The sequence below is a fragment of the Candoia aspera genome, chromosome 4, assembly GCF_035149785.1.
Source record: "Candoia aspera isolate rCanAsp1 chromosome 4, rCanAsp1.hap2, whole genome shotgun sequence".
NCBI classification, from domain to species: domain Eukaryota; kingdom Metazoa; phylum Chordata; class Lepidosauria; order Squamata; family Boidae; genus Candoia; species Candoia aspera.
This window is the reverse complement of record NC_086156.1, coordinates 31,851,158-31,995,336: the sequence shown is the minus strand read 5'-3', so window position 1 is coordinate 31,995,336 and position 144,179 is coordinate 31,851,158. Positions and strand designations below refer to the sequence as shown.

General features: G+C 39.6%; 2 protein-coding genes and 2 pseudogenes across 3 annotated transcripts; 1 reads left to right on the top strand and 3 right to left on the bottom strand.

Annotated features, from left to right (window-relative positions):
• Nucleotides 1-8,444: 8,444 nt before the first annotated feature.
• Nucleotides 8,445-55,743, bottom strand: ABCB5 (ATP binding cassette subfamily B member 5). Its single transcript, XM_063302026.1, has 30 exons — nt 55,728-55,743; nt 54,872-54,956; nt 54,732-54,789; nt 53,843-53,990; nt 52,850-52,916; nt 52,253-52,444; nt 50,230-50,401; nt 48,700-48,824; nt 47,425-47,602; nt 45,135-45,248; nt 44,049-44,159; nt 43,478-43,603; nt 43,075-43,278; nt 39,456-39,626; nt 36,847-37,008; nt 34,899-35,208; nt 34,253-34,392; nt 31,755-32,030; nt 27,557-27,703; nt 25,482-25,586; nt 24,769-24,846; nt 23,210-23,293; nt 21,114-21,317; nt 19,947-20,047; nt 18,821-18,961; nt 13,347-13,503; nt 11,150-11,347; nt 9,697-9,903; nt 8,971-9,117; nt 8,445-8,837 (listed from the first exon to the last, which is right to left on the bottom strand). Exons 1-30 carry the CDS (start codon nt 55,741-55,743, stop codon nt 8,640-8,642), a joined length of 4,422 nt encoding a protein of 1,473 aa, XP_063158096.1. The 3' UTR covers nt 8,445-8,639.
• LOC134496077 (MICOS complex subunit MIC26-like) lies at nt 11,808-12,484 on the top strand (annotated as a pseudogene).
• Nucleotides 34,072-35,410, bottom strand: LOC134497809 (serine/threonine-protein kinase H1-like; annotated as a pseudogene).
• A 29,805-nt stretch (nt 55,744-85,548) lies between the features above and the next one.
• On the bottom strand, nt 85,549-129,358 carry ITGB8 (integrin subunit beta 8). 2 transcript variants are annotated; one of them, XM_063303746.1, is made up of 14 exons: nt 128,502-129,358; nt 116,438-116,520; nt 112,829-113,000; nt 105,329-105,575; nt 104,048-104,213; nt 103,323-103,481; nt 100,243-100,338; nt 100,071-100,160; nt 98,377-98,511; nt 97,365-97,767; nt 96,268-96,493; nt 93,869-93,966; nt 87,993-88,159; nt 85,549-87,910 (listed from the first exon to the last, which is right to left on the bottom strand). In XM_063303746.1, the coding sequence occupies exons 1-14, from the start codon at nt 128,629-128,631 to the stop codon at nt 87,794-87,796; spliced, it is 2,289 nt and encodes a 762-aa protein (XP_063159816.1). In that variant the 5' UTR covers nt 128,632-129,358; the 3' UTR covers nt 85,549-87,793. The 2 variants fall into 2 exon arrangements, with proteins under 2 accessions (XP_063159816.1, XP_063159815.1); XM_063303745.1 differs by having other exon boundaries at nt 116,438-116,523; nt 128,502-129,357.
• Nucleotides 129,359-144,179: the final 14,821 nt, after the last annotated feature.

Below are 144,179 nucleotides of genomic sequence, written 5' to 3'. Positions count from 1 at the left end.
TGTTGTTTATTCATTTAGTCGCTTCCGACTCTTCGTGACTTCATGGACCAGCCCACGCCAGAGCTTCCTGTCGGTCGTCAACACCCCCAGCTCCCCCAGGGACGAGTCCATCACCTCTAGAATATCATCCATCCATCTTGCCCTTGGTCGGCCCCTCTTCCTTTTGCCTTCCACTCTCCCTAGCATCAGCATCTTCTCCAGGGTGTCCTGTCTTCTCATTATGTGGCCAAACTATTTCAGTTTTGCCTTTAATATCATTCCCTCAAGTGAGCAGTCTGGCTTTATTTCCTGGAGGATGGACTGGTTTGATCTTCTTGCAGTCCAAGGCACTCTCAGAATTTTCCTCCAACACCACAGTTCAAAAGCATCGATCTTCCTTCGCTCAGCCTTCCTTATGGTCCAGCTCTCACAGCCATATGTTACTACAGGGAACACCATTGCTTTAACTATGCGGGCCTTTGTTGTCAGTGTGATGTCTCTGCTCTTAACTATTTTATCGAGATTTGTCATTGCTCTTCTCCCAAGGATTAAGCGTCTTCTGATTTCCTGACTGCAGTCAGCATCTGCAGTAATCTTTGCACCTAGGAATACAAAGTCTTTCACTGCTTCTACATTTTCTCCCTCTATTTGTCAGTTATCAATCAAGCTGGTTGCCATAATCTTGGTTTTTTTGAGGTTTAGCTGCAAGCCAGCTTTTGCACTTTCTTCTTTCACCTTCATCATAAGGCTCCTCAGTTCCTCTTCGCTTTCAGCCATCAAAGTGGTATCATCTGCATATCTGAGATTGTTAATGTTTCTTCCAGAGATTTTAACTCCAGCCTTGGATTCCTCAAGCCCAGCTTGTCGCATGATGTGTTCTGCATACAAGTTGAATAGGTAGGGTGAGAGTATACAGCCCTGCCGTACTCCTTTCCCAATCTTAAACCAGTCCGTTGTTCCGTGGTCTGTTCTTACTGTTGCTACTTGGTCGTTATACAGATTCTTCAGGAGGCAGACAAGATGACTTGGTATCCCCATACCGCTAAGAACTTGCCACAATTTGTTATGGTCCACACAGTCAAAGGCTTTAGAATAGTCAATAAAACAGAAATAGATGTTTTTCTGAAACTCCCTGGCTTTTTCCATTATCCAGCGGATATTGGCAATTTGGTCTCTAGTTCCTCTGCCTTTTCTAAACCCAGCTTGTACATCTGGCAATTGTCGCTCCATGAATTGCTGAAGTCTACCTTGCAGGATCTTGAGCATTACCTTACTGGCATGTGAAATGAGTGCCACTGTTCGATAGTTTGAACATTCTTTAGTGTTTCCCTTTTTTGGTATGGGGATATAAGTTGATTTTTTCCAATCTGATGGCCATTCTTGTGTTTTCCAAATTTGCTGGCATATAGCATGCATTACCTTGACAGCATCATCTTGCAAGATTTTGAACAGTTCAGCTGGGATGCCGTCGTCTCCTGCTGCCTTGTTATTAGCAATGCTTCCTAAGGCCCACTCAACCTCACTCTTCAGGATGTCTGGCTCTAGCTCACTGACCACACCGTCAAAGCTATCCCCGATATTGTTATCCTTCCTATACAGGTCTTCTGTATATTCTTGCCACCTTTTCTTGATCTCTTCTTCTTCTGTTAGGTCCTTGCCATCTTTGTTTTTGATCATACCCATTTTTGCCTGGAGTTTACCTCCAATGTTTCTAATTTTCTGGAAGAGGTCTCTTGTCCTTCCTATTCTATTGTCATCTTCCACTTCCGCGTATTGCTTGTTTAAAAATAATTCCTTATCTCTTCTGGCTAACCTCTGGAATTTTGCATTTAATTGGGCATATCTCCCCCTATCACTGTTGCCTTTTGCTTTCCTTCTTTCTTGGGCTACTTCTAGTGTCTCAGCAGACAGCCATTTTGCCTTCTTGGTTTTCTCTTTATTTGGGATGTATTTTGTTGCCGCCTCCTGAACAATGCTGCCAACTTCTGTCCATAATTCTTCCGGGACCCTATCTACTAAGTCCAGTCCCTTAAATCGATTCCTCACCTCCACTGCATATTCCTTAGGAATATTAGTGAGCTCATATCTAGCTGATCTGTGGGTCTTCCGTAATCTCTTGAGTCTGATCCTAAATTGTGCAAGAAGAAGTTCGTGATCTGAACTACAGTCAGCTCCAGGCCTTGTTTTTACCGACTGTACAGATGTCTGCCACCTTTGGCTGCAAAGGATGTAATCAATCTGATTTCGGTGTTGTCCATCTGGTGAAGTCCATGTATAAAGCCGTCTCTTAGGTTGTTGGAAGAGAGTGTTTGTTATGCAGAGCGAATTGTCTTGGCAAAATTCTATCAGCCTATGTCCTGCTTCATTTTGTTCTCCCAGGCCATACTTACCTGTAATTTGAGGTGTCATTTGACTGCCCACCTTAGCATTCCAGTCTCCCGTGATGAAAATAACATCTCTTTTAGGCGTGTTGTCCAGTAGGTGCTGCAGATCCTCATAGAACTGCTCTACTTCAGCTTCTTCAGCATTTGTGGTTGGGGCGTATATTTGGATCACTGTGATGTTAGATGGCTTGCCCTGAATTCGAATTGAGATCATTCTGTCGTTTTTTGGGTTGTATCCAAGCACTGCTTTAGCCACTTTACTATTAATTATGAAGGCTACTCCATTTCTTCTGTGGTCCTCTTGTCCACAGTAGTAGATCTGGTGGTCATTTGATGTGAAGTGGCCCATTCCAGTCCATTTCAGTTCACTGACGCCCAGGATGTCTATTTTTAATCTTGACATCTCACCAATAACCACATCCAATTTGCCCTGGCTCATAGATCTTACATTCCAGGTTCCAATGGTGTGTTGATCCTTAGAACATCGGATTCGCCGTTCACCACCAGCACCGTCGGCCGCTAGCCGTCCTTTCGGCTTTGAGCTAGCTGCGTCATCACGTCTGGGGCTAGTTGAGCTCATCCTCTGTTCCTCCCCAGTAGCATTTTGACCATCTTCCGACCTGGGGGTCTCATCTTCCGATGGTATACCGACATATCTCTGGTTGTACTGATCCATTTAGTTTTCACGGCAAGAATACTGGGGTGGGTTGCCATTACCTTCCCCAGGGATCGCATTTAGTCTGACCTCTCTGTCATGACCTTCCCGTCTTGGGTGGCCCTTCACGGTTTAGCTCATGGCATCATTGAGGTGCTCAAGCTCCAGCACCACGACAAGGTAACGATCCTTTGCTGAAGAAGGGATCACTAAGTATAGTTAAAGAACAGAAGAAACAAGGAACATCATTTTTCCATCGAAGATGGATGTAACTGAACCAAGAATAAAAGTCAGTAAGATATTCTTTTACTTTACTTTTGAACCTACTTTGTCTAAGCATGTGAGTCTTTGTGCTTGGGAGGGCTAAGTGTGTAAGATCAATAATCTGTGTTTCTCTGACATGTTCAATGAAGCTATTTAAGACAATATTCTTTTTCTGTGCACAGCTGCTCTGCTGTGTTAAGCTCTGCTCCATTAGGTGGTTCTAGCAGGCCCCTAATGGCTTCATAGTATTCAATTATTCCTGTCCAAGAAAGGACTGTCCTTTTAACTCACAACTACCAAGTTTTGCTCAAGTGTTTTTGCTGAGGGACTTCTTAAAAGTCCCAATATACATACCTGACTGGATCATTTCTATCTGTGTGACTGTTCACACTTTCAGACAGCACTTACTCTCCCCTGACTTTCTCTTCTTCTCTGGGCGTGGCAGGCAGGAAATGGTGATGGGAAGAAGACAATGTTAGTCCTATTACTACTGGACTTGCTAGCAATGGCAAGGGACACAGGGTGGCAAGGCAGCAGGTTTTCTAGTCCCTGCTCCTGCACAGCAGATCCCCCCAGTCCCAGCAAGCAAGAGTGAGAGGTGTGGCTTGAGACAGTGGTGGACAACTTACCCTTAGGTAGGTGCATATCCGCTTGTATTTCTAAATTTTCAAAGTTTTTTTTAGATTTTTAAAAATCCCGCCTTTATTATTTTTATAAATAACTCAAGGTGGTGAACATACCTCATACTCCTTCCTCCTCCTCTTTTCCCCACAACAACAACCCTGTGAGGTGAGATGGGCTGAGAGAGAGAGACTGGCCCAAGGTCACCCAGCCGGCTGTCATGCCTAAGGAGGGACTAGAACTCTCAGTCTCCTGGTTTCTAGCCTGTTGCTTTAACCACTAGACTACTATTAGCTATAAAGTTCCTAGCTGATTATCATAGGCACCAGCAATGTCCAGCCATCCACTCTGAATCTTTCTGTCACTGTTAAGAATTTTTTCTATTGTTTATCTGCTTTCTTGCATTTTCCATTTTTTGGTTCTAATCTGAAGTGTCTGGAGTAACTGAAAAATCTACCCAATGTCTGTATGATGCAGGCATTCATATACTTGAAGACAATATTCAAGACTGACTGAACTCTTAATCAGAGTTTCCCCCCTAAACTCAGTGTATACAATGGGCATTATTCACCCAAAGCAGAGCACATGGGATTTTGCTGGGAGAGCTGAAATTACATGCCTAATTTTGCAGGGCTTCCGCTAAAAACATTTTGTTTCTGTTTCATTTTTTAATCAAATTTTCTTTGAAACCTTCAGAATTTCTGCTCTCAGATATGGTGCCTGGGAGCTGTTTTGTTGAGATAAAAGGTTTTTAGTACCGTATGTATCCCTTTGAGCCATAAGAAGTCAGTGTTGTGTGAGAAAAGCTTCAGATCTAGAAAACTGTCTATGTGGCGGTGCTGCTCCATGATGGATCAAAAGCTCTGAGACTAATTTTCTGTGGTTACTAAGACCATAGACAGATACACATACATACATACATACATTCAGGTGGGTTTAATCAAACAACTCTATTTTAATCAAACAATTTTAAGTAACTCTAGACAATGTATAAAGATAATGGTCAATATTGCCATTAGGACAAAATTATCCCCAACAGCACAGATTTTCCTTAATGACTCAGTTTTACTGCTTCCAATTTATATGCACTTTAAATATAACAAGGATTTTACTGATGTATTATATCCAGAAACCTTTGCATACTTACATGTATTACTCTGATTTTGCTAGGGAGGGAGAGTGTGAGTTTCTGCACCTGAAAAAGAGGATCACACATATTAATGTCTGTACAATCTTGGCTTTTGAAGATGTCACCTCTGTTCTTGAAGGAGAAACATTGTCCTCTGTTGAGTCCGCCTCAGAAGTGTATAGCAGGCCATAAGGTGCATGACAGACAAAGGAATGACTCTCCACATGACTTTTCATCCCCGTTGCATTCCCATTCTCCCAGTATTGCTTTGAACAACTGAGGTACTGCAGAAGACAAGATGAAATGACATCCATGGATGGGGGTGCTCAAAGGGAGCAAAATGCCAAAAGAAGCGTTGTCTGCAGGGAAGCTTATACAGCATTGTTCCTCAACTTCAGCAACTTTAAGATATGTGAACTTCAACTCCCAGAATTCCCTGGCCAGCATGGCTGGCTGGGGGATTATGGGAGTTGGTCCACACATCTTAAAGTTGCTAAGGTTGAGAAACATTGTCCTATGCAACGAAAAATAAAGTAGAAAGGGGCTTGCAACTCATTCTGTACTGAATGGAGTACAGTATTTTGGGGAGGACACAGTGAAAATAGACAACGTTCTAAAGCCCTATAGTACATAAATGCAATGGATCATGGTCCATCTGATGGCTGCAGGACAGCAAAATAATAGTTGTTTTCAGGGGAAGTTTAGAGCCTAAAAATTATTAAAAGCTTGCGTGCCAAACTCTTATGACCAGGAGCAAATTGTTTCATAATATTGGTCTTAACCTATAATTACTTCTCCCCTGCTGTACTTAATTTTGCAACCATGGGTGAATCTTAAGATGCTCAGGTCCTGGGGGAGCAAGTGAGGGTTAAGGTTAGGGCAAGTAAGGAAGAGGCAACAAATAGGCCAGGCACCACTTCTTGGGTTGAAATGAGCATGCTTTGATTTAGGGTGACAGATGTAACTTCCATTACCATTTTTTCTCCTTATGAAATTTTTACAATTACAAAGGCTCCTTTTTTTAACTTTTACTTTAAAATACATATCATTATTTTCCAGAATGGGTATCCCCAACAGGGGCGTGTGTGTGTGTGTGTGTGTGTGTGTAAAAAAGTCAAGATGGCAGCTGCAACCATACCATCCAAGGCCCTCCCTTTTCTTACCACCTCACACATACCATCTTATCTTTTTTGGACTCTCCCATGGATGTGCCTGATCCCCAATTTGGGACCTCTACAACCAACATCTTTGTGCCCCTGCCTTTGGTGCAACAGCCTGCAGGTTCATCTTTATTTCACAGAAACCCCTTGAATTCCATCTAAGAGTTTTAAAAAATAAAGATGTTGAGTGGCTGCTATGCTGTGGCTTTGTAAATATATCCACCTTAAAAAAAGAAAAAGAATTTGGTATTGATAATGAGTATTATGGGAAGCTAGAGAGGGATGGCAAGGCACAATTTCATCATTATGTCTTCTGACAGTAATTCACAGAATGGCAGCCATTTTCTTTGAGTGCCCATGACTTGTTCTCAAAATGTCCATTGTGACCATGGAGGCAGAAAGGTTGGGGACTCCTGTTTGTCCTTAATCATGCTTATTTAGTAATACCTATGGCCATCTAAAAGATTTAGTTCTAATAACTCAATTAATGAATCATTGGGCTTTATGTGATAGTTTTCATTCTTTTATTCTTCTTTCACATATGGGAATCTGCAAGGGACAAAACACCTGTTGCAATGTCATGATGCAAACTCTGTCCCTTACATACTTTTATGTGACACTGTCATGCAAGTATGAAAGAATAGAACTCATGTTATGACATCACAATTCACATTTTGCATCTGTCATTATCATGACTGGGAATGGATACTTGTGCTGCCGCTGCTTTCTCCTTCCCCTTCTCCTCATAGTCTTTCACCAACACCCAAAGTTCAAGAATGTCAGTATATATCACGGACAAAGGGTTTTTTGTTTATTTATTTCTAACAGCCATTGCATGTAATTTATTTCCTCTTTTTTATGTCTCGATATCTTGAACTATCCAGTTCAACGGTTACTTTTCCAGCGTTAAAAAATCTTTGCAAACCTAGTAATTCTCAGGCACCACAAAACTGGGCAAGATCAAGGCAAAAGAATCACACAGACTTGAGTAAGGTATGTTTAATGCTAGTAATGGGGGAAGATACAGAATACAGAAAACTACAAGAGAAATTTCCAATGCTCATTTCTAGTGAGTTGATCAAGACAGAGTCTTTTTGAATGATTTGAAATGCTTCTTCATCAGTTCCTTGCCACATGGGCTGATTTATATGATAAACTACCACCTTCCATCTCTTGATCATATATGCCCATTTATTTTCCAGCCTCCCCACCATAATCAGCATTAGAGCATTTTTCCAAAGAGGAAGATTTCTTTGGTGGGAGAGTGAAAAAGTTGGTGGCAATGAACAAAACGTGTGTTTCAGCTGCAACAGCTGTGATGGCTATTGCATAAAGGAGAGGAAATTCACAATGGAGAGCTAACCTGAGATGGCATTCAGGATGGGCTGCAGATACACCAAGTAGTAAGTTAGTTTACATGCTCGTATTAAAATGAACTCTTTCACATTGTTATGTCCCTTTAAATTAAAGGATCTTTGAATCTCAAATCTCCCCCAATGTTGTACACAGTGATTCTAAAAATAGGCTGGTAATTGACTATTTGAAAATACTCCCCATGTAAATTACTTGTATAATTTATATAAAATAATGATCAATGCAGTAATTAAAAGTTTCAACATATTGGTTGATTGATTAAGTGCCATCACATCAGTGGCAACTCTTAGTGACCCCATGGATAGATGTTTTCCAGGGGTATTTCATCTGGCGGGGTCTGGGAAGCAGGCCTTCTCTGCAGTAGTGCCCACCCTCTGGACATCTTGCCCCCAGAGGTGCGGCTAGCCCCATCTCTCCTGGCCTTTTGGAGAAATTTGAAGACCTGGCTCTGCCACCTGGCCTGGGCAAGGAGGAGAACAGTCATGCCTGGGGTTGGCTCATCCTTGAACTACCCTTTCCACACAGAGACTGAATGAGATCACAGCTATCTGGACTTTACTCTTATTTATATTACTAGTGATACATAATTTTATAAGGCGTTTTATATATTTATCGTTTTAGTGAATATTTCTTGTAAACTGCCCAGAGTCCCTCCAGTAGGAGGAGATGGGTGGTGACAAATTTGATAAATAAATAAAAATAAATAAATATAAATAAGTATTTTTCTTTCTTCATGCAAGTAGCAAAATATCTGCACTTTGCATCTGTATGCACCTGAGAATTCCTTGATAATGGAACATGGAACAGACAATCTTCATACTGGTTGGGGTTCTATGAATTCTTTTTTGGTGTGCTCAAGAGGTTGTGCAAAAAAATTAAAATAGGAACGAAAAGTGTAATTTTTGACCAACAGACCCACTTCCACCATATTATTAGTGCTTCTGTTTCAATGTGGCACAGTGGATTGCTCTCTGAAAACCCAAAGCTGTCTTGGACTTGCTGAATAGTGGTTTGTCATATTGCACCTTGGTCTAAATTATCCAAAACGTCTGTTTCTGGCTCTATAAATACAACTAATGGGATACTTGGGCATTGACAAGTGCATAATAAAATTCCCCCAGTGCCAGCAGCTGGCTGTGAGTTCCTTGTTCTACTACTCTGCCATTCTGGATGACTGCTATGATGTCAGAATTCTGGATCGTTGACAATCGGTGAGCAATAACAATGCAGGTTCGGCCTTTTCGAGCATCATCTAATGCTTCCTGGACAATCTGCAGTCAAAGGCAAAAGACAAATATCTTTATAATGCCACCAGAGATGCACTTTTTTTCAGTTTAGATCATTTTTCAACCAGTGACCAACTGCTTATACATGAGGTAGGAAGTCAGCTATGGCTTTACTCACCTTTTCACTTTCTGTATCCAGAGCTGATGTGGCCTCATCTAGAAGCAGAACTGCAGGTTTTCGGACAAGGGCCCGAGCAATAGCGATTCTTTGCTTCTGCCCTCCTGAAAGCTGTGCTCCTTTATCACCCACTCGAGTACTGTATTTCTGTTTTTTAAAAATAGAACACTATCGGTATTGTAAGAGAGTCAACTCAGAGTCCTAAGATAGCTTGCATAACTCTAATATCAAGTGCAGACAGTTTGTAAATTAAGAAAAGCTAATGTAAGTAGCATTAATAGGATGCATTATAATAGGATAGTGCCCTAACCTTAAAATAGAGTTTTGTAATTTTGCACAGGAATAGAAACTTCTTCAAATTGGTGCTCCTTTAATTGTGTTGCAAATTCCTGACTGGCATTGAAAAAAAATCTGTTGCCTGCATTCTAGAGAGAAAGGACAAGTATTCTGCCGGATGGAGGACATGTCTTCCTTTTTGCCCGATGTCTGGTAACCCAACTTTTGGGATAAATCCCCTCAACTGTTTCTAAGGCCCAAGTTATAGATCTCAAATGAGATTATGGTACTTGAATTATAATAATTAAAGTTATCAGCTGAATTTCAAAATACAGACTTCCTTTTTGTTTGCTTTTTTGTTTTGTTTTGCTGGTCATTAGTTTTACTTCACAACTGAGATCACTGCAAACTGGGATAATTAATCTCATGCAGAAAAAAGATGCTAGATACCTCTGGAAGATTTTCTATAAAATTGTGAATATTGGCTGCTTTGGCTGCTTCTTCAATTTCTTCCTGGCTAACAACTCTGCTGTTATCTCCATACTGGATATTCTCTGCAATACTGCAGTCAAACAGAATAGGTTCCTGTTGCACGAGGCCCAGTCTGGATCTTAGCCACTGTATATGTAGAGATTTGGTGTCTACTCCATCTGCAATCTGAAAATAGAAAGGGAAACCTGGCACTCTTTACTGCAAGGTTGAATATATACTCCATGCAAGCATATAAACTCTATGCACTGTTCCCTTCTGGAATAAGCAACATTATGCAAAGCACAGGGGGAAAAAAGTAACAGTAAGCAAAAGAAACTGGAGTAAGAAGAAAAAGAAACATAACTGAATTTAGTTTTCACCAACACAATTCACTGTATCTCGTTATACTTCATATTTTCCTATCCTTGAAAATCATCCTGGCTTCCACTACACACTTTTTTTTGGCAGGTGGGGAGAGTGCCTTCAAAAAAGGGTTGACTCCTGGCAACTGCCTGGACTAGTCTTTAAAGTTTCCTTGGCAAGATTTAAGACATGGTTTGCCATTGCCTGCTTCCTAGGGCTGAGAGAAAGTGATTGGCCCAAGGTCACCCAGCTGGCTTTGTGTCTAAGGCAGGCCTCACAGTTCCCAGTTTCTAGCCTGTTGCCTAGACTGACTCTACTACTTACACACCTTGCCTAATACATTGCTTTTTGTTCTTTAAACTTCACATCTCCCTCTTTTTGGGATCTCATCAAGCCCTTCCAACAACTTTCTTGGTTCCCACCCTCCTCTCCACCCATTCGCTCTTTCCTTCATAGAGTTTTTGGGGGATTCATTCTCTCTATGTGGCCAAATTACCTCAGTGTGCTTCTTTGTGCTGCTTTTGTATTCAGTCCACATTAATTCAGAACCTATAGGTTCTTAAGCCATCTCTTCTTGTTCCGTTACTCAATTGCCTAAATACTATATTGCCAGTGCATTCAAATTTTATGTTTCTCCTCTATTATCCAATTCTCACTTTCATAATAACCCTCCTTGTTTACCCCTTTCCAGCCACTTCCACAGCAATTTCTTTTATTTCTATCCAAATCACTTGGCATTTACTCTGCCTCTTTTAGTCTTAACTGTTCCTTGGCTTTTTTTACAACATTCTTTACAGCTTTCCCCCCCTCTATATACATATTATACAATATCTTTCATCTTCATTTTTTGTAGCAAAATCTCTTATGTGCACTGTCATCCATGATGAGTAATTCTCATCCTGGCTATGATAAAACTACCACTACTGCTGCATTTTAAATCACCAGTTATTTAGTGAAGGTAAAGGTTCATAACCAATGATCCCAACAGAGAAGTAGCCCTAGATATTACAGCTAGGATATGTCATCTTGTGCCAAGGAAATGTTTTCAGTAGAACCAAGGCCCACTTACCACTTGTCCCGAAATGGGATCATAGAATCGCTCTAGAAGCTGAATGGATGTGCTCTTGCCACAGCCACTGCTGCCCACCAGAGCCAGAGTCTGGCCTTTGCTAATCGTTATATTGAGCCCTTGCAAAACCTGAACTTCTGGTCTGGTTGGATATGCAAAATGGATGTCTTTGAATTCAATGTTGCCTTCAAATTTCTCCTACAGTGGGGAGAGGTGAGGAGATGATGAGAACAAACACAAAAACACTGTGATTTTGCACAAGTTTCTTTTTCTTTTCCCATCCTCCTCATGTACTACTACTACTAGTAGTAATAGTAGTGGAATGGTTGTAGTAACAACAATAAAGTACTTCCATCCATATAGAGAAAGACCATTTTGATTCTCTGTGGGATAGTTTTTGAAATTCTTACTCTCCAGATCTGACGAACTACAATAATATGTCAAAAAAATTCTACTACTTGATTTTTTACATAAGCAGTCTGACATTATTTTAAATTAGCTGAAATAAAGAAAAAAAGTGAAATTATGGATTTTCCCCATTTTTTTAATGGCTATTCTTCTTAGGCAATATATATTTTCTTGGTCATTTCTGTATATGAGCAATGACTAGTTCCCCTGTTACTCCTTTTATTGTTTACAAGATATAATCATCATCAGCTCTGGCCACCCTTCAGGAGAACAAATTTTTACTGCTATGTTCAAGATTAGGCAGTTGATCGCTGCGGCTGGTACCTTAAGCTTGCTTGCAGTACAGGCATATGCTGATTCTCTTGAGAATGAATCTTCCGAAAAGAACCTACTAAAAGTTGATGAGCTTTCACTCTATACCAGTCCAACACCAAAATTAAAATATGTGGAAGATCCACAGTCACAACTGGAAGAAAGTATTTGTCATCTGCGGCATTCTTTGGAGCCATATGCAGCCTGGTTTCAGGATGGTACTGGTAAAGCTATGCCCAAGGTAGAAAAAACATTTGAATATGTTAAAGATGGTTATGAAATTATTAAAATTCCACCTCCAGGATTTTGGAGCTTGGTGTTATAGGTTTTGCTGGTGTTGTTGGATTGTTCTTAGCAAGAGGTTCCAGAATTAAAAGATTGGTGTATCCAATAAGCTTCATGGGGATTGGTACCGCGCTCTACTATCCACAGCAAACAGTTGCTGTTGCCAAGGCAACTGGCTTTCGCCTATATGATTGGAGTCTACAAGAATATGTACGCCTAGAATCCCTTTGGAAAGATAGTTCAAAAAAGAAAAAGGCTGCAAAAGCAAGCAGCAAGATTCTTCAGAACCAAGTCAAGGATGAATCTAGTCCAGTTTCCTATTTCCAATAATTGCCAATAAGATACATCCCAGATGATGAACAAAGCAAGGAGATGATACTCGATTTGTCTCCTAAAGCCATAGATAGATAATACATTGTTTTTCCTCTTTTAAGAATATATGTTTGGTTAACATGACTACAATATTTCATAATACCTATAAGTTACAATATTAACTGTTAAGATAGCTGAAAGTGATCCGTGTGGAGTGGAAGATTTCAAGGAGCTTCACTCTGTTGCAGCAGCATTTTCTCATCACCAGCTTTGCTTCTGTCTTCAAGTACTGGCAATAAAGAGCCACTCTTGGGGCTGGTTGGTTCCCTAGTCCTGCCGGGACCGGTTCTGGTCCCCTTTGGGTGGGATTAGATCTGCCATCACTTGGATTGTATTATATTTTATATGTATATTTAATGATATTATTCTGATTTTATTGTATTTTATACTGTTTTTTTGTGAACCGCCCAGGTCCCCCGAGTGGGGGAGATGGGTGGTAATAAAAATATGACAAATAAATAAATAATGCAGCAAACATTTAAAACACATTAAAATATAAGGGGATAATCCAATGAAAGTGAAGTTCAATTTAAGTTTAATGAGTTTAAATTTCCCATTGAAACAATGGGACTGGAGGAAAACTCTTATAGAAGTAACTTTACTTGGATGTAAGTCCCAGGATTTTAAAATGATATTTATTGCACAGTATTGAGTGCAATATTGGTTTATCCATTTATTAGGTAAATAATTATATACATTACCTAACAAATTTTCAGATCAAATTGGCAGAAACCAAAGCAATACTATTGCCGATTTTCAGTGCAATATTAAAACATGCAAATTTAATATATTAAAAAGAGCATAAGCAGTAAGATCTTACTAATTTTTCCCCTTCTTCATTATAGTTATCAATTAGAGGCTTTCGATCCAAAAGCTGAAATATTCTTTGGGCAGAAACCTTCGATTTGCTAAAATCAGGTCCAAGAGAATTAGCTTGGCCAGCACTCATTGCAGCAAAAAGCACCGATGAGAAGACTCTGGAAATATAAAACAAAAATACTAAAGCGCTGTATCAGAAAAGAATATAAATGTATATTTTTAAGTAACAAACTTTGTTGAAGACAGCTGTAAATGGCACTGATTTTGCAACTAGAGTTCTACACTGTAAGCCTCTTTAAACAGAACCTGTTACTTTCAGTTTTGTATCTCTTTAGGGCATTAGACATTAAATAAGATCAAGTAAAACATTTTGCCAAATGCCTGTATAGTTGGCCATATATGTGCAATGAAACTTTGGACAAAAACTACTGCCTGTAGTGCAACCTGACATGAAAAATGGAAGCAAAAGGATTTCATACTATCCAAGAAGACTATTTAAGTCATTGTAGCTGTAATCCTATATGTACTTTCTTGGAAAAGTCTCAGCGAACTCAGGCCATCTTAGACAGATATACATAGAATTGCCTTGTGACAGTTTACTTCAGTAACTAAACCAAAGATTATCCTTCAGTCAAACTAATTATCTGTTAATCAGTATCAGAAAATATGAACACTAAGATATATTGCAAAGGTTAGAAGCTGGAATTCGACATTATCTCTTGTAAGGATCAAAGGTTATAATGGACAACCTGAGAAAAAGGGACAGTTGACCTTACACTTAAATACTGTATGCCAAAAGTTCAGGTTTCCACAACTCTTAATAGGTATGAGTAAAAGCTGTGGAGTTAGTGGCAGATACTGACATTATGCCCCAATTCTTGCTATAACTTAAACAGGACATGAAAGGAACAATCCTTCCCCATTGTTGCTCTATATAGCAAGGGGTATCCAAAGGCATACTACGTTTGAACCTGGAGATTCCCAATGACTACCATTATTAGTAGTAACTGTCAGTTTTATCTTATATGGGGCCAGTTTATTTGAAGGACCACTTCTCCCCAGTGACATCTATCCATCCCATCAGGTCTGGCAGAAGTGGCTTGTTGTGGGCTCCATCTACTAGAGAGTGTCATCTGATGGTACTCAGGAGGAGGGCCTTTTCTGCTGCTGCATGTGCCCTGTGGAACATCATTGTCCCCAAGATCAGGCTGACCCCCACCTTGATGGCCTTTTGGAAGGGCCTGAAGACTTGTCTTTGCCATCTGGCCTCGGGATCAGAGTTGTGTGGAGCCCATAAAATGGCTCTACTGTTTGTGAATGACTGGGTTCTCCTAATGACTGCATTAAATGATTTTTATGATTTTTATTTGTTTTAGGTTTGTATGGTTGTTTTATTCTGTGTTTTTTTGTATTGTTTATGTTTAATTGTAAGCTGCCCAGAGTCATGAATGTGAGATGGGTGGCCAATAATTTGAATGTGTGTGTGCGTGCACACATGTGTGTGTTTGTGTGTGCTGATTAATTCCTTGTATACCAAGAACTTTTCAACTGGTACCATCATTCTGTGATTATAGAAGCAGCTGGATAGCATAGTGGTTAGAGTGCCGCCTTTGGAGCAGCAGACTGGGGTTCAAATCCCAGCCGGTACCTACCTTACTAGTAGGGGTCCTTGGGCAAATACCCTCTAACACTTCACCTGCCTATCTTGAATATGACAGTGACACAAACTAAGAGAGTCATGCCAGCTCAGACGTCACCAGGATTAACAAGGTCCACGTCAGATGCTGGGGAACCAGGACAATCTGATGATAAGCGGGCTACTGGAACAAACCATACATGGATGAGACAAGAGAACTTGGAATTGATGGAATGTTACAACAGTAGACCTAATGAGGGGGGATATATGAAATGTATGAGGGAACTATGGATGGACAGAAGACCTGCATCCACACTAACTGAGAAACAGCTAGTTACCCAATGCTTCAATATAGTGAAGAGGAAGCTGCTCTCACAACTTGAGATAGACCAACTACACATACATCCCAGACTCAAGAAGACCTGGAAGAACAAGTGGAGGGGCAGCCAACACCTGAAGCTGGAACGTCAGTACCATCCTCTCCATTACAGAACACAGCAGCTGATATGAGGCATAAGATCATGGATAAACTAGCTACAGTCAACCCGCAAGACCAATTACCAAAGCTCAGTGGAGATGTACCATCAGATAGTATGCTAGAAGATGCCAGTAGAGCCCTCATATGACAATCCCTACTGCCACCATAACTAAAACCAATGAACTGGTATATGCTACAGCCACTGTAATCCTGAAGATGCTTGGCTACACAATCAAGAAGAACAGGATGCATACCCCACCCCCAGAAAGTGAGGTTGGAGGCTAAGATCAAGGCAACTCGGAGAGAAGTTAGTCAGCTGGTGAAACTACAGAAGGGTGTGGAGATTAAGCATAAGACTCAGCTACTGAAAAAAATGCAAGGTCCTGACTCCATCTGAAGCCCTAGAGACTGCTAAACAAAGGCTCACAGCACTGGCTACCAGGCTAAGGAGATACATTAGAGAAAAAGAGGCCAAGAAGATACAAATGTTCTCCAAAGAACCATCCAAGGTGTACTCCCAACTGTAGGGCAATAACACAATAACAGCAGAGCCATTAATAGCAGAAACTGAACAATACTGGAAGAATATATGGGAGAAGACATATTACACCAGTGCAAAGTGGCTGCAGGACCTAAGAACAGACCACAGCAATCTCCCAGAACAGGAACCAGTCACCATCATAGTACACAGTACCCAGGCATCCAACAGCAGGTCAAGAACATGAAAAGTTGGACAGCATCTGGCCCGGATGTGATCCACACCTACTGGCTAAAGAAATTAACAGCAGTGCATGAATGCCTAGCAGCACAGATGAACTAGCTGCTAGCAGCAGGCTCCCACCCAGACTGGCTAACACAAGGAAAGACAGTGCTGATCATGAAAGACCCCCACAAGGGAACAGTGTCCAACTACCGGCCCATAACATGCCTCCCCACAACACGGAAAGCCCTATCGGGCATCATAGCTGCCAAGCTACAGGACCATATAGGCCAGTACACAAGCACAGCTCAGAAGGGCATTGGGAACAACACCAGAGGCTCAAACACCAGTTGCTCATAGATAGAGCAGTCGCCTGAGACTCAAGGTCTAGACAGATCAATCTGAGCACAGCCTGGATTGACTACAGGAAAGCCAATGACTCAATGCCATACACATGGATCTGTGAATGCCTGGCACTATACAAAGTCAACAGGACACTAAGGACCTTCCTGAAGAACTCAATGGGATTGTGGAAGACAACACTGGAAGTCAACTCAAGACAGCTCTCAGAAGTGGCCATTGTAGTGGCAACATGGAAGACCATTGTTATTTTGAGAAGTTTAAGTGACATATTTTGATTTTTCTCCTTCACACAAGAAGTTTAGAGTTTATTTTGAGTTATACTAATGTTTAGCTTGAGAAGACAGGACACCCTGGAGAAGATGCTGATGAGAAGACAGGACACCCTGGAGAAGATGCTGATGCTAGGGAGAGTGAAAGGCAAAAGGAAGAGGGGCTGACCAAGGGCAAGGTGGATGGATGATATTCTAGAGGTGATGGACTCATCCCTGGGGGAGCTGGAGGTGGCGAAGACCAACAGGAAGCCCTGGCGTGGGCTGGTCCATGAAGTCACGAAGAGTTGGAGGCTACTGAACGAATAAACAACACCAATGTTTAGCTGGCTTGTTTTTTATTTTTATTTCTGTTTGGAATGGGGCGGGGGGAGAGAAAACCACAATATTGTTTTTTGTTAGGTGCTAGCTTATCTGTATAGTTTCCCAGGCTCTTGGATTAAACAGGTGCTCCATACCCTGGGAACTGTCCAGTCAAGGTCAGATCCTGGAGCCTCTGTACCATGGAAACAGGGTCACGAGGTTTTAGGGCCAGACTTTGATAAAAACCTGAGGATTGCCTTTTAAGTTGGGGAGCTTCTGCACAGACCTAAGTGCTAGGTGTTGTGGAAATTGAGCCATCCTGGGGTATCTCCACTGTCCTTATTAAGGGGCTCCTGACAGCCTAAGGGAGATGGGGTTTCAACGTGCTTGGTATGTAATGATTTTCCTTTCTTTATGCTATAAATTTGTTTGTTTAAGTTTATAATAAAGCTTAAAATCTCTTTATCCACTGGTGTGCTTATTGTCTCTGGATCTAAAAGAGCCAAATGTCTGAGCACCTGATCACTGCTTGGACACTTGGCAGAACAGCCATCAAGCATGACATATACCAAGGTGATGCACTGTCCCCGCTGCTGTTCTGCATGTTGGTATTTGTTTTTTCTGTGAGAAATTTGGCTGTAAGGGAATTAAGTTACTATGGTAACAAATCACTCTGGCAGAGTCAGAAGGTCAAACTTAAGTATCCTCAGGTTGGGGTGTGAAAAGATTACCATATAAGATAAAGCTGCTGATTGCCTAGAGGAAGGAATTTACCTGGGCTTGTTACAGTTTCGGTTTCCTTTTTCACAGCCTTCCTTCCAGTCCCAGCTCTGCGCATGTGAATGCATGAGCTGGTAAATATGTTTTTATGCTTTCTGTAAATACATTTAATTTTATAGAAATGCCTGGGGTGTGCTTTTTCTGATCTCTTGGGCCAAATGCTTTCCAGCAATCTGCCACACTGCATAGGCTTGAACCCGCTCAGCCAGATTATCATAAGAACTGGATACAGATACAAGTTCAAGAGTGGAACTACCATCAGCCACCTCTACATGGATGATGTCAAGCTATATACTAAGAGTGAATGAAACACTGACTTGTTGATCCACCTGACATGGATCTACAGTGAGAACATTGGGATGTCATTCGGACTGGAGAAGTGTGACCAGATGGTAGTAAAGAGAGGAAAGATAGTTAAGACTGATGGAGTGGAACTACCAGTGGGCCACAAAGCACACATACAGACTATTTCATAGTACTGAAAATCCCCCAAATCTTGGGGGAATGTGTTAAAATCTCATGAGATTTGGCAATCTCACCTCAGAGATCTTGATGTTCCTGCCTCTTATTTTGCAGAACTTCCATATTTTTGCATGGAATCTTGAGAAATTTTATGTGAGAATACCAAAAACTATTGAGATTTCAAACTTTTTATTTTACATTTTAAGGTTATTTGTGTGGGGTTTTTTAGGTTGTGAGGAAAACATCTAAAGGAAGCCTGGATAATGGCACCAGTATGTGCTGAATGTGCAAGCCTTTCTACAGTATAAACAGTCTATTGACCTGGTTAAGATGTTATTAATGGGGACTTTTCCTTCACTGTCAACATGACTGCTTTTGCTTTAAAAGGACACAAATATAACATATCTACATATGAAAATTGGTAACATCCGTTCATATTTTCAATTCATTGCCATACATAAAAGCCAAAAGCAAATGCACTCACATAAACAGTTGTTCATAGTTCATAAAACAGTGGGCAATAAGCCATGCTCCAACTCTGAAGACAGCAGCATTTATAAAATAGTTGAAACACTGGCCTATGGCATAGGAAAATCCATTAATAGGAGCTTTCTTTAGTGAGTCCCTAATAAAAGAGAATAATTGAGTTAATTCACAACCAATCATAAAATAAAAGGAAAAGTAGGCAAAGCTTCTACATTTCAAACCTTCTGCTCAGTTACTATTAATTCTTAAAAAACTCTCTGGTAATGAACAATCAAAAAGGAAATAAAAATCCAATAATAAGTAAAGTAGTACTGCAATGAAAAGAAGCAGAAATTAAAGCAAACACTATTAAAAATCCCTCAAGTACCCCATGGAGGTAAAACTAATTATCCACAGAAAAGAATTTAAATGCTTGCAAGAATAACTAAGGATTTCCCTAAAGCAAAACAACAACAAAGCCAAAAAAAAAAAGTAGATACTACATGGACTTTCCAGAAGGAAGGGTATTCATTCCATCGACAGGGAATTCCTCCTGAAAAGTTCAGTCTCCAAGTAGCTGCTCTCTGTATCTTCACATGCAAGGACCCTCAGTGCTGATTACTATTTCAGGGCTAGATGGAATATGGGAAGAGCTGGTACTGTTGCCACAGCACATAAGAAAAATAATATGCATGTTTAATTGGATCTACTATATTGAAAAAAATGGGAAATGGCTTTGATGAAAACAATGGAGGAACAAAGATTTTTCAAAGCTGTACTCTAAAAGATACATTCATTCAAATCTGACCACCATTTATTAGCTATGTTAATCATGTTTTTCCCAACAGATTACTTCATCTGTTCAAATGTTGTTCTTGATAGAAATATTGAATGTAAAGGTCAAAAAATTTTGCATCACAACTGCATTTGGGTCTCTGTGTGAGAGAGATTATTGGTATACTGTATAGGTTTTTATTCTTTTTTGTTCTGTTTCCTTAATTTTTTTTGATGGTTTCTTTTTCTTTTTAACACTGTTTGTTCAATTAAAAAAAGAATTAAACATGGTGATTACAAGGAATATGCATGCAAACACATGTGTACGAACACAAACACACGTACAAAGCTATAAAGCATCCAGTCCTTACTTGTATGGTCCATATAAGCTTGCTTTGTAATTCTCAAAAAATCTATCTTCTCTTGTTAATGCCACAACAGTTCTTATATTTTCTACAACTTCTGTTGAAATCTAGATTTTGGAAAAAAAAGAAAATATGAGGCATTCACCCATACATATGAGAATTTTTGTGATGTGTAGCATTACATGCCTACAGACACTAAACTAAATAGAAAACTTGTGGGATGGCATACTATAAAAATGTGGGCCACTGTAGTTTATAATGCATGGTTCATGATCTATCATGTGTGAATCCAGACAATTGTGATTTATTAAACTATTGTTAAATAAGCTATAGACAATGTGCGAACAAGTCAAAGATTTTTCCAATCGTTTTGTTCATCAATTACATTTGTTGTTTGGCTTTTCTCAAAGGGCAATGCAGAACCAGCAAGTTAAATCTCTGCCAATCCTTTTCAAAGTAATCTTCCACTACAACCAGTTAACTTCCTGGAATCTCTTCTCCCTTGCCCTGTGTTCTTCCTGGAGAGGGGAGACAGGAGAAGAAATCGGGATGTTTTTTCTTCCTCTCCAGAAAATAAAATAGGAGACATGAGATAAAGTGCTTCCTTCTTCTCCCACTCTGCTGATCAAAAAAAGCTAAGCTGGACCGGGTGACTGACTGTGTGGGGAGGGCATTTTTCAGTTGTGTGCAATGTTTATGAACCTTGTGTTGGAGGAGTGGGGAACTTGTGGCCATCCAAACCATTCTGAAGGACAACTCCCAGTAGCTATAGTCAGCATGACTAAAAGGATGATGGGAGTTGGAATTCAGCAACTTCCAGGGGGCCAGGTTCTTGCAGGCTGGCTTATGAAATTTGAGTGTTCAATTTGTTGTGCTTTTCCCCGATTGTTCATTTCAGTATACAGATATTTTAAGTTTGTATTAGTGATTTCACATTGCACTGCCTGCAGTATATTCTGAGGAAGGGTGGCATGTCAATAAACAGACCAAATTTTCCTGGAGAAGCACTACTGAGAAAAATGAAGACTAAGGACCATGCTAAAATAGACTCAGATCTTGCTAAAATAGTGAAATGGATGTACAGTATTGAAAGTTCAAATTATACGCATTTCCTGCCTACTGTCACCACCATAGTCTTAATGTTATCCATGTGTTTATATATGTAGAAGATACCCTTCCAGCTTCTTCAAGGGATTTTTGATCCTTAGCAGCATGGCCTGCCGTTGATTTCACTTGAATAGCCTTTGCAATAATGATCAAGGGAATACAAGCCAGGATGAGCAGCGTTAATTGCCAACCATGTACAAAAGCAATGATAAGAGCTGTCAGAAGTGTAAAGACGGTCATGGTTAGTAAGGCCAATCGACGTCCAGTAGCCTTGAAAATAAACAAGAAAAACAAATTATACCTTTTCTGGCATAAAACATTATTTTTATAATATTCAGTGCACAATGAGGGGGAGAGACTGTCCAGGTGTGGCTGAATTACAACTCCCAGCATCACCAACTAACATGATCAATGTTAGTTTAGCACATCTGAAGGCTCACAGGCTCTTTTCCTCTGTAAAAGCACAATATATCTATGCCTTGCTAAGGTATACTGAAACAGGCATCACTTTATGGGAAGTTCACGTCAGGTTACATAATTAACATTTATTCCCTGCTTTTCCAAGTCATGTTGCTAACTTCCTTGAAAACACATTTTACATAGTTTCTCTTTATCAGTTGAAACTGCCCATTGGGATTTTTATAAATGTACCGTGCAGAGGATGCAGAATCATCTCTTTATGCTGATATGCTATCATCTGGCAATGCTGCAAAGCCAGTAAGTTAGCTGGCAAAGTTATACAGGTAGTCCTCCCTTAAGAATGGTAACGGGGACTGGAATTTCCATTGCTAAGTGATGCAGTCATAAAGCGAGATGTCACGTGACTGCATCGGTTAGCGATGGCAATCCTGGTAATTCCCCTTGCCATTGTTAAGAGAATTTTACCGGTAGTTAGCTGGGCACCCACCCACCCCACCCCAAGCCATTCCAGGCTTGGTCCCTCCCAGCACCGAGCCTCAGTAAGGTAAGGGACTGCCTGCAACTCCCCCCACCCACCTATATCCCCCATCTCTGCCCTTTTGGCTGCCCTGCACCCTGCCTCGTGGGGCAGCAAGCAACCCCAGAACCGTGCGGCTCTGAGGCTGCTTTCTGTGACTCGGGAAACCGCAGCTGCCCCAGCCCAGTCCCAGCTGCAGCTGCCCTTGCTGCCCTGCACTCTGAGAACCCTGCCCCTGTGACCCACCACCCCAGCTGACCTTCATCAGCTTCTTGCTTCCACTGCTGGGACAGGCTTCGGCTGTGGGGAAAAAAGCCCAAAGCAGCCCCTTTGCAAAGAGCTGCTGGGAGGGGCTGAGCTAGCTTTGCATTCTGAAAAGGGAGAAAAAAAAGGCTGAAAGCAAAATCCCCTTTGCAAAGAGCTGCTGGGCTTAGCCCCACCGGTGAGCCTTTTTTTCCCTTTTCTGGAACTGAAAGCTAGCTCAGCCCCGCCCAGCAGCTCTTTGAAAAAGGGCTGCCTTTACCACTTTTTTTCTTTTTCCACAGCCAAAGCCAGCTCCAGCCTCACCCAGGAGCATGGCAAAAAGGGGCATTTTGGCATGCTGTTGAGGGGTTGCCTTTAGCATTTTGTTTTCCTTTTCTGCAGCTGGCACAGCCCAGCCTGGCAGCCAGGCTGGGCATGCCTCGTCAGCAGCGGGAGCAAGAAGATGGCAAGGTCAGCTGGGGCGGCAGAGTGGAGGGCAGCAGGGGGCCAAAAGGGCATAGGTGGGGGGGAGATAGGTGGGTGGGGTAGTTGCAGTGTCCCTGTGGTCATAAGTGTGGGCAGGCTGCCAAGTACCCTAATTTTTGTCATGTGACTAGGGGGTGCTGCAATGGCCATATCTGTGGACATTGGTCATAAGTCCATTTTTTCAGCACCATCGTAATTTTGAACAGTTGCTGAATGAATGGTTGTTAAGTGAGAACTACTTGTAGTTTCAGTGCCAAACTGATTGGCAGGATCTTGGAGTCTTGTGGAATGTATCATCCCCAACAAGCTTGTTTTAGAAAATACAAGTAGAATAATTGTCTGAAGTCACAAAACAAAACACAGGCACTGATATATTCAGAATGCTAAAGGGATTCCAATAATAGATTTATTCAGCTGATTCCTGCAGCAGTCTCTTGTTGAAACCAAGGCAATTATAATTCCAGTAAAAGACAAAAAAAATAAGGAAAAAACATACTCCTTTAACTTGAGAAGCATCTGTTGAAAGTCTGGTCAACAGAACTCCAATACCATTATTGTGATCATCAAACCAGCCAATTTCCTAAAAACCAAAACAAGTTGAAATAATATTTGAAATTATCAACTACTCTAGCTTTTCCCCTTTGTACCTGACCTTGGTGCAGACATGCCTTGGCAACATCATTTCTTCTGCCAGGACCCTCTGAAATTGCCTTCATCTCATTCCCAGTTCATCAGTGATTCAGACTCAAGTCACCCTTAATTGCAAAAGTAGTGCTTTTCCATTGAAAGCCACAACATTCAATGGTAGTCACACAGCATGTAACATCTGTTACACTTTGTCATCCACTTCACTGGAATCAAAGTCAGGCAATCAGTCCTGGGTGGGGTCAAGGCAGCAACTGTAGACTATTCAGCCAGCTGTTCTCAGTGCTGATTTTAATTTACCAACTTAGTACAAAGCTGAAATAACAAAACAAGGGGTGTAAAAAAAAAACTCACAATGGCAGCTGCAACTGCCATTAAGTAAACTGCATTTACTTAAAAAGGGGCAGGGCTTCAATCGTATGGTCACAGTTGCCATCTTATTTTATCTACCCCACTCCTCCCTGTGGATTTAGTCAAATAAAACAGTAGAATGGTGGAACAGTGAAAAAATGTAAAGGGCTGAAAGAACATAACAGGCTGAAATAGTTTAATACTGAAATGACAGGACTGATCTGTTCTTTCACATTACTTCCCAAACAAAATATGATGGACTCTGGAAGCCAGCATTTGTTGCCTCTATTTAAAAAAAAAGAAAGAAAGGAGGAAAAGTCGAGACCTCTGAACTAAAAATGCTGCTTTTGACTCAGCTCTGTTTTTTCCCTACCTAGCAATTCATGAAGATAAAATTAGTACTTCAGCCTTCAAATGTTATTTTCCACTGTTAAACCTAAAGAAGATACATTAATTTTAATGCCTCCAGAGATATGTGAATGTTCTGTAGGTTAATGAATAAATCTTTTGGCAGCATAACTCCATTCAGAAATTATCAGAATCTACAAGGAAAAAGTGAAGGACTTCTTTTAGCATAAATGCATTACGCTCCTATATCTACACAATTCTAGGCTAGATGGAGGTCTGATAGCTTCTTAAGTACTAGCTTTTTGTTCAGCAAGTCACTATTTTGGACTGCAGGGGGCATTTCCTAACCAGCCTTAGCTGAATTGGAAAATCAAAGCAGAATTGGGCCAGTTTACCACTTAGATGAGAAAGCCCCAGGCAATCCTGGGGCTTAGACTAGCTGGGAATTCATAAAAACATCCCAAAAAGTCAATGGCAAAACAGCTCAGCATTCTTGCTAAGATAAGAAACAACACTAATATGCCCCTGAAGTCAGTGGAAGTTGAGACAGAGGTTCCACTTTTATAATGGAGATTTGCTGTTTTCATTCACTAGTTGTTTTTTGCTGATGTATATTTCTAAAGTGTGATCCATTGTAATTGGAGACAAGCATTGAAGCCAACCCTGTCCCCAGACTGTTCTTGTTTCTCTTTTCCTGCCCTGTTTTGTTACCTGCTGCAGCAATGCTTTGAAGGAAAGAGAGCGCAGCCGCATTGTGAGAGCTTCTCCAGACTTCCCAAAGGCGAATCCCTGCAAGGTGTAAAAATAAAACTTTTAGCTTTCTGTTTCTAGAAAAGGGTCATTAACTTCTGAAGGGGGAATATCCAATAGATGGGGGTGACGGTTCCAGGTATTTAATAATTTATTTATTTATTTAATTTATTTAATTTATTAAATTTATATCACCGCCCATCTCCCCCAGTGGGGGACTCTGGGCCGTTTACAATAAAATAACACTAAAAACATAACCACCTAAAAATTACCATTAAAATATACATGCAGAACTTAACTAAAGATTCAGGAAATAAAGACAGAACCATATCAAAGATTAAAGGGGAAAAAAAACTAATTACGATAGTGATATCATGAGGAACTGCACAATGCACTTCGAATAAAAAGGTTAATGGAGAAGCACGCTGAATGTCGAGAAGGTCTGGATGTATAGGTTATGTAGCCAAATCAGGCAGAAAGACACACATGTGATTTATGGGATTTCAGTGAAGTGTTTCTGCCTGACAGATAAACAAAGCATGGTGTCACAAGCTACAAACTGTAAGCCTTTTCATGTTGCATTGGCTGAGTAACTTTGTGTCCAATCCTCTGCTACTCAGAGGATGCTCCTTTGTGACAATTTCTTATTGAGTGGGCCTTATGCCAGCACTTACCTGGATTGTATAAGTTACTAAGCTGATCACTCCCAACACAAGAAACATGAGGGAATACAGCACTGTACTCTGGCTTTTCTTTACGTCATCTTGTTCTTGGAAAGCCTGGGTGGCAAAGCATAGCATTAATCACCAGCACAAGAAACCACTGCTGACAAACTTTCTATTTAGTTCAAATTATGACCAGTTCCTGCAAGTCAATTTCCCTGGCTTCCATGTTGCTATACCACATGTTCCTCTCAGCTGTCCTGAGCATCACATTGCATTTTACCTGAAGAATTCCAAACCAATTCTAATTCAGTGATCCCTAATCTCTAATTCAGACTATAGGAAATGACCACAAGATGGCAGCAAAGAGATATAGAAAAGTCAACTTCTTTACCAGCATCTAGAGGAGTTTACAAGCCCATGTTTGGTAACTCCCTGTCAGAACAGAATTTGTAGGTGAATCTCATAGCTTTCTAGAAACAGAAGGCTGGATCATGACCGTCCTTGAGACTATGCTCAAAAATCACTGAATTCAAAGGTAGAACTTAATCAGGGCTAAGTAGAAGCTTGGAAAAGATTAGCATAAGAAGAAAAAGTTAAAAGTAACTTTATTTATTTGAAATATCTATATGTCACAATTTTCCCTACATGGGCTTATAATTATAATATGGATAGAACAAACATACCAAAATAACTGTAGGAGAGCCATGTTAGTCTATGGTGGAAAAAAGTCAGGAGTCCAGGAGCCCCTTTTCCAACTAACAAATGTTACTAAAAAGCATAAGCTTTTGTGAGCTCCAGTTCACATCATCAGTTGGTGAAACAAATGGTTCAATGAATTATATTTTAAAATTTTGTATCTCCTTTTCCATGAAAAATCATGCTCAGTGTGGCTAATAAATAAAACAAATAACTGGGTGGCTGAACCAAAGTAATGGAGAAGGTTCTCTCTCATGTGGGGAAAGCTCTCCACCATTAGGGAGATCCTACTGAGAAAGTCAGAGGTATCTGCAAGATACGGTGAAAAATAGTCAAGATGGTGGCTGCAATGGGTAATCAAAACTCTGCCTATTTTTATATGTGGAGCTTCAACTGCATGGTCATGGCTGCTATCTTGACTTTTTCCCACTGTATCCTGCAGACACCCCTGGTCTTTTCCGTGGTCACGAGTCACCTAAGGTTTCAAGGCAGGGGCACTTGACAAAAGGACTGTTCTAGACCTCAGGTTCATATTGGATTTGGGTTTGAAATTTAATATCAATACTCTGAACTGGGTCTGGAATCTGGAAGCCAGGGAGTATTATTAAAGCTGATCCAATATCATCATTTTAGTGCCCGGGCAATCTTTTTTTCTTTTTCTTTTCAAGGCTGGATTTCCACAGGAATAATCTATGGACAGCTGGGGCAGAACAAGGATTATACAGAGCTAAAATCAAAAGCAGGTGGGGCTTCCATTCTCTCTCTCTCTCTCTCTCTCTTTCTTGATATTCCCCTTTCTTCTCCCTCTTCCTCTTAGTACAGCAAGGTGATGAATAAAGGAATAGCTTCCTTGCCAATGGCTTTTGAAATGAGCCATTGTATGTATAATATGTATGGCATTTTATTATTCTATTAATTTATTTAATTTATATGTCTGTCCATATAAAGCAGGGTTCCTCAACCTTGGCAACTCTAAGCTGTGCGGACTTCAACTCCCAGAATTCCCCAGCCAGCTTTGAAGTCTGCACAGCTTAGAGTTGCCAAGGTTGAGGAACCCTGATATAAAGAACATGTCAGAACAAAATGGAAAATGCACATCAGAAAAATAATAATATATGCTCTCCGGGCTACTCTCTCCTGCTTTATACTATCTTGGAGGATGCTTGGGTCACATGGATTAAGATTATTCATTTATTTTGGGAGGAATGATTTAGAATGTGTTTTTGGAAAGCTAGAGGTGGAACTGCAATGGCAGCAAAATTGAAATCCCATTGAGCTAGCATTGGTAAAGACATAAAGAAAGACCGAGATAAGAAATCAGCACACCTGTTGGGTTTGATAGATTCTGCAAAAAAGGAAACAGAGGTACTGAGCAGTCCTAAACGTACCCCAATGATTTTACCAAACAGAACTGCAAAGGCAGGAACAACACCTCCTCCGATGGCAGCAGCAATGATTCCAACCACGATATAGCAGTATTCAGGCTTATTCAGAGCCAGAATCCTGGTATAAGGAACCTCTTGGAGGGCCTCTTCCTGTAAGAGAGAAAATTCCCCTTATCACCAACAAGTGAAGAGATTACATGAGGCAATGCCACTGAAGGGCAAAATGTCACCGAGAACTACCCAAACCATACAGAACTGAGAAGAAACTGGCTTATGTGTGTTCACACCCACTCATTCCTGCAATCTCAGACAATGAGTACAAATGTGAAAACAAAAGAAGAACAAAAAGCTAATTCATCTCAAAAGCTGTCCACAAAGGTCATTGGAGAATAAGTCCTCATGCATGGCAACATCTCTGCATGAATCATTCCACTGAATTACCAAGCTATACGCTTTAGGGCCTTACTGTCTGTCCTTCAACTTTGATTTCTCATTGTTTTAGTGTCATGTGTTTCAGATGAAATTGTGACATAGCATGTTTAAAATACAAGATATTTTAAAAGCCCAGAAGTGGGCTAACTGGATTTTCATAAGTTGTTCAAATTGATCGATCTGTAGATTATCATTATCATCAAACACAGGTCAAGGATGAATGAAACTGTCTATTTTTCCTAACAATATGGATATCTTTACCCGTGAAGTTATCTGAAAGTGAAATCAAATGCATGAATAAATATAAAGCATTTAAGGAAAGAACAAAGCCTCTCCTATAACTCTGATTTGTTACTAGAACCACAAGGTGGGGATACCAGTTTACACAAAACACTAAACCTGTCAGCACCTGAAGTTGACGCTGGGTGCGAGGGGGTTCCCACCCCATGATGTCTTGTACTTTGGCAGGATCCATTTCGCCCCCCTTGGAAGAAATACGATAGCCCAGATAGTCCAGCTGGAACTTGTGGAACTTGCATTTAGAGAGCTTGGCATACAGCTTAGCATCTCTCAGTTTGCGCAAGACTTTCTTGACAAGCTGAATGTGGTCTTTGAAGTTGTCAGAATAGATTAAAATGTCATTTAAGTAAACCAGGACCCCTTTGTACAAATGCTCATGGAGGACCTCATTGATATACTGCATAAACACTCCAGGGGCCCCTGCTAACCCAAATGGGAGGACTTTGTATTGATAGGAACCTAGAGGGCAGTTAAATGCTGTTTTCCATTCATCCCCCTCCCAAATTCGAATTCTAAAGTAGGCTTCTCTGAGGTCAAGTTTGGTGAATACTTTCCCCTTCGATAGGTGTGATAGCATGTCTTTCATTAAGGGGAGAGGGTATTGATTGTTTATTGAGATGGCATTTATTCCACAGTAATCCATGCAGAGTCTCAGAGAACCATCTTTTTTCACCCAGAAGAGCACCGGGGCTGCCAAAGGTGAATCGGCAGGCCCAATGAACGCCCACTCTAAGTTTTTGTCAATAAATTCCCTGAGAACCTGTTTCTTAGCATACATTTTTGGCTTAGGTAGTTTAGCCTTTGGGTCAATTTCAATGGCACAGTCAGTTTTTCTGTGAGGTGGCAATTGGTCACACTCTTTCTCATTGAACACATCAAGGAAGTCTGTATACTCGGGTGGAATGTTGGGCTGTGCCACAGGTTCTGCCGCAGGGGTGTGGTTGAGGGTGCTGGCTACATTCCGCCCGGGTCGTGGTACAGTAAAGAGGTTGCCAGCCCCATTTTTAAACAATAAAGCACCTGAGTCCCAGTTGATTTGTGGCTTTCTACTCTTTAGCCACGGGAGTCCCAGGATGATAGAATAGTTGGCAATAGGGGCTACAATAAATTGCAAGGTTTCTTTATGCCCCCCCAACCTCATGGGCAAAGTCTCAGTCTGGAATTCCACGGATCCCCCATGGGCAACTGAACCATCCATCTGAGCGAAAATAATTGGATTTTTAAGTCTTTTGGTTTTAAGGCTCAGTGTGTCAATTAGGGTGGGGTGTATCAAGCATTTTGTGCACCCCAAGTCTAACATAGCTGTCAGATTGGCTTTGTGCCAGGTTTGTAAGTTTTTTAGTCCTACTTTCACCAGCAAGGTGGGGCAATCATCACTCACCAAAGGGTCTTCTTTGTCGTCTATCTCTAAAGTAATCATGTTATGCCCTGGAGTTTCCACCTGCTCGTAGGCATGATTTAGAACAGGTGAAATTCATTTCCCGCTGGCTCCAGTTCCTCCTGTTTGGAGTCTTCGCCGGAGTCAATCAGGGACTTCACCTCTGGATCCTTTCCAGCCAGCACCATTGCAGCAGCTGCCTTGCATCTAGTCGGTGGGGTTTTAGCCAGTTTGGTTGCTCCTTTTGGTGCATCAGAGTCCCCGTGTATGCATTCTGCTGCTCTGTGGGTGTCATTCCCGCATTTGAAACAGCTGCCTCTTTTCCCTGGCTGGTCTTTCTGGTCCTCCTTGTCACGGAAGAGTTTTCGCTGGGTGAAGGGAAATTGACCTGGGGCTATGGTATTTTTTCCCATCGTTTCGCTCGGAGTTGCCAATGGAATTGGTATTGGGTATTCTCCACCTCCCCTGCTAGGCAGATCCATTCTTTCAAAGTGTGGGGGGGTCTCCGTGGCAGAGTGCCCATCTCAGGATTTCTGGCTGCAAGCCCCCTTTGAAGTAATCAATCTTAGTGGTTTCCGACCAGTCCATAACTTTTCCAGCAAGAGCTTTGAACTCCATGGCATACTCTGCCATGGTCTTTCCCCCTTGCCTAAGTTGCTGGATACCTGTCTTCACCCTCATCTTGTTGAGTGGGTCCTCGAACCGGTCTCTCAGTGCCCTCATGAAGTCACACAGGCTGTTCAGCTCCAGGGCCATGGCATCGTTCAGTTGCACAAACAACTCTGCCACAGGTCCCCAGAGTCTGGCGCCTACCTGGCTCACTTTCTTGTACTCAGTGTGAAAGCAAGACCCATATTCCTTCATGTATATGGACACATTGGTCAAGAAGAACGCCAACTGTCATGGGTCTCCATCAAACTTGTGTGTTCTTTGGGGTCGCAGCTGGTGTTGCCCTGCTGGGCAGAGCTCTCCCCCAGTCGCCTTGGCTCTCTGGGTGGCCTCCACTCCACCGGTGCCTCACTGGGGATTTGAAATCCCGGGTTGGGGTTAGGGTACACCGTCTTCCTCATGAGTCCAGCGCTGCCACTCTGGATAGCTGAGTTGAGATTTCTGCCAAGGGGTACGCCATAGTCTCCAGTGTTCTCGATACCTGCTGCAACACCACTTCCATAGCAGACATCCTCGCCTCCAGGCTCCGCATTTCTTCCGGAGTTCCATTGGGGTCTGGTATGGTCCCATGCGACCCCGGACTCTGCACCCTTACTTGTGCCTCCACAGTTGGGGGGGCTCTTCCCTCTTCCTCTCTGGCACTGGGCTGGGAAGGACCCATCTGTGGTTCTTCTATGATAATGCTTGGCGTCTGAGGCTCTCTCACGAAATTGAGGGAGCGGAGGGCACTTTCCAACTCCATAGTGTTGAGCCAGGGTTCCATCTCGCACTCGCTGTCCCCGCTCTCCGAGCTCTCCTGTCTCAACTTTTTCTTCTTCCACTTTGGCATACACCACTGTCCTCTCCGATGACGGTAAAGGTGATGGCTGCTTAGCCCAGGATTTTCCGTGTTTAGGCATGGTTTGCCAACTCTCAGCTGATTACTTGCTCAGGAAGAGTTTTCGAAAAGATGGATTCACAGCTTAATGTCAGCACCTGATCATTCAAGCATTCACACAATCACAGTCAGGTGGCTGGGATTCCTTTAACTGTTTTAATGAAGCGTAATGAACGGTACAGAAGGCAAGCTGTAAATAAAGATTTCCCACTCAAACCTAACTTAAAAACTACATTCCCTTAGTTAGTCCCCTTTCCCATGAAACCACGTCACTCCCTCTCCCATCCAGATGGTATTCCTGGCATATCTCAATCCTGCATCCTTGATGTCCTCCATAGCCATAATAAACCACTTCACACTCCAACTTCACACCCCCTCCCATCTGGCGACATTGATTCCATTCCTTGGAGAAGGAAATGATGGTAGATGCTCCGATAAGGGTTTCTGTGAAACCTTTGATCAGGGGGATCTGACAAAACCACTTACAGAGGAGTCATACAGTTTTTAGCCACACAAGGTGTTTTAGAAATAATCTTAATACCAACCACATGGTCCTTCTTTGCTTTCTTCGTCTGTTTCTTCCCCTTTTTCCTTTCAGAGGATCTTTTAGTAGAAGCCCTATGGAGGCTACATCTGTTGGATATTCTTTGAAAACTTCCCCTTTTAGCCACTTCTATGCCACCATCAGGATTTCCCAAATCACTTAGATCTACTCTTTCATTTAAGTCTTCTTTCTCAGAATTTTCACCATCTTCATCCTTAGTCTGAAATTCTGCCTCTTCTTTTGATGTATCACTCTCTTGTTCCTCTCCCTGAGAAGTCTAAACATTTATAAAAAGAAAATAACTGATTTAAGAAAAAAAACATTACCAATGGGGTTAATACTTTTAATTACAACTGATGACAATTAAATCTATATGCTCAGGAAACCTATGTGTTTTGATAGTGCATTTGAAATATTCAGTTCCAAAATCATTGGTTATTTGATATAATTGCAAAATTATTAGCTAGATTTAGGGCTTCTTTTTAAAGAAAGCTTTCATTTTCATTCTCCAACCCACAGCAATGTTGTCCATAAATGCCATGTGCAGGGTTTTATCATGTTGTTTTACTAAACAGGACATGTTTTGACAGGAGAAGAAATTAAATATGGCAGTTCCTATACCTGGGACCTCAAACGTATCCATCTTGTGTCGTTACATTTCCTGGACAGATAGACAAACTCTAATTCCAAAAGATGTGCATATATTTATATAATTGAAATAGAATAAATAATGCTAAGTATTTTTGATTCTCGAAAGAAACTAAAGAAACTAAAGAAAACCCTTACTAAAACCCTTAATACTGCTGAGATCTGATCATATAGCATATTTCCAACCCTTTTAGACTAGTGGACACCTTTAATATTTTGAGAACATGTAACAAGCAGACAAAGAAAAAGAGCCAGTTTGGTCCAGCGGTTAAAGCTCCAGGCTAGAAACCAGAAGACTGTGAGTTCTAGTCCCTACTTAGGCTTGAAAGCTGGCTGGGTAACTTTAGGCCAGTCACTCTCTCTCAGCCCAACCCCCCTCACAGGGTTGTTGTTGTGGGGAAAATAGGAGAAGGAAGGAATATTGATATGTTCCCCACCTTGAGTTATTTATAAAAATAATAAAGGCAGCATAAAAATCTAAAAAAAAAGCTGCAATTAGGGAGTGAAGGTCAAACTTCTTCACAAAATGGCTACCAGAGTGGATATGGCCAGTCAGGATTGCATTCTAAATCTCTCAGCCATCAGACTCTGTGCCAACAACGGAGACTCCAACTTCTCCTCTAAAGCCTTCATTCGCGCAGGGGTGACCGATTCTTCGGCCGCACCGGTTACCACTACCACTGTGGGTGACAAAGGAGGTCCTGGTTTCCGGATCTCTTGGGCGTCCCCTACAGCGGAGTCCTCATCCTCGTCCCCCAGGATTCGGCCCCTGACGTGCCCGTCGTTTCCGACGTTACCAACTGCTCGCCGGGTTGTAGCCCCAGCTGTTCTCGGCGTGCCGCCCTCTCCGCGTGGGCACTCCGGGCCACCCTCACCACCGTGGTGTCCGGCTCCTCTTCAATCCACTTGGCTTCTCGTAGTACAGACATCGCTAGCACTCCCTGTCACAGGTAACCTGGCTAGGGGCTAGCGGGGTAAGGTTTTTTTTGATGATTCTCAGCTTTATGTAATGATTGCCTTATCCCAACGAAGTCAGTCTCACCAGAGATTAGTGAATAAAACTGATTTATTGAAAGGATAGTATGCAAATACGAAGAAAGCTGAGAATAAGCAAAAGCGCGCCAAATACAAACTAAAAACCCTCGCCTCCAAGCCGATCTCGCCCCCCACCCCAACATCGCAACCACCCCCTCCCAGCATTGGTAAGCGTCACACATCTGCCTGGGAAAGTAACCTTGAATACATGTCATAACCCAAACACATTCCTTCAGGGCAGCACAAAGATAACACCCTGGCAGGGCTGGAATTCCCCACCCCGCAGATGATAGACACGGATCAGAAACATGACATGTGAAACGTTACGATGTATGCAAACCATTGGAATGATGAACATGACACATCAGCTCAGGACTTGGCCCAGGGTGGGTCAAAAACAGACCTTCCTACTTTCCCATTATGGCAGAGATACTGTACTGACTCTGCCCAGGCATGGCATTCTCCTAAGGGTACCAGTGTCCCAAAATATCCATTTCTTTCAAGACAGAAAGTCAGACACAAAGGCTGAACTTTCAGAGGAGAAATAAGGCAGCTGGAACACTTAGCGGGCACCCTGCAGAACATGCCCCAGTGTCAAAAAGAAAAAAATGAAGTAGGCAGCCTCTTGTTGGTTGTCAGCCATTGTACTGTTGCTGATACCACAAGTTCAGTTCTCATAGTTCCCTCTCCCACACTCATCAGGACTTGTTGGATTTGGTGGCTGGAACAGGTAGACTGAGCTGATGCTCTCTTTAAAAGATTCTGAGAGATGGAACGGTGCAGGTTCTTCATGGAAGAAGAGGCAGCCAGGCTCACCACCCAGGGACGCTTTAAGGCTTGAAGTGCTGTCATCCGGTCACTAGGATCCACAGTGAGCAGACGGTCAATGAAATCTTTAGTAAGATTGGACTGGGCCAGGGCTCCCCCGAGTAACCATATTTTCCTTTCAGAATTTGCTGATACAAGCAGGTGCCATTATCATCCTCAAAAGGCATGGTCCCACTTAGTAGAATATATGAGATCACCCCAAGCGCCCACATGTCTACAGAGTTAGTGTAAGGCTTTCTGACCAAGATCTCTGGGGCAATATACTCTGGTGTCCCAGAGGTAGTCTTCCTTAAGCAGTTGTCTCCTTTCTTCCGAGCACTCACCAGCCCAAAATCTGTGATCATTATTTTAGAATCCATACCTGGGTGATAATAGAGCAAGTTCTCTGGCTTTAAGTCTCTATGAGTTATGCCCAATGTATGCAAGTATTTAACCCCATCCAATACCATCTGTAGAACTCGGGTAGCATCTCTTCCTGTGAAAGACCCTTTAGCAATAATATGATCAAACAATTTGCTTCCTGTGGCCAGCTCTATCACCATGTAGATGCACTCCTAAGTCTCAAAAACTTAGTGAGTTGGATGAAGTTGGTGTGGCGTACTCAGCGTAGCACACACAGCTCAGATTTGCATACTTCTCTCCCCCTCATGGTATTTGGTCTCTATCAACTTGATTGCATAAGGTTGCTTGGTAGCTTTGTGCTCCACTTGTACCACACAACTAAAGCTCCCTTGGCCAGTCAGAGCTTTGATATCATACTTGGCTGTCACTCTGGGATCAAAGTTGGCCGGGTACTTTGCCACTCTTTTCTTGTGGGGCTCTGGCTGTTCCACATTCAGATTGGTGTGACATGGAGGAGAAGGAATAGCAGATTTAATGGCATCTCCATCACCTTTGATGAAATGCTTATATATGTCAGTTTTATAACCAGTGCACGGCTCAACCTTTTTGACGAGATCCAAATGAACATCCTTGGGACACTCAGGAAGTACTTTGCTAGTCCCACAGCCCATCACTGAATGGTCCTAGTCATCCATCAAAATGGTCTCCCAGGATAGCACCACAGCAACCATGTCTGGAACAATTCCAATCATTACAACATCCCAAGAAGCTCAGCCTGCAGCAGGGAGGGTGCTGGGTCCAGCCCAAGCCCACAGGGGGTTAATATGGCCAGTCACAAGGCACCAATTTACATAAGGCCAGTGTCAGATCTTCAAGATAGACAACACCAGGAAACTGATTCTACAAGTCTGGCTGGAACTATACTTCATTGAGATAGGCTATGGTAACAGACTCTTGAAAGCCTGACTGTGTTTTCTCTTTCTCTTATACCCCAGGGATTTAGGGTGGAGCCAGTTGGACTTCCTTCCTCATATTTTCTTTGTTTCCTGAGCTTAAAGTGTGTTTCTCTATGTTTTATTGTAACTGTCTGTGCATAGTTTCTCCAAGGTCATCTCTGTGGCTCTCCACACCCAGTTAGTGATGCTGCTTCCTGCTACCCTGTCTAACCTCCCAGAATACTATCAACCCCAAGTTTATCTGTGCCTGAAGCATTACCATTTTAATTTTCTAACATATGTGGGATCCATACAGAATCCAATGGCATTCTTGGAAAAAAGAGAGATTATTCTGGAGGCCAATGCTTTGCTTTGCAATGTATCATCTTCCTTTTAACATTCATTTAAAAATATAAAAACTATGTTTCTTTTTAAGTAAGGTGTGCAGGAAACTTGGGAATGGAAATAGCTGCAGGCCTGTAAAGACCATTGCTCTGTCCAGTAAATAATGCTTTTTTTTTTAATCCGTTCAATCTTGTCCGATTCTCAGAGACTGCCTGAACAAGTTCCTGCAGTTTTCTTGGCAAGGTTTTTTGGAAGTGGTTTTCCATTGCCTGCTTCCTAGGGCTGAGAGAAAGTGACTGGCCCAAGGTTACCCAGCTCGCTTTGTGCCTAAGGCAGGACTAGAACTCCCAGTCTCCTGGTTTCTAGCCTGATGCCTTAACCACCACACCAAACTAGCTCTAAATAATGCTTAATACCAGTGAAAAGCATTTTGTTCCTAACTGAGTACATTTGAGGTTTTAGCTCTTCTGTGGCAGGTCCAAGCAACAGGAAGCTGTTAAACATTCAGAATTTAAATAAATAAAAAATGTGCAAAGATTCCACAAGGTGCTCAAATAGCTTAAGGCTCATATTGCTTTGACCTTTGGAGACAGCCAATAACATCTCAGCATTAGTTCAGCATTATGAACAATGGGCTGTAATGTTTCTCTACCCTATTCTGGGCTGCTACAGCATTTGTGTCCATGTTTAGCCAAAGCACGGCTTGCAACATCTAAACCTGGACAAATTGGAGCTTCTTTTGGCTGTGATGAATGAAAACAAGACCGTTTCAAACCATCATTTATAAAGGCGGCATGTCTTTTTCACTTATAGATAATGCTATATTGTAATTTATCTGAAATGGAAGATTCCAGACCCCGTATGGCTAGGATGTGGGAAAGGGAGAGAAGGGCACACTTGAGAATTATCCTCATAAAGCGTATAGCATTACATTTAAACCAGACCACTGAATCTAATTACCTGCTGCATTACAAGGGCGTAGTAAACTCCTTTATGAGCCATGAGTTCCTTGTGTGTCCCCTGTTCGACCAGAACACCCTTCTCAAAGCCAGCAATAACATCAGCTGTCCTGACTGTAGAGAGTCTGTGAGCAATTACAATGGTGGTGCGCCCAGTCCTGGCCTTCAAAGGAGGGTAAAAGAAAAGAAAAGGAAAAAGGCCATCATCTAAAATATGGATTTCTATGCAACTTCACCCTATTTCTGCATGTATGGTTTAGAGAGATCAGATCCATTAAGGTTTAAGCTCATGACATAAATGATATATATTTCTCAGATATATTGCTGTCACATATTTGGTTTAACCAGATATTCCAGTGCTTGTTTATACCTCACATTTTCTATCAATATATTTACAATATATTTGCAATCCACAGTTATTTAGAGATGCTTGGACATATCATCAGGAATGCTGCTTGTATGGCAGAATTAACATTTCACTTATAGCTAAATTAATCTGGTCAACATCATGCTACATCAAGTTTCATTACGGATAAGAGTGCTTTAAGTCATGGCAAATTCTTCAGACCAATTTAGGTATAATGTGGGGACAACTGTAACAGACCCCTATAGTTTTTGGTTTAATATTTAGCAACTGTAGAGGACTGCTTTGAAGAACTCTAGCTTATAATTTTTTTAGGAAAAACAAACCCCCCTTTCTCTCCAAGACCTTTCTCTAGTGTAAATTACATTGTTCCCTGACCCCTAGAGCAATCAGCACTGGGACAGGACAAAATGGAACAGACGTGTATTTTCTATTTTGTGGAACTGGTAACTTTTTAGTGGGGAGAGTATTATGGTTTCACTCTGTTTTCATAATAAGTATTTATTATATACTTAGTAATATAATTTATATAAATATAACCACTATTTCTGGGTATTGGAAGCCACTTAGGAGCACTAAAAACCCTAAGCAGCTAACAAATAAATAAAGGAGCAACTTTCCAGATTTTCAGAGTGGCTTTGCAAGGCTTCCTTGAATCTAAGAGTATAATCTTAGATCTTTGGCCTGAGGTCCAGATTGGCCTTTGGTCTGTGCACATTCCTAGAATTATGAAAATACTCATTATCATCCCCTTTTATATTTTACATGCTTGTATAGTTTTGGCTGATTAAAATAATAGAAACATTGTCTATATATAGTGCTAGATTTCACTTCCTTTTGGTGGATGGGGAATAATGGAAGACAAAATCCACCACCCTCTGGAGCTGATTAAACAAAGCTCCTAGTTTGGCAGATTAATCATGGGATAATCTTGGGTAATTTAGCTTCAGTTAAACCTACTAATTCTCTCTGTGCAATGAGTCCTTTTATAAAATGGAAACAATCCCCCAATTCATAGAAGAAAGCAAGAACTGGAATGTGAAAGGGAAAGGGAAATTTTTGACCCTCTTCTCTGGAAAGTTCATTGGCATCAATAGAACCACCACAGGATAAATGGTTACTGAATCACTTCTTCAGAAAACACGCACTGCAGAAAAACACAGACACATAGACACAAGCACTAATAAAAGCATACCCATGTGTACACTATCCATTAATGACACTTGTCATTCAGTTTTGAGTCAGATGCTTGCGAAATCGTTGGAAGCTCATAAACACAATGATCAACTGTGGGTAAATTTTATTGCTTTTGATTTTATGAGGTTGAAAATTTCATTAGTAAGTTTGAAGTATTTAGGTAAGATGCATTAATGCATATTTTTTTAAAAAAAATAATAACTCATCTAATACATGCAGGATGAACCTATAGGTTTTATTTGGACATAAACTTTATTTACTGCCCAAACAACGTTGAGCCTGGTAAAAAGTTGTAGTAAGTGCTGTGCCTATCCTTCACCATTCTGAAACACTGGAAGATGGGTGTCCTTTAGCATTTTTGCTGCTAGCTAATTTTTATTTTGTTACAACAGTCATGGCATTTCAGAGTATGTGTCTCTGTGTATCATAGAAGCAAACTGATCAAACAATTTGTTTAAACAACACTAACACTACCCCACTTTGGACTTCAATTAAACAAATCCACTCCTTTCTTCTCCCATCCTGCAAACTTTGTTGGACCCTCCTGCTGGACTTTCTCTTAGAAAGTATAAGATCTTCATGCTGTTGTACAAGCCACGTGGCCCTTCAATATGTCCTGCAACATCACTTTGCCTTTAATTTATTGCCTGTTCAACAAAATTCCATTTCATAAAAGGACTCATTGCCCAGAGAGAGTTAGTAGGTTTAACTGAAGCTAAATGACTACAGTACATATTCATCTGGGCCCTAGAGGCAACAGCTTGTCTGTGTTTTGTTTTTCTTTAGGGATTTGTGTTTCATTGATTAGTTTAATTATTATTTCAACTCAATTATCACACACTCTCATCATGAAATACATATTTTACTAAACAATACCTATTTGAATCACATTTATTTTTTGACAATAAGCTGATCCCCTGTAGAGGCATTTACTTTCACTTATTCACCAACTAGCTTCTAATCCCTTAAGATCATACTTTATGTTTAGTTGAAGCTCTACGTGTCATGAGTAAGGACACTACGTAATCAATTTAACTAGGCATGTTTACCTTATCAAGTGCTGCTTGAACTATGGATTCACTCTGATTATCTAGAGCAGAGGTGGCCTCATCCAGCAGCAAGATCTTGGGGTTTCTGGCCAGGGCACGAGCAATAGCAATACGCTGTTTCTGACCCCCACTGAGCTGGGCTCCTCTTTCTCCAACCATGGTATTAAATTTCTGCGATATTCAAAATACAGAGATGAAAACTATATATAGTATGTTCATATGTGTTTATAAAAAAAAGATTACTAGCATTCAAACAAGTATATTGAATATATTAGCGGAACACGCAACATGTGCCTGCAGGTGCACACACATGCGTGCACACACAAACACAATTTTAAAGCAAGCAGATTACTTTCTATCTGCAGGCACTCTTTCTCACTGAATATAGAGATGGCTTTGTTGTTCTCAGCGTTTAGATCAGATAGACTGTGCCAATAGTTATCTCTTGAATTCTCAGGGATAGCTTAATTAACAATGGCATGAAAGATTCTTAGAAGAGAAAAAGGAAGTCCCATGTTGGCATGCTCTGAGCCACAATCATTCATTTATATGAATGCAGTCTAAACACATTTCATTGCTCTATTTCTGAGCTACTGCATTGACTCTTAATGTTTCCTGTGTGATTAAAGATTTCAATTGCTCAAAAGAGGTTTTCTCTACCCAAAGGAAGTAAGTGAGTATACACTGATGCACAAAACCACCTTATAATTAACCATAATTAAACAAAGCCAGTGATTAACTATAATTAAACAATGACTGTAAGAACTGCACAATTGAGACAGCCAGCTCAATCTCCATTACAGCAAAGATTATAGATGATTGGATATTCGGAAGACATATCAGCTAATAATCTCATCCAAGAAAAATTCTGGAGCACCTATCTAACCAGAATGAGTATGCCTTTGATTCCCCATTTATGTAAGAGTCTGCCAGTGAAAGGTGTATGATCCAAAGGTTATTCTAGCAAAAACAAACAAACAAAGAAAATGTATAATAACCCGAAAGAATTGACCTAATTCAAAAATATCAAGGCTTAGGAGAGAAGGTGAGCTTCAGGAAAAATGGTGCGGTGGGACTCCTGTGCCCGGGACCTCTCTATAGTTATTAGTCTGATTGCCACTACAGAAACATTCTGCATTTCTCCATGTGGCTTGCTATTACACTTTGCACCTTCTGAAGTTTCCAGATCATTTTCAAAGTTAAAACACTTAATATAATAGATGATCTCTGGGTGATTTACAGAAAAGTCAGTAAAGATTTCTGACTTTCCATTGGCTAAGAATTACAGAAAGAAATCGATTCCCCATACTACCCACTCTAATTTTTACAGCTGAATGAAGAAGCTTTCACCAGGATTTGTATATCTGTATGCAAGGCCCATGAGCACCATTCTGCTGTAGAACTCAACACAAAGCTCAGAACTATTTAATCTGATGTCTTTTGCACCTGACTCTATTTGGGGGATCATAGGGTCCTACTACGGAACAAAGTAGACCCTAGACACCTAAACTTTCTTATACCTGACAAGCATGATGTTAAAAACATGACCATTGTTCATAATCATAATGACCTGATATATTGAAACACTCAAAGGGGTACATAATATATAGCAAATAATACGTGTAACTTCAAATGATCTATATCAGATGTAGTACCATATTGTAAAGATTAATAACAGCTCAAATTCTGATTTACAACATCAGTTATTTCCTCAGGGTTCCAGCTATCTAGCAGGGATGGACAACTGATGATTCACAGAATGCATGGTGCCTCCAAGCCCTCCCCACTTTTTTGCAACAGGGTTCTCTGAAATAATGCTGTCAAAAATCAGCAGCAACTCCTGATAGGTTTAATGAACCTATTTGAAAGAAAACCTCAACCCCAAATACCCAGAAAAAAGAAGGGTAAATTGCAGCTCCCCCAGTGTGTTACCACCAGCTCCTCCATGATCCTTAAGAGTTTGAATGAATGAATGTGTCCTATCCTTAAAAAAATTCTCACCATCATAGGATGATAAGTTCATTTTGGTAAGAGGATTTTAACAAGGTTGAAGAGCTGTAATCATGTTTTAATTTGCAGACTACTTCAAGGAATTAACTTGCTTTTTCCATGACTGCCAAGATACACATCACACATCCATAAAAATAAGTGTGACGACCTTTGAAATTTCAACAGCTGTGGCAAGTTACTGTGGGTTTATTAGTTATGATGCTCAATATCAACTTCAATATTATTTATAAAATTTAACTTCAATTTCTGAATATATTTATTTGGTTAGTAATTTCTTCATTCATCTTTGGCTCTTGCCATGTACTTGTTAAGTACAATTTACTTTAGGGGCTTAAAAAGTTATCAGGTTAATACAATCCCCTAAAAAAAGATTATTTATTAAATAATGCAGAATCCTGAATATTTTATCAAGGAAAAAAAAAAGAGAAACAAACAATAATGCCACACTGGTTGAGGGTTATGGTTTATGGTTTTAAGTTAAACCAAGATTATACAGTACCTTTTCAACAACTCAGGAATTCCTAATACTCAGTTAAAATACTATTGATAATCTATAGCTCAGAATATTTTTAGCGCAGTATCTCTTTTATGTTTTATTGATTTTATTGTAATTTCTTCATTTGATTGTTGTGAGCTGCCCAGGGTCACTGGGAGTTGGGTGTTAGACAAGTTTGATAAATTATTATTATTAAAACAGACATAGTGTTTTAAACTATAAGAGCTTTATAGTTTTTTCCCCCTCATGCACTGTAAAACATATTTGTTTTCAGATGCAAAGACTAGGAATATATTGTAATGAAAGTTCATTTAAATTGGTTTGGTAATATTACAGAACATGCAGGGGGGATGTAAGTGAAAAGTATGCTTTATTATTGACCAATAGACATATACCTGTATGTCTAGCTAGCAATGGAAAAAGATCAGAGGAGCAGCAGTATCTGTGGGGAGGGCGGTGGTGGTCAAAGCAGGCCAGATGGCAGCTGAGACATTGCAGTTGAAACCCCCTCCCTTTTGTATGTCTCCTCATGTGCCTACAAAGGGGTGGGGCTTTTATCCCAACATTGTGACCATCATTCTGCCTCTATAACAGTGTTTCTCAACCTCAGCAACTTTAAGATGTGTGGACTTCTCCCAGAATCCCCTAAACAGCCATGCTGGCTGGGGGATTCTGGGAGTTGAAGTTCACACATCTTAAAGTTGCTGAGGTTGATAAACACTGCTCTTCAAGCTTCCCGGAAGACATTGTTGTTCCCCTGTTTTTTTTAATCACTGCAGACATCCCTACAGTGAGTGATGCTGAGAGTTATTAATTTGACAATGTCTGGTTGGCTGCAGATATTCTCTACCTCTGAAAAAGATAAAACAGAAAGATCATACAAATTGAACAGCTGCATAACAAGGCCTCAAGTATTAAGTTTAGTTGTATGAAACTGGCTTCAAAAAACACCTGCTCTGTGGTAAAGTACATTGTGCTTATGGAAAAATGGGTGGTAGATCTGAAAACCACATAAATTGGCGGTAGGAGGGTGGAGGGAGCAAACAGGTTAATTTTGTTCCTATCCTTACTAGAGTTACATCCTTAAAAGAATGTGAAAGTTGAGCTACTTACATCAGGAAGACTAGATATGAAGTCATAAGCATTTGCTTCTTTGGCTGCTTGTTCGATTTCAGCATCAGTAATATCGTCTCTGCCATAACGAATGTTGCCTGCAATTGTAGTAGCAAACAAAACTGGCTCTTGGCTTACGATACCTAGGTTTTCCCTCATCCACTTGACGTTAAGTGTCTGAATATCATGCCCATCTATGGTAATCTGAAGGAAAGAGGACAGAAGTTTGTAAGAGCCACCAGTGCAGATGTTTGGTTGCTGGATTCAGACGGCTTTCTTAGATACTGTATATTAGAAGGGTTGTTACTGGCATTGTCAGCAGTGTTTTAGTTTTTTATTTGAAAAGTCAAATCTAGGCGCCCCAATAATAAGATGTCACAGTTACCCTTGTGTTAAAACGAACCTGTCCTTGTGTTGGATCATAAAATCTTTGCAAGAGTTGAATGGTAGTGCTTTTCCCACAACCACTGGAACCCACAAGAGCAATGGTCTTCCCAGGTTGTATTTTTAAATTCAAACCTTTAAGAATCTGGAATTATTAAAAAAAAAAAAATAATAATAATAATAATAATAATAATAATAATAATAATATATATATATATATATATATATATATATATATATATATATTTAAAACACAAGAAACGTTAGCCACCTCTCTGGCTTAATATAGTATATATCACACCTGCAATACAGGAAAAACAAAGATTTCTTCTTGAAGATGATCTAAGCCATTTTTAAGTTAGTGAAGACATTCTAAAAATGTGGGCCTCATTTATGACATCTAATAAAGATCCTTTGTCTTCTATAAACACACATTTTTATTACTTCTAAAACATGTTTATTTTGTAAAGAAGCTTGTAATTACACATTTTTCAGGACCTTTCCTTGATCACACAGAAAAGAGCCTTAAACATTTCTTTTACATAGACATCTGCATCCACAAAAAAGAGGAAGAAAAAAATCCATCTTACTTGAATATCAGGCCTAGAAGGATAACTGAAATGGATATTTTTGAATTCAATTTCTCCTCGGAGTTTATCTAGCTTGAATCCCTCAGTGGAACTGCTATCTATGGGACGGGGCTGGAAAGATAATTGGGAAGAAATCTATAATTTCTATAGACACAATTTAACACAGGCAAGTTTTTGTCCAATGTTAAATAGCATTGAGATTTACAGTCTGCAAAATGATGCCTTACTTTCTTCTCTTCTTACAATGTTGCAGTTTTGCGAACTACATCTGCCATTTCATATAAGGAGCTGGGGAATAGATTTCCTACAGATCAAACCCTGGAGTTGGCTATATGAGAATCAACAGCAATTAAGGCTAGTTAGGAGTAACCACATTAAAGATGCCCTTTGTGGCTGACGTTATATTCTCATAATGAATCAATAGAAAAAGTGTTTGAGACTTAACCAAGAGCTGAAACAAAGGTAGGAAGCGATTCGGTTCTTGCCTTCAGTAAACGGCACTTTTGTTCATAACTACCAAATGGATAATTTGCTGTTTTAAAGTTAGAATAGTAAATAAAGGAAATCAAATGGAATATTGCTGAATTAAAAAATACTTTCCAGTTCACCCTCTATTTGCAATGCTGAAATGCTGAAACAGTTCACAAGCTATATTCTCATATTATTCATGTGAATGTGCGAAAAAGGACAGTGAGACCCGAGATATATCCTTTGAAGTCACATCATTCTCATGCCACTACTGCCATAGACTCCTGTTTTCAAAGCGGGAAACTCCCACATGATTTAGATCACTGTTTTTCAACCTTGGCAACTTTAAGATGTGTGGACTTCAGCTCCCAGAATTCCCCAGTCTTAAAATTGCCAAGTCTGAACAACACTGATTAAGATTCATGCACAACTAGATTGTCAGTCCACTGACAAGGAGTTCACATTGTACCCGATTGCTTCTCTGGCCATGGATACTCTGCTCATGCAAGTAATATGCCACAGGGTTGTTATTTCACTTATTTCAGAAGATGCAAAGAAATACACAAATGAAGTGTTCAAATATCCATAGTATATTTATATGTCATAGCCCATATATACCTTTTTGATAATTTTAAAGACTTCATAGGCTGCTCCACGAGCATTGGCCAAACTCTCCAAATTGGGGGAAGCCTGTCCAAGGGAAAATGCACCAATAAGCACAGAAAAGAAAACCTGTGAAGGAAAAGGTGAAATGATTAATGCAGGTGCTCAATTCTGTGGCACCAATTAATAACCCAGCAGAGTATTAAGAGCCAGAAAGGAGGATGCCCAGAATCACAGTGCAGCAACTCTGGAGGAGCATGGACTCCCTATCCAGAATAGTGTTATAGTCCCTTATATCTCATGGCTTGATTTAAACTGAACCACAGTTCAAAAATGGTAACAATTCATAATATGATTATTTCATATTATCAAGCAGCACTTTTATTTAGATCTGTTTTAATGAATCTTACCTTGATTCTAAAGGAGTTTCCTTTCTTTTTTTTTACAATAACTTTATTAAATTTTTAAGCAAGAAAGATAAAAACTAAAAGAAATTAATATTTAAGATGAGGGAAAAAGGAAGGAAGGAAGGAAGGAAGGAAGGAAGGAAGGAAGGAAGGAGAAAGACAGAGAGACAAAAGTGCAGAAAAAAAAGAAAAAAAAGAAAGGACTTCTGATTTTCCTTTATAACTGTATAAATTTAAATTGAACTCTTCCTCTATGCTTACAACATAACTTATTTTTTCTAACATCTGCCATTTTTTCTAATCATCAAACCCATATATCATAATGTCATTTTTTTCTGTTTCATGCAAAAAGTCCTAAAAGGGTTTCTAATTGGCATTGAGCTTAATCAGTGTCCTTTCTCTAATCCATGGGTGTCCAACCTCGTGGCTTCCTTGGGCCACATTGAGTGAAGAGGAATTGCCTTGGGCCACACATAAAATATATAATATAGTTAATGTATATAAGTAATAAAACTTCATTTATTTTTTTATATTTTTATTATAAAATTTAAAAAAAGAGGGCAACATAAAACTAGTGGGATAGTTGACCTTGTTTTTGTGAAACTAATGCATCAATGTCTGGTTCGATGAAAGTGGATGCAATTCTCAGTGAGTTCTCAGGGTGCTCATCAGAAATTTTAATTCCAATGTTACTCTTTGTGTGCTTCATCCTTGGGGCCGCATTACTAGCTGTTCAGGGCTGTGGGCTGCAGGTTGGACATGCCTGCTCTCATCAAGGCTGTCAATTTAGCCAAATTCCAAAGGAGTTTCCTATAGCCACTCCAGCAAGGATAATTTATGGTCAGCAATATGATTTTCAGCACAGATCATCTGCTGGGTATGTGCTGCAAGAAAACCATCATGGTTATATGCTCTATAATAAATCCCCTTAACTATTGGTATCTTCCCCATCTGGAGATTGTTGTTGCCAGTATCTAACTTGAAGAGGGAAAGAAGCCCAATATGTGGGTAACAATTTGTGGGATAAGCTAATCGGTGCAGAGCCAGATGGTAATCAGAGCATATATATATAGTGTGTGTGTGTGTGTGTGTGTATGTAAAAAACAGCCCATTCATTTTTATGTGCATCATGTGCATGACACAAGTGCAAAACAGGTAGGGCTTTTTGGCCACCATCTTCACTTTTTTGATCCCTTGCAGATGCCCCCGACAGCATTGTTTTGTGGTATCAAGAGGTGGGATCCTGAGTCTCCCAAATCCTTAATGAAACCTCTATGTAAATTTTCATTAACTGGTTTACCGTGATCAACAGGTCAGAAATACAATTAAAGAAAGCATTGCCTCTTTAATTAGAAAGCAAAATAAATGGTGTAAATACTAACATCTACAAGGCTGTGAATGGTTTAAATCCCTCCTCCTTCAGGGATCATTCATTTGGCAACATATTATTAATTGGTGCTTGAGTACTTGATTATCTATATATAATTTTGATTACTTTTAATGCCAATGAAATGAATTCAGATGTACTTTTTGGTCTGACTGCATCTACGATGTTTTGAGTAAGGCCCTTGATTCATCTCTCAAGGTGCTCTTTGTTTTAGAAAATATTTTGCATCCCTGCCTTATACATTTTAACTACATCCAGGTTCCTAAGATGGGTGATGCTATCTGACAATGATTTTCTTAGAAAATGTTTAAAGAAGATGCTGTTCTTGAGCAGAAAAGTCCTGAAAGATCCTTTTGATTTATTAGATATTTACTTATTTATTTATTTATCCAATTTGTCCCCACCTATCTCCTCCCTTCGGGGTACTCTGGGTGGTTTACAGTATCCCACAAAGTTATCCCACAAAGTTATATACATTGAAATTAAAAGATTTTTATTTATCTAAACTTACAATTAATACTGTTCCAATATCATAATTATCCTTTTCATCTACTGTGAGCTTGGTTCCGTACCAAAAGGCAAGGGCATAACATCCATACACGAAAAACTCAGATACACCCATGGAAATATTAGTGGTGATAGCCCTTTTTGTTGCAATAGACCTAGCCTCTTCTAGGTTTGCATCATACCTGAAATCAGATCCAGCATGTTAGATTTAGGATAATTTCATGTTGTATCTTCCCCATAAACAAACATTTGAACCATTTTTATAATTCCTTTAAAAATATTTACTTCCTGGAGCTGCTGAAATCTCACTGACTTTTCCTTGGACCTCTCTTTTTACAAGACATTTGCCTGAAAAAAGCAGGCACATTTTATCCAGTGATGCTCCATTGAAGAAATTAATGTTCAAGTACACAATACACATTGACTGAAACTTGGTTAACCACAGGAACAGGCAAGAGTGCATTATGAACTCTAATGTCAAGGGGAATACATGTGATCTCCAAAATTTTCATGATTATTCAACAAAGGGAAAACTCATAAAGCTTTATCTTGCACGGCAATTCAAACACTAGGAGATTGTTTCATGTACAATTGTATGAACAAGAAGGTCACATACTTTTCATAAGCCAAGTTGCCACCCTCACTTTACCATCTAAGTTGGTAAAGTATATTTGTATACTAGATTGGATCATGCTTTTATTGCTTATTTTTTCTGTTTCCCTTCAGCTTTTGGAAAGAGGAAGGGAAAAATCTAATCTATATAATTTCTCATGATCTATCTATCTATCTATCTATATCTATCTATCTATATCTATCTATCTATATCTATCTATCTATATCTATCTATCTATATCTATCTATCTATCTATATCTATCTATCTATCTATCTCTATCTATCTATCTCTATCTATCTATCTATCTCTATCTATCTATCTCTATCTATCTCTATCTATCTATCTCTATCTCTATCTATCTATCTATCTATCTATCTATCTATCTATCTATCTATCGGCATAATCTCATGTCAAAAGGGTAGTTATTTCCAGAGGGACCAACAGCTTGGTGACTGGAAATCTAAAGACTGGAAAAGGGCCTAGGCTTGAAATGAGAGTGCCTGCTTTTGATGCACGTTCCAGTTCTAGCTCATAAATTGCTGGGAAAGATTGCACAAACATTACTAGTTAATATAAGCAATGTTAACACAAAAATGAACCTGAGATGGACTGATTGCTATCTTGGCATAAGGCAGTGTCCCATGAGCATGTAAATGTCATCTTACCTTAGTATAGCTTTCTTCTGTCCATTGAAAGCAACAACTGTCCTAATGGCTGTCAAAATTTCTTCTGCCACAGACCCTGCCTTGGCGTAAGCCAATAGCTCCTTTGCAGTCAATACTGATAGTATCTGATGAAGAAGAATAATTTAACTCAATTTCTAGAATTAAGTAGTATGTCATATTTAAAGTAATATAATCCTTTTAGGTAGCCTTTCCAGTCTAGCGCCCTCCAGATATGTTGGAAGATACCGCCATCATTCCTTAGGCAAGATGAGCATTGGTCAGCACTGTTGGAAAGGCATCTGTAGAGCATCAAACTGAAGAAGCTGGTTTTATCTAATCTAACAGGGAAACTGAAGAGTGTTTTCTGTTTATCTATTTTCATTGTGAATTTGAATACATCCTTGAATAAAAGCTTGATATACTGTTCTTTGCACAGACTTATCTACTAATTAAGTTGCTTTGCTGAAGCTGTTTTTTGCTACTTTTTGTTTTAAGCTGTAGATGGGGCTGCCCTTGAAGACCACAAAGAAACTGTAACTGATCCAGAATGCAGTGGCTTGAGCTGCTACAGGTGGAAGATGATTTGCCCATGTAACATGCCGAGAGCTGTGCCGGCTTCCACTTTGTTTCTGTGTGCAATTCAAGATCCTGTTGTCATATTTAAAGCCCTTCCTCGTTCAGAATCTGGAGATCTGTGGGAGCACTCAGGGCCTGTCCTATAAGATCTGGAAGAAAATGCTCCCTTCAGAGCCTTACTCTTAGGAAATGTCATTTACTAAGATTCCAGCCTTCTCAGTCATGGCTTCCTTCTCTGGAACAGCATTCCTCTTGATATCAAAAAGGCCCCAACCCCATTAACTCTTTGTGAAACCATTAAGACCAGGCTGTTTCAGTGAAAGTTGTTCTTTTCTCTCCTAGCGGATAACTGTGCATCTTGGCTATGGGCGCTTATTAATACTGGGAAATTGTTACATTGTTGTGTTTAGTTGTGTTAAACTAATCTAAACCCAGGTCTCCCTAGACTATGATGTCACAATGCCATTGTCTCCTCTGGAACTACTTAATAATTGCTTTTTTAATGTACTAGGAAAATGGTTGTTTCTCTGTGTTAAAGCAAAATGGTAGACAATCTTTAGAGAAGACTATTTCAGAACCATGCTGAAATACAAATAAACTTTCATGCGTGCCATCCTCTTCCTTGCCATATATATATTTTTTTCATTTGCAAGCTTTCTTTTTCCCCATGGTCTAAAGTGAGAGCCAACAGGTCCAAATCATAGGGAAAATTATTTAGACTAAAATTTGGGTGTGTGGGGGATTGTGTTGGCAGAAACTATTCATCATCAGTGAAATGAATTGTTTTGAAGGATTGTAGGTTTTGCTTTACTAGAGATTTTTAAGCATAGGATGGTGCTATCCATTGGAAAAGTTGCAGTAACGAATTTCCTGCATCAGGAAAAAGTTGGACTAGATGATCTTTGATGTGACCCCAGCCCTATTATGCTAATATGTATATCCCAAGCAACTTACGTATGACCATGTGGCCCCAGAGGCAGCAATAAGAGGGGAAATGGACAATATCACCAAGGTCAGTTTCCATCCATACACAAATCCTATTATAATCCCTGTCAGAAGTGTTGAAAAATGTTGGATTATTATACTGAACTGGTCTCCAATGCCTTTGTGAATTGTATTAATATCCCTGCAGTTTAAACAGAACAGGGGAGAAACAGTTACTTTCAATTACCTTTATTTACATATTCAAAAGAGATCAGCATACATGAAAATCAAATGTAGTGGCTTACATTTTTATGAGATATTTCAGAGAATAGATGAATATCCACTATATACAATTAGTAGTTCCAGAAACCTAGTTTCAGAAGTTTATTTTTCAGAACACAAGTCAAACAAAATATGCCTTACTAAATATGCCCAGGTAGTAATTTCAGCAGATTCCAAGTTGGAAAAATTGTCAAGGTTAAATTTGCACCCAGTAGAGTTATTATTTTTAATTGTAGCATCCAGAAATAGATGGAAACATCCCTCATTCCACAAAAGCTACTCCTTTCTTTTTATATAGAAAACAAATCCCCCTACATATTTCTCTGTATACAAGGATCTGCTCTCTGTTGAAATTAATAGAACAATTCATTCCATGCATGAAATACTTTGAAGGGAAGCTGTACATTGGAGAACAATGCTTAATACTGAAATTCTAATGATTGACAGACTATATTTTTGCTCACCCCATTTTGTGAGTCTGATTTCAACAGAGGGCAATATTCAGAAGCATTCAATAATTACTGTTCTACAATAACAAATGTAGAACAAAGTAAATACCTTAACTCGTGTTAATAACTTTGGGATAATATGCTGAGCAGAGATCATGGCTATGCAGATGAAGTACAAACTAACAATTATGAAACTCTGCTGAGCAGTTGTGAACTCACACAGTTTCTATTGCTTCCAAACAGCCATCAGCTAGGATGTTGACTTTTGGAAAATGGTGCCACAAGAAAGAGAAAAACATGGCTTCATATACTGAGGTGATTCTTATGAGTGGTAGCCCAGGAGGGGTCTTTCTCGGTGGTGGCCTCCAGCTCAGAAAATCCTTCCCTTATGAGGTTGGGCTGGCTTCTACCTTAGTGTCCCTCCATTGCCAGGGAAAAACGTTTTTGTTCTATTGAGGCTTGTTATTCTGCTAATATTTTAATTTTTAAGTTGCTGTAGAGTTTTAATGAATCTAGGTCTCATTAGGGGTTACCAGATGTCCAGCAAAAGGAGGACATGTCTTCCTTTTTGTCCTCTTGTCCTCTCTCCAGCAGGCATACCCTTAAAATCAAATTGTTGTCCAGGTTTTTGAGTATCTACAAGCTCTTCCTGAACAGCTTTTCTCCTCAGCACAGCACTTCCCTAATAAGTGCTAACCTCAAGTTAACAATCTCCCTTCTGCAGCCTTAATTAGTTGATTAGTACCCTCCAGCCAGCTTGTGCTGCTGCCTGAAATCGAAAAGACCTTAATCAATTGCCCACTGAAGGCTTTTGTCTCCAGAATGCTAGGCTAGGCAAACAGAGGGGGCTAGCACATTCCTCTCAATGTATATTCCCCGTTGTCTGCCTGTTTACTCATTAGTAATCCCTTCCTCTCCAAATGTAAATACAAATACTGAACAGTGTGTCCTCCTTTTCTCCCCATTCTCCCAACTTCCTTTCTAATTTCCCATGTCCTCCTTTGCCTGTTCAGATATCTGGCAATCCTAGGACTAATATGTATTCTGATGACATGTATTATGTCATCTATGTTTAATCAGTATAAATATTTTTAAATTATAATTTCAGAATGTTGTAAGCTGCCCTCTGAAAACTCTGTTTTAAGGGTGGCAAACTTTTTAAAACAAACAAGTAAATATAATTAGTAAATGTGGTTAACCAATGATATGGAAATACACATTTGGCCCCTAACTGGATCAACCATGGAAATTAGTCCTCATTTGGGTCCATGGCAGTGACTGTCTTCCCCAAATTTCATATTAAAAACAAACGAAGTCCTTACTCTGTCAGTCTTGTATTCAATGTCCCAATTGGTATAGTATCAAACCAGGCCATTTCTTGGTGAAGAACAGCAAAAAAGAATTTGTCACGTATCCTTGCTGTTTGTCTTGCAGAAATAGTCACAAAGGTCCAGATTTGAATAAAACTACAGATCAATACGGCAAAGCCAACTCCAACATAGTAGTATGCGTGCCTGTTGAAGACATGAAGGGTCAATAAACTTGTTAATAATTTATTTCTATAATTTCAGCCCCAAAGCCCCAAATATAGTTCCCCAATGTTAAAAAAAAATAAAGTACATTCTTGTGGACATATAGCTACAGTATATGGGAGAAAGCAAACCAATTTGAACACTCCAAAAGACTTGCTAATAGTCATACAAACAATTTTATGTAGGCACTTGGTGAAAGTGGATATAAAATCAAGCATTTTATTATATAACAAAAGAACAATATTAAACTGGTATATATAATAAAATAGCAGATTCAATGTAATTCAATATTAAATAAGGCAACCATAAAGACAGTCAGTTATAAACCAGTTACAGATAGGAAGAGGCGCAAATGTGGCTCTATTAGTAAACAGTACAGGTACATACGTGGCCATTTGATTTTCTATATCTGAAGCAGCTTGAGGACATGCTGAGTTATTCATTTCTGCACTTCCTATAAGGAAGATGACAACAACAGTATCAGAAGATAACTTATAGATCTCAGTCAGCAATGCTGGGAGTTGAAGTCCACACATCTGAAAGATCCCAAGGTTGAGAAACACTGCGCTAGAGTCCTAGAATGTCCTAGAAAGATAATCCTTATTTATTAAAGATAAATGGCTATTCTTTCTAATTTTTAGATCTGATCTCAAAATCTGGTTTTTCAGGTATTTTAATACCGGATTGCAAACTGACTGACATGCACAATAACAAAACTTCCAGATTCTTGATGATTACATGGATATGTCCACATCAGTTTTTTTTTCTTTGTTTGGCAAAATCACAAAAGTGATTGGTACTGCCTTCCTTTAGGATGCTTTTTCAGTTTTCCAGTTTAGCTCACACCCTTAGAATTGCATGATAATTTCTTATCCTAACTAGGTCCAACACTATCCAGCTTTTCTGTGATCAACCAAGGTTAGCTAGGTATGGCCACCTATTACCGAGTTCCCTAAAATACACTTTATAAAGGCTTATTTATCTTCAAGTAAAGATTAATTAGCAGCAAGGTGGATGGATTCAGTTATAGGGGCAATGATGTGCCATTGGGAAACTTGGAGGAACAGGTCAGGGATAGATTGTGATGGAGAAAATCTATCCATGTGGTTTCTAGGATTTGAAAATGACTTGATGATGCAGAATCAATCAATCAAAGATTAATTTATCTTATTAAATACTGAACATCTGGAGAAATGTTTTTACTTATTACATTTCAACGAGATTAATATTGTTCATTAGTATTCAAAGTCTTAGTTCCTCCAGTGTTCTCAGCCAATGGATTCACATACTGCATTAGGCATTTAATAAGCCACAACTGACTGGTTTGGCGCTATACCCTAATCCAATATATTATTGCTTAGCGTGATGGGCATCTCTTACCTGTAGACACATTAGAACTAGTTCCTACAAAGCTGTTTGTCATCTGACCAAAGATAATGATGATAATTTGTTGTCCAGTTCCTGTTGCAGCAGCTGCGATGGATCCCACGATCATTAAAATGATATCTAGAACACTTGCAAAACTAAACTAAATTGATAAAGAAAAATATAAATGAATTGGTGACTGAAGGCTCCAGATAGCTTTACAGATAAGACTGTCTCATTGATGACAATTATCTGGGTATGTCCTATATTGTACCCAGTTTTCATTTTTGGAAGCCAAATTACAAGGAATTTTCTTGCTCACTTTTTACCTCTAAGCCCAGCTGGATTCTGGACCCTGGCAAGTCTTGTTTCCAGATTTGTCACCCAGTGACTGAATAATTTTTAACAGGTTTGTAGGACAGTTAGAAGAATTTACACATTCTTATTTGACCAACTTAATGTATACTCTCAAATATTTGCCAACTGTCATTGCATTGTAGGCAATTTGGTTCTGAAGATGCCTAATTTGATATCCAACATATTCCCTTCCCCATCCCATTTCATTTTTAAAGACTCTTTAGATTAAAAAAGGGGGAAATGGACAAGTGTTCGATATCATTTTTATTTACCAGAATGCTTCTTGGCCCCCTGGATGTATTTTCAAGGGGGGAAATTGTAACTTACTGCTTTGTTTTGAGATGTGTGCCTCAGCCTGAAATTTTAAGCACGCTAGAAAAAGATATTTCAGCCAAAGATTTGCAAAGCATTCTGCAATTAAGTACCCATTTGCCTCATCTGGGCTAAAAAAAACTTATATTCTAAACTGACCCCCTCCCCTATTTCAAAAATAAACAAATAAAAGAGAACCGACATCAATATAACATCAATATGATTACACACTAACCAGTTCAAAAAATCCAACCATCTGCTTCTCTTTCTTCTTAGCAGTCTCATTTTTCTCTCTAAAAAGATTTGAGCAGGAAAGTAAGTCAACAGAAGCAATTTGTAGCAAATTAAACATGGAAGTGCTTAAGTTAAACTTACATTTTCTTGCTCTTTAAATGGCCCTTTTGTGTAGTAGTTTCATCTAGCTGGAAAGCAGGGTTGTCACAGTGATTGCTTGGAATCTCTGATGGGAAAGCAGATTAGAATTAGCATCGTACTAATACATCTATCTATCTATACAAAAATAAACATGCAAAAATAACTGCTTATGGTATATAATTAGGCTGACCATACGTCCCATTTTGAATGGGACAGTCCCGTTTTTTAACATTTCCAGACCGTCCCATCATTTTAATATAAATGTCCATTTTGTCCTGTTCTCTTAAAAACCTTACTTAAAAATTGGACAGTTCCTGCAAACCTGTCAGAATGCAGTCTGACTTTGAGTGGAAGGAGAGGGAGCTCAGCAGAAACAGCAGGAAAAAAGCCACAGAGCTCAACCCGGTGGGAAACCTAACAAGAAAAAGATAGGATCAGCTGATAGGTGGTGATCAAAGGGCGAGCCAATTGGCTCCTGCCTTGAAACAGCAGGAAGAAAAGAACGTAAAAGCACAGACAGAGGAGGAATGGCTTGTTGGGGACAACCGTTCACTAGACTCTCCAGCCCAGACTTGCCTCTCACAAACAAAGGAATCCGAAGATTCCCAGTCCAAGAAAACCAGAGAAGTTCCTGCCTGCCAATCCAGCCTGTTGCCCAGCCCTGCCCTGTTTTGCCATCCCAATGTCCCGTTTTTGTCTCAAGGAAATATGGTTAGCCTATATATAATTCCAAAAAGTCTAGAATTGGCATGCTTATGAAGCAACCCTGCAAATGCCATTAAGAAAATAAACATTTAAAAAATGCATGACTATACAACAAATATTAGCAAGGCAAAAATAATTGGCTTTCTTCTACCAAGTTCATCCTTCATCATTATAACATTTTCACATGTAACTTTAAAAAGATGCTTTTATAGGAAATAGTTCACACATAATGCAAAAATGACACCATTCCTGATGATGTTTCCATTTAACAACTATTTGAATGTACACTAGAGTTGAATAAGATGCTTTAATTTCAAATTACTGTTTTTCACACCTTCAACAATGCTCTAACGTTTCTCTTCCGAAGTGTGAACTATAGGCCGAAGGCTTCACAGTATAAAATGCAGCTGTTTATCACCCAATAGTTTAAAACAGGACTTTAATCTGTTAATGGAATAATATAAGATCTGAAATTAGCTCTTCTTCAAGAGTTTCTTAGGGTGAATTTCAGAGGACTACCTCCTATCCCACATGTCCAGGCTATGGACATTACCTTATCATTGTGGTACTCTGTTCTAAAAGGAAAAAAAAACCCCTTTTAATCAGGGATAAGAAAGATCGTTGCAATTTCTGAAGCATTCTACATTCCGAAGAGATAACAGTTTGCTTGAATAGTGATCAGTTATAACACAATGATATTTTTAATATGGGGTGGCCTAGAAAGGGTGTCTAAATATAAATAAATTATTAGAAATATCAGAGTTTACCAAGTCTAGAAACATTATTCACTGTGTAATTTCCAAAATGATCCTTCATTGATTTGTTCTCTGGCCCAATTTCAGTCGAAGAATCAAATCAGGTTCAAAAAAATCTACATCAAAAGAAACCACATTTCAGAAATAATATAGCCATTTTAAAATTCACATCGCACACTTTTATTGAGATGATCTTCTTAATTTTGGCGTTTAGTCAAAATGCCATCTCCCAACCCAAATCCTCAAAAGTTTTGAGATCAACTTCATTTAATTACTTTCCATCAGGCTTCCCTGTCATAAAACAGAGGTTAAAAAGTATACAGTCTGCAGTAGTGTCCAGAAATTCATCTCAACTTCATCTTGAGGCAAGGAAATTCAATAGACAGTTCATACCCCATTGATATGAATGTAGTCTTGTGTACTCCCTATTTTTGTCTCAGCAAAGCATCATCTGACTAGCTTGGTTAACCTTTGAAAAATATATTTCCCCATCTGTATAGCAGGAGGTGGCAACCTGAGATCCCCAAGCCTACATGTGATCCTGTCCCCTTTGGTGCCCCCTCTGACTGTACATAATTTCTGGAAACCAATTTCCTGCCAGTTTGACAGTGAAAAGAGTTTAAAAGTAGTGTAAGCTTCCAGATATATAAACCTGCTTGCCATGACTTTTCTCCTCCTTTCCACCCCGCCCCCACAACCCTTTTTGATTTGGGAACTTTCCATTATGTGAAGTTACTGAATATAATTTCTCAATCAACATAATGAAGGATAACGTATTAAAACAGAAGTATTAATGCCACATAGACATAACTGTTAATAAACATATAAGAAAAAAAACAGAGGTAGCATCTTAAGAATATATGAAGATCTGCTGGTTCATTCCAAAGGCCTTCTTATTCCAGCATCCTCTTTCACACAATAACAAATCAGGTGCCACAGGGAACCTTATGAGCAGGATATGAACACAGCATCATTTCCCCCATTTCCCTTATTGGCTGGACCTGCTCAGAGTTGTAGTCCAGTAACTTTTAAGGGTTACTAGTTCTTCTCCCACTTCCTTCCATCTTTCTCTCTCTCTCTATCTCATCACAAACATCACCAAACCCCACTGTAGCTATTGGCATAAGCCATCCCAGTGGCATCATGCTCATGGCTTCAACCCACCAGCTGCCATCAATATGCGTTGGACGACACTTCTGATCGCATCCAGACCACTCTGGAGGGGATGAGGGTTATAGCTCAACACCTCTGAAGGTCACATGTCAAGAAGGATTAGCTAAAGCATCTCAGGTAAAATGTAATTTCCTGGGGGACAGACCGTTTAATTGCTTGTAGCAAAAAACTAACTGAGAATTGAGGCATATTAAAGACCAATACAATTATTGAAACATGTGTTCACAGATGCATGAAGTATAAACTACATATTTGTGTAGCCATAAAGAGTCATTTGTTTCATGTATTAGATTAAGATATAATTTTTTTCCTAAACCATGGTGTGTTAAACGATCAGCTGGGTTTTCATAACATGGTGAAAAAACATGGATGACATACTAAGGCTTACAGGGAAAACACATATTAGTATCTTACTTCCCAGCCTACATAGCTTTCTAGTCTTGCTACATGGCTTTCTTAGTGCTAAGCATGTTGTCCAAATCCAGATTGATTACCACTTCCAGTTATCATGGATTGAAATCTGAAATGGCTTGTGCTAACTGGAAATAGTGGTTTCTCTGGGTTTAGATAAACGATGTGTTCTCCAGACATGCTTCTTAGACCATAAGATTTATGATTTATAGCCCATAATGGCTTGAATGCTCCAATAAGCTCCACCAAAACCAAGCAAACCAGTTCATGACATAGAGCAAAGTATGCATCAGGTCGCAATGTGTGTATAGGGATGACATTGGAAAGAGAGAGATACAAAAGGACATAAACTTCAACACCCTTTATTTTCCTTCTTTGTTGTCCAAAATCCAGGGGCTGTTTCACCAGTTGTTTCAGTTAAACATATAAATCACAGTTATTTATGGCTTATATATTTAAACAAGTATAAAATGTATAGGAATTCTCTTAAATAGGATCGTTCACATAGCACTTTACATAGAGACCATAACCTCATTTCCCATCTGTAACCAGATTCCTCTCTTGTTCAAGGGATTATCATTGTGGTCCACAGCAACTATCAACTCTGCAAACAAAGTAGTGCAGAGAAATTTATAATCTGATGTGCTTAGATGAGTGGGAGAGTCCGTGTGGTGTAGTGGTTAAGGCATCAGTCTAGAAGCCAGGAAAGCCTAAGTTCCAATCCTGCCTTAGGCACAAAGCCAGCTAGGTGACCTTGGGCCAGTCACGCGCTCTCAGCCCTGGGAAGGAGGCAATAGCAAATCCCTTCCGAAATCTTGCCAAGAGAACTGCAGGGACTTGTCCAGGCAATCACCAGGAGTCAGTGCTGACTCAAAGACATAGATAGACAGGCAAACAGACAACAGACAGTAGAACTTCCATTTTCAAGAGCAGAAAAGGAGAAAGGGTCTAGTAACCTTTATTTTAAACACATTCACACCTCTACATTGGTATGAATGGACACACAACAAGCTTATACTCATCTTCAAGATATTTAGATACATATTCCTTTTACTCCTTACAATACAATGTTAAAATATGAGGCTTCCAGATGCTGAGCATTGAACACCATAAACCTAACCAGCATGGCATTGGCTGAGTTGGCTGGGGCTTATCCATCTTGCAGTACAATACAGGTTGGGGGTGGGTATTATCCTCCTTAATTGGGCATACACCTCACTGAATTCTTCTAAGTAGACACAAATAGGCCTACCACATTTGTGGACTACAAGGCTGTTGCTTTCTCCAACCATGATTTCCTGATATACTGGATTACAGCTCCCATTACCTCCCAGCAAGTATAGACTGAAGACTGTGCGAGAATTACTAAAACACCAGATTGGGGAAAGCAGCAAGAGGTCCACCCAACGCACACACCCGCATGTTTAGGGGAGTGCCTGATCCACAGAGCGGGTCCAAGGCTTCTAGACAGCGAAAGGCTTTCGCTCTTCGGCGGCTCAAAAAGTTATCAAAGCGGGCCAGCATGAGGGAGAAATGGATGGCTTAAAGTCGTCCTTCAGTGACCAGCGAGGAGAAAGAGCCGAGGAGTGCCATATCCTAGCCGAATTTCTCTCTTTTCCACAACCATTCACAGGGGCAGGATCCCTTATCAAGCCGGCTTCCCATCCTCACCCACCACCACCCCGTCCTCTGCATCTGCTCACCTACGATCTTCTGGGGAAACGCACGCGGCGCGGCTTCAGCTAAAAGCTCCAGGTACTGTAAGCCGAGGACCCTCCTTCGGCCTCGAGGGAAAGCTCGCGAATGCCTTCGCCTGGGTGACGGGAGGGCTTTAAGTACCTACCTTTCGCCTAGCAAGGTTGGTGCGAGGTTCGCTCGGAGCTATTCGGGAGACACGCCCAGAGAGGTCAACCTCTTTCCCCGAGGTCGGGTTTCAGTAAGGGGCAAAAAGCTGCTTGACTTCAAAAGTAGCCCTCCCCCTTAACAGCCTTTCCTAAGGGCAGAGGGAGAAACCATCTTCCTGCTCCACCTTGGTGCCCTCTGCCTGCATGGTCATCCATCCGACAGCATTTATACTACTCTCTTTTAAAACAAAACCCGATGTATAGGAGCAGCTGCCCATAAAGAAACAGACTATTTGGGAAATGTAGTTTAGCTTATAACTTCAACAATAATTAACTATCTGCTGCAGGGTTTTAATTCCCTAACTCTACTAAGAAGGTAAAGGCTTGATCCTTTCTGGATCATAACCAACAACCTCCCCATGCTATAATAGCCATTCAATGAAGGGATATATAATTTTTATATGGATAAATCCAACTATTTTCATTCTGGCTTATTTTCTGTTAAGTGTGTTTCGGACTAAAGGACTGGCTTCTGGATTTGATCAGTGTCAGGGAATCTCATAAATAATGGTCTATACATGCTGCCCATTTAAAGACCATTTGCTTGTCCCTTACCAAATGCTGCTGAGTCTCTTTTGTCACTTCAAAAGCTGAAATAAGTACAACCAGTGTCAAATGCTACCTTTAAATGTTCATGGATTATTAAGACCATATTTGATTATTAAGACTATATTTGACCATATCTGGTCAATAGGAGAGACTCTCTTTTCAACTACACTGTTAATGAAAGAAACGACATACCCAAAGAATTACTCTGAGCAGCATCAGTTGTGACACTTTAACCCTTCCTACCTGGATCATCATCTGTGGCCTCATAGGGAATCAATTTTTGTGGTTGCTGTTGAAACAGCATCTGTTTCCTTGTTACGAGTCACTTAAAGATTTGCATTGTTTTGGAATCATCATCTGTGGCCTAATAGGGAATCAATTTTTGGCTGTAGAAACAGCATCTGCTTCCTTGTTATGAGTCACTCAAAGATTTGTATTGTTTTGGAATTTGCTAAACAGAAATGACAAGGAGCATTCCCTCGCTTCTGCTATCAGCTGGAAGATTAAGAGCCTTTAGGATGCTGTATCTCCTCTTCTTCAGAAGACCATAATTAAAACACTGTGAAAGCTTGAACACTTTTCCAGCATTCAGAGACAGCAGCTAATATCACCCTTTTGTTTTCAGCTTTTGGAACACAGGTAACCCCACCCCTGCTATAGTATAGTATAGAACACATTCAGAGTACCATTTAAAATCATCCCCAACTGCCCAAATAGACACCCATCACACTATTCTCTTTTAGATAGGCTGACCATACGTCCCATTTTGAATGGGACAGTCCCGTTTTTTTAACATTTCCAGACCGTCCCATCATTTTAATATAAATGTCCATTTTGTCCTGTTCTCTTAAAAACCTTACTTAAAAATTTGAAAGTTCCCGTGAACCTGTCAGAATGCAGTCTGACTTTGAGTGGAAGGAGAGGGAGCTCAGCAGAAACAGCAGGAAAAAAGCCACAGAGCTCAACCCGGTGGGAAACCTAACAAGAAAAAGATAGGATCAGCTGATAAGTGGTGATCAAAGGGCGAGCCAATTGGCTCCTGCCTTGAAACAGCAGGAAGAAAAGAACGTAAAAGCACAGACAGAGGAGGAATGGCTTGTTGGGGACAACCGTTCACTAGACTCTCCAGCCCAGCCTTACCTCTCACAAACAAAGGAATCCGAAGATTCCCAGTCCAAGAAAACCAGAGAAATTCCTGCCTGCCGATCCAGCCTGTTGCCCAGCCCTGCCCCGTTTTGCCATCCCAATGTCCCGTTTTTAACTCCGTCCCGTTTTGCCATCCCAATGTCCCGTTTTTAACTCTGTCCCGTTTTGCCATCCCAATGTCCTGTTTTTGTCTCAAGGAAATACAGTCAGCCTACTTTTAGAGGAAGGAAAATTATGCAAAGAAAAAAGAAAGTAAGCCAGTGAAATTAAGACGTGTGGTTAAAAAAAAGATAAAGAAATATTGTTCTTTTTTTATCATTTATGTATAGTTTGCAGTCATTCACTCCATTTTCCATCAAACACAGTTACCTGGTCTTTGATACATTAATTTTCAGACCCATACTTCTCTTTGGACCACACAATTTATCTAAGATTCACTTGAAATCATTTGGGTTTTCAGCCAACAATATAGCATTGCCTGGATAAAAAGTATATGTGCATTCATGTCCCCCATCAACACATCTTTAATAGTATTCCTTATATATTTATCCATAAATACATTAAGCAAGCAAGGGGCATCACACATCTTTGTTTTACTCCCTCCTCAGTGTTGAATCATTTGCAAAGCATTCCATTATTCTAGACTTATTGCATTCAGCAACCAATCTTTCCCTCCATACTTGTGCCAAAATATCCATAATTCAAGCCTATTTATTTTATCATACACTTTCTCTAAATCAAGAAATGTACCACAAACTATCTTTCTCATATTAATACATATTTCAGTGACTTGCTTAAGAGCAAAAGTCTGGTCCCTGCCTGGCATAAAACTGCTCTGCATTTCCCAAATGTTGTTTATTGTCAACTTGTGTCTCCTTTCCATCAGAATTCTGTCAAACACCTCCTCAACCACACTTCACAATCTACTCCCCCCAAGCTCCCCCCAAGCAAATTTAACATGTCATCTGTGCCTACAGATGTAGCATTTTAGCACATTCTCATAGCTTTTATTTATTTATTTGTCTGTCTGTCAAATTTACCACCGCCCATCTCCCCCCTTAAGGACTTACTTTTTCCCTCACTGTTGCTTGGCCCTGAAATCTCATGCAGGTGCAGAGCCAAGTAGCATTAAGTAATCTTCAACCAAGCAGCATTGACTACTATTCCTGCGGAACCCTAAGGCAATTCCTCTCCCTTGGAAGGCAGAGCTGTACATGCCAGAGGCTGTCCTGCGCTTTGTAGTTAGCCTATTACTGCCCAGAATGGATAAAGATCTTTTTCCATTGATTGCTAACGTTAAGTAAGATTGGTGTCGCTTTGTTTTGGCTCAAGCAGCAAATGTCTATGGGTAGGTATAGACTGCTTTTATTACTGAACAATTGATATTGCCAGTCTTCAAGAGACCTTTAGTCACATTAAGAATAATTTAGAACAGAGAGTTCCACCAGGTACGCCTTGTCATTTCTCTAGAACACTGATTCTTGAATAGAAGTACTGGCTGAAAGTTGTCTTTCATCAGATATATAAAAAAGTAGATAAAGAAGAAATATGAAGAAATCACTGGAATTATGTATAAATTATTAAGGCTGCAATCATGTCCAAACTGCCTTGTTCCTTTACTTCAGAGTAAAAACATACAGGATTAGGTGGCCCCAGCTACAAGGAAAATGTGAACACCTTTCTCTCTCCACCTAAATTTTCTTGTTCTTCTACTAAAACTACCACTGGTTATTTGCATACACTGGGATATTCAAGAGTCCTAGAAAAAAAGTCACACATGCAAAACCTTAAGGAAAGTTTTTATTGAACATTATACTTTATCCTTGTTAGGCTTTATTGTAATGTAGGATTAGAAACAGAGAGTCGAAGGAAGCTGATTTCTGGTAAACCCTGAGGAAATTTCCTAAAAGTAAGAACTGTGTTGGGAGGAAGTGAACTCTTATTCATTGAAATAAGTGGACAGTTATTTGTACAATAGTTGAAGATTACTTGATGCTACTTGGCTCTGCACCAGCATGAGATTTCAGTGCCAAGCAACAGTGAGGGAAAAAGATTCCATTCCTTAGCAGAAGGTTGGAAAGAAAGAACTAAAAAGATATTCCAATAATGAAGTTATATTCTTTGGAATTGACCAAGTCCAGGCAGGATTAGTTTTAGCATGGTTAGTGCATGCTAAATAAATTAACCAGTTGCAGGTTATTATTTAACTTGGTTCTGAAAAACTAGCAAGTACACATAAATTGACCTTGAGACGTATACATTGTATACATCCAGCCAAGTAGCATTAAGTAATCTTCAACCAAGTAGCATTGACTACTATTCCTGCTGAACCCTAAGCAGGGCCGCAACTGGGGGGGGAGGCAACCGAGGCATGTGCTCTGGGTGCTGCGCTGGTGGGGAGCCAAAATGAGTGTGGGGGGGCACCAAAATGAGTGCTGGGGGGGTGCCAAAATGGGCGCGGAATCCATGTTTGCCCCGGGTGACACAGACCCTTGTTGCGGCCCTGACCCTAAGGCAAACTCATTGGAATTTATAACTAGACACAATCTATTGATGGCACAGACAGTTCTCTCAATCTTTGATTTACTGACTACGATCAAGAACAATTGCATATGGGTATTGATTCAAAATTCCAAGATTATTATCCCTGTAGTATACCTGTCAATCCAACCACAAACTACTTAATTAATTAATATATTAATTCTCAGCTGATAAATCCTGCCTTGTCACAAAGGAAACAGGATGGTATTTGTGTCTTAAGTGGAGTTAGTAGGGATTGGCTTTACTGTTCTCCCATTCTATGGAGGATGCATCCTCAGGTTAGTAAAGATTAATACATAAGAGGGTAAGCAAATGAAAACAGATATTCTTATAAACCCACAAGATAAACCACCTTCACTCAGATCTACTTTTCTTTTTTTTTCTTTTCGATTTCATTAATTCATGTTCTTGACTATATACTCATCTTAACTGCCAAGCTGCAATCTTCCATATGCCATGGTAGTCAACAGGTGGCCCCATAAATATTGCCCTTCACTGCCCATCATGGTGTTGGTTAACTGAGGTGTTTACATAATGCTTTTTAATAAAATAATGAGCAGGCTCATTTACCAGTCTCAGTCCTTTCCATGTCACAGGCAGTGTTCTCTGCTTATGGTAAGGATATGATATCTGTCAGTTTTGGCAGATCTGGGCCATCATACCACAAGTAAAACTAAAGCCCAATTTTACCCCATGCTTGCTGATGCTATTCTATACAAGCTAGGATCTCTAACCAAAGACAGTATGCATCCCATGAACTAGGAGGTACGAGCAGTCTGAGGATACATCCTTGCCAGTTTAGTAATATTTAAGTGCAGATGCACTTTTGTGGACTGCTCTTGTTTATTCGTTTAGTCGCTTCTGACTCTTCGTGACTTCATGGACCAGCCCATGCCAGAGCTTCCTGTCGGTCATCAACACCCCCAGCACCCCCAGGGACGAGTCCGTCACCTCTAGAATATCATCCATCCACCTTGCCCTTGGTCGGCCCCTCTTCCTTTTGCCCTCCACTCTCCCTAGCATCAGCATCTTCTCCAGGCTGTCCTGTCTTCTCATTATGTGGCCAAAGTATTTCAGTTTTGCCTTTAATATCATTCCCTCAAATGAGCAGTCTGGCTTTATTTCCTGGAGGATGGACTGGTTTGATCTTCTTGCAGTCCAAGGCACTCTCAGAATTTTCCTCCAACACCACAGTTCAAAAGCATCGATCTTCCTTCTTTCAGCCTTCCTTATGGTCCAGCTCTCGCAGCCATATGTTACTACGGGGAACACCATTGCTTTAACTATGCGGACCTTTGTTGTCAGTGTGATGTCTCTGCTCTTAACTATTTTATCGAGATTGGTCATTGCTCTTCTCCCAAGGATTAAGCATCTTCTGATTTCCTGACTGCAGTCAGCATCTGCAGTAATCTTCGCACCTAGAAATACAAAGTCTTTCACTGCTTCTACATTTTCTCCCTCTATTTGCCAGTTATCAATCAAGCTGGTTGCCATAATCTTGGTTTTTTTGAGGTTTAGCTGCAAGCCAGCTTTTGCACTTTCTTCTTTCACCTTCATTATAAGGCTCCTCAGTTCCTCTTCGCTTTCAGCCATCGAAGTGGTATCATCTGCATATCTGAGATAGTTAATGTTTCTTCCAGCGATTTTAACTCCAGCCTTGGATTCCTCAAGCCCAGCATGTCGCATGATGTGTTCTGAGTACAAGTTGAATAGGTAGGGTGAGAATATACAGCCCTGCTGTACTCCTTTCCCAATCTTAAACCAGTCCGTTGTTCCGTGGTCTGTTCTTACTGTTGCTACTTGGTCGTTATACAGCTTCTTCAGGAGGCAGACAAGATGACTTGGTATCCCCATACCACTAAGAACTTGCCACAATTTGTTATGGTCCACACAGTCAAAGGCTTTAGAATAGTCAATAAAACAGAAATAGATGTTTTTCTGAAACTCCCTGGCTTTTTCCATTATCCAGCGGATATTGGCAATTTGGTCCCTAGTTCCTCTGCCTTTTCTAAACCCAGCTTGTACATCTGGCAATTCTCGCTCCATGAATTGCTGAAGTCTACCTTGCAGGATCTTGAGCATTACCTTACTGGCATGTGAAATGAGTGCTACTGTTGGATAGTTTGAACATTCTTTGTGGTTTCCCTTTTTTGGTATGGGGATATAAGTTGATTTTTTCCAGTCTGATGGCCATTCTTGTGTTTTCCAAATTTGCTGGCATGTAGCATGCATTACCTTGACAGCATCATCTTGCAAGATTTTGGACAGTTCAGCTGGGATGCTGTCATCTCCTGCTGCCTTGTTATTAGCAATGCTTCTTAAGGCCCATTCAACCTCACTCTTCAGGATGTCTGGCTCTAGCTCCCTGACCACACCGTCAAAGCTATCCCCGATATTGTTATCCTTCCTATACAGGTCTTCTGTATATTCTTGCCACCTTTTCTTGATCTCTTCTTCTTCTGTTAGGTCCTTGCCATCTTTGTTTTTGATCATACCCATTTTGGCCTGGAATTTACCTCCGATGGTTCTAATTTTCTGGAAGAGGTCTCTTGTCCTTCCTATTCTATTGTCTTCTTCCACTTTTGTGCATTGCTTGTTTAAAAGTAATTGCTTATCTCTTCTGGCTAACCTCTGGAATTTTGCATTTAATTGGGCATATCTCCTCCTATCACTGTTGCCTTTTGCTTTCCTTCTTTCTTGGGCTACTTCTAGTGTCTCAGCAGACAGCCATTTTGCCTTCTTGGTTTTCTCTTTCTTTGGGATGTATTTTGTTGCCGCCTCCTGAACAATGTTGCGGACTTCTGTCCAGAGTTCTTCCGGGACCCTATCTACTAAGTCCAGTCCCTTAAATCGATTCTTCACCTCCACTGCGTATTCCTTAGGAATATTAGTGAGCTCATATCTAGCTGATCTGTGGGTCTTCCCTAATCTCTTTAGTCTGATCCTAAATTGTGCAAGAAGAAGTTTGTGATTGGAACTACAGTCAGCTCCAGGTCTTGTTTTTACCGGCTGTATAGATGTCCACCACCTTTGGCTGCAAAGGATGTAGTCAGTCTGATTTCGGTGTTGTCCATCTGGGGAAGTCCATGTATAAAGCCGTCTCTTAGGTTTTTGGAAGAGAGTGTTTGTTATGCAGAGTGAGTTCTCTTGGCAAAATTCTATCAGCCTATGTCCTGCTTCTTTTTTCATCTCCCAGGCCATGCTTACCTGTAATTCCAGGTGTCATTTGACTGCCCACCTGAGCGTTCCAGTCTCCTGTGATAAAAATAACATCTCTTTTAGGCGTGTTGTCCAGTAGGTGCTGCAGATCCTCATAGAACTGCTCTACTTCAGCTTCTTCAGCATCTGTGGTTGGGGCGTATATTTGGATCACTGTGATGTTAGATGGCTTGCCCTGAATTCGAATTGAGATAATTCTATTGTTTTTTGGATTGTATCGAAGCACTGCTTTAGCCACTTGACTATTAATTATGAAGGCTACTCCATTTCTTCTGTGGTCCTCTTGTCCACAGTAGTAGATCTGGTGGTCATTTGATGTGAAGTGGCCCATTCCAGTCCATTTCAGTTCACTGACGCCCAAAATGTCTATCTTTAATCTTGACATCTCCCCAATAACCACATCCAATTTGCCCTGGCTCATAGATCTTACATTCCAGGTTCCAATGGTGTGTTGATCCTTAGAACATCAGATTCGTCGTTCACCACCAGCACTGTCAGCTGCTAGCCTTCCTTTTGGCTTTGAGCTAGCTGCGTCATCACATCTGGGGCTAGTTGAACTCATCCTCTGTTCCTCCCCAGTAGCATTTTGACCATCTTTCGACCTGTGGGTCTCATCTTCCGATGGTATACCGACATATCTCTGGTTGTACTGATCCATTTAGTTTTCACGGCAAGAATACTGGGGTGGGTTGCCATTACCTTCCCCAGGGATCGCATTTAGTCTGACCTCTCTGTCATGACCTTCCCATCTTGGGTGGCCCTTCACGGTTTAGCTCATGGCATCATTGAGGTGCTCAAGCTCCAGCACCATGACAAGGTAATGATCCTTTGCTGAAGACTTTTGTGGACTATGTTATTATAATAAACCAATTTTCCAAAGAGTTTTTTTTTCTTATTTCATTTTGGAAATAAATGGAAGTGGGAGATACTAGTAAGAAGGGAAGAATGTTACCTTTCTGGAGTTTTACTAGGACCTAGAGATCTCCTTCTGTGATCACTGAAAGTAAAAGACCAGGCAAAGTGCTACTGGTGTTTTAAGATGAGGATGATGATGATTTATATTGTGCTTAAACACTAAGTGCAGGACAGAAAACAGCTGTATAGCTCCCACTTGATGAATTTCTGAAAGGCACTGAAAATGCGGCTATTCTCCCAGGCCTTGGGGGAAGGTAATGGGGAGCCCTTGTAAGATTTTGTCTGTGGTTTTGTCTGGTGTTTCTGGAGGCACCACATTTATCTAAAATCAGAATGTTCCTTCTGTTTGAAATGACTAACACAAAATGAGTGACAAAGCAGAAAAACTGTTTTTACATGTAATGATCACATTGCATTCAACAAAGTCCTTTTTCAATGACTTTCTATGTTCTTGCCTGTAAAGCTGCAGAGAAACTTGACATACCTGTATTACAGCACCACCATTTTTTTTCTCCCTCTTTACATGGCTCAGCTCTTCCCAACTATTCTGCCTAGAGGAGTCAAGGGTTTCTTTGATTTGGACTGGGAACTGGGGATTTTAAGGGGGTATGATTACTCAACTGATATTCAAAAGATTCAAAAGATATTGAAGTAGCAAATAGCTTTTACCTTCTAGGATTGACTGTCAACTATAAAGGAAACAGCAGTGAATACATGTGCTGCAGATTTAGTACTTTGTAGAATAGTAATGAAGGCCTGGGAAAAGACATTCAGACATGCTAGGATGTATCTTTACCTACAAAGGTCAGAATCATGCAGGCAATGTTTTTCACTGTGACACTATAGAGTCAACAATTGGACTTTGAAGAAGCAGGATAGAAAGAGTATTCATACTTTGTGAACTTTGGTGTTGGAGAAACCTTTTGAGCATACCATGGATATCCAAGAAAACAAATAAGTGGATGATAGAACAAATCAATCCCTCACTCAAGGCATAAATGACTAGGTTCAAATTATCACCCTTTGAACATATTATATGAAGACCTAGCGCTCTGGAGAAGTCCATAATGCTGGGAGCAGTGGTAGGAAAGACAAGAAGAAGGTGACAAGAAGCAGCAAGATGGATAGGCTGAATTAATTACAAAGGTGAAGGGTTCACCATTGAGAGATTCAGAGGACCAGATTGGGAACAGATCATCCTGCAGATAATCTGTCTATGTTGTTGCTATGTGGTCACCAACTTGGTGGCACATAATCAGACAACCAATAATTCAATTCAAAGGCAGATTAATTGCATTTTCTCTGAGATTTCAAATCTGATTTGAAAAAAAGATTCACTCATAGGCTATAAAGAGGGAAGCTTCATAAGTTGTGCCAAACAGTTATGCAGTTGAGTGAAGTGGCTTCTGAACAGGCAAAATGAAGGCAATATAAGGCATAAGGCTTATTTTTATACAGACAGAGCATGACAAAGAAAGCAGTGAATTTGGGGACTGGTTTTGGGAAGCTCATTAAATAGAGATATAATCTGAAAATGATAGCCTGAGTAAACCAGCTTTCAGAGGAATAAATTCATTGACTTACTGAATTTTCTGAAGCTTGAACACCTTGCAGACCAGTGGTAATAATTAACTGTGAAATTTCTAGAAGTGATGTATTTGTGACTGATGGAAATGTACAGCATGATGTGAGGTTTCTACTGCAATCTGATCTTGTTATTGCACAACTGCATTCTTTTTCTTCCTCCATACCCAGAAGGCTTTTTGTGCAGCACCAGCCACTTGCTCGGTTGCAGCCTATGTGTTTAAGACTGGTTGAAAGAGAGAGGGTAGAGGGAGGAAAGAAACCAATTTAATAAATGGATCCGTTTTTAGAAAATATAGTTGGTATTCTGGATACAGTTTTTTTCTCTGACTACAAACTTTCTCACTTGCCCAGCTGACATGCAGTGGCTGACACATTCCATAAAATCCACTTGGCCTCTTTAACCCATCATCAGTTGGATGCCCAGCTATAGTTCTTCAAAAGGAACAGCTTGGAAACAAGTCCAGTTGAATTTGGTGTGCCTTTCTTCTGAATAGAGATGCAAAGGATTGCAGAATTAATGGACTTCATGGCATTAAATTTTTTACTGACAGTTGCTTTGTGGTGAATGACATTCAATGTACTGTATATGTGGCTTTTTAAAGGCTGTGCCACAAATCTTTAGGGATTATGGTAAAGTAAAAGTCTTATATATCGCTTGCTGAACAGGTACTCCTTGACCTATGACCACAAGTGGGACTGGAATTTCCATCGTAAGTCATTGCAGTCATAAGTCAAGTCACCACATGAGCAGACCCAATTTAATGACCATTTTTATGGCAGTTGTTAAGCCAATCACAGGTCGTTAAGTGAATCACTGTGGTTGTTAAGTGAATCCAGCTTCCCCAATGGGCATTTTTTGCTGGAAAATGGAAAAAAAATCGCAAAACGTGATCATATGACTATGGGATGCTGCAACTGGTTGTAAATGTCAGCTGGTTGCCAAGCACCTGAAATGTGATCGCATGACGGTGGAGGGTAGTGGTACAATGTTTTGTGTTGCTCAAAAGTGTTTTATAGGCCATAAAGCACCCATTTCGAGTCCATTGTAACTTTGGACTATTGTTAAATGAACGGTCATAAGTTGAGGACTACCTGTAGTTAAAAGGTAGTTCTGTAAATTTGTATTTCTCTTTTATGATACCGCCCTTCCAAAAATACAGCAAAGGAAAACTAGACCCTGATAGTGTGGTGGATTTCAGTAATGCTGCTGGTTCTCAGAAAGGAGGGAGCACATTCTGAGAAGGAGGAGAAGATAAGAGGAGGCACAGTCCAGGAAGAAATGGTGGGAAAACTAAGAGGTTCAGGATAGCCCTGCCCTAGAGATTTCCCAGGTTAGTTCCCCTTTGGTTAGGTAGAGTAGTTTTAGTCTGGCAAGATTCTGTCTATATGGTGCTAGCAAATAAAGAACTGAAGTTTGGTTGGCTTGATTCTCGTCATTCTTGGGCTGGGCCTGACATCACCTCCCCCTTCAGAGACTCATTCCATAACAGATAGTGACAAGATAAAAATTGTTGCTTTTTCTTTATCATTAATGTTATGTTCCAGGCAATAAACATTACAGGTCAGTTTGGATCTGTAACAGTAGGTAAAGCCTGCTCTAGAAATAAAAAGAGCTAATAATTATTAATTAATAAAAAAATTGAATAAGTTCATAATTATTTCTTTTTTTCATGAAAATTAAGTCAGCTAAACCTCAACAGGAATGGAGTCTGTTTATGGGATTTTCCTTAAGCTACAGACCTAGCAAACCACAGATGCTGGAACTAGTGCAGCAGATGGGATCAGCCCTAACCAAAAAGAAAACTGCCTGGCTAATCAGTGTCTACTCATCTCTCTGCCACCAAGATAATGGTGCCTTGAATCCTCTCTTCTACCCATCTCAATTCTGATCATTCAAGTTTTCTCCTGGCTCAAGGTGGTTTTTTTCCCAAACCGTTTGTGTCAGCAATCTTAAAAGAATTTTTTTTAAAAAAACCCTTCTTTTGCTATCAGAAAAAACATGGATATGACAGGGAGCTTAAATGAATAACTTTAAAGAAGTATCCATTTATCAGTTTGAAGCAGATAAAAGATTCTCAACTTATGCAGCTTCTACAGCTTGGATATCACAACCAGCTGTGCTGTTGGTCAAGAGTGAGACAACATTGGGGGAGTGGGATCGTCATTATTCTGCTCAGGATACAGCGGATCTTTACAAAACACTGACATCAAAATACATATATCTGCCTAGGTTTTACAGGGTTGAGAGGTTTCTTTTGGGCTGAGAAAATCATTGATTTTTCTCTTTCCATGAAGTCCTATTTTAAAATGTTGCAGGCCTCCTTATTGAGGAAAATGTATTTTTACTCATTCAGAGGAAGGGAAATATATTTGTTACATGACTAACAAAATTGAAGTAAGGGAAGACAGTGTCCCTGCAGGACCTTTTCTTGGCAAACAGTTTCTCAACATTTGGGTAGAGTTAATGTCCTTGGAGTCAATAGAGACAGTGACGACAGGACTGCTGAGAATATTTCCTCCCACGGCATTCTGCTTATCATCTCATTTTTCAGCCCATGGTAGCTCTCGGCATTGTAGCTGTGGTAGCTGTCAAAACACAATTGCTGCTCAGTAGCATAAGCTATGAACATAGTACAGTATCCACTGTGTTTAAAACATGAACACAAGGTGCACGGCATTGCAATACCATGAAAAACAAGAAGTGTTTGAAAGGTTACATATGTCTGTATGATGTAATCTGTAGTAGTGGGCTCACACTGCTGCCTTGCTTTTTTCTTTGCATATTCACTGACTTTCTTGAAGAAAGCAGAAGGTGTAGATTCAATTTAGACAACTCAATCTGAATCATACAATAAAAAACTAAATAATGCAAGCTAACAGCTAACATGGTTCCACATATTTAATAAATGAGGAGGAGGAGGAGGGGAGAAAAGGAGAAAAAAAAAAGGATTAAAAAGATTTTCCAAATCTAATGATGCCAATATGGATGTTTCATTACTGTATTGTCCATATACTACATTTATATATCCACTAATAATTTGATATTGGTGGATATTACATCTAATATGGTTAGACAATTGAAGTCATTTCATAAATCATGAATATGTGAATGAATTATTGAAATAATGCCTTCTGTAGCATTCCTGTTAGGACATCAAGTATGGTTCTCAACAATTTTATTTGCACTGTCTCCAGTTTGTCTTTCTTGGCTTAAATTCCCACCTGTGTGCCATGTAGGATTTAGGCCAAAGATTTCGCCTCAAAAAGTTTTGATGCAGCTGGTATTATTAGGCTGTCACCTTTATTAAAGAAGAAGTGCTTAATAGCAGTGACCATCTTGAGGCTAGATGTACTAAGCAATCATGATGTATGCTCCAGATCCCTTTGGAGTGAAAACCCACCCCAAGATATTTGAAGGTATTTACCTGGTCAATGCTATTCTTATTCAGCTTTGCTATTGACTCTCCTGCCAAAAACCAGGATTTTTTATTTTTTCAAATTAAGTACCAGATGGTGTTTTTACGTTTTTCACAAAGAACAGTTCTAAATATTGAATCAAAGGTAGATTGAAAATCTAAAAAAAATATACAGGGAGTATTTCATTTTCTGAATGTACTTTTGTATAACGGTAAAGAACAAAAATATGATCTATCATTGACCTCCCATCTCTAAATCTTGCCAGTTGTTTATTCGTTTAGTCGCTTCTGACTCTTCGTGACTTCATGGACCAGCCCACGCCAGAGCTTCCTGTCGGTTGTCAACACCCCCAGCAACCCCAGGGACGAGTCCGTCACCTCTAGAATATCATCCATCCACCTTGCCCTTGGTCGGCCCCTCTTCCTTTTGCCCTCCACTCTCCCTAGCATCAGCATCTTCTCCAGGCTGTCCTGTCTTCTCATTATGTGGCCAAAGTATTTCAGTTTTGCCTTTAATGTCATTCCCTCAAGTGAGCAGTCTGGCTTTATTTCCTGGAGGATGGACTGGTTTGATCTTCTTGCAGTCCAAGGCACTGTCAGAATTCTCCTCCAGCACCACAGTTCAAAAGCATCGATCTTCCTTCTCTCAGCCTTCCTTATGGTCCAGCTCTCGCAGCCATATGTTACTACGGGGAACACCATTGCTTTAACTATGTGGACCTTTGTTGTCAGTGTGATGTTTCTGCTCTTAACTATTTTATCGAGATTGGTCATTGCTCTTCTCCCAAGGATTAAGCATCTTCTGATTTCCTGACTGCAGTCAGCATCTGCAGTAACCTTCTCACCTAGAAGTACAAAGCCTTTCACTGCCTCTACGTTTTCTCCCTCTATTTGCCAGTTATCAATCAAGCTGGTTGCCATAATCTTGGTTTTTTTGAGGTTTAGCTGCAAGCCAGCTTTTGCACTTTCTTCTTTCACCTTCATCATAAGGCTCCTCAGTTCCTCTTCGCTTTCAGCCATCAAAGTGGTATCATCTGTATATCTGAGATTGTTAATGTTTCTTCTAGTGATTTTAACTCCAGCCTTGGATTCCTCAAGCCCAGCTTGTCGCATGATGTGTTCTGCATACAAGTTGAATAGGTAGGGTGAGAGTATACAGCCCTGCCGTACTCCTTTCCAAATCTTAAAACAGTCTGTTGTTCCGTGGCCTGTTCTTACTGTTGCTACTTGGTCATTATACAGATTCTTCAGGAGGCAGACAAGATGACTTGGTATCCCCATACCGCTAAGAACTTGCCACAATTTGTTATGGTCCACACAGTCAAAGGCTTTAGAATAGTCAATAAAACAGAAATAGATGTTTTTCTGAAACTCCCTGGCTTTTTCCATTATCCAGCGGATATTGGCAATTTGATCCCTAGTTCCTCTGCCTTTTCTAAACCCAGCTTGTACATCTGGCAATTCTCGCTCCATGAATTGCTGAAGTCTACCTTGCAGGATCTTGAGCATTATCTTACTGGCATGTGAAATGAGTGCCACTGTTCGATAGTTTGAACATTCTTTGTGGTTTCCCTTTTTTCGTATGGGGATATAAGTTGATTTTTTCCAGTCTGATGGCCATTCTTGTGTTTTCCAAATTTGCTGGCATGTAGCATGCATTACCTTGACAGCATCATCTTGCAAGATTTTTTACAGTTCAGCTGAGATGCCGTCATCTCCTGCTGCCTTGTTATTAGCAATGCTTCTTAAGGCCCATTCAACCTCACTCTTCAGGATGTCTGGCTCTAGCTCCCTGACCACACCGTCGAAGCTATCCCCGATATTGTTATCCTTCCTATACAGGTCTTCTGTATATTCTTGCCACCTTTTCCTGATCTCTTCTTCTTCTGTTAGGTCCTTGCCATCTTTGTTTTTGATCATACCCATTTTGGCCTGGAATTTACCTCTGATGGTTCTAATTTTCTGGAAGAGGTCTCTTGTCCTTCCTATTCTATAGTCTTCTTCCACTTCTGTGCATTGCTTGTTTAAAAATAATTCCTTATCTCTTCTGGCTAACCTCTGGAATTTTGCATTTAATTGGGCATATCTCCCTCTATCACTGTTGCCTTTTGCTTTCCTTCTTTCTTGGGCTACTTCTAGTGTCTCAGCAGACAGCCATTTTGCCTTCTTGGTTTTCTCTTTATTTGGGATGTATTTTGTTGCCGCCTCCTGAACAATGTTGCGAACCTCTGTCCATAATTCTTCTGGGACCCTATCTACTAAGTCCAGTCCCTTAAATCGATTCTTCACCTCCACTGCATATTCCTTAGGAATATTAGTGAGCTTATATCTAGCTGATCTGTGGGTCTTCCCTAATCTCTTTAGTCTGATCCTAAATTGTGCAAGAAGAAGTTTGTGATTGGAACTACAGTCAGCTCCAGGTCTTGTTTTTACCGACTGTATAGATGTCTGCCACCTTTGGCTGCAAAGGATGTAGTCAATCTGATTTCGGTGTTGTCCATCTGGGGAAGTCCATGTATAAAGCCTGCTCATCCCCAATTATACCTTCTGTTTCTATCCAATTTTCTACCTTATGATTTAGATGTTTAGTGGATAATTTGCTAACTATACTCAGAAGGCTAATGAGTCTATAATTAACCGGGTTATTCTCATTGCCCTTTTTATAAATTAGTATGATTATTGCAAACCCCCAGTGATTTGGAATATGCCCAGTTTGATTGATATATGAAAACACGGACATGAGCAGAGATGCTCATCAGTTTGAATTCATTTTGATTGTTTCAGGTAGGACATAGTCAGAACCTTAACTGCCTTCAAGAAGTCAATTAATTGAGCTATCTCTGACACCAAAACTAGAGGCCAACTGTCCACTTGATCATTATCAAATCACTATCATTTATAGTAGTATCAGGATCAGTATACCAGACTCCGAAATGCTTATTCCCTGCCTGGATGTCATGTTTCCCCTTTCAATGTTCTGTTAACATTGTAACGTTTCACATGTCAAGCTGTTTTACGTGTATACCCGCCTGGCTCATGTTGGGGTTTTTCCATTCCTGCACTCTCCTTTGTTTTGGATCTGTGGAATGTATGTTTGGATTTGCAATCCTGTTCAAGGTTACTTTCCCAGGCGCGTGTAATGGTTGCTAGCACCTGGGAGGGGGTGCGTGCTGACGGGTGCTGAGGGCGGGACTGGATTGAAGGCAAGGCTTTTAAGTTTGTATTTGGCGCGCTTTTGCTCATTCTCAGCTTTCTCTGTATTTGCATACTATTCCTTTAATAAATCAGTTATCTTAAGCTCGAGCTTGTGAGACTGAGTATTTGGGTTTAGGCAACCATTACACTGGACTGGTACCTGATTGGAGATTTACCCACTTCCTGGCTTTAGTGCCCAGTTTCTCTCTTTAACGGAATCAATTCGTTTCTGCCATTTCTCTTTGATGGCCAAATATTTCTTATCCTTTAAGAGGGATTTATATCGTACCTTCAAATTCCATAGGGAGTGCTGTAACTGTTGTTCTTGTTACAATTGTTCTTTTTATTATTCCAGTAAAGGAGAAAAGAAAATACTACTTTGATTCTGATAAAGGAGAGAAGAAAAGGCTACAAATAAAAACAAATGATAAACCAAAGCAATAATAATCCAAAGGAATAATAAAAAATGTAAAATGGGTATATAACAATAACTCAGTTTTTAAGCAACAAATCAGATATTAACCACATGTTATAATGGTAAATAAACTGTTCACAGCCAATAGGGAACACTTTTCTTCAATCCAGGGTTTAAATCCAGATTAGCCATAATTTTCCATCAAAGCAGAATAATATTTTTCACTACATTTCATGTTTTATAAATCTTTCATAAATTCTTCATAAATTCTTTAATAAATTGATAAATTCTGAATTCTCTGCATATAATTCAACATCACATTAACATATCTAAACCTCATTTCTCTTCCCAAAATCATATTAATAATAACAATAATATGAATATTAAATCAGAACGGGACATTTTGACTGTCATTGTTGACAGGGAAATTTGGGAAAGGATGGGCCTTGAGAGGTACAGACGTCACTGAGCAATGAAAAAAAAAACATTCCAAATATCATTATATTGGTTTATAGGATGCAACATTATATTGCACTAATATCTTTCCAATGGATCTTTAATCAATGGCTGATAAGACATTAAAAAAAGATGCATTTTTAAGGTTATAATTCAAAGCTCTCTATGTGAGACCTAGTAGCTACAGAGAAGAGAGCGTCCTATTTAGATTTTAAATTTGGATCAAGTTTCAATGCTCCGCACTAGAGAAAAACTAGCAATATGCTTGTGACAAATTATGGGAAAGCTGAAAAATCAATGGAGGCAGGGCCAGCTCCAGGCTAAGGCTGAGTAGGTACCAGCCTGGGGGCACCAAATTTTAGGGGGTGCCAAAAACCCAAAGGAAAAAAAAGAGGGTGCCTTTTTGAAATTCCTAACAAAATTGGAAGATGAGCCAAACCATGGGAGCACCATATGACCTTGCCTAGGGTGCCAAAATGTCTAGAGCTGGCCCTGCACGGAGGACTGTAAGACACAAACCCAAGAGATAGGAAAGGAGTTTGTTAGTAACTTCCCTCATAAACAGTAGCTTGGTCCAGGCTGCAAAAAGTCCAGGAGGAAGAAATTCAAACCTTAAAGCCTTAGTGAACTCACTAATAAATGAAGGCTGCAAGATTCTATCACAGTTTCTAAGGTTCTAGACCTTACTTCTAAACCATGGCATTAAAAAAAAGCAAAAAACAAATCCTTATCAATGTGATTCTTGCTTCCTTCTTTGGTTGACAATGGCCATCTTTCTTAGTTTACCACGACCTTGTGTTTGTTTAAAAAATGAAAGCTTGACTCATGGCAAGTCCGCATTACCCTGGTATGAGGATGAGCTGTCCCATTTATGTCGGGCAAAGATGCATGATGCTGCCTTTAACCGAACCCCAGCCAGCAGCTAATGTAACTACCCTCTATGTTTCCTGGCACCATGACAAACATAGTATTTTCCATTTGTACCAGCTTAAGTTATGCTATTCAGTTTGCGGGCTGCACTTTACTTTCTTATAATCAAAAGCTCTCCTGTCCAATTGCCTCCTCTTCCTGTGATGGAAACGCTACCCCATTCTGGTCATTGATCGCTGCCCTCCACTGCCTTTTTTTTAAAAAGTTCACAAATGTTTTGTTTTGTTTTATGGAGAGGATAAACCAAAGGGTCAAGGAAGGTTAAACAAGTAGGGAACTCCACGAACCAGGGGTCATGGTAAATATAGTTCAGATTGAACATCAAGCCATCTCCGTGGCCAAAGGAAAGGAAGCGGTTGAAATCCAGAAAAGGATCTGATAAGATGGCTTAATTTCTAGCCAGTTTACACATGGGAGACAAGCGATTGAAGGGTGCAAGGCTGAAAAACTATGGAGCTTCTTTAATTCCTTTAAACTCACAGTATTCGTGGCTCCTATGTTTGTTTCCATAATTAGACATGGTAGTACAGCATGTATGTGTTTCTAGTGTATACAAGTACTGTACATTACAAAGATCCTTGAGTCTTGTTTTCTTCATTCTTGTAACTTCACATAGGATTTCATTTGACACAGACTTGTTTGTGATGAATGACCAAAATTCATTTCTGAACTAGTTTTGGAGAAACTTCTAATATTTCTGAAAGAATGCAGTTCATTACAGGAAATAATCAGACTTGCTCATACCAGGAAGACTTCATATCAAGGAGAACATAATACCAAAGCCACAAATTATATATGAGTAATACAGAAATTTTCAGGGAATTATTTAGAAGAAACTTTTTAAAAGTCAAGAAAAAGGAAGAATATATTAAAGAAGAGAATGCAACAGAACTAGGAGATTGTATTGAAGAATTGTTTATAATGAATCAAAGACAAATGAGCAAATTCTTTTTTAAGTAGCATATATAAATGCTGTTACTGAGTGTAACAGCGAGTTAAGAATGTAAAGATAAAGAATGATAATCTTTGAAAACATGATAAGGAAATCAGTTAAAGAATGTGGTTGTGAGGAAGTTCAAGCCTTACAACTGATGAAGTGGAATTGCTAAGGGTCCAATAGAGTTAAGTCAGAGTCAGGGCCCTCATGCCAGAAATTTCAGGTAACTGTCCACATACAGTAACAGCCGGTGACGAGGACATCAAGAGACAGGACAATCTGTGGCTCACCACAGCTCACTTCTTTTTTTAAGAACTATTCATAATCACATACATGGCAGCCATGTATTTTCTCACTTACAGATACTTATTTCAATTTTATTTTCAAGGTATATTATCTTATTTGCCAGGAAATGGTTCTTTTTCCCAGGTTTATTTATTACAACCAATTCAATGATAGCCATCATGAAAATATGAAATAATTGGAAGAAAACACAGTGTTCTTTCATTGGTCCTGGTCTTGGACCAGTGCAAATTACTTTGCAAACCATCCCAAAATAACTTCAAATGGGTCACAACATTGCTTCAATAATCAGTTAATTAGACTCTAGACCTAGGTTATTTGATAGGATGAAGGATTCCAAACTGTAAACACTTAAGTAAAGAAAAAGCTAAAGATATTGTGGAATCTAGCTTGTATATCACATTAAACCAATATTTTATTTATTTCTATTTACAGTGAACAGAGTCAATGTATAAACATTTTAGGACAATATGTTCTGACTGTAGCATTGGCTCAGCATGATGTGTGAATTAGGATCTTGATTTGTATGTGGTTTCCTTGTATATTATTGGTTGTTTTTGTCCCATGCCTAAGGCCATAATCAATCCACAGAGGTGCAAAGCAAGAGGTATATTAAAAAGGAGATAAAACTTATCAAGAATTGACCAATCACACTAAATATGCTGTCCTTCAGGTAAGTTCTTCTGGCTAGCTTTTAAGTCAATAAACTATGGTTAAACCACAGCTTAGCTTAGTGTGAGAACACTTAGCAACCAATGCTCTTGGGCTCTCACCTAGTCCATTAAAAAAAAAAGGAAACTATAATAAAATGTCTGAAAAATTATATAGGAACACCTAATTTTATGGGATTGGATACTATTTTTATTTTCTGATTTTCAAAAGTTCCACTTTTATTGTGGTGTCTTAAATTCACATTCTGTTTTGATGTAAAGAAAAATCCTTAATAAAGTATATTCTTTTTTCTGTCCAGAAAAGAAGGCTAACTACTCTCATATTTGAGAATTTCAGTGATTACAAATGGTACTGACAGTTGTTCAACACCTCTATTAATCACTTCATCAGCAGGAGCTAAAATAAACCAACATTACTGTATTTACTAAAAAGGCAGATTAGATTTCACCTCAATAATTTAATTTTAAAATAGGATGGTTGACTTGCTGAGAATGTGATAACAGAGGCAGATGAGAGAGTTTTTTTCCCCCATGTAATCTTTTGGGGGTGGGCTGTTATAAATTCAGGGTCATTTACTTATAGATACAGACATTATTTACAGAAAATCTACATTCTGCAGTTTGAGAAACTGAGCCGACCTGTTCTTCAGTGTAAACCATGCCAGTGATGTAACTGACCCTTAACACATTTATGTTAACTGGAAGGCCAGTGTTACTTTCCTTCATAAACCTATCTTTTATCTGCCATGAAGGTGAAATAACCTGTACAGATTTTTGTAATACTTCCTTTTAAAACTTGATCTTTTCAAGATTCTTCAGGGCATAACAGGCTTTTATACAGATTTTGGGTAATAGACACAATATTCCTAGGTGGTCACATATTACATGTGTCATGGGGAAAAAAATGAAAGAGAGAAAGAATAAGAACACCAGAGGTAAGTTGGTGTAGACCTGATCTGTATTTGCATATACATTGACAGATAATACAAACACACCTAGAGGGCATTAGATTGGGAAAGGTTATCTTAGATGCTTAAAAGTATTTAGTCACATATAATTTTTTCCTCCTTTGTCTCTTCATCCTGCAACACGTATCCAGCATGAAAGCAAGTTCTTGTCAAAACATTCTTGGCAACCATACTCAGCCTAACTGATCTCCAAGGGCTGCTGTGAACACAAATTGCATATAATATTTACTGCACTGAGTTTTTAGGCAGTAATCTCTGCTGCCACTGGATGGCACAGTTGCTCTTTTAAACCAGTATGAGGTGAGTGCTACTTGGAATGAATGTGACCAAGGCTTCTAATAGTTCTTATTTTTTTCAAATAATGACATCCTCAATGCCATTCATAATTTAAACAAATATGAGATCGTGTATGTATTTAGAGCTGAACTGGTCAGCTTTTAATCTGTATTAGGCTCTTGCTCTCCAACAATCACACCAACTTCAAGGGTCAAGAAGTATCACATAGATAGTGATTCGACGTTACAATACACTTGCCCCTTTCTTGGACTCCTCACAAACTGCCCAGGGATAATCATAGTTGATCAGACTGCTTTCTTAATGGGGTAAGCAGAGAGATGGTTGTCCTAATTAGGGAAAGTTGCTAGGGGTGTGTTTCATTATCTTCCAGTTCCAAACAACTTAGAAGCTTAGGTCAGCATAAATTGTTCTATGCAAAGTAAATAACCATTTGTACCATGTTGCTTAGAGGCACAATTAAGCTGTTTATTAGTAGTTGGCATTGCTTCATAGGTAATATTAGGGATAGAGAAACAGGATGAAAAGGGAAACTTGAACATTGGTTCAGACTTCAGTAAATGCATAAAAGCTTATGGGCCTTCATTATACAACTTGTTTATGAGTAAGTGAGCAAGAACAGCTTGATAAATATACTAATTTAAGTAACAGAAGAATATAATGTGCTTATCAGAACCTCAGCAGAAGAGTCAGAAGTGATAGATGCACCATAGAGGCAAGAAAGATCCTGGAACCTCCTATCAGCAAGGATCAAGAGGGAGAAGGGGGACCTAACAGATTTATGAGAATGGACTAGTCTTGGATGACTTGAGTGACACCAGCCAATCAACATCCAGGATCACCATAATGAAAGTGTATTCTAGGGAACTTGAGTTGCATATTTGGGTTCTAAACTAATCAGGACCTAGAAGAAGGTATAAAAATATCAATCTAAGGGGCCTCAACCTTCAGAACTCCATTGCTCACCTGGGTCTTGTTATTCTCATTGTGCGTATCCAGTTCTGCAATATTATGTAGTTGGTCTGACCATCTAACTAGGCAAACCAACATTAATTTGGTAACAATACTGTTTTGTCTGCTTAATTCTTCTATACCACTTACACTTGTTAGCTAATTTGATTTATTGAATAAATTGCACTGACAGTAGCATTCGAACAACATTCATCTGCAGCTCCCAAAGCCAGATGAAGGAGCCAGATGAAGTATATGCATCGAAACTGGGAGTATCTCTCAAAGTTTTAAGCACCTGCTAAAAAGATGAAGTTTAGAAGAGTTGCTCCCCAAAATAAGGTTGTTTCTAGACACATTTTTGTGAGCCTCCTAAAGAAGTAAAAACCCAGCTCTGGTCCCAAGCATGTTCTGTGAATGCTCTTCAATCAGGAGCAAAGATCACCTGTGCTTCCGGGGAAAGGAGTAACTCCTAGAAATTCTGTGTTCCTTGATTATAAATCAGTTTTGGCCACAAGATGTCATGCATTAGCACCACCCATCCTAAGCTTACGGATTGATTACAGTATTCAAAGAAAATTAAACAGTGGGTAGCTGATCAGAGATGGCTCGAACTATGCACATGAGCAGTCTCTGACCCATTTCTTAAGCTTCCATAGAGCAGACTCTGCTCAGAGACAAGTAAAAAGAAAACTTCCCTTTAGCATAAAACAAGATTAGTACAGGAGGCAGTAAGTGCAAGCAGTTCACTGAAAGCAAGAAAATCATTCAATCAAGCATTAATCATTCAGATTCTCCCCTCTTATAATGTTCCTGCACCCATGTTGCACCCATAATTTGTCACTGCAAGGAACAGATTATGAGACTATCCCTACCTTAGGACAATGGGGCTGTGGTTCCCCTTTGTGTTCACTCATTCATGCATCAGATGCAGCATCCATAGCAGCAAGACACAATTCTATATAATAGTTATTGTTCATTTACTTTTATTTACAAGACCCACATTCATAGGAATAATCACCCTACAATCTTAATACCAGAGACAGCCCAGTGTGGATAGTGGTTCAGATGTTGCACTGACTCCAGGAGACCCAGATTCTAGTCCACCCTTCACCACAGAAACTCAGCTAAGAGTGCACTTGGGCCAGTCAACATCTCTTTCAGCCCAAGATATCCCATGGGGATAGAGGGAAGAATGCTATACATGTCACCTCAAGCTCCTAAATAAAAAGGCAGGGATATAAACCTAACAAACAAATAAATAAAACAATGCCTCTGCTCAATTGTCCTTATGTCAGAATGATCAAGACAGCAAGTATTACCTGAGATGCAGGTGCAAGAAGAGCTGAAGGCCAACTAGCCAACCGTCTCCACTGAAGGGAAAATTGATTAGAAGATTTTGGAAGCTAGAGTGCATTACTGGAAAAGGTTGAAGTCTGGAAGGTAAAGTACAGGTTTTAAATGGACTAAGGGTCCAGATAAGTTTGAAATAAGATTTTGAAATTAATTATAAAGATTTCTTCCCGTGGGAAAATACTTTTGTTTTGAAACATAAAGATTTTAAAAATTGGACATTAGAGGGAACTAGAGGGAACTAAAGTTTACAATTAAAGGAGAACACTTAAACTTGATTTGCAATTACAGAATGAAGCAAAATATTTTAACATTGGATATACTGAAGGAAGCTTTTGAACAATGGACCCAGAAGTTAATTTTAAGAGCATCTGCCTCTATAGATAGACTGTGTCTAAAAGATGTTAAGGAAGAGGAGCAAATTCTACCTGGCAAGAGTGAGACTGAGTTGAAGGTGGATTTCTACATGATATGGAAAAAGATGTTACACTGGACATACAAAAGAAACCAGCTGGTGTCTTAATAATTAAAAGGGATATACAAGCAACATAAAATTTATATTTTATGTATTATTTATGGTTTTATTGTATTTTAAATCTTTTACCTTTACTGTAAACTGCCCAGAGTGCCTCCTCTGGGGGGAGATGGGCGGTGGCAAAATTTGATGAATAAACAAACAGACAAACAAACCAAGAGAGTGACCTGGATAATTCTCCTATATTGGATTTACAAAAGAGGCTTGTTAAAGTTTTGAAGAACTTTATGAGAAAAAAATGAAAACAAATCAAGTCCTGTGACATTATTTGAATGGACTAAAGATTAAGACTGTTAGAAGTAAAAGGAAGGAATATCAAAAGATCAAACAACTCCTCTTACGTTAGAAGGCTTATCAAAATAGAGACGCACCTTTTGCCACAAAATGCCTTCCTTGGTACTTCCTGCTAAGAATTCAATGTTACCAATATCTTGCTTTTTGTTTCTATATATTATCAGATGTTTTAAATTGTAGCCCCTTTAAAATGTTTTCTGTTGAGATGAGATAGGATTTTAGGTACCCTTTTGATAATACTGAGAATGTTGATATAAACTACAAAGATTAATCCAGAATATGTACAATTATCTGAAGCTGGATGAATCCAAAAGATTCTTAACAGGCTTTAAAACTGTGATCCAATTTTTCTGTGTTGCTCTCAAACAAAAAGACTTGGAAATGACCCTCCAATTACATAACAGTTCACGAGAAAGCCTTGTGCTTGATTAAGAACCTTAATTCGGCTTAATGTCTTTAGCTTTCATTGCAGCAGAATTCAAGAGACTTGAAACAGACCAATGCCTAACAGTGAGTTTGGGGGTGGCTAGGATTTTTAAACAGTAGCTTCAAAAATAAAAACAAACAGGTTTTCACATGAAAATTTCTCTAACAAAACTTATATGAATATGCAAAATGTTTCATGCACAAATCTTCCACGTCAAGCAGGTGGTTTGGGTCAGTGACATGTTTTGGTTCATACAGAGAACAAAAAGGAGATGTTTTGTTCTGAATATGAACCAAAATACAATTATTTTGGGCAGAAGTGGCTTGGAGAAGGGAAAAAGTCCTGGATAAAAACACTGATTGCAACTGGCAGAAGATATTAATGGGAAGACTGGGAGATACAGTACCCCAGTCTTGCCCACTTTTGGTGATCCTTCTGGATTCTGTTTTTGTCCAAAACAATCAAAATGTTGCAGATTTTGTTTCTGCCAAACTGTGGCTGAAATTAGAACATGTAGGATTACAAACAACGATGCTGACATTTTCTTTAATTAAAATTTTATTATTTATTGTTAAATAAAAATGGCAAACTTCAAACATAGACTAGAGACAATAATTGTTTGAGACTGGGTAATTTAGTATTAATTTAATGTCAATTATTATAGCTCTCATAGAAAAATAGACTTTCTCACAATATACTAAAGTGACAAATCAATAAATAAACAGAAACAGAAGAGTTAGTCACGTACACTACAAAATACTTAATAAAACAGAACAGGGAATTCAACTTTTATAAAATTATTAACATAAGATATTATAATTATTCTCTGCATATTTCTTTCCTAGAAAGAATCTACATGGTAAAATCTAAATCCACAAAAACATGACTGATCCAACCTTTTTTGGTTAAAAAACGGAAAACAGAACAGTATACATTGTACAAAAGTATCAGGAAACACTACAAAATATACATTTTAAGTTAGGTCTATTTTCGCTATAACTGTGTATGAAACCAAACCTGACATGGCAAAGAATAGAAAAGCCTGATCAGAAACTCTAGATACTGTACTGTTCTACTGGCATATAACTTAAATATTTTAACACTTAGTACCTTTTTAGGAGTGTGCAAAATAGGGGCATGAGGACAATCCAAATAAAAGCACAAATACATATATTTCCAGTAATAGAAATTCTGCTACAGTTGTGCAGTTTAAGCCTTAGTAGAGCATATGTCTAATTTCTTAGTTCTATTAAAAATCAAAAGTAAAAAATCCATAGGATCACTGTGCACAGTTTCAGATACTCGAACTGTCCTGGGAATTTGTATCAATATAAGAGGGTTTGCACATAGAAATTCCAACAACATAGCTTTAGGGTGTGAAGTTCACATAAGACCAACTCTCAAATATTACTGAGTAAGCCCTCCTGCTGAAATCAGTTGGATTTGTTTTCAGATAAAATTTGGGGCTCAAATATATTAATTTTCATTTTAGTCAAGTAATTTTAATTTGGATTATAGAATTAGAGTGGTGATCTAGATCATTCTGATCTGGCAAGTTTGCCCTTCATATTTTTCTGAACTAAAGCAACAGAAAATTACTCCAACTGAATGCTTTACTGTATTTTTTGCATAACAAATGAAGAATTCATTATACATGACTAAAAAGTCCATTATGTTTACTCAGACTTTTTATAGAAAAAAATCTATCCAATTTTAGGAAGACTTTGTAGCAAACTAAATGCAAATATTTAATAACAAAGTAAATACTCAATATGTAGTGATCACTTTCCTGACTCATAGGATTTGCTCCTTCACTTAGAAACAGGGTGTCTGCAGACTATGATCAAAAAAGTAAAGATGGCGGCTGCAATGGTGCTTGATGTGCATAAAAACCAGGCAAAGCTTCTATTACACCATTAAGGCCACCATCTTGACTATTCTGACCACACTCTGTAAACACTCTTGCTTAGAGAAGTGGTTTTCCCTCCTAAGATGCCCTCAACTGCCAGGAAGAATAGGTTCCTCCAACAGCTTCTGAACATTTGCAGACCATATTTCCATGGAAACATGTTCCACAGGCGTTGCTGCCATATAAAAGATGTTTGGGACTGCTGCCTCCATATACTTTGAGCAAGCTGGATGAAAGTATACTTTCCTACTTTCTTCCAAACTAGTGCAATTACAAATTCTGGGCTTGTTATCTGCTGAGCTTGGGGGAGTAAGGACTAACTGTACCCTTCTAGCAGAGCTTTTAAAATTCCTTTGTTTTCTCTCTGCAGGCCCATCAGATCCTAGGTTTCTTACTTCCACTCTGTCCCCAGTGCTCAGAAGAGGAATTCCCATGGGTAACTGATTTATTGATTTCTGTCAGTTACAGTTTTCTAAATGAGATTTGGGAGTTTCTGGTTATAATCCACATCTGTGTTAGCTACCTCTAAAGTGAGAATAGTGCATTTTTGCCATACCAGTTTCAATTAACCTTCTATGACACAACTAAATAAATTACATTATGTTAAAGTGCTACCACACAGAATAGCCTTGCAAACCAATATAAAATCCACCAATTCCAAAGCATTTCCATTTAAACAATTTTATCCTATCACTACGAACTGGGATTCAATTGGCTTCTAATCCAAATACATCTTAGCTACAACCAGTAATTTAATCACATTAAACAGTAGTTAATGCACATTTGTTTTTGTTTCAAACAAGCAGCTCTTTCTGAAACCTAGGCATGGTGTGCAACTAGGACTCCAAGTCAGTTTTTTTTAATTACAGTGTTCAAAATCGTAAATCCCCACAGCATTAGACAATATATTTAAAAAAAAAATCTCAACCGAGAAAACAAAAGATCTGAAGAAAGAAGTTCTTGTCTTCAGGAACTGCATTTGAATGTTTCATTTACTTGTATCTTGCCAATGTTTATTTCTTCAGGCTTGTCACGCCGGTAAGTTACTGTTTTTGTACACACGGTAGGTAAGAATGTTTTATCCTTGAAGGAGAAAATACAGCTGGTCAGAAGGCCCCGTATAACTAGCATTATAATTATGTTCAAGAAAACATTCATCAGTTACCTTTTTGGCTGCAGGCACTCTGTAAGCTGTTGAAGACTTGATTCTACTATGGTTACAATATACAATTATCTGACGGATTATGCACACTTTAAGCAAACCAATCAAAAACGTTACTATAAAAATAATGAAAAATATTCTGAAATAACTTGAATCGTCGGAGAGGCAGTCTGCAAGGAAACAGAAAAAGATAAATGTTACTGTAAACTGCCCAGAGTCCCTCTGGTGGGAGGAGATGGGCAGTGACAAATTTGATAGATAGATAGATAGATAGATAGATAGATAGATAAATACTATCCATCACATTCACAATATTGTGAGAAAGCCCAGGCAACCTATCTAGACTGCAAAACAAATACCTTACTATGTTAAATAACCATTTTCACATTGACAAAGTTTGTTCAGGATAAAAACCAAAACAACTCTTCAATAATAAACAAGAACAAACTAATTAAAAAGTATTTATTGTTTGAAGTACATGCTTTCTACTAAAAAACAAGTTACTAGTTAAAATCACAGAAAAAGTATATATAAAATTAAAAGAGAAACAACAAAACCATTGATTTAGTAAAAGAGGGGCATTTTTACAGATTTTGTAATTGAGAAAGAGTGCAGCTAATGCACCTCTTGAAGGACTGCATGCCATAGCCTGTGATCTTTGCAGAAGGACATGCTCAAAAGTTGAAGCATGTTCAGAAGAGCTCCTCCTGTAGACATTAAGATAAGGAACTGTTTCAGGAGCCAATGCCTTCAACTGGAGGGCTGCATTCCATTCTATCCCTACCCTCAATCACTTTATCTTCTGTTTAAACCATTTAACTCTTCTCCTCCCCCCAATTATTTTCTAAGAGTTTTGTAGTGTGGCAAATCTTGATGGTTGCTCAAGTCTGCTGTTACTTTCTTTTTGCAAGTAAATGAGTTGTTTTTCATATGTAATATAAAGTTTTATTCAAGTCAAGGTTGACTTGATGGACTTGATGGACATCAAGGGCAATTTCTGGGCAATAATAAGGAAGTAGTTTGCCAGTGTGTCTTTCAACATGTCTCTCCAATGCTGGGATTTTCTGGAAGTTTCCCATCTATACACTGTTGTTGTTTATTCATTTAGTCGCTTCCGACTCTTCGTGACTTCATGGACCAGCCCACGCCAGAGCTTCCTGTCGGTCGTCAACACCCCCAGCACCCCCAGGGACGAGTCCGTCACCTCTAGAATATCATCCATCCATCTTGCCCTTGGTCGGCCCCTCTTCCTTTTGCCTTCCACTCTCCCTAGCATCAGCATCTTCTCCAGGGTGTCCTGTCTCATTATGTGGCCAAAGTATTTCAGTTTTGCCTTTAATATTCCCTCAAGTGAGCAGTCTGGCTTTATTTCCTGGAGGATGGATTGGTTTGATCTTCTTGCAGTCCAAGGCACTCTCAGAATTTTCCTCCAACACCACAGTTCAAAAGCATCTATCTTCCTTCTCTCAGCCTTCCTTATGGTCCAGCTCTCGCAGCCATATGTTACTACAGGGAACACCATTGCTTTAACTATGCGGACCTTTGTTGTCAGTGTGACGTCTCTGCTCTTATCTATTTTATCGAGATTTGTCATTGCTCTTCTCCCAAGGATTAAGTGTCTTTTGATTTCCTGACTGCAGTCAGCATCTGCAGTAATCTTTGCACCTAGAAATACAAAGTCTTTCACTGCCTCTACGTTTTCTCCCTCTATTTGCCAGTTATCAATCAAGCTGGTTGCCATAATCTTGGTTTTTTTGAGGTTTAGCTGCAAGCCAGCTTTTGCACTTTCTTCTTTCACCTTCATCATAAGGCTCCTCAGTTCCTCTTCGCTTTCAGCCATCAAAGTGGTATCATCTGCATATCTGAGATTGTTAAATGTTTCTTCCAGCGATTTTAACTCCAGCCTTGGATTCCTCAAGCCCAGCATGTCGCATGATGTGTTCTGCGTACAAGTTGAATAGGTAGGGTGAGAGTATACAGCCCTGCCGTACTCCTTTCCCAATCTTAAACCAGTCCGTTGTTCCGTGGTCTGTTCTTACTGTTGCTACTTGTTCGTTATACAGATTCTTCAGGAGGCAGACAAGATGACTTGGTATCCCCATACCACTAAGAACTTGCCACAATTTGTTCTGGTCCACACAGTCAAAGGCTTTAGAATAGTCAATAAAACAGAAATAGATGTTTTTCTGAAACTCCCTGGCTTTTTCCATTATCCAGCGGATATTGGCAATTTGGTCCCTAGTTCCTCTGCCTTTTCTAAACCCAGCTTGTACATCTGGCAATTCTCGCTCCATGAATTGCTGAAGTCTACCTTGCAGGATCTTGAGCATTACCTTACTGGCATGTGAAATGAGTGCCACTGTTAGATAGTTTGAACATTTTTTGTGGTTTCCCTTTTTTGGTATGGGGATATAAGTTGATTTTTCCCAGTCTGATGGCCATTCTTGTGTTTTCCAATTTTGCTGGTATATAGCATGCATTACCTTGACGGCATCATCTTGCAAGATTTTGAACAGTTCAGCTGGGATGCCGTCATCTCCTGCTGCCTTGTTATTAGCAATGCTTCTTAAGGCCCATTCAACCTCACTCTTCAGGATGTCTGGCTCTAGCTCATTGACCACACCGTCAAAGTTATCCCCGATATTGTTATCCTTCCTATACAGGTCTTCTGTATATTCTTGCCACCTTTTCTTGATCTCTTCTTCTTCTGTTAGGTCCTTGCCATCTTTGTTTTTGATCATACCCATTTTGGCCTGGAATTTACCTCCAATGTTTCTAATTTTCTGGAAGAGGTCTCTTGTCCTTCCTATTCTATTGTCTTCTTCCACTTCTGTGCATTGCTTGTTTAAAAATAATTCCTTATCTCTTCTGGCTAACCTCTGGAATTTTGCATTTAATTGGGCATATCTCCCTCTATCGATGTTGCCTTTTGCTTTCCATCTTTCTTGGGCTACTTCTAGTGTCTCAGCAGACAGCCATTTTGCCTTCTTGGTTTTCTCTTTCTTTGGGATGTATTTTGTTGCCGCCTCCTGAACAATGTTGCGGACTTCTGTCCAGAGTTCTTCCGGGACCCTATCTACTACGTCCAGTCCCATAAATCTATTCTTCACCTCCACTGCATATTCCTTAGGAATATTAGTGAGCTCATATCTAGCTGATCTGTGAGTTTTCCCTAATCTCTTTAGTCTGATCCTAAATTGTGCAAGAAGAAGTTCGTGATCTGAACTACAGTCAGCTCCAGGTCTTGTTTTTACCGACTGTATAGATGTCCGCCACCTTTGGCTGCAAAGGATGTAGTCAATCTGATTTCGGTGTTGTCCATCTGGGGAAGTCCATGTATAAAGCCGTCTCTTAGGTTGTTGGAAGAGAGTGTTTGTTATGCAGAGTGAGTTGTCTTGGCAAAATTCTATCAGCCTATGTCCTGCTTCGTTTTGTTCTCCCAGGCCATGCTTACCTGTAATTCCAGGTGTCATTTGACTGCCCACCTGAGCGTTCCAGTCTCCTGTGATGAAAATAACATCTCTTTTAGGCGTGTTGTCCAGTAGGTGCTGCAGATCCTCATAGAACTGCTCTACTTCAGCTTCTTCAGCATTTGTGGTTGGGGCGTATATTTGGATCACTGTGATGTTAGATGGCTTGCCCTGAATTCGAATTGAGATCATTCTGTCGTTTTTTGGATTGTATCCAAGCACTGCTTTAGCCACTTGACTATTAATTATGAAGGCTACTCCATTTCTTCTGTGGTCCTCTTGTCCACAGTAGTAGATCTGGTGGTCATTTGATGTGAAGTGGCCCATTCCAGTCCATTTCAGTTCACTGACGCCCAGAATGTCTATCTTTAATCTTGACATCTCACCAATAACCACATCCAATTTGCCCTGGCTCATAGATCTTACATTCCAGGTTCCAATGGTGTGTTGATCCTTAGAACATCGGATTTGCCGTTCACCACCAGCACCGTCAGCCGCTAGCTGTCCTTTCGGCTTTGAGCTAGCTGCGTCATCACGTCTGGGGCTAGTTGAACTCATCCTCCGTTCCTCCCCAGTAGCATTTTGACCATCTTCCGACCTGGGGGTCTCCTCTTCCAATGGTATACTGACATATCTCTGGTTGTACTGATCCATTTAGTTTTCACGGCAAGAATACTGGGGTGGGTTGCCATTACCTTTCCCAGGGATCACATTTAGTCTGACCTCTCTGTCATGACCTTCCCGTCTTGGTTGGCCCTTCACGGTTTAGCTCATGGCATCACTGAGGTGCTCAAGCTTCAGCACCACAACAAGGTAACGATCCTTTGCTAAAGATCTATACACTACTGAGATTTGAATCTGCTCATCTTTCTGAGATCAGCTAAGATCAGCTGAGTGCATCATTTAGCTGGGTGATTATATTTGTGCCTTCAAGTCAGTGGTGGCTCCTGGCGACTGCCTGGATTGGTACCTGTGGTATTACTGGAAAGATTTTTGAAAGTGTTTTTTCTATTGCCTTCTTCCTAGGACTGAAAGAGAGTGACCGGCCCTAAGTCACCTAGCTGGTCTCATGCCTAAGGTGGGACTACAACTCATGGTCTTCCAATTTCTAGCCTGGTGCCTTAATCACTACACCAAACTGGCTTTCTAGCTGATTAGTATATATAAAAGAAAAACCATAAAAGGCAACGACATTAAACCAGGATTTAAGGTAGTAAAAACCTTAATTATTATTCTAAAGGCCTAGGAGTCCCCAAGTGAATCCCACCATACTCAGACACCGACTAACAGAACTGGAGCCATGATCAAGAAGGCACTTTGCCTAAGGAAGTATCTGCTTCTCCAGTGGTGCTTGTACATTGGGAAATTCCTAGAAGGAGCAGGATGACTTTTTTTCAATTTTTTTTTTCAATTGCACATTTTATTTCAACTGGTCATACCTCATGGAATAAGGATAGCCTTATATGCAGAAATGACAACATGCAGTGAAAATCAATAAGCTTAGAGAATCATTTCTTCCTGAATTATTCTGGCCAGTTTTATCGGTAGCAAAATTAATTCTCAAAGGTCTAGGAATGCGTAATAACCAACATTTTCTCAATATTACATTTGTTGTTACTTAGGTATTGCTTTCCACAGAAAAAAGATATTGATTTAATTCAATATGTCTTGATTGTTTTAATTCCTGGATGAATATTAAAATTATGAATTCTTAGAACAAAGAATTCTTAGAACATATATACGAGCATTCCTCTGAGTTATCTTACCATCAGACTGAAAACTGAATGTGATTCATACGTGAGAAACACAATTCTAAGCATTTTAGCAACATTCTCCCTACAGAGATTAGGATGTCCCTGACCCTGTTGGCCTTTCATAAGGCCATGAAGACCTGGTTATGTGCCTGGGTCTGGGGCCCTGAATGTGTGAATGGTCCCATTTCTTGGTTATATAAACATCTATGCACTGCTTACTTGGTGGCCATGTATATTTATTCTGTAATTTAATTGTTTTAATTGAAATTGTTTTAATTGTTTTATAGTTTTTATTGTTGTAAGCCGCTCTGAGTCACTTCCTGAGAAGGGTGGCTAGAGAAATCGAATAAATAAATAAATAAAATAAAAAATGCAGGTGGAAGAAAGGGCAGAACTAGAAAAAGGCTACGTTGAAATACATAATTTGACTACACTTGGCAATTAATCTCCAGTTATGAGACAATATCTATTTTCAGCTATGCGTTATTTTAAAAGGAATCACATGTCAGGCAAATTTATATCTGGGGATGAACAAAGTAAACAAAACTCTTCCTTAAAGACCATGCTGAGTGATGGCTATGAAAGCTCTAATTTAATAATTAGGTTGAAGAAGGCGGATATAAAACAATGATTACACAGGTATTTTTATACCTACCTGCTATTTCAAGATAATGCATTCTGTAAGTGCAAGTGGTTTTACACTGATCAAGTGTGCTGTGAGATGAGTTGAAGTGTTGGCAGGGTGCACAATTGCTGTTAAGACAAAATTAAATAGAGTCTTTAACTTTTTCTCTCTGGAATTCAGAGCAATAAAAAAAAATCAACCATGGACTTGATATGTTCTGCATGTTGATTCATACTCTCATTAGCAATTAGAATGAGAAATATACCATATTCCCTTGTTTCAGGCTGTTTAATCAAGGAGATGGATGGGTATCAAATGTACCATAAAAGGTGAAGCATCATCATGATTTCAGCTAATGAATACAAAAAAGCTTCACAAGAAATATTATAATTTATCTTGCATTTCTTGGAAGTCCTGCTCTTTATGCCACGGCTTCCTGCTTGGCAATGACCCTCAGGTGGTCCTTCTCAGCGGTGCTATCTATGCTGAAGGATCAGGCCACAATGCTGATATATTTCAAAGATAACTTTTTAAAAGGATCATCTTTTTATCTCTGCCCTCCTTAACACCTAATTGTTTCATTTAAATGGGCTGTTTGAAGGAATGTTCAAAATATTGAAATAGCTGCTACAGGAATTTCAAGGTCAGAATGTTTACTGATTTTATTACATTTATACGGCTGCCCAATTCTATAAGGATTCTGGGCTACTTCCTGCAGAGATAGAATTTTGAGTATTCAAGTCTTTGAAAACAAGTTTGAAATAAGTTGGTCTGACCTCAGACCAATCCTTTTAAAGTGTTCTGACTGCAAAACAAAATATTTATTTTCTAAAGTTTTGTTCTGAGGGTATCAAAAAAACCACTCAAAAGCTATTTAAAGTTTTGTGATAATATGGCTTGATTTTTCCAACGGAACATCTCAAGTGAGACAGTTTTGTTCTGTGCTGAAAACATTCCTTATTTTACCCACCCTGTTTTTTCTTAAATCTATTTATTACCTTGTTTTAATTCTATTTTTGTTTTATTCTGGAATATGTTTATGGTTATTGTAAGTACCACTGAATTTTTTTTTTATAAAAAGCGGTATAGAAATAGTTTTAATAGCGCATAAATAGAAATGTAAATAAAGAGTAAAATGACCTCTAAAGCCTATTTGCCATTCCAAGAATTCTTCCAATTAGAATCCTTCTAATCTAATGTTAAGATTAAAATTGTTTTGTTACAAAAAAAATAATTTTTTTTTTAAAGTTGCTGCCCAATTTCGGTGGCATGATTGCTGAAAACTGGCAACAGGTTTCCTAACATTATGAAATGAATAAATGAAACAGACACTATAATATAAACACTTAAACTGGAAAATTAAAATTTAGTGACCAACCCATCAAAGTTTTACCCTCAGGAAAAAGAAAAACGAATTTCACTGATCTTTCTTACTGAATTTTTTTTACTGTTGTGGTACTGGAAAAGTTGTAGCCTGACAGCATACTTGAAACTGGCCAAGGCAGATACAGGAGAAGAGAGAACATGTACTGAATCACTGCCACTAGAGGTATTATTTGCTAATCACCACCAACCTAACTGGCATGTGATATCAGCTTGCAACTTCTTTGGAGTTGTGGCCTAGCACATTTTAAAAGGAGCATCTCATCAAACCAGGAAGTTTCAGAATTCTCAAATTATGATCAGAGAACACAAAATGGTACCTGAAGTTAAAACATGACAGCAGCTTAAACCAATGGAGAGATAAAGTGTGTCTATCTCTGTGTATATGTATCTGCCCTTCCCAACAGACCACATAGGGTGGGCGCACTTCAAGTCCTTCCTCTTAAAGGTTGTCACCTGGGACTTTGGAGGTGTAATTTCTTTGCAGCTGCCCCAGCCCTCTGAAATAGCCTTCCTCCTGAGATTTGAGGGACCCTTGCCCTTTTAGACTTCCAGAAGGCCATGAAGACCTGGCTGTTCCCCCAAGCACTGGGCTAGGGTGGGAGTTGAGTCAGGAGATTAATAGTTTGGTTGGTCTGGTGCCTTGTGGGAAGGGTGAGAGTTTTTATTCTTGTTTTTATTGGTTGTTGCGAGCCACCTAGGATCACTATGTGAGATAGGCAGCTGTATACGTTTTTTAAAATAAATAGATGTGGGAACGGTAACTCATTAAACAAGGAATAATAGGCAATTCTAATTTTCTAGCAATCACTTCAAGCCAAATCATCATCGTCATCACCACCACCACCACAATTTATCCACTCTCCCGAAATAGCTAAAAACTATTTCACAGAACAATTCTTGGCATGTTTTCTCTCCCCGAAACACCAGGAAAAAATAAAAAGCAGAATCAAACTACCTTGTGAAGCAAAAAGTTTATGGGGTATTTATGGGTTTAGGATATTTCCAATGGAAAATGATAAATATCTCCAACGCAGCAGACCTACCGCACGTCACTGCAAATTTTTTTACAGGTAGGGCAGAATTCACACAAACGACCTAAACTGCTGGGGTCAGCACACTTGCATTTCCCGCACAGACAAGTTCCTCTTCCGCTGCAGATTTGGCCATTTGAGTCCATGCAGTGTTTTTGCAAGGATAAAGAGCACTGACAGTGGTCACCTTCCCAGCCCACAAAGCACTTGCATCTGCCAGCTTCACATTCTCCATTGCCTACAAATACAGAGGGAAAAAAAGGTACAGATTTGACTGCATCACTTGCTAGAGGTCCCATTAGGTTCTTCCACATGAATCTAAAAAAACTACACTTTTGGGCAGAATCGTTAGAACAAATGTTATCCTATTTCATTATGAAACCGTAAGGAGTATTTTCAAGAAGAAAATGCTTAAAATATGAAAAATGCCCTTGATTCAGCTGAGATTTTATACTTGGGACATGCAGCTAGTGTGAATTGTAAGTAGCACTTTAACATTACTTAAGGTTCTTAGATCCATTTGTTGGCTTCCAACTTCTTTCTTCAGCACAACAATATAGCCATCATCTTTAAAACTGTACTGTCACCTTAGGCCTTATTGTTCATTATGTGCCACTCATCTGAATCTTGTTCACCTTAATCAATGTTTGCCAATTAAACATATCCAGGCTCTTTCAAATGACTCCATCTTTTCTTCTTTGCTGCAATGTACTGTACATCCTTTAAAATATTTAAAGTTCCTCTCTTTTCTTGCACATAAGCCCTGACAATGTTTTTAGATGTGGTCCAGAACCACCTCCAGAGCTGGGAGAATGACTTCCAAGAAAAGTCAAACCAATTCTGGAATGGCTGGATCGGTGTGTTTTGGAGAAAAAAAATAGAACATTGTTACCACACCACAACTATTTTTGCTTATACAATTCTGTATTTCAGTAGTGCTATAATTGTATTATCAAGCACACAGACACACGTGTGTGTGAGAGAGGGAGAAAGAGAGAGAGAGACTGTGTTTCTCAGCTTGGATCTTAACATTAAGACAGATTATAAATCATATTAGAAGGACTAAAATATGAATGAATGAATAAAATAAAACAGAATTTCAGCCTTACCAGCGCATAGATTTCCAAGGTAGTATGGGCACGAAAAGTCATCTTTTTCACAGTATTTACCATACACTGTGCCATATTTGTTTTTATGGCAAATGCATTTCCCATGTACACATTCTCCCTGACCACTGCAAAGAAGATGGTCCTGTTGCATTTTGCACTGCTCTGAAGATAATTTTTCCGTGGAACCACACACGCTGTCCTTGCAGGTGGATACTTCAACATCACGAGGTGTTTCACTGATGCAGACTTTTTTGTGTTTTGCACTATCCTGACATTGACATACACATCTTCTGTGGATGTTAATTCTGGAGGATTCATTGAAACCAAGGGGTTTTAGCATCACATAGTTTTTTCTGTCAGTTGTGCCACATTCTTTCATGGCAATAGAAATATTAAAAAACACCTGTGATTAAAAATATAAAGTATTCAAATTACTACATAATGCAAACTGTTTTAATGAAAATTTAAGGGAGATGCACATGAGGATTTTGTGCTAGTTTGGAACTTGCCATGGATTTCTGTACTAGACAGCTGAGCTATCATGGAGCCATGAATTTTGGATGAATGATATTGTACTTCTGTTTCTCTACTGGGGGGCTCTTGGTTTGATTCTGTTTTGATTCTGAATCTTCAGTGTTCTGTAAGGGAAATGCTAGCTTGATGTATTTGCAGTTCTCACTTATAAATAAATGACTTCAAGTTGGTAAGACTTTAGATAGAATATATGAGCGTTTACAACAACTTGACAAGAGCATAAAGGAATTCTAGAAAGCACATGTTAACTTGATTTGAGCTCATTCGAAAGTCTAAGAATAAACCTTTTGGTTTAAGATTAATTTAAAATAAAGCTCCAAAGAAATTAATCCATGGAAGAAACATGGAGAACCTAAGAACTTCAATCCTCTGAAATACAGTTTTAAATCCCCAGAAAGCCTTCTTCTATTGAAAAGTAATCATAATATCATGAGCAAAATATTTCATCTCCCTTATTAAAAAGAAGGAATGCTCATACTTCAGTTGTGGATTTCACATTCTTGCATCCCTCTGAACCCATTTTTCTACTTCCATCAGGACAGATTGCAGTAACTTTGACATGTACATCTTCAAGGGTGTTATCCACCTGAATTTTCACTTCAGACAGCAGCTTCTGAAACAAAACAAGAGCAAAATAAAAAGAATTCTATCACTTTGTGCAGGAACACATACTACCTATTAGCAGCTACTAATGAATCAGTGGATTCAAGTAGAGTGAAATAACCTGTCAGTCTAGGAGTAAAGGAGAAAATTGTTTTCTCTACAGAAACTTGTTTTCACATCGGTGTGATTCACTGCTAAGGATGAGCATTCATTCTGATGCCACAGGGCAGTTTCTCATATTACTTTAATTGGACAATATGTATAAAAAAGTGTTCAGGTACTAAAGAGCCACTTATATGAACTGTCTGCTATTCATTTAAGACTAATAGAGTTTCTCAGTCCACTGATGTCCAACTGTTTCCACCAATACCACCTAATACACGCAGAAACAAGAACACCTGCAGGAGTGTGAGTGCCACGTGAAAAGCAAGATGGCAGCTGCAATGTGAAACGGGAGTGGGGCATTGAAAAGGTAGTCCTCTTTTCCAATCACCCTCCATGGGAACATTAAGTAAAATATACAATCTTAAACAGTATGGATTGTTACAAATTACTATTCTAAATATGCTGGATTGGGTCATAAAGCATGAAGTACATTCTTAAATTTTTCTAAAATAATACATTAGGATAGCCTAAATTTTTCAGCTAGCTCACAATCCTATAATTGCATACGTCATGTATATATCGTGTATGTATTTTGGATTTAAGTAGCTCTTTCCTTTGAAGGAGAAGAAGAAATAAAAACAGAACTGCGATTCTGGTAGGCATAAATGTTAACAACAGAAATTCATGGCAGTGTGTAAGCAAAATGTATTTGTGTACCATATAATAATAAAAGTTAACATGGACAAATACATTTATTGTGCAATAGTTAGGTAGCTGTGAAGAACAAAATACTGAATTATATGACTCACAGCAACATCACAGATATGCTAAGAATTATCTATGATAAAAATGCCATATAAATTAAAAAAACACTACTAGCAATGTCAGTAACACAACCTAACTGAAAATTATCAAGGGGAAACAGAAAGACAACTGTGTAAAAAGAATTCTGTGAAAGCGTCAGCTTTTTAAGAAAGCTTTTTCTTCAATAGTGTTGAGGTAGGCAATCTGCCCTCCAGATATTTTGGAATGTAACTCCCACAACCCTGTCATAGGCCAAGATATCTGAGGTTACAGGGAGGTGAGCTGAATTCCAAAACATCTGTAAGGTTTTAGTTCATTTCTGAAAACAATCCAATGGCTGTCTCACAGTATAAAAAAGATCCTCCTTGATGTGAAAGCAGCAGAACCCTCGACATCTTTTATTCAGTTATTGTACATATATAAGTTCCAGTTATTATCACTAAAAGTAGTCAGTTAAAGCACAAGCTGCAAGCACATTAATTTATAAAGGGAATTGTGTTTTTATATTTTATAGAGATACACGTATGCCCGGAACATCTCCCCATATCATGGATGAATCTAGAATCCATACAATATTCACTTTAATAAAGGTTTTGAAAAATAAATAAAGAATATACTAACACCATATTATAATGATACATTAGTGTCACAGGCACATACCTTGTAAGCTTCTACTACCAGATCCCCAAGATTTCCTGCCTCTGACTCTATCTGTTTTGCAACAGTTCCCGGTAGCAGAGGCAAAAGGTCCTGTGAAAATATTAGGTTGTGGTTATAACGCCAGTGTATTTCTTGTCTCCAAATAACACAATAGTTTTATCTTTAAAAATACCTTATACCAGTGATATTGGCTTCCTCGGACTGCAAATATTACATTAATATTGTTGTCTATGAGCTTTTCAGAAAGTTGGCCAAGTGACGGGTGCTCCTGTAAATCACAAAGAGGATACCCAATGTGGCTTTTATAGATTATTATGGTAATTACCAATCCTAACATTTTACTTAAAGAAACTTATATATAGTTTTTATTCTTTAATACAAATCTTATTTTAAAAAATAACAAACTGCATATGTAAGTTTAATTTAAACCCAGGGCCAGTGCTTCATACAATTTACTGGCCATCTATGAACACTTACTGAAATTCAACCGTAGCTACAACGTGCCAAGATGGACAGCCTAAAGAGTTTCCTAGGAAGCTGGTTTTGTGTAAGTCATCCATTCAATATAAAACCTCAATCGCAATGCAACTTAATCTAATCTCTCACAAGGGAACTTTTTTGCTGCTGCTTATTAGCACAGTTGAGTTACAAAAATGTTATTTATCACCCCAAGTGTAAGGGCCAAAGAAGGCAAGGCAGAAACCAGAGAACTGCTAGGCAAACATTTACCAGCTGCTTCTCATGACTGTCAAGAGTCTGGCTAAGCAGCCATGAACTTGAAAAGGCAGGAGAAAAAAACCTTGTGTTTAAACTCTGGGGGATGGACTACATAAAACGTTTTGCTTCTTTGCACTGCAGTGGGCAAATCAGCTGTGCATACATGGCTTCGTTCTTCTCTGCAATAAAGAGCCCAATTTAGCTGAATCATACATAAGAGACTTCTGCTGGGTAAACCAAATTCTGAGTAGGAGGTTAAGCGTATGGAAAGGCAAGATTTACTGCCAAACCCTGGTGTGCCGCCTGTCACCAAGCTATCTGTGATTCCAAAATTGGTGACCATATAGTTGCATTAAAAAAAAAAAGTAGACCTGGTCAATTTGTATGTTTCAATAAATCCCTACATGAACAAATGCTGGCACATCCTTTAGACAACACAAAGTTAACATGACCTTTTTCTACAAATAAGGAAACAGTCAATGTAATTAGTGCAAAATTTTGAACATCCTTTCAGTCAGTTCTTTGGCACAAATAACAGATTCTACATGTTCCCTGCAGCCAGCAAAGTCAGGTCTTGCTTTTGGATTTTTTTTACCACAATTCCTTGCAGAATTCTTCTGTCTCAGAAATATTCTTAGGCCTCCTTGAAGACTCTGCATTTTCATATCTCCCTACAAATTTTCAGTAATATTCAAATCTGGGAAATGTAAAGGCCATTCTAGAACCTTTTTCTTTGTGACAGTGAATTATCTTCATTTTCAAATGGTGATTATTCATTAGAGAAACCCATGGTTGTGAAAAGTAGAGAGAGGAACATTCACATCCTGAAGGATTACAAGAGTCATAATTTTTGTTCACTTGTGGAATTGTCTTCGACTGGCAAATTCTAAGCCTAAGGAGTCAATAACTCCTTAATTTCATGTGCAACATGTGCATTCTTTGGAGGGTACTTCTTATCAAAATCCACAGGCAATCTGAGAAAAAGGCAGTCTTTTTCAAGTTGAGCTTGAGGTCTTGAGTCCTACATTTGCTTGATAGTAATATAGTAGTAGCTTGCCATTGCCTTCTACCAGCATCTTTTTCCAACTTCATATAGAATGGAGAAAATGAACACAGTCACAGACTACATTTATGCTGTCTATCCAGTAGATAGATCTATATAGTAGGTTTTCAATTTCCAATTTTTTTAGGACATTTAAGTTTTGAAGCAGTTGGAAGCAAGCACTGAAATACTTTTAAATTAAATTAAATTAAATTAAATTAAATTAAATTAAATTAAATTAAATTAAATTAAATTAAATTAAATTAAATTAAATTAAATTAAATTAAATTAAATTAAATTAAATTAAATTAAATTCTGACCACTATTTTTCTGAATGAACTGAGACTTTTAAGATAGCTACATACATATTATACTGGAGTAACATAAGTAGTAGGGATGGGGTCACAAGAAAATTCTTCACTGTGGGTGGAAAAATTCTCCCATTCTGGGTATGTCTATAGCTGATAAAGGTTCTTGAGTAGTTGAGAGGGACTTCGAAGGCAAAGCAAGGACTACAATGCAGAACCTAATGAGAGATCAGCTAATCAATCAATCAAACCAACCAACCAACAAAAAAAAAATCCAGCAGTGACATTTTGACTTCAAAGATAAAAAATCCTCAAAACAATGCAAGCCTGAAAGAGGAAATCAAGGGGGTTAACATTTTCCAGAACAATTGGGTATGACATATGCTTCAAGTCAGGAAAGGAACTACTTGGTAAGACTGCACAAGTCTTTAAGAGATGTACTTTGCATTATACAGGAAGACACATGAATCATCTCTGTTTGAATCATTAAAGCAACTGTGTCTTTTTCTAAGCTTATACAGCCACTTCAGAAGTTCCTCCTAGATCTCCCTATATGCGTGTCCAAACATAACCACTTCACTTCTTATTGTAAAAGGATGTATTTGGAAAAAAAAGAGAATGTTTTCTTCAGTTCCTCATATTTCAACAGCTATATAAAACTGGTTTTCAATTTTTAATGGCCCTAGTACCAAAGAGAAAGGCTCTGCTCTATATTTTTCCTGTAACATTTAATCTTTTTCATCAATTATTAGATCACCCTTTCTCAACCTTTTGATCCTGGAGGAACCCTGAAATATTTTTCAGGCCTCGGGGAACCCCTGGACATTCAGGCTCAAATATAGGCCAGAAGTTACAAAATTATTATATTGTTTCATGTATAGGCCTGTATAGATGCATTAACAGTTTTCTTAAAATAAAGAATGAAACTTACCTCTTTAATGTGAAGTTGCCTGAATTTGAATAATTTTTTTAAATAAATCATGATCTCCTAGGGAACCCCTAGTGACCTCTTGCAGAACCCTAGGGTTCCATGGAACCCTGGTTGAGAAACCCTGGATTAGATGAATTAGCATTTGAACACACATACTCCCACTGGCAGGAACATTCATGCCAATTTCTTTAGGAACATTTAATGCTTTAGGAACAAAGCCCAAAGGTAACACTGCATTATGACATATACCTTACCATACTGGTTGCTTTGACGTACACGTTCTCTTTCAAATGGCAGTTTCCATCATTTGGAATTACTATCCCTGCCAATTTACTGTCAAGAGCCAAATGAGAAGTCTGATCAGTCATCATGAGAAGTAGACGCTTTGCTTCTTTGCGCCAACCAATACGGCTCTGCAGCAAATAAAAGAATGCTAAGCTATATAATAGAAAATACAAGTACTAAGAGATACTGTATTGCATCTGTACATTCAAGTTATGATGGGCTTATCTGGAATTTTGATGGCACCATGGCCATGGAGAAGGAATATGTCCAATTCATAAAATGGCTGACAAAATGACATGGCCAGTCATTAAACAAAAATGCAGAACATCATGGAACCTAGAAGGTATCACATGGTTGGCCAGAAGCACCATGGTGGGGACCCAGTTCAATCTGAAAAGGGTTTAAGCCAAGCATCTGAAACACTACTGATTGTATCAAGTCCTTCATTTGAAAGGACAACTTCTTTGTACCCAAAGTCCTACTGTAAATATATCCACAAAAGCATTTTGATGGGTACAGAAGGCAAAAAGTCATTATGAATACAACTAAACAACGCAAAGCTGCAGTACAAAAGAGCCTAGCTTTGTAAAGAGCTACCATTTGCACACAACATTACAGCATTTTGAGATTACATTGTCTCCAAAAGAGAACAATAAAATGTAAATGCTTAGTTAAATTATTTGTTATCACTTACCTGACACACCACTGCCTGAAGCATAGCATCAAAGCCTCCTTCGGGTGTATCAATATTTCCAGAGATTTTCTGTTTATTAATTACATTCCTGAATTCTGGTATTTTGTCAGTCAGTGATAAAACATGAATGAAACCATGAGGTGGCATACAATCTAGTTCATAATCACTGTTTGGAATCAAAGAAAAGTAACTTGTAACTCTCACACAAAATTAAACCAGTTGTATTTGATAATGTAGCACAGCAAATACAGATTTATAGTGTTAACACTGATAATTTCTAGGCTTAATATGATGAGATAGGAATTATCTTTGTCCTCCCATAGGCAATCCTATTTATTAATCCCTTTATATAAGATGGCAACTTAACTAAGAAGTCTAAGAAGTGTAAGTGTTGAATAATTATATTTGGTGGCAAAGTCTAAAAAATATCAAAGAAGTTGACAATTAAAAAATATTTTTACTTTCACCAAAAGTGTAAAATAATTGCCACAGAAAATTTTGACTTTTATGCAGGAGGAAGCTGGCCTCTCAAATCCACCTGTAATTTTCTGCTTCAGAAGTGAATTAAATAAATGAGAAATATGCTATCTATACAGAGAAAAAAAATGCAAATCTTTCATTTTTCCTTTAAAAAATGACTAATAAAAATTATTTTTAAAAAATATAGCCACGCTCCCTAGCATAAGTAAAAATTAACATCATTTCCATTTCCCTGCAAGTAACCTACTACCAAACATTTACCAGCAAAGTAATCTGAAATACTATTAAACTATGGTGCAAATTAAGTTTGTTTCCAAAATCAGAATTATAGTTAAATGATCTTACACCAACTCGAACAGTATGATAAACAGGTGCATCCAAAGAGTATGGGATAAAAAGTCAACAAGGCAGCCAATAGTGCCATTGAAACTTCTGTTTTTTTATGCACATCACTCATGCAATGTACATAAACAACAGGCAGAGCTGCCATCTTGACTATTTTGACCAAACCCTACAGACAGACCTGGAAATCTCAAACTTACAATTTTGGGCTCTAACAAAATACATTGCCAGCCTTATCCATAGTACTGGAGTAGTGAGCTATCAAAGGCTTCATATTATAGTTATGACAATACGTATTACCTAAGTCTTGTAGCAGATAAAGCAAATGTAAATGCATGTTCACTCATTTGTTAATCTGCTCTTCCAAAAGAGAGTTAGATATTGAATGGATAGAAGTGTTCACCATGAATGTTTACCCATATTCTTTGTTATATATATATCTATTTTAACATTACTTACCTGCACTGATTATGGATTCTTTTGGGGTGAATACTAATATAAGGTGACACTGTTTTATCTACATAGGATCCAAATCCAAGTCGTAAATCAATGGAAATATTTTCCATCTTTTGAGATAATTCAAATCCAACAGAGTTTAATCGTTCTATATGTCTGTGCATAGATGCAGACACATCAACCAAATAATAGAGATCCACAGGATACTTTTCCAGTGGGCGGATTTTCAGCATAAAACTTGTTTCAGATCCTAATATGCAAAAAGCAGAATTGCAATCAATACTTCTGAAAATTCAAATTATTTAAAAACCAAATCCTGTGAAGAAGATTCTGGGCAAAACAAATCATCTGGGGAACCTCATTAGTATATCTCATTCTATATGATATACATCAATCAACTCTGAAAAAGCAAATAGATCAAGATCTGAAAAAGTGTGGAATGTCAATATCAGTTCTACTTGCTTTAGGCCTAGAAAAAACCATGGTAGAACATAAGCAGAGGGTATGGGACTTAGACCTTCAGGTAGACAGCCAAACTTTCCCATCTCTCTTAGAGGCAAATTGCTCTCCCCCCTTGGACACTACCCAACTATTTCTACAAGATTCTGTATGCCCCATATAGAAAGGTCTTCTCCCTAGCCCGTATAGATGCTCTCCCTACTAGGGTGACAGCTGGTCGATATGCAAAACTTCCATATGAAGATTATGTATTTGCTCAAACATAGAAGTTGAGTCTGTTTTTAAAGTGCCCACTATACTCTCATTGGTGATTGGAACTAATACATAAATGATTCATTAACTTTATAGGATTTCTTCCTGTTAGATATGTATGTATTGTTACATATGTATGTATTAATGGTATGCTGTATTTTAAAGTTTGTGACTTGGTTTTGGACCATAAATAAGCAGCAGTGAGGCATAAAACAATAATAAAAAAATATTTATATACAAATATAAACTGCATGTTAATACAAAGCTAGAAGTCCCACACTTTCCATTGAGTAGTGGGAGAAGATAGTATCCTGTTTTTCCTCTTGCTTGGGCGGCAAGATAATTAATCTCAGTAGCTCCCCCAATGATGGCACCATCCCATGGTTCAACTCTACTGACACCAAATTCTCACATGCAGAAACACTGATGTTCTAAGCAAAGCAGATAGCAGTGACAAAGAATTATTCTGGTTCCTTACATGATAGTTTCTGATTTTTTTCTCAGAAACTGGAGTCAAGTGCTCCTCCTTCTGGTAGTGCAAGTAAACAGTACATGTAGGTGAAAATAGCACAGTGAAGCTGAAATGACTACCCTCTGGCTATTTCTTGAAAAAAAAAGTAGGATTTCACCACCGCTCTAAATGGAGAGAATGCCCCAATTCTGTTCCCTTTATTCAATTATTTGCCAATGGAATATCAGCCCAACGATATCATTCTTCTAAAATGCTAAGAGAAAGATCTCCCCCGCTGCCCAAATAATTTACTTCAGTGCTCAGTTCTTCTCTCAACACAAGTGGTTAAGCTTATCTACATTAGATTGTATTTAGAAAGACAAAATTCAGGGTTTGATTAGGACCATGGTCCAAATAAAAATATTTGCATGCTTTTTTCTAGAAATAAAGCAGGAAAAAGAAAAAAGAAACAGCTTGACTAATACTAATAAACAAGGACTACAAATACATAAACACAGAGAATAGCTCATAGAATGAAATCAAAGCACAAAAGAAAGCAAATTTGGGTTCAAATGTTATGCCAAGACATTAGATATTTCATGACAGATTTTATCTTGCATATTAAAAATAAACAAGACATTTATAGGATGAAGCAAATTCTATGTTAAAACTTACAGAATTTTTAGAGTATATAAATTAATCTAGCATTATGTGAAGAAATAGTATTTATGTTTCACATTTTGAAGGATTTGTATATAAATTATAGCTAATAGTTCAGGGCTGACAGTTTGTAAATGAATCTATTTGTTTCTTTTAAAAACTGGGATAGCCCTGATCAGGAAGCTGAACTACCCTTTTAGGTTCCAAACAGTGGTGTACACAAAACAACAAAAGCAGCATCATGGTGTGAGCTCCGCCCCTTTTAGGCATGCATGTAATGTATCCATGTACTTAGAAAAGGGGTGGATCTTGTGCCACAACACTGTGACGCTGATGTTACTGTGACCCACCTTTCCCCCCTACCAAAATGCTGCTGGTTCTATGCCAATTTAGATTCACTGTTATTTTTTTTAACTGTCTGGCTCATTGCATGCAGTATTCTTACTGTTGAAAAAAAGGTATTATTTCAATGGCAGTTCTCCACCTGGATAGCCCATATTTGTTCTCAAGAAGTTCCTGTCTCTTACACCATTTCCCAGCATAGGTCACAAAGAAAAGACACTAAACTATAGTCTAGCATTATAAATATAATTCTCAATAAGACCCAGTTTATGCCTGTATGCCCTCCTCCCTGCTGTGGTCATGTGTGTTCAGAAAAAGTAACTACTATCTTAGGTTGTCAGCATTAGGTGTGCATGTCATCTTGAGTTGACCAAAAAGAAGGTGGGAACAAATATTATATCTGTCTATCTGCTGGTGTTACTTGTGTTATCTGGACTTTGACCAAACTATATCCAGTTCAAATAATTTTTTTTTAAATTTCCCCCCCCAAAATACATCATTAAGATGAACCCCAATTTAAGTCAGGGCTGGTATTCTTTTCAGGAGCTGAGGAAAAAGTTCTATTTAACTGCGAAGGGCACACTTGAATTTGGCTCATTTTTCCACTGTTTTTGTTTATTTCTGAGGGAGATCTTTAATAACTACAGGTACATTAATCCCCCTGGAAATAACTACATTTTAATAACTCATTTTCTTTAGTCTTAGGCTGGAAATAGGATGAATTTCTGCATTCCTTATTCAATGGTTTGCTGATTAATTTTGGTGGCACAACCTTGAGTGCTCTTGAGCTGCAAAAAGAGCCACATGGTGCTTGCAAATTGTCCAACCCTGATTTAGGTTTTAATTGTACAATGAACTGCAGTTATTTATAAAACAAAGTGGAAGTTTTCACAAATCACAAATAGCCACTTACAAAAACTCTCCAGTAATTCATTCCGTATCAAACAATGCCTGATATTACGTTCTGTTTTCCGACAGAATAGTCGGAAGCAACACACTATTTCTATGGTAATTAAAAAACTGTAAGACATATACACTCACTTATTATTGTTCCTGCTCCTTTGATAGGAAGTAATAAAAAGCATATGAGATTTCAAAATGACCTTTTTCCCTTAGCACTTCCACTGGGTATTTATGCAAACTCATTTCTTCTAGCAGGATTAGTGATAATCTCTTTGTAACACTATTTCAGTGAAACACTACTTCTACCACAGTTGTAATTTCCCATTCTTTCCTAAAGATAATAAGAAATTATGTTGGCTTATATAAACAGTTGGCTTTAGGCAACTCCTACCCTCCCTGACAGGGTTGCTGTAGGGCCAAGGAAATTGGGATAAACTCATCTATTTTATGCCATTTTCCTTGAAAGAGGATAAACTGTGAAATACGTTAGATCTTTCAAAAGTTGATTTTCAACAGAGTGGAGATTTTTTCTGAAATATCAGATAGCTCTGAATATTGCACTCTTTTGTTTCCAGGCACACAGATAGAGTATCTGTCATAAGGGGAAAGAACAGAAACTGAGTTTCTCCCAGCCCATGGCAGTTAATGCAGGTTAGGTTCCCCTTTGCAGATATTCATGTTCTATGTGTGGTTCCCCATGATGGAAAAACAGGATGCTATGGATGGGGCCAGCCACAAAGCCCTCCAGCACTTTAATGGCACTAAAGCTATCCAGACTTTCATTGTAGACACCTTTATATACCATAAAAATGAGTAATCTTTTCCCAATGGGGAATAGTTACCAGGTTGGGCCAGTCACTCTCTCTCAGCCCAACTCACATCACAGGGTTGTTATTGTGGGGAAAATAGGAGGAGGAAGGAGTATGAGGTACATTTACTTCCTTGAGCTATTTATAAAAATAAGAAAGGCAGGATAGAAAACAAATAAACCAACCAACCAACCAATAATCCTTACTTACTGATGGTAATTGGGACCAGGAACTCTCACTAAGTGACAGGGTTGTAAGGCGTGACGTCACATGACCTCACCAACTTATGATGGCAGTTCCAACAGTCCCAGTTGCCACTGTTAGGCAAATCCCACATGGTTGCAGCATTCTCTGGTCACATGATCACCATTTGCGACCTCCTGCTGGCTTCCCCACTGACTAGGCTTGTTGGAAGCCAGCAGTGAAGATCACAAATGGCGATTATGTGACTGTCTTGTAATTGCGAGCTGGTTGCCAAGTGCCTGAATCATGATCATGTGATCATGGGGACTCTGTGATGGCTGTGACTATGAGAACACATCATAAGTCCCCCTTGTTCAGCATTGTCATAACTTCGAATGGTCACTGAATGAGTGGACATTAAACAAAGACTATCTGTACTTTTGTTGGTTACTTTTTTTCAAACTCTACAAGGCTATGACAGCAATGTTCTGATTGTCCCCAGAGAAAATGGGGACAAAAATTCGTTTGAGAAAAAGCAAGCAAACAAACAAAATAGGTGTATTAAGGAAGTTTCACAAGCTTATTTTGTTTATAATTTGTTAAATATAAAGATACCACTGCTGCATTTTAAGATTTCCATGCCCTGGGGAATGTGCACAGCCTGTTGGCTGTCTACCCTAGGATATTGTGTGTGAGTATACACTAATTTATACAGTGTCAGTTGGGCTATATTTGTTTCTTCTATGCTCTCCATGACAGCAAGAAAAGATAGTTGTACTTGCCCCAATTCTACATATGCGGAAATAACCAGAAAATCTACATTGCTTGCAACATTCAAATGACTTATTTGTTATGATGATGACACAGATGGCCGTATTAACTGAACTGACTAACTAAACGTTGGGATGGGAACTGTCTCTAGAGCTGAGGGATGAAAGCTGTTGCTAAAATCAGTACAGATATGGAGAAGGGGCTCTGCATTTCAGCCACACCCAATGAAATGCACAATGCTGTTTTATGTGTTTATTAGACTTATACTGTGGTCAATTCCACATAAGTCCACTAATCCTGCAAGATGATATTCACTGAAATACCATAGCCATGAAAACACGAAGTTCTTCTAGCTGGGTTTATAAAATGATTATATTATGGTTTCTTTGACCACAGTGATTGGGAATACTAGAAATCAGCCCTCCAATGCAGCTGGAAGCATCAACTTGAAAATTTTTTATTCTAAGTCAATTTACCAAGAAGAATGAGGTGCCATGGTGACAACATCTACAATGTGACAGACCAATGATGAATTGTGTTGAGCTTGAAAACAATAGTTAGTTGGGTAAACTATTGGCAGATGATTAACAGTCTGAAGTCCCCCTTGACCTACAAAGGGTTAGGGAAGAGGCACATATTTGGCAAGACAATTCTGCTACAGTTAAAAAACAACTCAGAGAAAAACTTTTGCATGCATCTGGTTCATACAACTAGATTTTCTGGAGCTAGGATTCTGAACAAACCAAAATTCAAGACATTAAAGCTCAAGTAAACCTTATGTTTTGATAAATGAAGTTCACACAGAGCTCCCAAACTTCTAATAACTCCCATAAACTGAAATAGTTTGTCATAATGGAGTTTTCTTTAATTTTAATGATCAAATTAAATTCCCAAGGGTCCAGAACAAGAGCATTCTGAATAAACAATAACTTCTCTTCTAGTCTGTATTAACATACCATAGCGCCCATTTTGCAGTAGAACAAGCTTACAGGTAAAGGTAAAGGTTTCTCTTGACATTAAGTCCAGTAGTGTCCGACTCTAGGGGGTGGTGCTCATCTCCGTTTCAAAGCCAAAGAGCCGGTGTTTGTCCGTAGACACTTCCGTGGTCATGTGGCCGGCATGACTGAACGGAACGCCGTTACCTGCCCACCAAAGTGGTACCTATTAATCTACTCACATTGGCATGTTTTCGAACTGCTAGGTTGGCAGGAGCTGGGACTAGCAACGGGAGCTCACCCTGTCATGCGGATTCGAACAAGCTTATACCTACATATTGTTAACATAAATGACACCAGAATATTTGCAGCAAATAAATCTGGGTCCAGTTCTGAACATATATTGTCTTCAATGGGTTTCAAATATTGTCATGTGCATCAATAGCTGCATATGTACTGCAACATGCAGCCTGAATGGCTGGCCCTTTTGGACTCTCACACAACTTTCTTCTTCCGACTGCCTCATCCAAGTGGCTCATCACTGATTGCCTCTTCTGACAGTCCTTCCCAATTCACATAGGGTACAGATATTACTTAGAGTCAGGTCTCAAACTAATGAACATCAAACCAGCTGGCCTTTTAGAAGGCATGAATAAATAATTTAGATGCTTAAGAGAAAACAAGAATCTATTAAAAAGCTTAAATCATATCTAAATATGTGTACGGGACAGAGAACTTTGCCATGGCACAGCTATTGATTTTGCAAGCCATTCCCAATGCACTGTAAATTCAGCCTCCTCTACTTTCATTTTGCCCCCACCAACTGCAGAATGCAGATCCTTTCTGGGGTTTGCTATCAAGTGAGTATGAAACAAAAGCTGGAAGGTGGGAGCATAGTGAGCAGCCAATGTCCAGAGTAAAAAATCAAAGCATAGGAGAAATGCATTGAAATGTATGTTCCAACCAATGAGGCGGCATGAAAAACGGGGGGAAAAAACTGGTTTCCCAAGTTTGCAGAGCAGCTGGCATTTTTTGCTCCTGGCAGTACATCAAGGCTAGTTTGTAGTCAGCCCTGAATGACTGGCAGGCATCCTGCAGCAGAAGTGAACTACAATGCTTACTGGTAGATCTTCACTCTGTGTGCGTGTGTGTGTGCATGTACGGGCATCTACGCCGGGGAGAGAAGGGAGGGGAAGATGCATACTAGAGTTCAGGGTCAGGTTTCACACCTGGAAGAATATTCCTGTCTTCAATTTGAGAGAACAAAATCCACCTAAGAAATACAGGCAATGTAAACAAAGTGTCATTTACAGAATTTGGGCGAAGAGAGGAGCAACTAAATATAGAGTGATTCGCTTCAAATTATTCAATTTCAATGAACATTTAATGGAAATTAAGACAATGGATAATAATGGCAGTCAGGCTCATTAGCTATGTAAGAAGATGCCAAGGACATTAAAAATTGTTGAAGCCAATTGTTGTGTAGTGATTTTAGAACAAATGTAGAACTAACTAAATTGGTGTATCCAAAAGAGTATACAGTTGTAGTTTTTTGAATAAGTTAGAATCCTTTCATTTCTTTTCTCAAAACTGGATGAATCTTCGGAATCTGTTTTTGACTCAGTGGAAAAAGCATATTAGAATCTTTATCCAAGGCCCTTTTCTTTTCAGTCTCCTAAACTGTGCCAAACACAAAATATATTTTTTTATATTAAAACAGTCTTTTTGATAACCAAACCTGGACGCAGCTGCACTGAAGTTTCTCCTGGTATCACTTGTATATTAATCTCATTACTGGGTACTGTTACATCAACTCTGGGACTTTCTATGAAATCTGGCCTGCAGCCTCTTTGGATTAAATGTAAAACTATGTCACATCGCTCCTTCAGTTTTGTTCCAGCCATGAAATCCTGTTTCAAAAAAATAAAATAAAAATAAAATTATAAACAGTTGGAGATCTTTCATTTCCAGAAAATATATTTTAATACCACATAATCAAAAAGTTATTATCCCAAACCAACAATAAAGCCAACATAACCAAACAAATTATAACAACACTGTTTTTGAAGACAGGTGAAATGGTGTTGCACAGTGCAGCAGATTGGATGCTGGTGGGAATTAAGCACATATTCAAGCTATATTATAAGAAACAAGCATCAGTTGCAACGGTAGACTATGTACCCCTAAGACCAATTGCAAATACTGGTATTCATCCTTAAAGCCTGTAATAATACAGTAGATGACAGTTTACCTAAAGGACCATCTAGAGCTATCTGAGCCTGCCTAAGTATTCAAATCAGAAGCCCTTTTGGCCCATAAGGGGGAAGAGCTAGGTTTACAGGGATGAAATGCATGGTTTTTTTTGCTGTATTTTAGTTCTCTACCTCTTTTCTTTTGGAGAAAGCACTAAAACATTCCTATTTCAGACTACTTTTAATTAAGAGGTCAGAAAGAAGCTTGTTTCTACATGTTGTTCTGCCAAAGCCTTGGTTACTTGTTGGAATATTGAGGCAACTAAATCCTTGGGTAAGAATGCATCTCAGTGGCCTCTATCTGTCTGCTGACTCAAGGGAGCTCCTTAGTTTACTGAGGAGCTCTCAGAGATGAAGCAGCAGAGAAGATACCTAGAGTGAAGCTGGTAAAAAAGGGAATGAATGAATGACCAAACATGGGGAAGAGTTTACTGTAGGTTTGAGCCTCTACCATGGCAATTTTTTGGGGGGGGTGCCTTCAAGTCAGTGTTCACTCCTGGTGACTGCCTGGACAAGTCCCTGCAGTTTTCTTGGCAAGATTTTCTGAAGGGGATTTCCACTGCCTGCTTCCTAGGGCTGTGTGTGTGTGACTGGCCCAAGGTCACCCAGCTGGCTTCATGCCTAAGGGGGGACTAGAACTCACGGTCTCCTGGTTTCTACCCTGCTGCCTCAACTACTACACCAAACTGGCTCACCACAGCATTAAGGGTAGTCAAATAGCAATTGTTCTCCACTCTTACTACGTCTGCAGATTGCCATTCATTAGCTCTTTTTAAAATTATCCAGACCCTTTAGGTGAAGGAAGGGCTGGAAAAGTTGTGAGGAATTTGTCAGGCATCCAGAAGACAGAATCACTCAGATTTACTCAGATTGGTCTATCACCTGGTCAGATTCTAGAGAGGTGACCAAGACTATATCTTGTGAAGTTATGCAGGAGAATATCTCTGGGAGTTATTTCTGGGAAAGTGGACATGGTTCTCTACTACATCAATGCTACTATTTGCAGCCTAAATTGCCCTTCCTGGTTGATGAAGGCCTTTAGGGACGTAACAGAAGACTGGGTCAGGGCAGTTATGAAGACATCCTTGAGATAAGATGTTGCTTGCCCTTCCTCAAGAAACAACTATCACCTGGTCTCCAACTTCCCTTTTGGGAAAAGGTTGTTGAGAAGTTAGTGGGACTCCAGCTATAGAGAGCCTTGGAGGAAATAGATTATTTGAACACTTTTCAGTCAAGTTTCAGAACTGAATAGTGGTAACAACTCTTTGGAAAAACTTGGTAGCAACTCTTGGGAAAAACTTGTGGCAAGACCAAGATAATGGGAGTGCAACCCTCTTGCTTGATGCCTCAGTAACCTTCAATATCATTAATTATGGAAATCTTTTGAACCTTTTCCAAGGTTTGGGAATGGGGGCACTGTTCTGCAGTAGCTGTCCAATCTTAATGGGGCAGTTCCAATCAGTTGTGGAAATGAGAAGTGCATGGCCCTAGAGTGCTTGTTCCTCTTATTTATCATCCACATGAAGCCTCTGGGGGTGAACAATATGTTGATGATACGCAAGCCTGAGACAATCCGAAATTGTGGTTAGCTAAGAGTCTGAATGGGGAGAAATAGGCTTAAACTCAGTCCCAGCAAGACAGAATGGCTTTGGAAGCCATCTGATGCCAGAGATATTTCATCTGACGGGTTGGTATTCCCTGTGTTGAACTGGTTCGTAATCTCGGTCTCCTCCTGTACTTACACCTCTTACTTGAAGAACAAGTGGCAGCTATGGGTAGGAGGGTCTTTATACAGCTTCATCTTGTATACCAGTAAGTAGTATTTTCTGAATGAGAAAGCCCTACTAAATTACTCATGGTTTGGTCACTTCACATTTGGACACTGACTTGATGGCACATAATCATTACCAATAAATCATCAAGATATCCCACATGGGTATCCCACATGAGTATCCCACATCCCACATGAAGAGGTAGGTCAGTCAGCTGGGTGGTTGGATGACCTGAGGATATTCAGGAATGGCAGGAAATAGAACAGAATAGAGCTTGAGGGCAGGTAAGAATATTGTGGTTATGATGGACAGAGGGAGATGGGGCAGGAGGCAGGGGGTGGGCTGATCTTGGGGAAGGAGGATTTGATCTCTCACACCAATTCCCTTTTCCAGCCCCCTGCTGGAATTCTTAAATATGCTCCATAGGTCTTCTGATTTTCTCCAAAATAAAGTGGAGGGGTTAATCTTTTCCTATCAAACTGTAAGTCTTGACAAAAATCACCACCCATATCTATGAAGCCATCCATGATGGCTATGATCAGAGGAAACTTTGTCTTCTATGGGAAACAGCAGCCATCATATCAAGGAAAAATATTTTTAAAAATTAAATCTCTCAACTACTAAGTATGTACTACTACTGTGAGCTTGAGACATCATTTTTTATTCTTGTCTCCCTCTGAATTAAAGTTATTATCCTCAAACTATTATGGCTAAGAGCTACACATACTAGTATCCTGCCCTACCACAACTTTGTTAAATTAAGGCCAGCAGCGCCATGCATGACAATGAAGTTTATTAATTACACTTGGTATAAGGGATGATTTTTTTCCCATGTCACAACAAGTATTAAAATAAGTCTCCTTCCTGTTCAGCTCAATTCTTGATGAGTTCATGAATAAATCTATATAGTTTTCTTAGCAAAAATATGGAATTATTTTGCATTTCTGCTTCTCAGGATCTCTTTTTTTGTATATCCCAGTCTAGCCTTCATACCTGTTATTACCCCAACGCTCTCCCATCAAAATATTAGCCAGACCCAATCCTGCTTAGGTTCCTAAAGTTATTAAAACTAATTTTTATTTATGGGTATGCTTCTATCTTGTTTTTCAGGTTCAAATATTTAAGAAAGTAAATTGCTCTGTCCTGCACAATTTCAGGAAAACACACAAATGCTCTGCTAAAGGACCTATGTGAGAAATCCTATGAGTTTTCCAAGCACCTCTCCCCTTCAAAACTGAAGTGCTGCATAGTCTTATTGTAGAGGTGGAGAAAAGGAAGGTAAACCAATAAATATCAACTGACTAAGGCAAAGAATCTGCTCACCTCTTGAACACACCATCCACATTCCGGACCCACAGCAAGACAGGCGGTACATGTTGCTGCATTTGAGATGGCACATCTGTTGTCTGCTATAATAAGAAATAGATTATTAAACCAATTGCAAACATTCAGAGGACCAAAGCATAGTTTTTAAAATGCTAATCCTCATACTAATGACATCTTTTATTTTAGAAATAGGGCAGCTCTACTAGAGAGGATGAACATAATATGATCAACATTTTGATCCTAAACCAAAATAGGAAGTGATGCAATCATATCAGACAAACAGAGACATTCATAAAGATTTGGTAGAAGGTCCTAGCAACTTCAAATTTGGAATAATTTTTTCACCATCTCTCTTTTTGAAAAGCAAGCAAACAAGCAAGCAAACCAGAACAATTTTGGTGGCTGGATAGTAATACCTTTGTGTTTTTTAGAGACAGGGCTTGATTCTTTATACTCTAGCCAGGGATAAGCAATGTTGAGCCCTAGAGAAGCTATTGAATTACAATTCTCAGCATTCATGCTTCCTAAGGATGCTGAGCATTTTCAATCAACAGCTAGAATGCCGTATGTCACCTACTCTGATCCAGCCAGTAAGTACATGCAACTTGGTTACTGCTGGGTTCATTTATGGCAATTCTGCTTCAATTATGCCTTTTTCCAGAGCTCAACATACAGGCCTGTAGAACTGGCAAGCTGAAGCAGGAATGGGGTACATACTTCATAGAAATCCAACCCCACTGGTAGCCCTTGCTAACATTACTGCTGCCATCTGCAACCTACCAAGTGCTGTAAACTTTTCTTAGATTTTATTCTTAGTTACTGTTTGCCATAAATGGAGCATTTATCTCTCAGGTTAAAAAGCTGCACTAATTTGGCCACGTTACCATGACCTCTACCATTTATTTCCAAACCATATCCCTTGGATACTTGATACATTGTTAGAAGTTTGTACTGTTCAAAAGGACAGCATGCCATCAACTATTTTCAACCTTTGTCAGAGAATACTGGAAGAGAGCCATTGAAATATAATCTGTTTTGTGTTCAGTCACTTTGCAGAGTTTCAGTGTGTCAACAATGAACTATTGCTCCATATCCATAGGAGAGGAAAACTAAAAGGTCCATCTATTTCAAATCCTATAACAGAAACCATAACATTTTGGTATTAAATGATGTGGTCTCTTTTTTCAGTGTGGACCAACATTAGATGAAAGAAATAAACCAAAATGTCTTTTATAAGAATTTTATTAAGTTTAAGCAAAGATAAAAGCTACAGGAAAACAAAAAACTACAAAGGAAAAAAAAAGAAAAAACTAAAAAAAGTATAGAAACACAAGAGAAAATTTTTAAAATTACAAAAAGAGCTGACTTCTGACTTTTAACAGCAAGGATATACAACAATTTTCCATAGTCAATCCCTTACTCTATATTAAACCAAAATCATATTCTTTCTATAAATCAGTCCATTGGCGCATTATAAAAATCACTAAATACAGTTGCTCCCTCCCCTTATATTAAAAGAGACACACACACACCCCTCCTAATCAACTCCCCCCCCAAAGATAACATTTTTTCTCTTTTATATCTTTCTTGGATTTTATCTATTTTTTGTATTTTATGATAACTGTTTTATGTGATTTTAGTGTTTATGTTTTGTGCTGGATTTTATTGTAAACTGCCCAGAGTCCCTCTTTTGGGGGAGATGGGCGGTGGCTAGAATTGAGTAATAAATAAATAAATAAATAAATAATTTGTTTGATTATTTCCTTCCTACTACTATTCTATACATTCCTGTGGTGGATTTCGGCGCTGCCACTGATTCCCAGGAAGGAGGGACCGCATTCCAGAAAGATAAGAGGATTCACAGTCTGGAGACTGTTGCTGGGAAAGTTAAGAGGTTCAATGTAGCTCCACCCTAGAGTCTCTCAGGTTATTTCCCCTTAGGTCAGTTAGAGTAGCTTTAGTCTGGCAAGGTTCTGTCTGTATGGTGAAAGCAATAAAGATCTGGAGTTTGGATTATACTGACTCGACCTTGTTCTTGAGCTGGCCCCAACAATTCCTGTCTATTATAATAAAGATCAAACTAAAAAAACATAAATTGTCTACCATTATACTTGATAATACAACAATTTTAATAATCTTAATCATATTAAACCCAAAATCAGACATTTATCATTTTTATTATACCTTAATGATCTTAATCCAAATCATTAAAGGTCAATGAAGTCAGCCAAACCCTAAAAGCAATCCAGATAAATATTCTTAAACCCTTATCCCACTTCAGAATAAACCAGAGCATTTACATATCCCCACAATATGCACAGAGCTTTTTTCATAAAGAAATCAGACAGCCCAACTGACCCCCTTAAGAACTCCGACTTCTCAACAAAAAACCTCCCATACATAATAACCCCTTCTTTTCCATAGCATTCCGTCAACAATTCAGTTTTACTTATGGCTTGCAATTCTATCTGTCCCTTTAATTTCTTCAACTTGTCTATCTGATCTTCATCCAGCATTTCAACAGAAGTCCTGATTTTACTCTTAGAAGAGACATTTATGTTGCTGTTAAATTCCTCAATTTCCTCCACAACATCCCCAACCAGATGAAACATTTTAGACCTCATATTTTCCACAATGTCCTGAATGCCTTGCATAAAAACTTGGCAGGAATCAGAAAGAATCTGTTTGACATCTCGGTGAAAGAGGAAGTCTATTTAAAATCCTCCATGTCTCAAGCAGTAGATTATGACGCCCCCTAGGAGCTTAACGAGAGAAAGTCAAAGATATGAAAGAATTCTGGAATGTGTTTACACAAGTGAAAGTGAGATAACAGTTCCCCAGGGAAAGTAGAAGCAGAAAACTGACAGTTCAAAACAGCCAATTCAACATGTAGGAAAATGCTAGTATCTTCAAATTTAGTATAAAAATAACAACAGGGAGACAATTATTTACTCTCAATCCTCCTTAATATTTGGATGGAAAACAAGGTCTAAAACGTAAAAAGAACTTTTTAAAAATTAATCCCCAAAATAACAATAAGCACCAAGAGAACCCACTTCTCCTTGCTGTAGAAAGGCTTGCTTAGGGTACGCGTACTTAAAAGAAATATAAATTGGGTGATTTAGAAATGGGGCAGCCGGTTTTAGTGTCCCTTTAAGGCTACAGCACGGCTTGGAAATGGTGATGTCCCAGCCTCCTGGCTGCTCTTACCAGTCGAGCGTGAATGCTGTTTGTGACCTTCTGGCTGCAAGCAGCCATCCGGAGGACAGATGGGATGATTCCAGGTGTTTTCCTTATCTGGAAAAACACTCCTGGGCTTCAGGAAAAACCTGCCTGAGCCCGAAAAAACTGCTGCGTTGTCAGTTCTGCCCACTGAATCTGTGGGCACAGCTGTTCAGTCCACCATGTCTCCACCGGAAGTCAGAAATAACCAAAATGTCAATGACTCTTTTCATTAAAAAGTGAATGGCAGCACATTAAAAACAATTTTAAAAGCTAGGCAGGCCAAACCAGAGTCAGAACGTGCTTCCAAAATATATTTTGGTAATTCATCCTTAAGAACACATGGCACATTGCTGGATGTGAGTCACATGCTGATAACTGAATTACAAGAACAGCAAAATCTCATGGTATAAATCTTGCTAAATCTTCATTGCAAGATTCTATTACTATAGCCTATATCAATAAAGTATGCTTATAGTCTTCCAGTGAAGCTGGTTTCTTGATCTGGTCTACCTCACAGGGCTGACAGGGCTGTACTGTTGTGTTATTGCCCTCTGCTGTATACCTTTTGGCCCTCTTTGTATTTGTGCAAGTCTTGACAGTAGAAAGAACCTGCTTTCTAACTAACTAAATTTTTGTAAACATCTCAGAGCCTAACAATAGAGCAACTATTGCACACACCACAAAGGACAACAAGAGAGATGGCCTGCAATAAGACTTTATGAACCATATTTGTTTTAAGATTATACATTAGTGTTACAAGGAGACAAACATGAGTTGGGGTTGTGTAATTTTAAAAATAGGATTCAAAATCTGTTTGGTTAATAATATGTTCCAATAATTTCTTATAGAAATAACATTTACAGACATATATTCATTCATAAAATATTTGATTTATCTGCCAGTCTACTTCAAAAAAATTAGAATTAAGGCATAACTAAATTAGTTATACCTTTTTTTTCTCTTTCTCTCTTTTCTAAACCTTATAATAAAGCTGGAAATATTTTTACAACTTGGCTCACTGTAGACTTTTCTTACCATTTTATTAGCAGAATCCAGACAAAACTGAAGAACTATGTTGCCAAAAAAAATCAACGGACACACTTCTACTGGCTTTAGTTAAATAACAGATATGTGCCAATAGGTATTTTAAAATAAGAGAAGCCACATTTTGGCTTCAATACATTAAACAGTCATATGTATGCATAAAACCCTTAGGCATAGCTAGTTCTACAATGTCAAATTATAACTGTATATCAAATTATGCATTCTAGGAGAATTACATTTCAGTTCCCTAAATAAGACTTAATAGGCCAGGTATTGCAAGAATGAATATTTGTTTGTGTGTGTGTGGGGGGGGTATTCTTCAGACAAGACAAAATTCAATGGTAGACCTGATTCAGATTATGCCACGCATACTGTGCAAGCTACAGAATGCTCAAATCGAGTTCTTTACTCTGAGGATTTATTACATGGAACCCAACATTATAATTAGTCCTCTTAAAATCAGCCAGTCATCTAAGTCCAGTACATAGTTGTTCAATCAGCAGTAAGACATTTGATTCTCAAATCCCAGAGTATGAGCAGAAACAAGGAGCTAGATGTGTACAAAAAGCAGACAGTTCTGGAATTAAATGTCTGCATATATCAACAACTTACAGGTTACTATTATCTCAGGAAGCCTTGTTGATACTAAAATAACTCAACTCATATTAAATGTTAATTGTTATTGTTAAAAATTTATTGTTAATTATAACAATAAGAATAATTTCTCAGCAAAATTGGAATTCTGCAGAGTTTCTTGAATTTGGCATAAAAATAAAAAATAGTTTTGTCTACCAAGCCAGACTAAGAAATTCCTAGAAAAAATGTTTGCCATTTATTTTTAAATAAATTTTAATGCTTTTTCTCTCAGTGCCATAAAATGTGTAGTCTGCATTTTCATTTGTGCTGATATGTATGGTTAATTTATACTGACATATGAGGGAGACCCATATTAATGTTACTACTGACAATTTTTCCCATTTCAAGCACATTGCAAGCAAAAGATGATTCTTTTCAATCATCTGCACCTATCTGGAATTAGTGTCTCATAAAAAATAGAATATGCTTCACAAACAAAAAATAATTCTAAAGATATTACTTTCACCATAATGTTTCATCACATCTCCTGTTTCTAACTAATAAAATGAATGTTGCCATTCAGGTTTTGCCTTCTGATTATAAAAAAAAACAGCTGCCAAGCTTTTTGATGCTAGTCCTGCTTATTCAATCGCATTAAACTCTGAGCTAATATGCACTTGAATTCATCAATTGTTGACTGCAACATCACATGATACTGGCATATAAAGGGCCAGCATAAATCTAACACTACTATAGGCAGTATTATACTCTTCATAGAGTCATCAGGAATACAACAAAGATTTCCTTGTTGACTATGCCCACCAAGAGACCTTTGAGGGAGTTACTGGCAAAGGGTTTTGCACATCTGTAAGTGGTGCTGAGAACTAGGAAGAAACCACATTCTACTTAACTGCTGGTGCCCTTACATACTATGGTAAACATGCACAATGACCTTCAAACCCTATCCTATTACTTCTAGGGACTTTCCTAAAATCTCTGCAATGTTTGAGGAAAAGGTCTGATGAGTGTGCCCAAATATCCCATTCTCATATCTATCTCTAATGATTTGGCTGTAATGTAAACATGATTTGTTTATTTTAAAGATAAAAGTGTTTGAGGTAAAAGTGTTTCTCTGTGTTGTAATCTTGACTACCATTCTGCAAAGTGTGAACATTCACTTCTGTGTTATATTTACTTAACCAAAATTCTAAACAAGTTAAGAAGATGAATCCCTAGATTTAGACAGGATAAAGTTAGTTTAGCTTGAGTAGCTGAAGGACTTTTTTCAGAGCTGAAATTATTTAAACCTTATACCTGAATAAGCCAGCTTCAAAAATGTGGTTCATGGTCCTAGCTCATTGGCTTAAACCATCATCAGAACTATATCTTAATGTTCAAATTTAGTCAAACTACACTCACCTGAAAACAAGAAACAAATGCCTCTTATTTCTTTCCCACAAATCCTGGGAGAAAAGGTAAATAGCTCATGCTCTGACCACTAAACTGTGCTTTAACGGTATATCCAAGCATAACCAAAGAGTGTGAAGTCAAATAATAATTGATCTGTTGATAATGTCTAATGGTTCAACATGTCATGCTACCCCTATGTAATGGTATGTGGGAATGGCCTTGAGAGACAGGGGGGAGAGTCACAGATGGAATAACTGGCATGTAAAAGATGCCTCAGCCCACAAAAGTGGGGACAGGGTAGGAAACGTTTTAGAAGCACCTCTCCCTAGCTTTCCAGAGGGTAAGTAGGGGAGAAATAACTTTCACTCTTGCAAGATTCTGTTAATGTGACCTGACAATAAAGATAGAGCTAGTACTCCTGGTTGTGCTTCTTGTTTGGACGACCTCACAGGGCTAACACCCTAATATGCATTTTTATACACAATCCAGATAAAAAAAAATGTGCTATTTACTCTTCCTAAGCAGAAAACATTTTTCTTCCCTTCTTCACACTTTGTGGCCAAATGTATTTCTATTCAGAAATTAAAGCCTCAAAGCATTTTAGACTTTTCTCATTTCACATAAAATTCTCCAGGTGGCTCAAAACTTGACTTATATAATGTGCAGATGCATTAGAAATATATGTACTCCAAGCAAAAGCAGCCCAACTGAAGCAGACCCATAGTACTAGGTGAAATCTTTCTAAGGTCCTGAAAATGCTATGATCCCCCTCTGCCCTTGGAAAGACTCAAAAGATATACTGAGAATGGCTGCAGAAGACAACCATGTTTTGTCTTCCTCCCGAAGCCTGGATTAAATGCAATAAACTTCCCTATATCAGCAGCCAACCCTGGAAATAGATTTACATGCAAGGCCTCCTCTAGTACCTTATATGCCACACTTTCTTCTACAGTACTTATTACTTTGTATGTAACTTTTTGGAAGCTTTCACTCTTGCAACCTTTCTTTTCATTTTTTTCAAATGGGCATACCAGCAGAGAGGAAAGGGTGGGCAGACTAAATGGAAGGTGTTTCCCTATAAGCCAATTTTTGCCTCAGACTGCCTCCCTTCCACCATGCCATCCTTCACTTTTTAGCTCTTATGTGTGGTCTATTGCTAGTATCTCCTCCCTGATGGGAGGAGATGGGCGGGGACAAATCAAATAAATAAACAAACAAACAAATAAGTAAATTTGGAATGTCCTAAATTCTCCTGTTTCTTTCAATTCTCCTGTTTCTTTAAGAACTGGGCAATTTTTGCTTACACATTTTGCCTTACATTAAGCATTTCTAGAAAGAACTTAGTAAGATCTAAACTGTTATTCCTATCAAATAAGCCCATTCCCAAGCTCCAAGTTAATGTAGTTAACATTAGATAATTATCTCAGTTCTGGCTATTAAAATACATTCATTTGATAACCTTCAAATTACCGAAAAAAAAATAAAGGCAAGTTGTGGTGAAAAATGATTTTGGCACATTCACCTATGTTTTCATCCTAGCACCAGATATTTGTTTCATTTGGCTGAACTAAGCTACAATTACCATTTGGTAAAAGTCACAGAACAAGGGATCCTTTGTCACTGGGCAGTAAAGCTGTTCTAGCTTATCAGCATTCTAAGCTTTTTCTAAAAATTGCCAGATTTGAATGCTACTTTCACAACGTGTTTCTTTTCATAAGTTAAGCATTCTGTTTTATGTGGACAAGAGTAGCTAAAAGAACTGGCTGAAATGATAAACATAAATTTGCCAACTTCTCACAGACATTGAGACAGTTCAGAACTAGCCCTTCTGAAGAACTGAATTTAGAGACCCAACCAACCTGCCACTAAGAGGAAGGAGGAGAAGAAAGCTTTCTATGTAAACAAATGCATGCTCATGTCTACGAATGGCTTTAGTGGTTGTACAGAAGCAATGATAGTAATATCAGGATGCCAACTTAAAACATGGTAAAACTTACTTATGCACTGTACCATGTGTGCAGCACCTTGATGGAAGTGGACTCCCCACTATTGCTAGTATATTTGCATAGCACCAATCCAATCTGTGCCAACGATAGCAATGCACAATAACTTTGTACCTGGAGTAGTTAAGGATTTAGTAGAAAAAGGTACTGGCCAGGTGCTATGCCGTGGGCAAAACCTCTTGTCTGCTTGCAGGATACCCCAGTGACTCTACATCCTATGCAAATTATATTTTGAATATATTAAAAATGCAAAACAGAGGAAACATAATGATCTGTTATTAACTATCACAATTTTTCCATAGTAAAAGCCTTCAAGATTAACAAATGTATTTCAAAATAAATTTCTACAACTTAGGAAATATGGATACGGTTCCACTCATTTAAAATTATAGCACACCATTAAAATGGTAGTATTCTACTACAAAAGCTGCATTTACGCATCACAACAAAAGATGTCTCCTGTTATGGATATGAGTATGCTGCAAGCTTTTACAACATCTCCTCTCTCTCCTTCACAAGAAAGTAGATAATAAATGTCCAATTAACCATCCAGAACAGTTTCCCATTCTTTTTGGATGGATAAATAAGGATACCAAAATCAGATATAGTTTTTATAATTAAATATGGCTTAAACAAACCAGTTTAATTATAAATTTCCTTTGGAATGAATTTGATTTAAATTCAAAAAGCAAGACATGGTATAAAAATGGGAAGACCCAGAGTAATTTTCAGTCAACAATTTTGGGCAAATGTTTCTGTATAGCCTTGTTCTCTTATAATAACAAACCTTAGTATATTATAATAGCTTAAAAAGCAGTGAACCTTGGGTTTTCACATTCCTCTTCTGTGGCATAGCAGCAGGAGTGCAAGTTCAATGTTGCTTCCATAAACACAGTTAAACATTACATCTGAACCTGGCCAAATTACAGTTTGTCTTAATTTGGATTAGTAAAAAGAAACTAACTTTAGTTTTTGAAGATAGCTCCAGCTAAATCAGAGTTTATAGTTTAGGCACACTATTTACTTCTGATTAATTGAAATCAGAAGCAAACATTTCAAAATTCCTCCCCATAGCTTCACTGGAAGAAGAAAAGGGAGGGGCAGAATAGATGCCAGGGACTTCTTCCATAAACCATTGTTTATTGTTATGTCCAAACTGAGCTATTAACTTGTCAAATATGTAACAATGTATTTGTTCCAGCATGAATATTTTAATTGATTCCAGGCTGAAACTTGGCACATAAGCTGAATGCAAAGGAAAACATTTACCACCACCCCTGAACAAATATTAAGTAATGTTTTAAGAAATGGAAGGTAATATTCATTATCCCAATAATAAAAACTATAACTTTCAATTTCAAAATTAGATTAATTTCATTATTCAAGAACATTTGCACATGTGATCAAAAAGTTAATCTGGAATCCACATGCCATAACTGTAAAATTTGTATCCAGGTCTCATGCTTAATTTGTCATGGTTAAAGTCATATTCTCCATGGCACTTAGACATGGCAGTGATGTACCATATTTACCAGAAAGGATGATGATCCTACATTTAAGACAATTCCCCTCTTCCCAAAAAATATTAGTCAGGAAAAAAACTCAGCCTCCATTATCATATTTCAAATTATTATTTGAAATTATCAAATAATATTTCATAGGTAAATTATTTGGAAAATAGAGTCTTTATTTCAGGCAAATAGATGTTACAGCATATGAATCAAATATCAGACTAAGCTGAATGCCAATTAGTCTCTGGATTTCAACTACTGCTGAGGTCTTCTTGATCAAATCAGAAGCTAAGGCAGATTTCTCATGTTCAGTCCAATTCTAAAACAGGCTTCCCCAATCTAAGCATCCCAGATTTGTTGGGTTTCTAACTCCTGATTGGAAATTCTGAGAGTAGTAATCCCAACACATCTGGAGAACATCAGATTAGAGAAGGTTTACTACACAGTAAGGCAATCAGCAAACAGGCCAACAACTCAGAGATCTAATTGGGCAGTTCTAGATACGCAGGAACTGCTTCGTTTCTTCCATTAAGTGTCCTCCTGCCAAATCCAAACATGCATTTTTTTACCTGAAGAAGAGTATTTAAGATTCCAGTGCAGCTGCCAGTTCATAGAATATATACTGTAATTAAGAAATGTATCAGCCTAAAACCATCTCATAGGGTTTACAACAGGGTAAGACTTTAAATATAGTTCCTCTTATTCCAAAGATCACAAACAGTCCAATACATTCTCTCAACATACAAGACACAATATTTTAGAGAAGAATTTAGAATTACCACAGTGCTGGCAAAGACTGCAAACATAACTTGGTTATATAGGTGTCCTTGCGCTGATCACCACAAGAGCTGCATCACATAATACAGCTGGTGTTACGTGATGACTGGAGGTTAGTGAAATAATTTTATAAGGAAGAGAAGGAAATTAAAGAACTTCTCTGTAGTTAGGCCATGTCATCTGGTTAAAAGTACCACTTAGGTTATTTTCTGACACTTGAACGGTCTCAATTGTTTCCAAAGAATTCCACCCATACTTTTATTGCAACTCTTCATTATGATTGCATGGAATGGTTGGAGAAAAAAGTGAAACAACTGCTCAGATTCTGGCTCAGCAATGAACTACTGGAAAAATCTAACATTCCTGTCCTGTTTATAGTTGATTTGTTAAGTTCCACTCAGTGCAATATGCAAATCACTATATACTCTTCATGAACCAATACTCCTCAATCTGGCATACTTTTTAAAGCACAGGACAGGCCATATTTTTTATACAACTATCACAAGGATCCTGGACCCCATGGACCATGGGAAGCCTTGCCACAGATCTCCTGCAATCTGATGATGCCTAGTCAATGGATTCTGAGGGAAAAGATATGATAAACAATGGAGCTGAATAGCAATAGCATGCAAAAAAGTAAGGTCTGGGATTATTAAATTATGCCAAGTAACTACAGGCACCCTTTAGAACAGTAGTAATAAGCAACAACAGCATTTTAGCATTAATTAACTGCTGTAATGGGATAGTTGCATAAGAAAAACATGAACTGCAAACAGTTAAGCTCATTAGTACATGTCTTTTACATGCCAAATGTCCAAGGTTCAGTTGTTTGTATCTGCAAGCAGGACTGAGAAAGACAGCCTTCTGAAATCGGCCAAACTGCTATCAACACACAAACATTTAGTACTGAACTAGCTGAACCAAGTTTCTGATCCTGTGTAAGGTTGCTTCTTAAATCCTGGTAACAGAATTTATATACACCTGAAGGATGCCTCAGTCATTCAACCCACCTGGCAAAAAATCTGGAACCACTGTCCAAAGTCAGGATAAGGAGCTGTTAGGATCCTAAACTCAAAGCACCCGACACCATTTCAGGATGACTTTCCAAGGGGATGAAGTTTCTGTCTCTTCTAAGTTCTACTTACTTTATGTCAGTCCTTCCTGCCTTGTTCATAATATTAAACCCGTCAGAAGGGTATTGAAGCGCCGATGTTCACATCAATTCATATAATGGAGTTTCACATTAGAGCTGCACTCTAAGCCAACTCGAAACGAGAAGGATTCTCGAGTACCATTTAACTAAAGCTCGAACTTACGTGTATTTGGACCAAGTCCCACTACGCTATAACGGGGCTGGCACAAATTCAACTACCAATCGAAGACTCCACAGATTGAACTGCAAACTGTGAGTCAGGTGCATCTCCCGGACTATGTGTGGAGAGACAGACAGGCAAAGAGGAGAGGGAGGTAGGGGAGGAAACATGCTGCGATTCCAGATGGGAAGAACAAACTTACGGCGCTGGCCCGAGCCTGGCACCACCACCGCGAGCAGACGACTCACTCCCAGGACCGGGCCGGGGTGCCGCTGGCATTTGTGCAGGGAGACGAGCCCGACCGTTATGAAAGCCAGGAGTGGGATCCACATAATGTAAAGCAGGCGGCAGCTATGCTGCCCTCGAAGGTCGAACGTGGTCTCGGCGCAGGAACTCGTCGCGGGGTCGCCGATCCTGTAGAGACACTGACGGAGGCGGCAGCGGGGTGAGCTACCACCCCCACCGAGGCGCAGGTAGGAAGCAGGGCAGCCGGAGGGGCAGCGCCACCGCGTGTTAGGGCGAGCGCGGCCATCCCTCGGCCGAGCGCGAAATCGCAGGGCAAGGGCGGCTGAAGCGGCGCCCTGCTTTTCCAGCTGAACTCTCCATCCGCTCCGGCGCCCTGCTTAACTTTCTCGGGGGCCGCCGCCGCCGCCGCCTGCAGAGCAGCTGCTCACAAAACCCCTTTGTCTGCCTCTCTCCGAAGTCCGGTGTCCTGGCAACCAAAAGCAAGTTTGTAGCAGAGGAATTAAAAAGAAGAAAGGAAGGTGAGGACCGAAAGCGTATCTGTGCCAAGGGCTCTCCTCTCCGACCCGCGACGGGCTGGGGAAGCTGTTGCAGAATGGCGCGGGAGCCCGGGCATCAGAGGGCTCGCTTGGTGCCGGCGGGGCTCCCTGCCCGGCCCGGTCTGGTCTCTTTCCCTTCCCTCCCCTTCGCTTGCAGCAGGTTAGAGCAAAACTGAAGAGTCGTGAGGGAGGGGAGACGGGTGGGTGGAGAGCGGGGCGTGGACGCGTCTCCAGCCCGCTCTTTGTTTTGTCGCGGCGGCCCCGGCTCTCGCTCCAGCCTCTATTGTTCCCTCCAGGGCTGCGGAGCCGCAAGCCGCTCTCCCCGCCCCTCCGCTCGGTCGCCGCTTGACAATCAACCCACGCGCTCTGCTGTTCGAGGTCGCAGGCAGCCCAAGGCCGCCTGTGTCCGGCGCGCTGACTTCATCCAGAAGAGTCGCTTGCCCCGCCAGGAGAATGGAAGGAAAACGTTGCCGTTTCCAAACGAAGGACCCCCGCGCCCCCCTCCCCGGCATTCTGAATAGTAACACACAACAGCAGGCAGAAATTCAGAAAGCCCAGTTATGCCAGTGTGGATGACACCACACCTGTTGAATTCCTTCCGTTTTCGGGTGGCTTTCCCGGGACAATCCTGCGGCCAAATCCGGGATTCCAACTAATTCGCAAGGAAAAAGAACCCAACGGGGAAAGGCTGTCTATAATAGGGGTGTAGAGTTTGAATAGCGTCTTGTTACTACTTGCTTTTGTAATTCCAGGCAGAACCTTGATTGTGAAGTTGGAGGTGGGGTAGGAAGGGCTGTTTGTTCTGCTTCTCAGTTCTGATCTTTGGAGTTCAGGTTGATTAAATATAATCAGTGCAAGGCGAGTCAACATGGTAGGATGCCTGTCCTCCATTATTTCATGAGTGGGAGGCATGAAAATTGCACTCTGTAAGTAATTTATTTGAAGTGATTGCTTCATGTTGCCTTAGGGTAAAGCAGGCCTGTATATTCTTCCACCAGTCAGAAATTAGGCTTGGCTGCATTTATAAACGATGCTGTGAAGTAATTCCCACTGAGTACAGTGGGATTCACTTCCACTACTGTAGTCTGGATTCAACTCAGTATTTATTTTGGATAATTACATTGTATAAATTAGCCAGCTTTAAAAGCATAACTAAATCTAGCTCCAACACATTCCTAGATTCCCTGTAAGGCAGTTTGTTTTAAACTGGTTTGTTGGTGAGCACGTCAGTGGCCTGATTCAGGCATAACATTAAGCTATAAATAATGATTAAGAAACTACAGTGACATGATTTACACTATGTTAAATGAAACAAACCATTCTAAATCTTAGTACAATGTGTGCATCCAGTTAGAATATTTTCTTTCAGCTGTTCCAGAACATCTATATCCCAGCATCTACTGCAGTTCTGTGACTGACTCATTCCTAATAATTCTAGTCCAGGGTCAGGGTATCATATGGCTCCTGAATGTGTTTTGGGTACCCAAATGTTTACCCACACCCACATGTGTACCCAAAACACATTCAGTGCCTCTTTGGGCCACACAGTAAGCCTTAAAGCGAATACCCACTGAAACCTCCCACCCCACCTTTGAGAAAAAGCATCCAAAAAATCCTAGCCCCATCAACATGCATCATCACATGAGGTCTAGTCTTCACCCCTCCAGGGGCAAATAATATTTGGTTGCAAACCCCCAGCCACCCAAAGATTGTCTGCCTCTTGCTTAGATCAAAATTAAGCCTCAGCTATACTGACTTCCTTCAGACCATCTATCGATCACTGCTTGAATAAGATTTATCATGCTGGACTGCCTTCAAGACTATATCCCATTCAAATGTATCACACAGCTTAATATATAACAGGATACTGAAAACAATTGGTACTGTTATTCAGTGTATTAAGACCCCATAATTAGCAGGTCCTGATTTACATCAGGAAGCCACTATATACCAGATCAGATTGCTTGTTTAGCCCATTACTATTTACTTTGATTGCAGTTATTTTCTCTCAACCCCTTATATTGAGCTGATTAGTGCATACAGCTTAACTTTGGGATTATCCACATGGTTTTTGCATTGAACTATAATGGTTCTTCCCATAATTCCAAGCATGATTTACTCTACTCCGGACTGGGCTGCAATTGAGAGCTCATACAGAGTTTCCTTGGTGGTAGCATTAAGCCCACAGAACAAGTAACCTGAAGTGGGTTGAAAGACTCCATAAACGTTGGGAGACTTAACTTACATATAATTTCAGGGAAATACACAAATACTAGCAGAGAGATATAGATTGTATAGACACTATTGCTAGATACTACCAAAGTGAAGGAAGAGAGCAAGGCTTAATAGAAAATAAAGGACCATGGGTTTTTCTTCCTACTTTTAGGGGTGAGTAATAAATCTAGTCCTTTCTGTCCTTTCTCATGCCATTTAATTCTTCTAACAGTTATCATCCATGGATGTCCTCATTCATATCACTCTGGGCACAATGCTTTTGCTCCCATTTCCTGTATATCATTTAAAAAATATTTCAGTAAGTTTTAATGGGTTATTTTGGATTAAGGGCAGAAATAAAGAAAGAAAAACTCATGGATGGTTTTCTGCATTACAAGTTTACTATTCTCTCAGTGCTTGATGAGCAAACAGCAGTGAACAAAGGTTTCTTTTAACTGATGAATGAATGGAAAGTACCTTCTTTCAAACCAAGGAAACTCCCTCCCCTTCCCCCCCCCAGGTATTTACTCCAATAACATGCTGTCTGAGCTCACATCATGTTACAATAAGGCAAATTTTGTAAAACTGGATTATTGAATAGGTCACAATAGCCTGGTTCACGTATATTGTATAAGCTAAAACCAAACCAATTATAGCTTGTGAATTAGCCATTGATCTCTCAGCCTACGTACTACACCATAGTTTGGTCTAGGGTAAGTTTTGGGGGATCTTGGAATATTTTCTCTCTAGACAGTCATATTATTCAATCCATGTAATCTAAATTATACATACTTGAACAGGATCATACAACAATGCCAAAATATGGTTTGAGGCTTATTGCAAACCATAATTAAGCACCATGGCTTTCCATGTGTGAATAGAGTGTCGACTCACAATTCATTCTCTCCTGCTTCAATTTAATAATTATACAAGAAGCAGAAACTAATAAAAATCCAGTACCTATAACAAAGTTATATACTCCTAAAAAGAGTATAGATCATTGTGTTTATTTTAGCAGCAAGTGCTTTGCCTGTGACTACTCACAATCCGTTTGATCACTTCAGTACAGACTTCAGATGGAGCCTTTTCTGTGAACATCTCCCTCTGCCCTACATACACATAGACTGAAATGACCTCTTCTGAATGGGTAGGTAGGTGTAGATTATCACTGTTCACTAGTGGTGCAATTCTATATGTTTATTTTTTTGAGTAAATATCACTGTGTTTCAGTGGGGCTTATAGCCCAGTAGGTGTTGTTTGGAGGTGCAGCTTTATTTGAACAGAAATCTGTGGTCTTAATTTCAGACACTTACCATAGTTGATCAGTTTTGTTTTATTGCTTTCTATGGCTGAAGAATGAACGCAATCTCCATACTACTTCTAAAGAAAACAGTGAGTGTGAAGAATTCCTTTCTCTTAAAATATGTTTGCAACTTTCTGAATTAACATGGCACTAGAATTTCATGTTTTTAATCACAAACCAACAAGGAAGCCTGAATTAACTGGTAATACTCTTGATTTACAGGCATTGCCCTTATAAACTAAGCTCCCCAAATCAATGTTGTAGTGTCCTGATCTTGCACATTTAATCATAGCAAAGAACTGCATGTCTGTTTCTCTCAGGTTTCTTAAAAAGATTCTCCCCATACCCTGGCAGATAGTAGCAGGAATGGACATACTCTCTTCTTACATATAATTGTTAACTGTATAAATAACCAAAATAGCATGGCTATATTGATGCAATATGTTAAACCATAATTTACTAAATAAACCACAGTTGGCAAGATTTGAAGAATATGCTATAATCATGCTTTACAGCAATGTTTCTCAACCTTGGTAACTTTAAGACATGTAGACTTCAATTTCTAGAATTCTCCAGCCAGCCATGCTGGCTGGGGAATTCTGAGAGATGAAGTCCACACGTCTTAAAGTTGCCAAGGTTGAGAAACATTGCTTTACAGTATATTCTTCAAATCCAGCTGACTGTAGTTTATTTACAAGCATCACTGGTTGTAAATAATTTAATTTCCTAAATTACATGCAAGTAATACATGTTTTGTTTAATATGTTGTGTGCTCCTTCCTAATGAAATTCTTACCTGTATATACCCAAAGGTACCATGTTGGCTATAATGGCTTCTTTCATGCTGGGGATTGTATCTATATTCCTATGGCTCTGGGTCTTTGAAACCAAGGTAATAAATCATTTTTACACAGATCTGTTCATTCAAGATCTATGGTCCTCTGGAGGTTATTTAATCCAAATTTCTCAAAGCGATCTCTATTGTTCCATGTTGCATTTACAAATCTCTGTGTTTGGAATCTAATATGGCTTCAGCTGAGGCCTGAGCACTTCTTAAGCTAATTTGCTCTTTAGTATTTATTGTTTCTCTGACTTTAAATGATGGTTTTCAGCCATCTTAGAGGAATGGAAACTAACTTCAATTACTTTCCAATCCTGAGTGGGAAGCAGGCATTGGTCCACACCTAGGGAATTTGGAGAAACCATTCCTGCTCTGTGGCCGGCGGCTGCTGGTCCCGTCCGGGATGAGAGGTGAGCGCCACAATACTGGGACGAATGCACCAGGTCTGACTGACCCGGCGGGTTCTTTTCCCACAAAGAATGACACAAACACAAATGGTTTCTCTTGGTGGGGGAAGTAGAGAGAGAACCCGAAGAGAGAGCGAGCGAGCTAGCTCTAACGGTCTCCACGACTCCCTTTTATTCAGTTACAAATCGCGTGACAATAGGTCACATGGTCACTTAATATTCATCAGTACATAAAGTTTGCCATATATGGTAATCCTTGGTGGTTTTCATTGTTCATTGGCTAAGCGTTCCCTGTGTGCTATGGAACGGCCCGAATATGTTTCCTTTCCTGTTTCCTGGTTCCCTGCTCTTTAGTCCTACCGCAACATCTCCTCTGTTTTTATTTTTTAGCTGAAACCGTCCTCTATCTCTTTGCGTGACCCAGGGCTCAGGACCCCACCAGGTCTAGGTCTTGTTGGTGCAAGAGAACCCGAGGAAGTCTGTCAGCTATCAAGGTCTCTTCGTCAGAGTCACTAGAATCTGAAAGGGTTAACAGGGAGCGTTTTTCGTTGTTCCGGGGAGAGGGGGAACCTATGTGGAACAGAACGTTAATTTTAGAAATTTCCGAATCAATTGAATTTAAACGATATTGTAGAAACGACAGGAGTCTTCCAAACACACAGGGACCTATGGCACATATTAACAGTATAATAACTATTGGTCCAGCAATTGCCGAAAGCAAAGTGGTGAACCAAGGAGATGTCGAAAACCAATGTTCGAACCAGGACTGCCGAACTTCTCTATCTTTTTTGCGGTCGGCAAGCCGGGTTCGTAGCTCTTTCATTGAATCAATAACAATGCCTGAATGATCAGCATAAAAACAACATTCCTCTTGCAGGGCCACACAAAGTCCTCCTTGTTTAAGAAGAAGGAGGTCTAAGCCCCGACGGTTTTGTAATACCACCTCTGATAAAGATGTGAGAGAGGCCTGAAGGTGGGAAATAGATTGTTCAATTTTTTCGAGGTCTTCGTCTATGCTTATCCGCAACGAGTGAAAATTTTTATTGCTGGTAACAATACCGGCAACACCGGTGGCCGCGCCGGCCACTCCCAGGCCCAATAACACAGACAAGGTAAGGGCTGTCACGACCTCTCTTTTAACCAACAAAGGGGAAGAAGAAAAGTGAGAAAGCAACTCAGGGTCAGAGTGATATATAACTTTCGGGAACAAATAAACCTGAATACAATAGTGATCAGACTGTAAAAGCCTGGGGCCATACACACAGGCGGAAAGACCAAAAGAACAAGCCCAAATGGAATTATTTCCGGGAATAAAATATTGGTTAACAAAGAGGTCGGAGAAGTCTGTCGTAGTGTTGGTACGATTCCACGGGAGCATCCACCCATAGGTTGGGGGTTGAAGAGAAACCCGTATGTTACATAGAAGGTCATAAGAACAGTGGTGAGAAAGATTGCTGGGGATGAGACCTAAACAGCAGCCCTGACCCACAAGTCCCGCAATGGTCTGTGAGGTGTTGCGCCAGCGACAGGAGGTGTCGGTCGTGCTGTTGGTGATGTTTTCAGTTGAGCCAGCAGCTTCATAGAAAGGTGGGGTGGTGGTCAGACACAGCCAGCAAGAAGTGGTGAGATTGGGGCGCGAAGTATTAAGCATGGCATAAGAGTCATCCAGCAGTCGAAAAAGGGGGTTGTGACGAGGAGCTTGAGGTTTAATCAACGGGTTGGGGGGTCGGACGCGGTTAAAGCCAACCGGTGGAGACAGGTCTGGGGTCGCAGAAAGCTGAATGGAAAAGACTTGGCCGTCGTCGCCGAGAGTGCTCCACTCGCGGCCCCCCCACCGCTGACCCGTTAGCCAGGAGCCGATAGGAAGCGCCTCACCCGCAGCAGTAAAGGTGATGTTCATCGGGTTTTTCCGCTGCCCACAACAATGCCAATCACGTGGACAGGACAAGGATGGACGTCCATGGCTACGAACTATCTTGACATAATCTGAAGTAACAGGGGGTGTCCAGTAAATGTCTCCGGTGGACACACATTGCCAATTGGAACAAAAATAATGGCCAGGCCCCCCGCAAAGGTTGGAACGAGTCGGCGTTGGTGGATGGCCAGGACAAAAATACAAGTATAATTTGGAGGCTCCTCGTGGGGATGGGGTGCAAGAGGACCCATCCCGAAAAGCAGTGGCGCCAGAGCCCATTTCGGCAAAATCAAAATGGAGAACAGGATACCAGGGCCATATCGTACGGTTGGAGACCTGGTAAAGAGGAACCCCCTGATAATCCCGCACCGTCCAGGTGTAATTAATTGGGCGGTGGGAGCTCTCAGCAGAGGAGCGGGGGCGGCGGTGCCGTTGACAAGGCAAAATAATTGTGTTCGCATCCTGGATGCGTGACACGGGGGGTTTTTGAAAATCAGGTGTAGGGGGCCCAAAAAAGCGAGGAAAACAGTGAGGATATAAATGATAAATTCCTAACCAATACAGAAAAAATGGAGAGAAAGGGGGGTGCGTCACCGAATGAGGGGAAAATAGATAGACATCCCAGTTTCCCTGTGTCATGGTACCATCAATGTTGAGCGCAACACCAGCGCAGGTATATTTCCCTACTGTTTGTGGCGTCTCTCGCACATGGAGAAACATGCGACAGGGAGAGTAGGAATAATCTATCCACACGTTCTCAATAGGGGGAAGGGGGCGGTCATTAAACAAAAATTGAAAGGAACAATGGTTTTGATAAGTAGCATAAAAAGAAAAAACAAAAGAAAAATTATACGGCACAAAGGCGGCTCGAGGAGTAAAAAGGAGAGCCAAACAGCCATAAGGGCCGATAAAACACAAAATACAGAAAAACATATTTTAAAGACTGGACAAAAAATTGTCTGGAGATTTATCAATCTGTGATTCAGACGGGGGTTGGAAATGACAAGGACGAACGCAGCGGGCCGGGACCCACAAGGCTCGATCTGTTAGTTGAACCGCGGCGTAGCCACGTCCCCACGTGATCAGCTCCGCCGGGCCTTTCCACGTTGGATCGGGGGGTTGCCTGTAATAAACAAGTGGTCTAGAAGTGGGAACAGGTGGGCAAGAAAAATGGCGAGAGGCTGCTGTCAGAGGAGGGGTTCCAGTGAGGTTAAGAAAATTGAGGGTATATAAACAAAGATTTAAAACATCTTGCAGTGCCGGGAGGCAGGGGGGGGCAGGCCCTTTTTCCCCTATATAGCGATCTAGCGCCTGTTTTAAGGTATAATTGGCGCGTTCAACAACTGCCTGACCCTGACTATTAAATGGAATGCCAAACTTATGACAAATCGTCCACTGTGTACAAAAAGTGGCAAAGGCAGAACTGGTATATGCAGGGCCATTGTCAGTTTTTAACGTGGTTGGGCATCCCAGCACTGTAAAGGTCCGAATGCAATGATTTATGACATGTTTGGTGGTCTCACCCCTCTGGGGGGTGGCCATCATAAACCCTGAATAAGTGTCAATGGACACATGTAAGTATTTCCAGGGGGTAAATGGAAGATATTGGGTAACATCCATTTGCCAGGTTTCACAACTTTTAGTTCCTCTAGGGTTAACACCCTGAGGATATGCTCGGGCTTGTCGGCTGCAAGTCGGGCATTGTTGAACGATAGCGCCGGCCTCAGCCAAGGAAAGGCCGAATTGCTTAGCCAAGCATTTTTTATTTTGATGAAAATATTGATGACTTTCAGTTGCCGTCGGCAATTTTTGCCGGGGGGTTATGATGGTCACAGGAAGTAGCTCGCGACAAGCCAAGTCAGCGCGCTGGTTTCCTTCAGACAAAAACCCTGGAAGGTTTTGGTGGCTCCGAATATGAGCGATAAAAAAGGGGGATGATCGCTCAGTGACCACCCGCTGGAGCGACAGAATTAACGACAGCAGCCCTTCTTCGATGGCCGGAGAAAGATACGAACCAAAAATGTTCGAAGTAACATGAGCAACATATAAACTGTCGGTAATTATGTTAAGCGGTTCTCTTTTAAACAAAGTGAGAGCCAAAACCACAGCAGCTAATTCTGCCTTTTGGGCGGATGGCTGGGGTTGTGTTAAGCGTTTTTGCCATCCATCATCAGTTTGCCAAGCACAGGCACCAACGGCCTTGGTACCATCTGTAAAGACTGTAATGGCCTGAGCAATGGGGAATAAAACCAAAGGGTTTTGAAAGGTGATAGGAACAGTTTTCACCAGTTGTAATCGATGATCAGACGGGAGATGACAAGAAACTCTGCCACACCAGCCCTCAAGCGCGGCCTGAATATCATCTGAATTTTGATATAGGTGTTCCCAGGTGTTTAATTTAAAGGGAATAAAAATGACAAAGGGCTCTAACCCCACGAGGCTTTTCAGCCGGGCACGTCCCTTCTGACACAACAATGCCATTTGAGAGGCCTTGGTAACTATCGTAGTGCGCGGGGTGTTAGACAAATGGAGCCATTCTAGAATTATGACCCCTTTTTTGTTTTCTGGCTTCTCTGGGACCTGAAGCAAAATAGCCGTTAACAAAGATGGAGTAGGCAGTATGGCTAATGAAGTAGGTAAGCCTTCTTTCATGCGATCAACCCATATAAGACCTAGGGCCTGGTTAACTCGTTGTATGGCCGCCTGGTGTTGTTGTGTCAAGGTGATTTTTTGGGCGGGGAGCTTAGAGCCAGCCAAGGCTTGAAATAAAGGAGCTAGCTCTTGTGTCGACAAGCCCAAATATGGGCGGACCCAGTTTAATGTTCCCAAATATTGTTGTAACTGAACAAGAGTGGGGTCCACAGGAAGAGTAATGTGAGGGACAGAAGGGCTGGCGGCTGACTGCAAGAGGCGGTGACCCAAATATTGAAAAGGATATTGAGACTGAACCTTTTCGGGGGCCACGTGGAGTCCACCTTGTGCCAATATGTGGATAAGCTCAGGAAGGGTCTGTTGCACGGAGCCTCTTGGGCCATCGGCTGCCACTAGAATATCATCCATATAGTGATAAATCAAAAAGGTAGGATGACTCGTGCGAAACGGCTCTAACACATGTGCGACAAAGGTTTGGCACATGGTGGGACTGTTGACCATTCCTTGTGGAAGGACCTTCCACTGGTATCGGCGGGTTGGCCTAGAGTTGTTTAATTCGGGCACCGTAAATGCGAATAAAAGGCGGTCTTGAGGGCAAAGGGGGATAGAGAAAAAACAATCTTTCAAATCAATTATTATGAGGTCATAGCTGCTCGGAATAAAATTAGGATTAGGGAGTCCACACTGCAGCGCGCCCATTGGTTGAAGAATGGCATTGACTGCTCGAAGGTCTTGAAGCAGTCGCCATTTTCCAGATTTTTTCCGTATAACAAAGATCGGTGTATTGTATGGGCTGGTTGAAGGCTCAAGATGAGACAGGGCCAACTGGTCGTCTACCAGTTTCCACAAGGCTCCTAGTTTTTCCAACGGGAGCGGCCATTGATCCATCCATACGGGAACGGGAGACTTCAATGCCAATTGAAGCAATGGGGGCGTGGACTGGTGTTGTGTCATCATGGAAAATATAGAGAGGCATGAAATTGAGACAACAAGTCTCGGCCCCACAAATTAAAAGGAAGCGGGAGCACAACGGGGCGAATGTGAGCAGGGCGAGATGATTCAGCCGTTGAGGCCTGGAGCCAATCGGAACTAATTTGCGCCACCTGGGTGCCTCCCACGCCGTGCACGGATGGAGATTTTGAAAGGGGCCAATCGGTGGGCCAATCGTCCAAGCGAATAACCGACACGTCTGCACCAGTGTCAATCAAGCCTAAAAAAGGACGACCGTTTAATTGAACAGTCAACATCGGCTTGTGTTGGTCAACTGTTTGGCTTAGAGCCATTATTTCAGCTAAGGCTGGTAACAAAATAAGGGTAGCCACTATTGTCCCTTTAGACATGGAAAAACAACGATCTCCAATGCACACAATGGAGAGATCGTGTAAAGAGACATGATCATACAAGAAGGGTGTCGCCACCACTCCTTCTAATATAAGGGAGGCGTTCGGGATGATAAGGAGTGGGCGATAAGGTTGTAAAGGCTCTGGAAGTTCAACTACCAGAGGAATTGAGAAAACTAAACCAGGCTCATCATAAACAATAGATTGGGACAAATAAACCGGAAAGGATGTAGAGATAGTCTGTGGTGAGGCTGGAGGGGGGCTGCCTAGTTTTAAAGGCGTAGTCTCCCTTTTCAACAGCAAGGCGTCAGCCTTTGGCGTGGGGCTGGCCGAACGCCCCGCCTCTAGTTTTCCGACTGTGATTGAGGGGGAGGATTGGATCGACACTGGCTTGCCCAATGAAAACCCTTGCGACAACAAGGACAAACGGTCTTTGGCTTTCGGGCGACATCTTCTTTTTGGTTTTTGAACCCTCCTTTTTGAGCGCCCCCCCCCCCTGGAGCTCGACATTGAGATCTAAAATGGCCGGGCTTGCCGCAGTTAAAACAGTTACCATTTCGGGGTGCAGAAGAAACCACAGCAGTAGAATTGAGAGCAAAGGCCAGTGCGGCAGTTTTATAGGACTCAGTTCCCACCTCTTGACAGGCGCGAATGTATTCGGCAATGTTTTGTTGAGTTACCGCCTGAAGAGGTTTTAATATTTTTTGGCAATCAATATTTGCATTAGCCACTGCCAGGCGTAGCAATAGTTCTGTCTGTGCCTGGGAATTATCGATCTGCCTATTAATGGCTTCAGTTAACCGATCGATAAAAGTGGCATAAGGCTCAGTGGGCCCTTGCAAAATTGAAGTAAAGGAGTGAGTGGGCTTAGTAGGGTCGGGAATGCGTTTAAAGGCAGTCAAAGCGGCTTGGCGCATGATCGCATATCCTCCTTGTCCCACAGTAATTTCTTGCTGAGGGGTAAGAACAGTGCCCTTGCACAAAAGGTGGTCCATAGTGACCCCTTGGGGGAGGCCAGCGGCCTGCGAAGCCGCAACAGAAAGATAGTAATCATTGTGCCATGCCGCCAATTGGGCCGGGGTAAGAAGCATTTGAGCAATGCCTCTCCATTCAGAAAACAGTATGTTGTGGTGGGCCGAAATGGTATCTAACAACTGGCGCGTATATGGGGAGGTCACACCATACTTGGTGGCTGCTATCTTAAGTTCTTTCAATAATTCCCACTCTATCGGAATATAATGGGGGGTTGCAGCCGCAGCGCCAGTGGGAATGTGCATAATCATGGGAAAACAAGAAAGATCATCAGAAGAGATCTTTCCGGCAGCTAATGCCGTCTGAAAGGCGTTTAATACGGGCTGTTGAGAATTCTTTGGGGCCGTGTTATAAGGCGGTGGTGCTGAGGGAACGGGTTCGGGGATGACAGGATATAACGAATCTTTCTTTGGTGTCTTAGGAGACGGTTCTTTTTTATCTAATGAGGCAGGTGAGAGCAAGTCTTCATCTTTATTTTCTTCCTTTTTCTTTTCTATCTCAGGGGTTGGAGTGTCAAAAGGATACAAGACATTAATGGCGGCCATTAGAGCACGCCACGTACACATGATGTTTGCCGGGGCCCTTGGGGGCTCATGTATCCATTTTCCCAAACGCTCCCAAGTGGAGCGCTTGAACGTGCCCTCCGCTGGATATGCGGGGCAGCGTCTTTCTAAATAATTTAAAAAAGAGGTTATTTCTCGCTTTGAAAGCGGGTACACATTTGTGCCATTAACTCTCTGCAAACAATTTGCCTTCTTCACTAAAACGAGAAGTTCATCCCTATGCCTGAGTTGAACTTGGGAAAGTGAGGAGCCCATACTCACGATGCGCGTGCCTATTCCAGGTGCGTAGTACAGGAGTGAAGGAGGTGTACCTTTTGCCAAAGGTCACACCTTGAGAATCACGTCGGGGTCACCAGTTGTGGCCGGCGGCTGCTGGTCCCGTCCGGGATGAGAGGTGAGCGCCACAATACTGGGACGAATGCACCAGGTCTGACTGACCCGGCGGGTTCTTTTCCCACAAAGAATGACACAAACACAAATGGTTTCTCTTGGTGGGGGAAGTAGAGAGAGAACCCGAAGAGAGAGCGAGCGAGCTAGCTCTAACGGTCTCCACGACTCCCTTTTATTCAGTTACAAATCGCGTGACAATAGGTCACATGGTCACTTAATATTCATCAGTACATAAAGTTTGCCATATATGGTAATCCTTGGTGGTTTTCATTGTTCATTGGCTAAGCGTTCCCTGTGTGCTATGGAACGGCCCGAATATGTTTCCTTTCCTGTTTCCTGGTTCCCTGCTCTTTAGTCCTACCGCAACACTGCTCAATAACCAACATCACACAAACATATTGTAGAACAGCTTCCATTTTAGTTCAACTCCTTACTTTTAGTACTACAGCAGGGAATATGACAACGTTTCCATAGCAGAATGTGTTTATCTGTATGGATAGAAATGGTATAGAAAGTAGAAGTAGAAATGGTGGGCATTTATTTTTTTGCTGCCACTTTTCCAGACATGCCCACTCCATGTATATAATTACTCTTTTAGCACAATGTTGGACAGTGTGGTAGGATCTTATGTTGTCTACTACTGAATGAACATGATGAAATATTTTTGTTTAGATTTTTCTTTATTTATTTTGGTTAGTCATAGACTGTAACAATTATTATCAGCATATTATATTTGGAATCACTGATGCTATGTTTGTATGAGACTTTTAATCACAATGGGCCAATCATGTTTGAATCTAGTGTCCATTCCTTACAGTTAATGTATGGTTCTGTGTATTCTTTGAACCCTCCCAAATGAGTTGACTAAACCATAGATAAGTAAACCACAGATAAATATGCTGTACGAACACATTCTGTTACTTGCTTTGCTGGCAAATTACAAATAATCTGCCCACTGGCATGTTGTGATCTGGATTATGTAGTTCACTCTGGTGCCAGGATGGGTCCTGACTTTAAAATGTTTGATTAACTGATTTTAAAAGCTTTCTTACTCTTATAAAGAGAAGATAATACCCAGTAAATATTATCTTTATTTGAATCTTAACATGGATTCAACATGAATGAAGATATTTGATCCAGATATAGTCAGCATAGATGAGTTTATATCAGTGGAACATCTTAGTATGACTAGATCCAGATCCAACTCAAGTATTTCAAAAGAAAAAATCACAGTATAGTACCATATGTAAGATAAAAGCACATTATATTCATTCACATATCTGAATCTTAGTAGCTAATTAGTATAGTTTTCCAGGTATGTTGAATGACAGTTCCCATATATTTTATCTTCAAGGTATGATGGAACTTATAGTGCAATACTGCTGGAAAGTACAATACAGTTGCTTCTGAATATGAAAGAAAATGAAATAGAAGTAAATTAATGAAATATAGCTGTTATCTCTTCTAAACTGAGATTCCAAGCACACCTGTGAGTTCAAGACCCCACTTATGGAGAAGATTGCATTGTGTTCATAATACGTAATTCTTAACCCATTCTGAAATGAAACCTGAGTTATAGGTGGCTATTAGGGGAACCTTAGAATATAAAGAAGTCCAAAACATACCAAGGATCAGAAGATCATTGTGGCTTGTAGTCCCAGTCCAGCCAAAGTCCTACATAAACTGTCCTAAATGTAATGCACAAATTAGGCATTTGAATTCAAAGCAGCAGGCACATGAATGCAATCCCACTTTTCATCTTTTGCAGTGGGTAAAACAGATACTTTGCATAGTTACTATGAGCAGCCAGTACATGACTCAGCAGGCCAGAGAGTGCCCTTCGAAGCAAATATTTGTAGCTCAGGGTTGAACTTTGGAGTCCTTGGTGCTCATTAAGCCTTGTTGTTTTCTTGCAGACGTTTCATTGCCAGGCTAGGCAACATCTTCAGTGCAAAGAGGGAGTGGGCCTTGCTCTCTGTTTATATACAGTGGCTTGCCCTGCTTGTGTTGGTGGAGGTGTTGTTCTCTCCCTGGGAGTTCCTTGATTGGGCTGTTGTTTGCTGCTTGGTTGATTGACTGAGTTAATAGTTCCTTGATTAGGGTATATTGCACTGTTTGATTGTTCATCTGGTGTTAATCCTAGTGTTAATCTTTGCATATCTGGGTGTTGCTTGCTGGAGAGGTATTCTGGTCTTTTGGCTTTTATATTGTCTCTTTTGAATGGTGTGTAAAGGTTGTTTATCTCTATGTGTTGATTGATGGTACAGTTGTCTGAATGGCAAGTTTCCAGGAATTCTCTGGCGTTTTTGGATTTGGCTTGGTTTAGGATGCTCACAATTTCCCAGTTGAAAGTATGGTTGAGTCTGTCCATGTGTTGTGAGATTAAGGAGTTTTCATCTTGTGTTCTGACTGCCAGTTGGTGTTTGTGGATGCGCTCTGCTA

What these genes read in the sequence shown, in the direction of transcription:
- ABCB5 (XM_063302026.1), bottom strand. An exon ending in CCCTTGAAGAAGCTGGAAGG is followed by an intron (nt 20,048 to 21,113) that starts GTATCTTCTACA and finishes TCCAAAATCTAG; the next exon opens with ATTTCAACAGAAGTTGTAGA. An exon ending in TTATAGAAAATCTTCCAGAG is followed by an intron (nt 9,118 to 9,696) that starts GTATCTAGCATC and finishes TTTAAAAAACAG; the next exon opens with AAATACAGTACTCGAGTGGG.
- ITGB8 (XM_063303745.1), bottom strand. Translation starts at nt 128,631, where the DNA reads ATGTGGATCCCACTCCTGGCTTTCATAACGGTCGGGCTCGTCTCCCTG. An exon ending in GCCAGGCTCGGGCCAGCGCC is followed by an intron (nt 116,524 to 128,501) that starts GTAAGTTTGTTC and finishes TTCTTATTATAG; the next exon opens with CAGACAACAGATGTGCCATC. An exon ending in CCTTGGAAATCTATGCGCTG is followed by an intron (nt 96,494 to 97,364) that starts GTAAGGCTGAAA and finishes CTGTATTTGTAG; the next exon opens with GCAATGGAGAATGTGAAGCT.